This window comes from Phalacrocorax aristotelis, chromosome 6 (genome assembly GCF_949628215.1).
Source record: "Phalacrocorax aristotelis chromosome 6, bGulAri2.1, whole genome shotgun sequence".
NCBI classification, from domain to species: Eukaryota; Metazoa; Chordata; class Aves; order Suliformes; family Phalacrocoracidae; genus Phalacrocorax; species Phalacrocorax aristotelis.
Genome location: NC_134281.1, coordinates 37,102,775 through 37,224,499, shown reverse-complemented (window position 1 = coordinate 37,224,499; position 121,725 = coordinate 37,102,775). Strand labels below are relative to the sequence as shown.

The 121,725-nt window shown below is 39.3% G+C and overlaps 1 protein-coding gene across 1 annotated transcript; it reads right to left on the bottom strand.

The window, feature by feature from the left end:
- Window positions 1-2,836: 2,836 nt before the first annotated feature.
- Window positions 2,837-112,024, bottom strand: CRB1 (crumbs cell polarity complex component 1). Its single transcript, XM_075095511.1, has 13 exons — window positions 111,935-112,024; window positions 110,678-110,864; window positions 76,504-77,088; window positions 70,365-70,560; window positions 66,838-66,977; window positions 65,427-65,609; window positions 40,818-41,771; window positions 36,740-37,290; window positions 36,178-36,343; window positions 32,567-33,473; window positions 30,320-30,448; window positions 27,185-27,311; window positions 2,837-3,513 (listed from the first exon to the last, which is right to left on the bottom strand). The coding sequence occupies exons 1-13, from the start codon at window positions 112,022-112,024 to the stop codon at window positions 3,298-3,300; spliced, it is 4,431 nt and encodes a 1,476-aa protein (XP_074951612.1). The 3' UTR covers window positions 2,837-3,297.
- Between the last annotated feature and the right edge of the window lie 9,701 nt (window positions 112,025-121,725).

Below are 121,725 nucleotides of genomic sequence, written 5' to 3'. Positions count from 1 at the left end.
TTTCATTTCCTTTTCTTCTCTCACTTTTGCGTGAATTTTCACCACTGTTATTTTTATCATTTCCTCTCCACTGAGACTGACAGCAATCACTTATGGCTTACTCTAATCTTAGTTGAAAGGTTTTTTTCCTCTGCCTTCTGTCTCCTTGACTTACCTTCTACAAACCACACTCATATTTCACTGTGAGATTTTTCCCTTTCTTGTGCTTTTAGGGTTGTCTCTTTAATTCCTTAGGAGCATATTTCTCCAGAGCTCTCTTTGGTATGCATGAAAACTCTTCAGTCTTTCATCTTCTCTGCTCGTCCTTCCTCTGTATGTGTTCCTGGGTGTCTTGCTCAGCCCTATAGATCCTCTGTGTGGCAACACTTTCTCAAATATTTTATTACCTCTGTACAAACTGTTTTTCTACTGTCTCCAAAATTTCATCCAGAAAGTCAAACCACTGAGCAGTGTTACTTTCCAGCCACTTCCTTATTCTTGCTCTATCTTTCACTGAGAACAATAAGGCTTTCCTTCAAGTCAGTTCTCCATGCAAACTGCCTCCATCTTCAGCTGCTTTCTCTCTTTGGTCCTTTTTCTTTGAATCATAAAATAATTTAGTCTGGAAGCGACCTGCTGAGGTCATCTAGTCCAACCTCCTGCTCAAAGAAGTGCAAACTTCGAAGTTAGATCTTCATTATAACAATCCTTCTGGATTGACTTAATCTGTGTTTTTCTTTCTCCGTATCTGCAATTAGCTGAGATTTCTATCAATTTTATTTCTCTTTGCAGCTCATACAACCATTGTCATTGACCAGAAATCCAAGAACGCAAAGCAGGTGTGTGGAAACGTCTTCCTTGCATCTGCTTTGCTAGTCAATGCTGCTTCTGCTACTTGTGCCTAGTTGGTGTTTCTAGACTCCCCCTGGCCCTTCCCAGCCTGCAGCCTCTTCTTGTCTTATTTACTGCTTGCCCTCTTGTTCCCACAGGCTTCTGTGTCTTTTCCTGCTTTGCCATCTCTGTCTAGGAAGCAGCCTTGTCCTTGGGTCTCCCGCAGCTTTTTCTGGGTGAGGCTGAAGTGATGTGTGTGAGAATCTGCCCAAATCACTCCTGCTTCAGTTGTGGTCTCTCATCCTCACACACTGCTCTTTGCTGTCTTGTTTGCTGAGCGGTATCTGCCTCAAACTGTATGTTGTTTGAGCCGATTTATTCTTTTTTCAGATATTTATCTAAAAATTATAATGCCTAACAAACTTTACAGTATTTTTTATTATGCCTTAGAACTGTCTCATAGGGCAAATGCTGGGCTGAACCAAGAGTTTCAGTTGGAAGCTATTACATCTGTTATAGCATAACACCATGATTTGAAAAGATCTTCCCTGAATCTCTGCTATCTCTTATCTGCCATCACATTTTTGGTAACTTATTTTTCCGTTCTTTCCTTAGTTGCCATTTGAATTCTCTGGATTTAAACTGCATCTGTACAGCAATGATTGCATTCAAAATGATAAGCTTTAGTAGTAAAGCTGTAAATTAGGCTAGAACAAATTATTTTGTGCATTTTCACTGTGACTATATTCTGCTCCTTTAACTTGGCTTGAGTCCTACCATCCGCTCGCATTTTCTGTAGTGTGTTGTTTTGAAAGATATCTGTGAGGACTGCAAAAAAATCCAGAATGTGCTTACTATCATAGTTATTGCTAATCTTCTAATACAAAAGTAAATGGCAGTGACATTGATTTTCAGTAACCCCTTAAGGGGTTAATTCAAAATGAATTATGAATTGATCATTAATTAAAAAGATGAGTTAAACTCCTGGATGCTGAGCGTGCGTCCTCTATTATGCAACTCCTGGAACAACCATCTGGGATTTGACGCGTTTATCTGGGATGTTTCACAATTGAAGGAACTTATAAGCTGAACTGCAGGAAGAAAGAAATGCCATCATGGATCCAACATGACATCCGTTGCCTCTTTATTGTGGGTTCCGTTTTTGTGGGAGCAATGCTCATTCTTTAATTTCTTGACTACATGTGAAAATTAACTGGATGAGCTACTGCTAAAATTTCCCCCTACAGTTCAAAACCCCCTTGACCTGGGTGTATTTTTTGCACATCTTTTCCTACTCAGAGAATGATCATTAAATCTCTTGAAGATTTTCAGATGTCTATTTCATTACGAGATCTCTTCCGTTACATTGCATAACAAATGTTATTCCATTATATTTTATGTGTTTCTTTCTTTTTCAACAAACAGTTGCGATCCTTTGCTGCTGAGGTTTACAAGGTAGTTAAATAGGATTATCCCTGTTTTAAAAGAGGAAAACTGAGGCATAAAAATTTATTTGCCCATGATCGTATGAGAAGGCAGAGCTCCAGAAGCACCAAGTCTGTCATCGTAATTATTTCCAAGCCAGTGCTCTACATGTAGGCCACTTCTGCCTCTTTCCTGGTATTTTCCATGAGCTTTGGGAAACATTTTTGGGCATGAATTTTTGGCAGCCAATATATGTTTGCAATGCGAGAAGCAAAAGTTTTCTAAACAGTACCACCAGGTACTGTAATAAGAAAATGGCAGTAGTGTGGATGCACAGAATTTGTTAAGGATGTTTAGATTCAATGTCTCCTAAGAGGTTGGATTGTGCCCATTGGATATTTTAGGACAGTCTTTTACAGTCAGAGAAGTATGTGCTTTTGCAGAAACTGAAATTCTTTTCAGTAGAAGGTGGAGACACAGCAGGTAAAATAAGAGAACTGGAGGAAAGAAAGCCAATTAAACTTGAAACATTCATTTTGGAGGGTTTTTGCACAGCTTCCCTTTAATTCCTGATTAACAGATGAAAATAGATATTCTGAGACACGCCTCTAGTACTAAACCCTTTGATAACAGAATTATAATGTCTTTATTGTACAGGCTTATTTGATTTGTCTGCATCATCTTCTGCAGCAGTGATTGCTAGGCGGTCAAAAGAAAAACAAGAAGCTCTTATCTGTGTTACATCTGAGAGAGGCACTTACATGTATCTCAGGAGCCATTACTGTCTGTAATGCCTATTGCTGATCACCAAGGCTGGCGTTTCCAGTGCAAATAAAAGTTGTCCTTGGACAGGTTGGTCCAAAACCATGATAAATGGCATTGTTTCACTTAACTACTATGAGAATTTTAATGTTATTGAACTTAAAAGAAAAAATATTGAAAATCCAAAGTCGTCGTAATCTTTATAGTGAGTATTCCTGGAATCAGAACGAAAACGAACACTTCTAACATATGTACACTGTCCCCTTTCAGCCATCTTGCAGGATGGAGGGGTGCTTTCTTCTAAATCAGTCTTTCCATCGGTGGCGGCTGCACCATGTTCCACATCTCTACCCGGGATCCGTCCTTCTCCTGCCGGCTGGGGCTGTAGGTCCCTTGAGTTGCCCGTTTATTGGCAGCGATGACTGAAACCACAACTGCCAAGAAGAGGATCAATAACAAGGCCAGCGTTACTGAGCCAATGGAGGTGAATATGTTCGAGATCAAGTCAGTTGTCAACTGGAAGGATTGAAATAATTGCAATATAATTTACGTCAAGAGAATACAGAGACACACTTGAGCTACCATGGAAGGAAAACAAAAACCGTTCTGTGAATAGTGCTTTGCATAGATGAGCTACTGCTGAAGCACTGTTTATTGGTACAGAAGTACCTTAGCCCCTCCAGATTTTGTTCTTTGGACTCTTCAGAAATTACACACATGATGCTGGATATTTAATATACCAGACAGAGCTGGATGAATTTCATGGAATGACCCATTTCATTTGACAGCTTCCTTTCTGCTTGAAAATAACCTATGGGTTAATACGTTTGTGGGCTGTAGTAGTAATTCAGCAATTATTTTTTAAATCACTTTAATAATAATTCATTATACCTAGTTTGGTTGTGAACTCATGATTGCCAGTCTTTGGCACTGCAAGTTAAACATGAGCTACTTTGGCTGGATATATATTCAGTCATATTTCTGTTGCTCTTGCTGGAGGAGTCAAATTTATGTTAATACTTGTCCTTACATATAGAAATTTTGTTTACTGCAAATATTTTTGTAAAATGTACTATTTCTACAGGCATTCCTGCCAGTAAACTTTTCTACCGGCATGTTTGCATGCAATAAGTGTATAAAGGCTGCACAAGAGTGCAAATGAAATCTATTCAGTGAGAAATTAATCGGTTTATTTTCACAAATGTTTTAAAATATTCATCCAGCTCTTCTTCTACATCTAGGCTTTGTAGCTTCACCTACAGAAACACCACCAGTACAGTACAGGATGAAAGTAAAGATGCTCTGATTTTGTTTTCCTGTTTTCATGTGGCAGTGGGAAATGTGATAATGTCAGAAGGCACAGTGCACATAAACAAATCTGCCAGTTGAAAAGCTTTAGACCAGAGAAATATTATACTTGGTAGATGAATGTTTTATACACACCTACGTATGTGCTTTTATGTGTAAAAATAATGCTTATGGTGAGGTAAGCCAATGAAGTGATGTGGTTAGTGTGGAGAAGTGGTCACTACAGACAGAGTGACCCTAGCAGGAATTGAACTTCTGGGCAGATTCTGCTATCCATCATCTTTTGATTCGTATTATGAGTGACAGCTGAACTGCCACAAATGCATGCTAGAGGCTTTCAAATCCCAAAATATTTAGAAACAGAGAACAGCAGCTCAAAGCCTGTTTCCCAGCTAGATATGCATGTTACAGGATATTTTACTGACCTGCTTATTCGTCATTTCTAAGGAAGTGCAATTACAGTCCTGAGAACGATCACAATTTTGGATTCAGTGATGCATGTACTGTAAGTGGATGCTATTGCTGTGCGTACATTGCTTGGACTCACGCTGCTCAGATGCCTTTGCAGAAGAACGACAATGCCAGAGGGGAAATGTTAAAACAATCCTTCCTCTTTTTTTCCTCTCTCCACCTCCATGCTGATGTAAAAGGTCCTACTATAACAATAAAAGCAAGTTTGGCTCAGGGATTCTCTCTAGGGGATGCATGACCGGCTAGGATATTTTCCTCTGTCCTTGATGGCTAAATATACGGTTCCTATGATTTTAAAAACATTTTTTCCAATAGAAATAATCTAGTGCAGGTGACAGTCCCTGTGACTCCAACCCTAAAAAAAGGTGGCATGAAACATGTTGGTCTATTAAATTGTATTGGATTGAGAAGGTCATTTCATCTTTAGATGGTGTTACAGATATATTTGAGATCTTAGTTTTTCTCTGTACTGTGTTAGACTATATGACCCTTGTTCCTCCTGTCTCAGAGAGACTGCAAATTTCTAATGGAATTTTTATTTTCAGAAGCTTTCATTTTCATTGTCTGCTCTGGGAAACCAAGGACCAAGAATAGTCTAAGTTAACTCTGATCCTAGGGCTGAAGCAATTCATTGCCATAGGCAAAGGGATGGTATTGCCTGGTCTCTGATACATGAAATTTCTGAACTTATTCTGCTATTTTCCAGTCCATACTCTTTCCATTCCTGTTGAAAGCATGTCTATATCTATGGAAACATTTTCATTTATATCCTTCAAATTAATTTTATTTGTTAAAGAAAAAAATTTTTGAAAGGAGTTGGGGAGAAAAAAACCCTGTAACTTGTTATAACGCAGTCACATATCTGAACCTCATTCTCAAGTTAAAATCATCATAACGAGGCTTCTTTTCATTCTGCAATAGTTACTTATTACAGAAACCTTACCCATAGCACACCATAGCAATCCGCTATGTTTCTGTTTAATAACTGTTATTCATTCATTGGATTTCAACCAGTGACTTGAACTTGAAAAAACTACTGAAAATTGCCTGTGTTGGACAAACCACTTCCTCTTGAGTCAGTGTGTAAGAAAAGTTACCCCACTGATTAAAATCTAGAGAGCTGTGATTTTTACCATGATCAGATGCATAAGCTAACTTTATTTCTGTGATTATGTTGCTTCTATTTTCTAGATTCTGTGGATTAAAAAAAAAAAACCAAACTACTTTTCAAGTGCTGTTCCCCGGTTTACTGGCCCACAGATCACTGCCCAAGTTTACAATATCGGTAGCCCCCCTAGCAGTAGCACTGAACTGATAACAAGAGTTGCCAGAAGGCTCTGCAGTCTAGTCCCATCAAAATCAACTGCTGCTTTAGTAATTAATGGCTGAACGGTTAATTTAGAAAATCAGCTGGCTGATCTGGGAAAAAAAATATCTGATAACTTCTGTCCCCTGTTATCTCAGAGTCTGTTCATCACAGTATTTGGTGATGATGACAGACTGAAATAATTGTAACTGGGGATCCTGAAAAGAAAAAGGACTGAACAGCATTTTTAGGAAGAGAGTGCTGCTAAGACAGTGGAAAAAGGGGTTTTCTGTTACTGACCCTACTGTGTACTTTGCATAATGGTAGGAAGTGAACTTCAAAAAAGCAGTTTGAACGTAAAGGTCCCATATCACTCCTTCAGGCTTTTCTGGTAAGTCCTTGTCTGTTGCTTCCACCATAGGTGGATCTAGGCTATGAACCTCCTTGATGCTTCAAAGAGCAGAGCCCCCCTGACTGCTGTGGGACTGCTCATGCATGTAGCTGCATACGTCCGTGTTCAGGGCTGCTTAGCAGATCACCCACGGCTGCACGTCTGTGGGAGTCCTAAGGTGCCACGTGGTGAGCGACGCACAGCTGGCGTCTCCTTGATCAGACCACCACACTACAACATCACTTTCCAACTTCATATCACACAGGCTGCTATTCACTTCCCCACGTTAGCTGGTTGAGATCTGTGAATCAGCCACTTGCGAGATGGCCACTTGCTACGAATGTACAATTTTTTGGTGTGTTTATCACAAAGCTGTGGCAGAGTCCCACACAAGAGGTGTTCTGTGGCCTAAAGCTTCAAAAGCAGAAGGGAAAAGCTCTGGAAAGGACAAAGTGAGGCAAACTTCATTTTGTCCCAGCACAAACGAAAAAAGCCACAGGACAGCTGGAAATTCATGAAAAGAAACAAGTTACTGATTTTTCTTTTTTTTTTTTTGCTACAGAACTTTGTTGCCGGGGGAGCCGATGAGGCCCCCATACACTGTTATCGCCTTTCAGAAATAATTCTTGTTAATAAATATCACATGGTGATTACAGGTATTTCTGAATGTAACTTCAGCACTGCTTATGAATAACTAAATATATGTAGGGTAACTGAAGGAGGGATAATTTACTGACCAGGCAATAGCTTTGAGATTCTCATTACGCTTTGAACATGAAGCTGGACTGGGAGACATCCTGCGGGCTATTCTGACCTGAATTATCTTATGAGCCTGTATAAAAGGTAGCCAGTCACAGTGCAGTTGTGACTGCCCCTAATACACCATAGCTGTCAGTAAAAGCTGTATCCTTAATGGTAACGGATGCTGATGGCAAGATGATGCCATGTGCCATGGTAATACCAACACAAGGAAGTCTGCTAACATTAGAAGGCCAATATGCTTCTTGCTAAGATATTTTATGTAGTATGTTCTCTTTATATGTCTTTTGATGTCAGCTGGATGAAGACAAATTTATTTTGGCAAAATTAAAAAAAAAAAAAAGGAAGAAAAAGAGATTCTTGGATTTAGTTTTCATGTGAATAACTTCATCTGCAAAGACAAAGACAGGAGGAAATGCAGAAAAAAAATCTTATTTTGTCTTTTTTTTAAGAAAAACAAAGTCTGAGCTTTTCACTGTTTCATTTCAAAGCTGATTAATTTTTTAGTTTTTTCAAATTATTAAATAAAAATTATTTAGGATGTTTAGATTAGACAAATCATAGATAGAGTGAAAATTCATTGTAAGACTGGTTTTGCTTCTGATTTGGTTATTGAAAGAGATTGATTGTTCAGCCTTGGTTCCTTGACTTGGTTTGTAGATTAACAGTTTGGATAAGGATGGCCAAGTTCACAAGTCAAAGCTCAGTAGCATTTATCAGTCCAGTATATGAATGCTTATCTTTAAACAAGCCGTCTTCCAAATGGGTATTTTATAAGAGGGGAATATTAGGGATTTGCTATATATGAACATTTCCATGTGTGCCGAATGTCAAAGGTGAGTGGAATAGCATAAGGGAGCCAGTAAAATACACAGGGCCTCTTCCTCTTGTGTGTTTTACATCAGCATGACTTATCTGATCTAATCCTGCTTTGTGTCAATGCGGGGGATGAGAATTATGGCTGCAAACACCAAGGGCTGAGCCAGATCAGGGAGAGAGAAGAGCGAGCTGTAGGTGTGAGAGAAGTAGCATGAGCTTCCTTGGGATGCTGCTACCTGGGCACGAGCTCTGGGCCAAGGGTATGTGTCTTTGGGATGTGAAAGGCGTAATTTGCTCTGAAAGCAGAAGCATGCCTCTGTTGTTGGGCACTAAGAATTAATCAGCCTTCATTTCAGCACTTGCATAGAAATGTGCCTGATTCTGGATGCTTCCCAAGACAGAGACATCAACACAAGCTTTAAAACACAGGGATTGCCAAACCTAGGAGAATTCCCTTCTCCAACACATGCAGAGCTTTCTGGGAATTCTGCAGCTGCTCACGTGCGCTGGAGTTTTCACCAGCGAAGTCTCCATCTCCTGAGTCCTGACACCACTCACGAGGTTATCACTTCATTCATGGTAAGAACATCTGATCCGTGCCATCTAGATTTATTGTCCCCAAATCAAAACCATTTGCTATAGTAAAGAGGGACAATTGGCTTGAGTGGTCCTAATCCATGGCAGAATTACTTTGAAAAGTTTGGGAGCATATAGGGATAATACTGAGGCACTGAAGCAAAGCCATTAACTTGATTAAAAAGCCCATAGATATGCAGAGTTTATTTCACTGAGGATTTACAACCAGAAATTTTTTCTCTTAAATGCTGAATTCAAGTAAGAATCTCAGCAGTTCAAGAAGAAATCGGTCAGTCATACACAAATCTGTTATAATGAGATGCATTGATAACCCCAGCTTGTGGGACTATAGCTCATTTTCAACAGCAGTAAAGTGGCCATAAATCTATGGATTGGCTTTGTTCCACCATAAGTACCTTAAATGTGTGGCGTATGAAGTCCCGTTTCCATGATTTTTTTTTCACCTTCACAAGCATTAGTACCTATTGCTCTCCCTCCCATCAGCTGCTCTGCATGTGCTGAACACCAGCCAGTGGGTCCCAAGAGCTACGTTGGCCTAGTTGTTGTGCTGCTGTGTTGAACCAATAATCCATTTTGGACTCATTTAAAGAAAGCAGATCGATGTCCATCTGAGCCAAACACTGCACAGGCCACTGGAAATGGCAAACAATTTTTAGAATTCTGTACACATCATCTATTTCCTTTAACTGCTTTATCCTCTTTATGCGTTTTTCTGGTTTCCTTCTTCATGCTGTTGTCCATGTGGGCAGTCATCTGTGCTGAGTGTGCCTATACAGTTATCATTCAGGCACTTGAATAATTTATTCCTTTCTACTTTGGTACCTGTGGCAACAAAGGAGGCAGCGCTTAGCGTCTGTGGCACACCTTAGATGATTTTCCAGTGTTTATCACTAGTGAGGCCACCAACTCCTTTTCCTTCTGCACACCTTATATCTCTTCAGTTTATCTTGCGGGCCTCAAAAGTGCATTTTCTGTGGCAGCAACATTGAACAGCTCTTCTCCTTGCCTCTGTGTGTGAAGGAAGTCATTGCTGAAAGGTGCAGTATTTTCTATATTTTAAGCCTGGTGCATAACAAGCTTCAGGATTATCTGGTAAGAAAAGCATTTGGATTCTCTGAAACTAAGAAGCAGAAATCAAGAGAAAAAACTGACCTAGACAGACTGCTGCAGGGTTTCTATCTAGTTTTTCTTCCTTAACAAATAAGAACAAGGCTGGTTTGTAGAAGGAGTTGAGTCAGACTTGGAGCCTCGAATACCTGATGAAGATCTCTGTGGCCTAAAGATGTGACTGCTCGCCCCTGCAATCAGCCAGCCCATAGCTCCAGTTCAGGCTAGCCTGTAGTTGCCACGTATTGGTTCTTGTGCTGGTCAGAGGTAGCTTTGCCTTCCGTGTGCCAGGTTACACCCCAAGGTAAGCGTGACTGGTTTTCTTGCCACATCTTGGGAACTTCTTTCTCTGATACCATGTCACCTAGGACGAGACTATCCTGTTGTCCCTCATCTATCTCTGTAGTCCTCTGAAAAGGTATCTACACTACATACAGAGTTGTAGATAGTCTTGAATTTTTGTCATTTCCATTGCTGTTTCTGCCATCAGCTTCTGAGTTGTTTTCCTGATATCTGCAGGAAAAGACAGACCCATTGCTGGATGGCCTGAATGAGACCTCTATGGACATTGCTGAAGACAAAACTTAGGTGACTACATCTGATGTGTGCAGAAGATCCACTGTATAATGTATATATAGGCAGCTCACCTTGAAGAAGAATGTAAGTAATCTGTTTTTTATTTCTGTATTTTCTGGTGGATGTTATTGTCTGAATATTTTCTTAAAATGTCTCTGAAGAAATTTCATTCACTACCACCTCTAACTAGCGCACGTTCATCTATAAAATGTAGCTTGAATAGTTCATCTTGGTTGAAATATGACAGCTGGAATGAATTCCTTCCTGGAAAATGTCAACTTTTACTTGTCTGACAATTCTTGAAATCAAAGTGGAAATGCAGAGAGAAAATTCGTGTTAGAAGCTATAATGATAAATTGATCATCTGGACTGACCAGTTATATATCAGAAAAACGCAATCTTTTTTATCAAGGAAGAGTTACATCTGTGGTGTCCTATGAGAAAATGAGGAAGATGGAGATGATTGAAGTCTAGGATTTAGCTGGACTTGCAAAGGAAAGTGCCTCATTAAGAAATGCTGACAGCCTCCCTCCTGACACGTGAAGTCACACTGTTGTGACACTATAGAAGTTGACAAGAAATTTGTTCTAATGATAATGGAGCAAGATATTGGAGATGGAGCTCTCTAAAGTGTTGCAACTAAATTGTAAAGCAAACTTCAGTTAAACAAGGGTGTGATTCGCATTAGTCTTTATTTTCCAGTAAGATCAGCGTAGATGGACCTTCTCTCCCCACATTAGGCTGCAGGACCACTCCTGGATCACATGGAAACACTTGCTGTGTTTAAGTCAAAACAATTTTCCTCCTCCTTAATGCTAGTACTCGCTGTAAGGTTTGTCTCAGGTAGCCTTCTATTTACAATATTAGCTTTTTGGATGTGGATTTCAGACTCACAAACTCACTTTTTTGAATTAATCTCTAAAGAACAGGCTCCATACAGTAACTACAATTTCTTTAACTACTTGTAGTATTGACGTCTGACTTATATAACTCTTTAATGGAGGAGGTCCAGCCATGAAAACAGTGGTGTTTAGTAAGTCTAGGATGGTCTGTCTTAGGCAGAAGAAATATTTCTGGTCTTGGCCACTGTACTTTACGTGAGCTCAGCCATGGACCCAACAAAGCCAGAATTACATAACTAGCCCCTTAAAATCTCCATCCAACATTTTGCTGGATCAATATCTCACAGGACAGAGTATTAAATGCCTTTTTGCTCAGACAGCGGAGTGTTGGTTATACACAGAGAAGTGATTTGGCTGGCAGTTTGGGAGGTAAGCTCTCATTAAGCTGTGGGCTTTGAGAAGACTCCTTGATAGCATTTCTGCAGCAACTGCCAGTGCTAATTTTGTAAGTGTGCTCCAGATCTTTTTAAGATCATATTAGTGGTACAGCACAGATTAAATGTGCAGCTCCGATGTGTTGTTATGAGATGCCTTTTAAAATTCTATCGACAGCCTCTGGTGTAGGAACTTCACCATCTGCTGCAATCTGACAGGATAAGACGGAAAATCTATAGCTGGTGCAAATCCAGGCAAACCATGCTGAGGAGGAGTTTGTCCCATAGCTGCTAAATTGCAGACTAGACAAATGTTTTAGTAAAGGTGTCAGTCTCTGGGGTGTAACATCCCTTTCCAGTCAGAGGAACGCTTTGGGATATCATATAGGATTATTTTTGTACATGGGTAGCAGCACAGTGTTTCAGGGGGTGCTTCTCCATAGGGCATAACTGCATTACAGCTTCGAGACAGCAGACTCTATAGGAATAAATCTTGGTGGTGGATAAAAGCCTTAGCAGGCAAGCATCTTGTAGGACAGAATGGATGATATTTAAAATCAAAAAAACTGTCACTGAAACCACAAACTTTCTGTCATTGCCCTGCACGTAGCTGGGTTGAGTTTACTGCATCCCTATAGATCCACAGTAGAAACTACTCCTGAAGAGGAAGAACACACAGTAGTGGCCTTTTGAGGAAGTCTGCTCCTGTTGTCATGGGAGAGAGAAGTGAGCAGGAAGGGGTCAGTAGGTTAAACCCAAAAGAAGGAGAAGAATAGGAAAAGATGCTACAGCGCTGAAGATGAGGGTAGGACAGCTCCTGAGGAAAAGAGGTGAAGACAGATTCAGTAGGCAGAGAGAAATAGAATCGTGAGTAAGAAGAAAGAATTTCAAAACCGCTTTCTTCATTAATTGCATAGGCATTGAGCAGATCAGCATGTGAAGGATGATGTTATAACATTCAAGTTGGGGCTGATGCGAGTGACAGTATTTGGATAAGAGAACAAGGCAGGAAGTAATAGCATAGGCTACCGGCAGCTATGCCAAGGGTGAAACTAACTCATTTCTAATGCAAACTTTTGATTTTCTGATTTTTGCACATATACTCTCTCTCTTTTGCTCTCTGAATCTAGATTCCGATCTTTTCTGTATTAGGGGAAAAGTATGAGGATTATTGCCGAGGTATTCACAATCTGAAAGCGCAAAGCTCGTTTAAGTGAATACCTGCATGTTGTTTCTCCTCACTAATATGTGTCCATGTGCATTGTTTTCACTAGGTGTGATTTGCATGTGCATTATCAATTTTGCTTTACTTTAATAGAGTTGCAAAATGTGAATTGTGGGCATAGAACTGGTTACTCAGAACTCCACTTTCCAGTACACACCAGTTGAGGTGAGAGATCTCTTCTTTACTTAGTGATGCTAGTGGTAGATATTCTTTTATTTCTATAATCAGACCTTCGTGGACAGCACCAAGTACCTACTGAAGGCTCACATCACATACAGATGCAGCCACCCTCTGTGGGCTCTGGTCCCTGACTGTGGTGATGTGAAGCAGGGTTGTTTATCTCCCCTGGGTCCTGGTCCTCCGTAAGAATTGGTGCAACCTGGGCTGAAACTGTCAGTCTTGCCTCTTCCCACTTCCTGGGGAAATAAGAAACTGCTCTGTCCAATGGTGTGTAATAGGTGGGTCAGTGGTGTACGGTAGAGCAGAGACAGAGTTATGATTCCTGTTTTGTTTTGTAAGTGCCAGACACTTTCCATCCCTACTTCTCTGCTAATAAGCTAAGCCTACAATCTCAAAACTGTTCCATGAAATTCTTCTTCCTATCTGGTGCTAAGCTCCTGCAAAACAGCCATGTGTTGCTACCTAGCATTAATATTATGCTGTCAAGTGGTGATGAAGTAAGTAGCTATTTGGCTGTTTCACACTGTCAGACAACAAGGTATCAAGTCAACAGCTAGCCTTTGTTGGGTGCAGCACTTAGATTGCAGCCATCTCGTGCTTCCAACTGTAAATATTAATGGTATAAGATAGACCTTTACTGGCTACATAATACTTGCCTCAGAACGCTACATGACACTGTCATGTTACTTAGCTAATTATATTCCTTGATAAAAATTTTGAGTATGTTTTCATACTACTGGCTTTTTTTCTGGTAGAAAGTTGATTAGAGACAACAAACACCATTACATTTTAGCTTCAGGAAAGACTTTGGAAGATGCATACATGAAAAGTGTAAATGGGAAGAAAAATCTATAAACCTCTATGTCAATAACTACTCCTTGGCACCCTGTTTTAATCTTGATCCAGATGTTTTATTTGTCAGTGAACTTATTGTTTCTTGTGGCTTTTTGCCCTTTTTAGTCTACTTATATCTGTTGATGGGAACACATGAGTCTGTCTGTACCTGTGAACCTTACCTCTGTCCTCAGGGATTCTTGAATCAAGTAACTGCATACCTATTATATTATCACGGTATTACTATTGTTGGTATTCAACAGGTTTGCCTCTGAATGTGATGTTGGTGAATCCAACTCTTATAACTGCTTTTTGGATATCTGCTAAGGATGCAAGTGGTTTATGAAGTCTCTTTCTATGTTACAGTCAGCGCAGTACATGAGAAAAAGGTCTCTCAGCAGACATTAGGGATTTCTCCTAATTGTCTGCTCCATGCTTTTACCTTACTGCCACCTAAAGATAACTAACAGAAAATACATTGTACTTCAAATTAGAGAGATTTACTCTAACATGTTAGGAAGTAGTGGCAGCCTTGTCAATGTATTTCTTTTAAGATGATTTTCTACAATTTCAGAAGATTTTTCATGAAGATCATACTACTTAGAGATAGGAAAAAAAGTCTGCTGGCTCAGCTCACTGAATTTATCTCTGGTGTTCCAGGCAAGGCAGATTGACTATGAGTGCAACTCAACCTTGCTTCTAACCAGAAGATTAATTTAGATCTGGGGGCTTCTCAATACAATTTGTAGAGTCAGGTAAAAATCCACCTTTAGCTGCAGTTGTAAACTATTTCTGATACAACCCACCTTTTGATTCCACCTTTCTCAGATACCAGAGTTGTCCTCTGTTGAACAGATAGCCTAAGTGGTTCTTCCTTCTCAGCTCCATCCTTGATGCCTTATTTCTTTATTTCTTAAAGAGAAGCTTTCAGTTTGGAGATCCCCTTTAAAGCAGGCCAATATCCTTTTGTCAGAGAGGGAAACTGAAGCATGAAGTAGAGACACGCTTAGAGACAGTTAGGCAACCCAAGGTGGAAAAGGTAATTGAATTTAATCTCTTTGTACTGCCTAAAGACTGCCTGCACAAAAACACCTGTGATCAGTCCCTAGTAGTCATGTCAGGGTAGTGAAGCCCTGACCAGGCTCTAACACTCCCATTGAGAATGAGAACTGGCAAGGTCTGGGAGATAGTTCATTCCCTGCCATAATCCCATTCTGAAGTCCCACAGACCCTGAGCTTTGCTTATTCACTGTCTTTACTTTTTAAACCATAAATAAGCTATTTAATTCAAGTAATAATTTAATCAGTGATTTCCAAGATGATTCTTTATGGTGTCAAGTAACTCTTCTGATTGGTACTTGCATGCTTCCTTAAAACATTTCTAATCTCACACTTGTTTCAAGATCAGTAAGGTAACCAGTAACCATGAAATTAAGCAAGTTATATACAATTTTGGCAGAAATATCATGCATTAGCATTTTTTTCAGGGAAAATACTTTGGCTTCCTTTTTCATCAGTGGTTTTGGGAGAGGATGAAAAAAAGTGATCACAAGCTAGGAATTCAAGGTGAAAGATGTTGTTTTGGGGTTCTAGGCCAGTTACCCTCCAACCAGCCAGTGCATCAGACCTGAGTGCTTCTTCAGGGGGGCCAGGGGAGCTGACTATTGAAGGGAAATATAACTTCCATGTGAGCTCCATCTAGAGAGCTTCACTATTTCAAAGACAGCAACAGGTTTATTTATGCTTTATTTATATATTTATATAATGCTTTATTTATTTTTTGAAGTGTCCTGGTTAAAATATCCTGGGTAAGTTTTTAGTCTCTACATTCTGTTCAGTTCCTAGTAAAGGATAAGATAACAACACTTCTGTACCTTACAGATGTGCCACAAGCAGACACTTAAAATAATGAAGTCATTCTTACTGAGCCAAGATAGACTCCAGGTGTTCAGTACTGTCCCCATCTGTATGATTTTTACAAATCCATTTTACTTGCAGTTTTCTGACTTGTGCAGTAATTTCATTTCCCTCAGTACCACTTTATGTGTCCAGGACCTCCTCCAAACCCACCTTTTTTTGGTGGCTTTTGGAATGTTAGGCAACACTGACAGCACTGAGGTTTTCTTTGGGACTCATCTCTGCTCTGGCTTCTTCAGAGACATCCTCAGCAACCTGCTGTAAGGTTCCCTAACAACGTCACATACTGAAAGGATGGGGAAAAGTTTGTGTGGGGATAACAACTTCCAAATCTGCAGAAAGTGACAGAAGATACCAGCTTTTACTAGTGGGTTTAGGTCTACCATGAAGGATGTGTTACACTTTCATATGTAGAGAAATCAAGCATTTTCTTTTGGCCTGAATGAGCTCTATGTTTGATTAAAGGAAACAATGAAACAAGAAAGGACCAAATTAAATTTTCCGTGAGATAGAGCACAATGTCTCGTGTGACCCTCATGTGCAATATGCTGCATAAGTTCCCCAAACAGTACGCTTTGGGATAAAAAAAGGTAATAGTTACATCACTATATAAACTCCAGGCAGGAGACATATCCCTACGCTGCCATTTCACTGAGGGATTCGAGCCTGCCCAGATAAGAGGACCAGACTTCTTGGACAAGAGGGCAAAAAGAGTCCTGTCCCTTGGGACGTAAGAAGAGCACAGCGTTAGCAGTGCTGCAGCAGCAGTGCGGGCCTCCCTTAGGCTCCAAGCTGGTTTCTGGGATTACCCTCTGCAGAGCCACTAGTTTAGCAAATTTAAATCCAGTAGCCAAGAGCCTAGTCCAGTAGACACTGGCATAACAAGAAATCTTCCAATTTATTTCAGTCATGTATATATTAGACCCCAAACTATTTATGCGCTTGAGAATCCCCAAAATCCCTACCCTAGCATTTCACAGGGTCCACCAACAAATAAAGATGTCTGCAGCAGTGCAAAATCTTCTCACATTAACTAATTACAAAGGTTTGTAAAGCTTTCCTTTCCACTGAATTACAGCAGTATCACATTTTTTAATTTGGGTTCTCTTATTATTCTTCAAAAGTTACTACTCTTTTCTATCAAAAATTGTTTGAATAAATCTGACTGTTTTATTTGCTGCACAGTTAGTTCGGTACAAAGCTCAGACATTTGTGTAACAAGCTCTGCCTGTCATTTAAGTGGCTATGTGTATCCAAGATAAGTGTTCCTGATAATTTAAAACTAAAATATTTTTTCAGATCTTCAAGAACAGGAGTTCCTTCTATTGCTTTTTAGTGGAAAAATATTCTATAAGCCTAGTAAAGCGTGCAAAAGGTTTTTAGATGTTATTAGGAATGGAATTTCACAATGAGAACTGAAAAATACCCTGCACAAGAATGTACTCCAGAGGCAGAGTTCATCAAGAGATATATAGGCAGCCTTGTTTTATCTGGAAACAACATAATTCTATGGACCTTTGACAATAATCTTAAGCATCTAATTAGTTTCTGAGACATTAACACTAGCCTACAAGATGCATTTGTTACGCTAAAGTGATATGTCCATAGCATTCAGGAGCTATAGGACTATCGCTGTCTAAATAAAGTAGTGGTTGGAACTGAGGACCATGGTTCCCATTCAGGCACCTGAATAAATGTGAGTAGATTTGCTGAAGTGCTTCATCAGTAAGCACGGGAAAACTCCGTATTTACCCTTTATCTGGCATCCTTTATATATGTAAATATATCTAAGGTGCAGGTAACTCTTGGTCTTTCTAATTGTAATGGTGGTGAATGAGCTTCCTCTGAAGCCATATTGGTCCTGATCTGTCAATAAATTCCATGTAAAGCTTCACACCCATGTTTCAATTCTGTTCATTTTAGTGAAGAGGACAAACGTTGAATCCCAAGAGATTGTTGGCACCATGCACTCAGTATAAGTTAACTTTTCCACCATTAACTCCTTAACTTCTGCCCAATTCCTTTTCTTTCGTAAGCAAGCACTTGGGTGAAAACCCGAACTATATTTTTCAGCTTGAAACTGAGGTTGGAGTTTTCTTTTGTTTAGAAACTTCTGTTCAGTTAAGTTATTTGAATTTATGGATTTAAAACGGATTTACGGTCTGGTTTCAGTCAGTATTTGGACAAGCTGCCCAGCAATTAAAAAACTTCTTACTGTGCAAAAGTGGAAGTGAGTAAGTGACTAATGCCCGCTGTTGGGGTATTACTGCCGTTTTGCTATTTTCTAGATAAACATCCACATTTTTTAAAAAGCAAAGTTTCAAAAATTTACCGCTGAACATAGCTTCATTTCCATTTTCAGTGGAAAACAGACACCAAAATACAAAGAAAAGACTTTTCAATATTTGTAGCAAAATAATTTTCTCATCTATTGTATTTTTAGAAACAAAATAAATGGAAACATGCAAAGTTTTGGCATTAGATCATAGAAATAGCCAGAAATACCCAAATTACCAAATTGTTTGTGTTTCAATAGTCCTTAAGATGAGATCAGAGTTACACTTTTTATCTACAGAGACAAGTGGAAGACAGAAGTATTTGTTCCTGCTCTTACAAAAATAAAGAAGAAAAAAGAAAAAGGAAAAAAGAAAAAAAGAGAAAAGAAAAAAAATAGAAAAAAGAAAGAAAAAAAAGAAAGAAGAGTAAAGTATTATTTTTATGAGTTAATTGTTCTAAAGCAACTCTCAGAACACTTTCCCTCAGTGCTAAGCTTGCTCATTTTTTGATGGTAGAAAAAAATAGATAAAAGAGAAAAGAACCTTAAGTCTCACGAACCATATTGACAAAAAAGATGTGAAATTTAGTATCTGAACAATGCAGATATGGAGTGCATGAATGTCTTATAAAGTGAGCAATGACTGAAGTAAATGCCCATGTGGTATGAATGTGAGTCTACAGGGAAAACATCAGAAGGTGAGAAAAAGGAAAACAATGCCATTCCAACATAAAGGATGGTGTACCGACAAAATGTGTTAGTCTGAATACTAAATGTGTTATGTGAATACCGTACTTGAGCTGATTCCTATACTGCAGAGTGTTATGCTGTCATATGTCATCTGGGCTCCCTTTTCTGCTTATATTTACCATGCACATTAAATATTCAAATGCTTTTCACTGAAGCGTGCCGTAATGCTGGCCTTGTGAGGAGCTTTCTCGTCTTTCCCAGCTAAGACACATCAGATAACCTTATTGTCTTTGCATCCTAATGTTTTTGTACCCTATGTTATGACACATATTAAATGTGTTTCTTGCAATATCCTTTTAGAAGTTTTAGTTAAATCCTGTGTTTTGAATACAGACTAATAGAAAATAGCAAAGGATATTAAGGGGCTGTTCTGCTATGAAAAACAACTATAAAAATGGCATTGTGACATTTCCAATGACTTCCAGAGCAGAGCTGCTCATTTTACAAATCTAAAGATGTTTCTTCTTACCCCACATTTGACCTGGCACAGGAATAAAGCTGGGCTCTCTCTGGCTCCTACCATCAGCGGTAACAATTCTGCCATGATGGGTGATCTACAACCATGCAAATGATGTGAAAACAAATAAATTCCAGCCCAGTTATGCTGACGCTACTAGGCTAATAGAAACAGTAAAAACTTACTTCAATTGATGAAATAATATTATTTCAATAACGTATCATCAGACTGTAGTAAGTTTACCTGTGCTGTACATTCCTTTCTCCAAATAGTTGACGTGATGAGGGTTTTCTCGAAGTCAGGTACTACAGAGAATAAATCAGAAGTACCAGGAAATACCCTTTATGCTTCCAGCAGCAGCCTTACAGAATATAGGTTATATAGACCAGACTGCTTACTTCCTTTCCGCAGTATGCTCCCTGTCTTGATCTTTGGAGCATCAGGAAAGCTGGTAGGTGAGAGTTGGCTTCTGCCCACTGATAGTTCTCCTAACCCACGGCTTGCCTCCCTGCTTGGGAAAGCAAGCCAGCAGGAATGTGTCATGGGCTGGCTACTCTGACCATGTTTGCTGCCCTGAACAGGAGTTCAGTCCTCTCTCCTTTGATCCTCAAGTACCGCTGGCTTCGGTATGATTTTAGAGCATGTAAGTGGATGGTTTTAAATATCTCTGATTTCATGAGGTTGTATTATTGCAAGGCAAGGACCTCAATTACAGTGAGGTTAGCTATGGAGAACAGGGAATATCAGAAAAATGGTTTCATTTTGAAAATACTTTACTGTAGATATTAGTCTTTCTCACCAGGCTGCAAGAGCACTGGAGAAGGCAAAAGTCACAGTAGATACAAATGTGCTCACTTACTAAGGCATCAGTCTGATGGTCCCCAACGGCTTGACCCAATCTTGCTGCCTGGGTTGTTCAGCCACACCATAGGAGGGGAACCTGGAGCTGACCACCACATATGGCAAGACCGTCTGTTCAATCACTGCAGGTTATAACAGCCGGGATAAGCTTTTGAGTGACCTGGGGCACCCACAGGTCCTCAGCTGGTGCTGGGTCAGGCAGTAGGTGAGAGGCTTGTCTGAAAATCAGCGTGGTGGCACTTCTCAGTTTCACGTGACTTACCCAGCTTTACTTCATTTTACAACACTCCTGAGGCTGAATAGTATTGTCTTAGTGTTGCCAACATTGAGCGTTCAAGCTTAGGCTAAGAAGAATAATTATTACATTGCCTTAAAATAATCATATTTTGATAAGAAAAATGTTCTTAAAAATTCTAAGTTGTATTTCTGGCCTTCTATGTCTCTTAAAACTTTCTCCAAGCTTGGGAGGGCTAGCAACTTATCTTCTTTCATGGGGGCTAAATTCTGTGTGTTGGAGTGTAATCATGAGCCATCTAGGGCAAAATTTTTATTTCAGATCAAAGGTGTTGACAATATTGCTATCCTAGTCTCACAAATGAACAAACTCTGAAGTGTGGAAATGTCTTAACCACCTGCAGTAGGAAAGTATGTAAATTCAGGACAAGAACAAATCTATTGATCACAAAGAGAACAAAGTTCTTTCACCAAATACTTTCCCTTCCAAGTGTGTAAATTTCTTCTGTGGGATTTTTTCTTTTTTCCCTTTTTTTTTTTTTTATTTGAAGAAGCAGACCACTAATACTGCTGTCTCCTAATGTTGAGAAGCTTTCTGCTAGGTTTTTTCTTTTCAAATAATATCCTAAAGTTCTTCTAAATTGTTTTGCAACCACAAGACATAAACTGGTAAGAATACTGGCTCAGAACTGATGCAGTTTGAAAACTAACCTGTGTGACTGTATTTGCCATTATATTGCTCTATATGTCTTGAAAATAAAATGTTTATATTTCTGCATATAATAGCAAGATAGAGGTATATGAGAGCAAAACAAACAGGTAAGGCCTCAGTGAGATTGAGGGGGGGAAATGGTGTAGTAATTACACTCCTGATGTCCACACCTCTTAGTCAAATGGTAATTATCCACTAATACCCTCATAAGTATGAACATGTAAATAGCTACAGAATGCATTATTCATGAATCACCAGGCATTAATTATTATAATTAAGTATCATTTGCTACATTCATATTACTAACTCTTGCAGTTAATGAATGCATCAGCTAATTGCTGTAGAGCAGATTCAATCAAAATTCTGTGTGTCTGTGCTATGGAGGCCTGAGGGAGTTTTATTGAATTTAGATTCAATATTTAGTGTATCTTACATGCTTATCAGTGTATTTTTAATGCCATTAAATGTGAATCGTAACCTCCAGTGCATGATGCATGTCCTTGCGCCCAGGAGGATGGGATGGTACCAGCCGGAAGGGGATATGAAAGCAACAACGGTGCACATCAGAGCGTGTAGCAGTAGCTACCTTAAGCAGAACTTTAATTCTGGGACAAAAAATCCACCACCTCTTTCAAGTTTCATGTATATTCACATGTACGATAGGAGAGGGTATGCTTTGTGAGGAAGTGCTGTCCCAAAGGTGCAGCTGATAATAATGTTCAAGAAACAATTTCAAAGTACAGACTGAGCTGTTTGCCAGTTGGTGCAGGGACACGTCTGCCTTCTGCTAGCACAAGCAGAACACAGCACTAGCAGGATGTGCTCTTGAGCCTAATGGGGCCTCAGGGCACTCTTGAAACACAGAGTAAAATGAACAACCAAACTGCTTTTTTTTTTTAACTCTCGGGAGATCTATGTCAGATAATAGTAATCTAAGTAACACAGAAAGACTTGCTGGAGGTTTGTTTTTTTGTGTGGTTTTTATTTTTTTTTTTAGCTATAGTTCTTAGAACCAGGGTTTGTGGTTCTTGAAATAGAAATTTTGAAGAATTTTTCATTGCAAACAAAAGTTTCCTTATTTTTAGGGAGAATAACTAACTCAAGACATAAAAGGTAAGTTTAAGTACTAAAAGTTAACAGATACAAGTAAAGTGCTCCTTTGGCTGAACTTTAGGGTGTCAGGCCAGGAAAAATATTTTCAATGAAAGAAAGAAACCTGATTTCATCACTGTGAGTTTGAAGCAGATTTTTTCCTATTTTTAGTTTCACCAACATATTGTAGTCACATGTAGAGTAAATTGAGGATTGGATCTAGTTTCTTAAAAATTAAATGTTCTGGGAACAAGAGAGCTCAAGTAAGCATACACCATCAAGGATATTTTCCAATTCACAAACACATGGGCTCTTTGTAGTTAAAATTGCAATAGGATACTGCTGGCAGAGTCCAAATTGTATAAGCACCTGCAACGGAGGGTCAGTCAGAGCCTGTTTTATAAGGGTCAAAAGTAGGAGCTATTGTCAATAAAGCAACTCTGTCATTCCCTGTGTATACTTCCCCAGTGAAACACCGCTCATGTATTTGCCAAACACATTAAAGAATACCCTTCCTTTCATCCCCAGCTGATGCAAATCCCTTTGCTCTTCCTTCAAGTACCTCCATCACTGCTGACTTTCTCTTCTTTTCAGAAATCGTACTTCTTCCTCAAGCCCAAACACTGGTACTTCTCATTACCCGTATTTCTGAATTCAGTCACAGATGTCTGAAAAACCATTTGAATCTTAGTATCAAAATATAGGGGATCCATTACAGATAATATCAGGATTCTGCATCACAAGCCATGCCTACAAAAATCATGACCTTGTTTGTTTGCTTGCTTTCATTTGCATGTTTGGTATCCCTCTCTGGTTTTGAGCATATCGAGATGATGGTTTTCCAAGCTCTTCTCAACACCCAAAATGGTATGATCTTGGGTTTTTTACTTTTTTTTTTTACTCTTTTTTTTTAAAATGAATACTGAGATTCTCACAAAAGCATGAACTTGTCTGTGAGTTTGTGTTCTAAATAATAAAATCAAATATAAAAAGATTTGTAATAAAATTGCAACTGTGGAGATGTATGAAGATCTTGCTGTTACATCTTAATCTTAAACATGAATAATGGCCTTTTCAACCCCTTGAATTCTAAAAAAACTTTAGCAATTGGTTGTATTAACAAAAAAATCGTGCTTAGTGTCATTATTCATCCAGCTATTTTTTCATGTTTGCTTCTATAGCTGTTTCCCTTTAAATGTCCTACACCTGCATTTCTTTTAAAAATATATAATCATATTCAAGAAAGTTATTTTAATTTACCTGGCATTAGTTTCTTTATTTTTTAACCTTTTAAACTAGAAATATCAAGTCTGTTCTTGACTGGGTGTGTTGGAAGACCTGTGCCTGGGCCAGTTCCAGCCTATCGGCTATGATAGCTCAATGGAAAGGGGTGACCCATCAAAATGTTAATGGAGACCTTGTAACGATCAACAGTTTTGTAAGTATTGACAGTATGTGAGGAGGAACCAAGTAATAATAGTCACTTGAAGCCATGTGCATAAAACCCCTTCCTCTCTGAATTGTTGATCTGGGGACTTGTTTGTGCTCTGTAAGGTACCAAGAGCTACCCAGAAGAGGTAATCCCCCTTGATGGGTAACACAATATTGCAGCTGAAGTGTTCTGAGTGGCTGAACTGCTTCATTGGGAAGCACCTGGCGCTGCGCTGTCAGCACTCCTGGAGAAGACACAGGGAAGATACAACCTTGGTTTTTGTGTGGTGTACATGTAAAGTGCAAACGTCCAGAAAACATGGCACCCTTAAAGCAAATGAATAGAGTCACTAGCAGAAAATGAGGAGTAGACATGAAGAGACAAAGGCAGAAGGTTTATTTTGTGTATAAAGGTAGGAAAGTTAGGTACACGTGCACAATGGAGTCGAGAATACAGAAGTACAAAGAGGAAAGGAGCAGCATTTCTGAAGTCAGGGGATGTTTCATGATGACAAGGCATTAAAGAAGGAAAGAATTCAATTACAGGTGTGAACTCGAAAGAAAGACTGAGCTGATGCTCTGCTAATATATTCTAGATTAATAATTTGCATATGCCCGTAAATCCATATCAAACCTGTATTTAATATTGTATGTACACTTTTATATCAAGTTTCTAGTATTGAAAGGAAAGTTTTGGAATCTCTATACAGATGTAGTCTTTGTTTTTCATACTATGCCTGTAGCTATAGTATGTCAGACGTGTTGTTATTACTTGTATTGATTTCTAGCTTCCTTCAATGATAATACCAGGATGACATTTTTGCTTATTTTAATATATCCTGTCGTGTACATTCTATAAAGCACATAACAGCTCAATTTACTTATGTGGGAGCTGAACTAAACCCAGTGAGGAAAAAAACCCCAAAACTTTATTGCAATTTTCTTAATTTTGATTAAAACAAACAACCAACCAACCAAACTGGTTTGAACAGCTTTGGTTAGAAGCATCAGTTTTTCATATCAATTTTCAAAATTTTCTTACTACTTTGCCTTTTGTTAGTATTCTGAAATCATATGATAGTTTTCATTTCAAGTTATTTGTGTTTAAAATTTTAATTTTTCATTTCAGTACTGAACCAAGTAACATTTTTAGTCATGATTAAATGAAAACTACTATTTGGAATAAAATTTCCAGCATAATACATTCTTTATAATTTTAAATTTCTCCATATGAATGAAAATTGACATTTAAACTCAAAACAAGGGAAGTGTTTTCATTTTGTTTTGTCTTTCTTTGATATTTTAAGCAAAATGAAATAATTTCACTCAGAAATATTGATTTCATTAAAATAAATATTTTTCTCTGTAATTGTAAGTTTGATCACATTACTTTACCTGGAGTAAAAAAACAATTTTTCAAAACTGTATTTTCATTGGGGGAAGAAAAAAGCAGTTTGTTGTTTTTGCCTGTGTTATATAATTCATGGTATTACCTGAGATTCCCAGTGAGATAACTAAACCCTGCATCTGATAGAATACACAGTTTTGTTTCTGACACTGCTACATTAATTTCACTCCCAGTGCTGGAACACTTGCATCTTGTGTTTATTGTTTGCTTACAAAGAGGAAAGGAACTTTTAGCTGAATGATTTATTTTTTAAATAATATATTAATAAGAAAATTAGCCCAAACACATTTCTGGTATGATGAATACAGCAAATAAATCATCCTTGTGTAATACAATTTTTATAAGTAAATATATTGTGCTTAAGTTTTCATAAGAAGGCAGGTGCTTGAGACAGGAATATGTGACACTTCACAAGGATGAATCATGGTATTTTCCATAAATGTGCAAGAAATGTGTTTGGGGCTTTTTTTCACCCTGAAAATAGAAGTAGACTTTTTAATAACACTAGTGTTGCCGCAATTATGTGCTGAATGGTATTCAGAAAAATAACAGACTTTGGGACATTTATGAAAGGTGGGAAATAAAAAATAGAGGCTTGGTTCCCAGGCAGTGACTTCTGCTATATCCTGCTGTGGCAAAAAGGGAACCTTAACATCTCATTTATACACACATTTTAAGGTGTCTTGGTGTAAAATTAAAGGTGGGATTTGCTCTTCATGACCACTCCAAGTTCAATCCACAGCAAGTTGTGTAGGATTGAAGAAACAAGGTCAGGTTTGAATTGGGGAAATTGTAACATCAGTGGGCTCAAGGACTCCTGCAAAAGATCAGCTGTTGTCTCTGGAGCCATAAAACTTCATTGTATAATGTTAGTCTTTCCTATAACTCTGCTACATGCCATACCACTTAATAATAAAACACCACCTTATACATGCTTACTCTTTGGAATCATCACTCGACACTATTTGAATTACTAAAAGGAGACAGAATCTATACAAATATAATATGATCATGAACGCCCAAATAAATGGTTGCACCATTCATAAATGGTTTTTCTTTAAAGAATTTTTCAGAAAAAAACAACCTTGGGTTTTCACTACTGTTTTGTATATAACAATGTATTCAATTGTGTCTACACTCTCAAAGGCAACTACACAGATATTTTGCTATTACATTTTTTGCTAAACCTTCTGGTATTCATAACTTTTAGGCCCCTTATTTTCATTCTTTAAAGAATCCATAGACAACCAATCAACTGAGCTACCTTGATTGCTTCCTAAGAAGGAAAAATACCCAACGTATTTTTGTCTTATGACACTCATATCTACTGATAGATAATATAGATTTACTTGAAGTTGTAGAAATCTTTGTATAAACAACAAATCTATGATTTTAAAGTCTGATGTATGAACTGGGCCTTTCTTGAAAGACTGATGAAGATTAAGACAGCTGTATTTTATCTCAGTATAAGATATTGGAGAAGTACAGGCTACCAGAGCAGAGGTTCAGGATTAGTGATATCAGTGTAGGATTGCCACTGATTCAAATGGATGTGAGAGTATTCTGAGTATGTTGCCAATCACTGATCCAGACCATTATCTAATTATCAAAAAACTCACACATGATTTCACAGGTGTGAGACCAAATTGCCAAAGAAACAGCAGTGAACATGGTATGTGTTGCAAAGATAGGGACAGTAAAATTAATAGAAAATTAGCCATATTGAAGGTAGTGAATCTTTGCCACCTGTTGCAGTAGGGTTGGAATGCCACTATCAGCATATCTTATAGTTCTCGGTACTATGTATTGCCTGTTTCCTATTGGTGTGTCCCACTGTTGCCCACTGGCAGTGTGTATGTGATGAAATGCTGTGGTGGAGGTGGGATGAAGCACTTGTTAAGATCTGCTAGCATTTGTTCTAAAATTACATGAAAGAATTAAAATAGATCCAAAGCGATTCATAGAAAATCATTCAAAGAGATAGAAAACAATTTTTAAAACTCTGGTGTTTGTATTGCTTTCCTAAGCTGTTTGGCATCGTCTGCTGCATTAAAATACAGTAGTTTAAAGACTGCTTAATAGTCTTCCTGTTCACCCCATTCAACTGCTGGATCATCATCCATTCGTAGAATAAGATAGGAGAGAAGCTGAAAGAGATTCTGCCACAACAGTAAAGAGACAAAAAAGGAGAGGTCGCTTACATCTATCTCACAGCGGTCTCCGGCGTAGTTCACGTCGCAGAGGCAGTGAAACTTGTTGAGTAGGTTCTGGCAGAGGCCCCCGTTCAGACACGGGTCAGAGCTGCACTCATCAATGTCCTTTTCACACCTAGAGGAAAGACTGCAAATAGTGAGCATCTGAAATCACAAATAAAAAGCACCGAACAAGCACATTTTTAAATCAGAAACTTTTGGGGGAAGGGAGAGGAGGATGCTCAACTTGAAATCTGTGGTATATTTCCACATGTGCTTATGATTTTGTTAACTACCTGATTAGGTACACTCGAATCCTGGACTTCCTGTGTTATTTTCAAACACAGATAGTTAAGCAGGAAATTTCATCTCTGTAAAGCATTTCACAGTTAATGGTGCTTAGCAATGTAAAATGAAAGTTTGTGTATGATTTTAGAGCTAGATCTGGCGCAAGTCCTGCCGACAGCTTGCTTATCCATTTTCATTGTTATGGGGAGCTGAGGGCGCTTTTTCCTTCTCAGTAGTCTGGCTGTAAGTCAAACAAATGTGTGTTTTGCTCAGCTGAGCGCCCCTGGGAATGCTCACCTGCTTTCCCCCCCCCCCCCCAATTTGAAATACCAGGAGATGCTCAGCAGAATCTCCTATAGGGTCTCTCTGAGGAACTGGGACCTGAGAACGGTAAGAATGGTGGAGAACAGGGCTTTACAAGCTTAAATAGGTATCATTAAATGTTTTTGAGTTAATTCTGATGATAAAGGACATGTGAGTTCTCATAATTTCTCGAGACAATCAATGGAATATTAATGAAGAATGTATGAGGTTGTCTGAAAACTAATAATGATTTGGTGATTTGCTGCTCTGACAAAGCTTCCCCTTAATTCCCTGCTCTCCTTTTTTTCAAATAATGCTAATGGTAAATCTTAATTTTTCCAGATAAAGAAGCAGATTTATTATTGAAGAAGAATGTGAGAAACTTCCTCTGCATTATAAGGAATTGCATTGTTCCAACATATTCATAACCATGCAATAAATTTCTAGTGTTACATTAGAAAGGAGCTGTTCTTTATATTAAACAGTTTTACCTGATTTTCTTTATTAATCTATAAAAAAGTTTCAACAGTTTCCTTCAATGGTAAATTGTATTCATATACTTCAAAAAGTTAAATTTAAGTTTTAACCAATGTATAAAACCTCTGTAGCTATGAACTTACCTATGTAAATAATAAAAAAAGAACCAACTAAATCCTCTACTGAATTAGGCACCTGAATCCAACTGAATTTCAGGAAAACTTAAAACGCTAACTCCTTTATGTATTTCAAAAGTCCCAGCCTGAAATAAAATGATAAATATGTGTTCAAGAGACAACTAGGTCTCCTTTTATGAAGAGTAATCTTTTCACATTTCCCTTTCCACCTGTTAAGTTGGTTTTGTTTTTGATTTTGGGGTTTTTTTTTGTGATCCCAAGTCAATCGATTGACATAGAAAGATTTTATTTTCCCTATACTGTGCATCAATGACTTTCTGAGGGATGAAATGTTGTCTTAAAGGAAAATGTTGTCTTTATCAACCTAATAGATTGATACAGGGGATTTGGGTTTTAAATTTCTTATTAACTGATATATTTGAATTTGTTCTGAAAAAACAAAGCAGTGAAATTTTCTCATTTGGTACACTAAGATCTGCAAGCACGGAAGTACTACTGGTTTATGGTTTGCTAGCCTGGAGAAAAAGAGGACAAATAGTCAATTTTAGACATTGGAGAAGAATGCCTTGCTGTGATAGTCAGTTAAAGTACAGTATGCTTGGTACAAGGCTGCCATTCAATATGAGAATCATGGGAACCATAAACAAGAGCTTATTGCCAGCCAGTGGGATGGATGTAAGGACGACACATTCCCAGAGCTGCAGTTAGCAAGTTGCCTGGCAGGGGAAGGAAGAAGGAAAAAGTACTTTCCTTCTACCTGGAAGTACCAAGAAATACACACACCAAAGAGCTGTCTGAGAATATGCTTTTAGTTTTTTATATTTTATTTGATTTGATTTTTTGAAAATTGCGAGGTGGTACACAGACCTTCTGGCTGAGTTAAACAGTACAAGGCAGACGTGTCTGCCAACTACATTGTGCATTGAGTGGGTGGAAATTTTCATTTTGTCTCTCTTTTATAGCTTACTGTACTGTTCTTACAAAATCAGTGGGTTAATAAATTTCTGAGAGAATAAAAACCTTTTGTTGAAAACTTTTTTGTGTTTGCAGAGCCAGCATAGCTTGGTCCCGTTGAACTTTTGGATATTCTACCCTGATGTAATGCTAGTTTCACTAAGAGCACATATGGTATTTCCTTTCTTACTATCCAGAAAGTTGCCCTTACCTATTCAGACTACATTATGGCTGGGACAATGTCTTCCTATGTTTCTACACCACCTAATGCCCTGAGGCTTTCAGGACTCCCTGCTCCAGAGCCAATGGAAGAAAATTATCAAATGGTAAGTGTGAATCGTGACAATATGCTAGAAGATAAAAATTTCACTGGGAGGAAGGCCCCTCCATTTCAGACTAAACTATAACATTTCTTAATTTCTTTTTAAAAGAATAATTATTTTTTCATACTTTGGCATTCAGTAAGAAAGTAACAGCTGCAATACCACCAGGTATTTAATCTCATACCATCCCTGTGTAAGAATAGATTGTGTATTTGCAACACCTACGTGTGAAAGTGAAACAGCTTTGCATATTCATGTGTCAGTGTATTGTAGCTGATTTTTATATATCAGCTGGATATGTGTGTTTTTGTGTCCCCCATCTACAGAAAGATAACATTCTACTTGTCATATATAAAATTGGCATGGCATCAAAAAAATGTAGAAGTATACAATGCTGTCTAAGAAATAATGTCTTGCACTGGAGTTAATGGTGCTATGTTGGATTGAAATTTGCTGCATTAATTTGTGATTTTTGTCTAAGTAAAACTGTTATACTTCCAGACCCTCAAAGGGACTCAGACAAGGAATGGCTGAACTTAAACAACTGCTTTGTCTGTGTTTCTGTAGGAGGGCAAAACCCCTGTGGCCGTTACCCTCTGGACCTTCAGGAACAGCTTTTGGAAGAATTGCTCCACAAAGATCTGCTGGGCGAAGCATCTCACCGTTCTCCAGCAAATCCTGGCAGGCACACACATGTCAGCTCGCCGCTGAGATCAGTACAGTTGCCATAGTTGAAACATGTGAGGTTTCTCTCTTCATTCCCACAAACTGTATATGGTAATCTTCTGTATCTAGATAAATAAGAAGGCAATGGCAGTTGTTATTTGTACTTTCCTTGTTTCTGGATGTCTCATGCTCTCTCAGCTATTCATTTGACTCTAGTCCACTGCTTTAGTGGAAAATATTTAGATCAACCTTGCAAATTTGATACTTGAATACAGAATCACAGAGTCACAGAATGGTAGGGGTTGGAAGGGACCTCTGGAGATCACCTTGTCCAACCCCCCTGCTCGAGCAGGCACACCGAGAGCAGGGGGCACAGGGCCACGTCCAGGTGGTTTTGAATGTCTCCAGGGAAGGAGACTCCACCGCCTCCCTGGGCAGCCTGTGCCACTGCTCTGGCACCCTCACAGGAAAGAAGTTTCTTCTTGTATTGAGGTGGAACTTCCTGTGTTCCAACTTGTGCCCATTGCCCCTTGTCCTGTCGCTGGGCACTATTGAAAAGAGTCTAGTCCCATCATCCTGACACCCACCCTTTAGATTTTTATAGGTATTTATGAAATCCCCCCTCAGTCTCCTCCAGGCTAAACAAACCCAAGTCTCTCAGCCTTTCATCATAAGGGAGATGCTTCAGTCCCCTGATCATCTTGGTAGCTCTCCGCTGGACTTGCTCAAGCGGTTCCACATCCTTCTTAAACTGGGGGGTGCAAAACTAGATGCAGTACTCCAAATGTGTCTCAAATCTAGTACTGTTAGTCTCCAAATAGAGGGACCAGTGCTGGCAAATACTATTCAATACCAATGGGAAAGGCATGGCATTTTACCTGTAAATGAACACACAGTTTCAAGGGCTGCACATACTTAGTGTATCCTTGGTTTCCTCTTTGGAAAGGAAACTTCACATTTGTGTGCACTGACATGCTGATGCCTGGGGCACTCGGGCTGCTCACGGTTAGTGGCAGGCAGCAACTGTACTGGGGGAGCAATGCTGTTACTGGCTGGGGTATTGTCCAAAGGAAAGACAACAGGAACTGGGGTTTAAGGCTTACAAAACAAGTTTTGCTTAACCTTTTTAATTTGCTGAATTTGGTTTTCATTCTCCGAGTATTTACTGGCAAGTTAATGATTCATTCTTTAGCAAATAAAAAAAAAAAAAGGGACAACACTAATGACATTACTTATGTAGCTTTATGTGACACCTGGACAGCTTAGTTGAAGAGTTCAAAAGAGATACTTAGCATACACGATAGACGATATTAGGCTAATATAAGGTATCTTCAAACATCAGGATGTCCTCACTACTCAAAAAAAGTCAACAAAACTTGGCAATTGCATAAATATAGCCTAAAAGACTGTGGTTGGGCAGCATAATGATGATTGTTTGCATCCTTTGGGCTGCAGCAGACTGGGTTTGTTGGAATGCTCTGGAGGAAGTAAAAGGATTTTGCCTTCTCTGAGAGCAACAGGACATGTTCAGAAGGGAGAAGTTTATGGTGTGCAGAGAAGGGCAATTAAAGGAGAGAGAGGCCAGGAAAGATCCTGCAGCCTTTACAGAGTGTCTGAGAAGGATAGGAAACAGGCACTTGAGGAGTCTAAGAATTGATTAAAAGAGCGGACTGTGTGGTGTCTGCAGCCACCAGGACTGCTGGGCTGAGAGAGCAAGCCTGGGGGAAACGACCCACCTAGCAAGGGTGCTGTGGGTGGGGAGAAAAACTCTTTACAAGCCATTCTAATGTTATTTTCTCTTACCCACCAACTCTGAATTTCTCTACTTATAGCTCTAGGGTTCTATTACTCTAATAAAATATAGTTTTAGAGATTCAAAACCCTAAAAATATTTTTTTTTTCTAAAAAATATGTAACACATCTATCTCTGAGCTCTGGTAGACTTGTAATCCTGTCATCAGAGAGCTCATAGGACCCAGGCTGGCAGCAGAGCTGTGTCTCGTTACCTGTCTCCTTGCCTTATCAGTCTCTGCCTGAGCTGCCAGCTCTCCACTGCCTCAGTCCACATCCAATTGATCTGTACAGCTTTCTGTACTGCAGTCTCTTTATATATTAATTCTACAGCCGTAATTAATATCTAGATAGATGCATAACATCTATGTTTAAAACTGAGACATCAGTGATGTAATAACCCTTCAGAAGAGACCTGACACAATCACACGGATCTGCCTTGTTTGTAGTACCTGCAAAATTTTCCAGTGAAGTTACCAGCACACAAGCAAGAATATCCGTTAATCCCATCAACGCAAGTGGCTCCGTTTGCACACTGGTGGCCACGGCAGTTGTCTATGTCCTCATCACAATTTACCCCTGTGTAACCAGGTTCACAGCTGCACTCATAAGACGTGATCCCGTCAGTGCAGTTTCCATGAATGCAGGGGTTTGAAGAGCATTCATCGATGTTGACTTCACAAATGGTGCCAGTCCATCCTTTGGGACATATGCAACGGTAGGAAGTATAGAAGTCTTCACATATCCCCTCGTGCATACAGGGATCTGAGCCGCAGACATCTACCTGCAAACATCCAGTAAGAGCAGGGTTTGCAGATATTTTGAGAAATTGCTCCTCTTGAGGTTTTTTAGTAGGGATGTCAGCATTTTCGAAGTATGAGAGATAAATGCCACTGATTTCTATGGTGCTCATACATCCTCGCAGGCCATCCAGACTGTCAAAAGCCTTGTCAGCCACATAGATGTCTGTCTCTTCTCTTAAAAAGTTGAGGCTTGCTGCGGCAGTTGTGCTAGTTGCAGTGTCTTTCTTGTTATCTATATCAATGTGCCATCTAGAGAACTGGGACAGGGGCTCTACCATAGAGACCATCACTTGATGCCATTTCCCATCACTCACAGGCAGTGAACTAGCAAGGGTCAGCTTATAAAAGCTGTTGCCGCTTTGCAATTGAAAGAGTAATTTGGAGTTGTGAATACTGATGATAACAAACTCTGGCTCCTTCTCTGCATACAGCAGGATCACGTCAGTGTCCCTAGTTCGAAAGCCAAATATGATATTGGTGAGGTCTCTGCTGATTTTTCCATTGCTTCTGTAAAATATCGCACTGCTTCGGCCACTAAACACTGCGTTAGCAAGACCTGTGCAAAGATAATAATTGAGAAACCAGGCCAACTTTAAACCAATACAGGTGGAACAATACCTCTCTAGTGCCCCATGCTCCCTGTCATGTAAGTCCTTTTGGGTTTGCTGAAAAACAATCAAATTTCACCAGTGTTTCAGTTATCCTTGCCTGACCCTTATGGCTATGTAAATTACAGGGCAGTTCCAGCACCAGCTATATTGACATCAAAAGTGTGCCGCTTTGCATCGTCTCAAGTTATTCTGAAGATACAATTCTACATTAGCGTTATCTCTCTTTTTCCTCTTCAGACAAAGAGTAGGAGGTGAACGTAATTGTACCCAACTCAAACCTGAGGCTGAGGGGGTATTTCAAAAGAAGATATAGATTTGTCATTTGATGTTGGTTCTCTAAGTATTGGTAGCTAGTTATTCCCCATGACAGATCTGGACAGGGTGAACCTTTGTTCTCAATTCCTCTTTTCTTAGGTAAAGCACTAAAGAAGTTTTAGAAAGTATCTGATTGGATCCCAATTTAGTCTCACTGATGCAAAAAGAACAAATTTAATTGAAGTCAGTTGGCAAAATCCCCCTTAAAATCAATGTAAGAGTCATGCCTATCGCATTTAAAGCCAGCTTCTGCTATGCACACTGCCACAGCCCTGCTGACAGCACCGAGCCTATGCTGGTGGGACTGGGAGGACAGCAGAGCACTCAGTTTGTACTGCTGTGAGTGAAAATTGATGGGCAACATTGTGGCAGTTTTATGGACATCTTCACAAAGGTATTTGACATCTTTCATTAGCATGGTTTCTACTAAAATGCACTAACTTGCTGGGCTGTAAATCTGCAGGTTCTGAGATTTATGAGGATTATAGACAGGGAGAAAGGACTGGAAGGAATATCTTCTGTCAGTATTTGAGACAAATTTAGCTTTGCAAGATCCTAGCACTGAGATAAAGTGGGTTCCTGAATTATCTCTCATTAAATCTTGATCAAAAGAATCCCTGGGAGTCCCAATATGAAATTGGTGACTCTGTCCTGATACTAAGGCAGCAGAGGTGTAACTACATTGCCTGGCGTATCAATTGTGGTGTCTTTCTCATAGGAAAAGCTTCCTCAGAGGAAACCATACTAAAAATGAAAGTCAGAGCTTGTCAAAATTATTTCTGTTTTTTTAAATGTCTCACAAAGCTAAGTTTTTTTTAAGGTCATAAAGCTAAAATACTCCCGTAGAAATCTTATTACGTCCTGAACACAGCCAGCTGTCTGGATCTGCTTTTACTCAGTTGTGACCCTGGGCATACAGTTTCACTGTTACTTGATGTTCCCCACATCAGCTCCCACTACTGGCGTTTTCTCTTTTTTTGGAGTGCACGTTTTCCTAAAGGTCTTGCTAATCATAGGCATCTAGGTGGAACTATAGCCACAGCCCCTGGAAAACAGCTCTTTTTCTGCCTAAGCTTAAAATGGCATCTAGAGCATAAGACACCAGGCTGTCAGAGAACTCACTGGCCAGTAAAACTCCTTTTCTTCATTACCCTGTGTTGAACATCAAGAAATGTATGCCGTAGCTAAGAAACCAATGAGTTAAAAATGCAGGTCTGTAATGCAGGAATTTTTTAATATCAATTAAGGAAACTCCCTACTATTGCCACAATAACCAGCACGGAAACCTAAAGGTGATGTAACGGTGTAAATGACCTTGAGTTTAGCAAAAAGAAACAGTTTAGATACTTTTCACTTCTCTGTCTGTCTGTGTTTATATTCTTCCATAATATGCAATAGTAAAGTTTATGAGAAAACGTATTTTGACGTTATCATCAAAGACATCTGTTAGAGAAGGTGTAATTAGTTTAATTTAATCTATAAATTTTAACAAGTGCTGCAACGCTGATTCTAACAGTCTCAACAAAAATAACATCATATTGGTCTGTCAGCAAATCATCTGTGATAGAAATCCTTTGTTGACCAACCTTCTCATTCCTAAGTCAGCCATTCTAACAGCTTCCATCAGACTGTGTGTGTATTTATCTCCTTTCACAGCATTGTTAGGGCTTTCTTTGATAGCAAGAGGAAAAAATATTGCTTCAAAATCCTTACTTGCTTTTCAAATTCAATTCCAGGATGGGAAGGAAAAGGAAAGTGAAGAAGGAAAAAGGTATGCAAGGTGGCTCATTTTCTTAAGACAGCTAATGGTCATCAATTTTCAAATAGACTGCTTGGCATGAGGTGCTTCTTATGAAGATGCTAGCTGAATAACTATACTGCTGGTATTAAGGTGACTTTCTTCAAAGATATTTAACATTTAAGAAAATCAAGTGATCCAATGTATGTCATGTAGCTTGTCTTTTCAGGAGGATGGAGAACATTCTAAGGTTAATCTAACACTGGATAGCCTCTTATCTCTCCAGTAGAAGTATGAGGGCTACACTCACACTCTGACAATGTACTGATCTATTGCACAACCTTGACAAGTTGCGTTGAATAAGTCAAAAGCAAAGGTCCTGTAAACATCAGTGTCTGTGTCAGGGGTCTGACTCTTGGTAGGGCAGACTCTTCCTGTTAATGTTACTTGCAATTAACATAACTATTATTATAATATAGAAATAACATTTGAATGAACTTTAAAGGCAGTGAATATTGAGTTTTAAGGAAATGCTGATGAAAATATGTATTGTTTCTAATCGCCAAAGATGATAGGAATAACTGAAATGTACCTACATTCAAATCCTTGGTGCACCAGCTGGCATTGTGCTTCAGGAGGACAGGGCCCAAGCTCACACCACTTAACTTCCTCACATGCCTTCCCTGCTGTGTTAGGGGGACACGTGCAAGTGAAGTCATCCCAGATTGAGTAGCACACACCACCATTATGGCAAGGGTGGGACTATGGGGAAAGAGAAGAGACAACCTAAGTATGAATAAAGGCTGGTGCACTTCCATCTCTACAGATGGGGGACTGTTTGTCAAAAAGGAGAATTCTGTTTAATTCAGTTGTAAAGTGATAAAGAGCAGTACTACGACAGCACAGCATGTTCAATAATTGGTGAAAAACAGTATTTTGACCTTAAAATAGTTCAGTTCTCCCATATGCAAATATATTTTGCTGCTGATATTCATCATATGAAGCATAACTCAACAAAATTTGCTCTTTCTGGATTTTTTACATATTTCCCTAAGACGTCATTGTCAGCAAATAACGTATGGAAACGTAAAAAAAAATAATTAAAAGAAATTCCCCATTATAAACATGTGAAAATGCTCTGAAAAATTACTTTCTTACCTTGCAGAGGTTGTCACCAGTGCAGCCTTGGGTGACATTGATCAGAGTTTGGTTGATAAGAGAACTCAGTGGATTGGTGATGGGGAAGAATTCCAGCGGCTGGTTATTCACTCTTACATCTTGGATGCAGCCTTTGAAATACCTGCCATTTCTATCAGTTTCTTTCTTATCTGGTAGGCCTCCAATATAAAGAATAGCCTTACTTTGGATGGTTAGTAGTGGAGTAGAAATGAAGCCTAGGTATTGAGAGGACTGGAACAATTCCATCTTATTTCGTTCTATTTTTAATGTTATTAGGTAAAAGTTTCCATCGTTCATGGAGCGTTTCCCTAATAACTTAATGGAATTTAGAGCTAACATTGTGAGCTTCCCACCTTCCAAATAAACTCTTACGTAGAGGTAAGTACTGTTTCTCAAAGCCAGTAACAAGCCAGAATAATTGCGTGTTCGGACAAACATTGATATGTTCAAATTTTCGTTCTGAGTGGCATCAACAGAAAAAGCAGCATAGCCTGAGGAGTCCTCAGATCCAAACCGGCCTGGGATGTACTCTTGAGGTAACAGATACAGAAAAAGATTAAAAAAAAGAGAAGAAGGGAGAAAAATAAAATAGTTAGGGCTGAATGACAAGGGAGCCAATGCAATGATCAAATAGCTACTTCTGGTAATATTTACGTATGGTAGTAAGATGTGCTGGTATTTATGGATGAATAGAGACTTGATCCAGCTGTAAATAGCTTCTATTTCAAAATTCCTGTTGGCTTCCATGGCTGTACCATTAAGCCCCAGTACAGGACCAGATGTTATATTATTGGGCATATTTTTCCCTTTTATCGTGCTCTGTGTAATGCTGTGTTTTCAAATGGTTAAACAAGGACAGATTTCTATAGTTTCCTGGATTTGTCCTCAGAAACATCATTTTGAAAAGAACCTAGCAGCTTTGATCCTCCGATGACCAGGGGAGTTAATGTAATTCTGGAACTTAGTGACATTTTTTGCACTGATTCCAACTGTAGAAATAGCCAAAAGGTGCTCAACAAACCCCTCTTGTGTGAAACTTCCAAATAGGGCACCTATACGGTGCTGCATGGGCTCACCAGTTCTCTGACAGACTTTCTGTTGCTGGGGCTCAACACATGCTTGTATACATCAACTTGTACCCAGTTATGAATCCTGCTCTGTCCTATGAGTGACCATAATCCTACGGTGTCGTGGGGGAAAAATGATCCAGGATCGAGTAAGCCTTTTTCTTTTTTTTTTTTTTTTGTGCTTATCAATTAAAAGGATTAAACCAAAACCATCTGTCTCTCTCCCTCACTCTTTATTTTCAGTAATGATTTTCAGACTTGTAAGGATACAAAATATGTAGCCCAAACCGTATTTTATTCTGATGAATCATCTCGTTAAGGCACAACAAAGTGTTTCTATTTTTACACTCTAATTTTCGTGATCTTGTCCTCAATATTATAGACTTCCTGCCCAAACAATTTCAAGAGCTATTTTTAATATATCAAATTCATAGAAAGAATAAACCACATTTTTTTTAAATGCTCGCATAGCTAAAGAGTCAGTCCTCTTTTGTGCAGTAAAACTCCTAGAGCGAGACCTCATAGGCCAAGTTTCCGCCTGCAGCACTACTTTTTTTTATGACTGCATTAAAAAACCCAATGAAAATAGGGGGCTGAATGTGAAGCCCCCACAGACCCTTAATAACCACACTGCACTACTATGTGGCACAGTAATATTATTTAGCAACAGGAATAAATCCCTTACTTGTTCCTAAATAGACAATTTAATAAGGAAATGAAATTAGAAATATTTTAATTCTATGAATAAGATTACCTATATATCTACATCTGCTTGTTAAAGCTCTGGTATGTAGAAATAAATATTTGTTGAAATGGGTGTTTTGAGGCATTAAATCTCTAAGTTATATCTTTTCTGTAAAGAGGTACTAGAGAATGAGACATTTTTTTGTGAGGGTAAAAAGAAAATTTCTGCTGGAATGACAGCCACACATTTGCAGTATTAGAAGGAAGCATTAATCTTCAAAAAGGTATTTGATGTTTACAATTACTTTGTTACATTTCTCTCTATTTATAAATATATATCTCATCAATCTGATCTTCTGTTTGATGAGATGGCTAGCATCACCTTGGTCAATATTAACCTCTTGGGTCACAACATCTGGATGTTGATCAAAATGAGTCAACATCTGTTTGTTATTTTGTGTATGTAGAGAAAATATTGCCTCTTGTCAATTAAATACTTGGCAGCAACTTTTCTTCAAAAAGACACTAGCATTTCTTATGTTATCCTGTACTGCAAGTCTCCCCCACTCTGCCTTTTAAGAAACCTGCCACAGCCTTTTAAATATGGCATATATCTAGAACCTATGTATCAAAATGGCATAGTGCCATGATTTGCAAGGAATATCATGGTCAGCAAGAAAAAAAATGCATGCTTTCTAATCATTCTCAATAGTTCTAATGCCAGTTTAAGCCTCTCCTGGCCCTGACTGTTTTTAATTTTGCTTCATATAAGGAGGCAAGCATATTTACCAGATGTTGTCCTATACTCCAAAGTTGCTTTCCAAATCTTTGGATAAATTACAGCTAGACTTCAAAGAAGTCCATTACAATTACCTCTCAGACTTTGTCATTTTGCAATAAAACCAAAAGAAGAACTATTGAAAAGTATTGATAACTATTAAGTATAGCATACAAAATGAAATTGTATTTCACCATTTTGAAATGTAGTTCAAGCTACAGTTTTCTGCAGCAATGCATTCAATGAACCCCTGGGGCCAGTTGTTCAGCTGATATAAATCAACGTAGCTTCACTGGCGGCAGTGCAGCCACGCCAATTTACACCAGTTTAGGATCTGTCCATTCCAATCTGACCATGGCTCGGCTGCTGCACTCCATTTTTTCCAGTCCACTTGGCAAATATATATACATAAATATTTGTATGTGTGTACACGTGTGTGTATGTATGTATTTCTTTCTCCCTAAACATTGCTATGATTGACCGTGTGGATGGTTAGTAAGGGGGCAGAGAGGGAAGCAGGGGCAAGGGCACTGCGTGGAAGACTCAGTCCCGTACAATTTTCTTAAACAAAACTGCTTTTTTGAAATCTCTAAAACTTTTGCTGAGGAAAGTCCACCCCAAAACATTCCTGACGGGTGCTGTATTTACAGCTCCAGAGGGTTTCACACACCAGATGCAGTATAGCAGGGAGATGGGCAGGGACCTCCTGCTGTCCTTCCACTTTGCCTCAGCCTGCGCTTGGAAAGATCATTTGTAGCAGGGAAAGTGCTATGGGCATCTGCAGCGTTTGTATTCCTGCTCGTCACTGCCAAAGAGGCTGTTTGCTGAGATGTGCTCTTTTGTTCACTGAGGCACAGACACTTTTCCCTCTGGTCACCAAGCAGCTCTCTGGTCACAGCCGCCTTCATTAGCAGTTGTCCAGAGCTGCCTTGGGACCAGCTGAGAGAAGAATGGGCCCTGTTTTCAGCCTCTGAAGCCCTGCCTTCTCCTTGGGCTAATCAGATTAAGTTAATAGTATAATCTTGTTCATTTTTTAAAATTGGAATCTTTTTTTTTAACTTGCGGTACTTTTGCTTGCTTTTCACTGCCTTAAATGAGTTTCTTTATAAATGCCGAGAGAGCTTGAGGATAAAATTTTCAAAGAATGCTTTGAAAGTAAGACTTAAACTCCAAGTGACTTGGTTGCTTTCTAAATTTTACTCGGGGTGCATAACCTCCAGTGAACTACAGTTTTCCAGAGTTTATGGCGTGCTAAGAGCACTAAGAAGATTTTTGAAACTGGATGAGTGGAATCCGCCAGTTCAGCCTGACTTTTTTTGTCAGGCTGAAAAGCAGCCTTCCGGGGAAAGTAACTGGAAAATAACAAAGGCGTGCTACTACTAACCTCTTGCACTTTCTTACCAGTTGACATTAAGCTCCAGAGATCCTAAGGGTCATGCTGTTTCATCACCAGGTAAGCAGGATTGTTTATGACCATGCTTTTTTTCAGCAACCACTTAAAACACAAATGCCAACAGCATTCCCTTACCTGTTGCGCAGCTTGGCCCTGTGTATGGCCGGTAGCAATCACAGTGGTAGCTCAGCCACAGGTTGGTACAGCGTCCCCTGTTCTGACAAGGGTGGGTTTCACACCAGTCCTTCTTAGCACATCCTGTCCTGACATTTGAAGATGATTCAGGTGATACATTGTCTGGAGTAATAGCATTCAAGTCTATTTCAATGTCCTGAAGACAGCCTACAAATGAGGGTGCAGAATGTATATCATAGATGTTAAGCAGCGAGTTGCCGCTAATGTTCCCCACAGGTAAGCCGCCCAAAAACGTGCTCCGAAATGCAAGCATGACATGATCGTTATCTATCATAGCAGACGTTTTATTGAGACACGATTCTACACAAGAGCTGTCAAGCAAATTAAGAGTAAGAGCTCTTGCCAAGGTTACCTCCACTGAATGCCATTCTCCATCACTGACATTACGTGAAATATGCAAAAGAGCCTGTGGCTGGTTATTGACTTGCACGGATAAGTGTAAGTAGCCGTTCAGTAACTCCAGCTTTGCAAATGTGTTTTTCTCCCCTCGATAAAACAGAAAAGCTGTAGGTTGCACAGTTTGAAACCTCAGATTTATATTATAGAAAAATTCCTTTTTAAGGGTCAGGGGATTCTTCACCAAAAGGAAACTGTTTCCTTGAAAAGAAAACGTGGTTATGGTTTCACAGTGTATTCCAGTATACCCAGGTGCACATATGCAGCTGAATCCGTGTTGGCCATTTTTAAAATGTGGGATACACATTCCATTGTTTTGGCATTGCTGATCAGTACAGCCACGAAGAACTTCTGTGCAGTTCCAGCCACCATAATAAATCCCTTCTTTGTCTCCAGGTGGGCAATGGCAAGTGTAATTCCCAGGAAAATTCTCACAGATTCCACCATTTTGGCAAGGGTTCGTGTAACATTCATTGATGTCTTCATCACAGTGAGCACCTGAAGAATAAACAAAAAACTAGACATTCTGGATTGGATAACTGGAGCCCAAAATGACTTTTTTTTGGTCATTTGTAAAAGTCAAAGGTCAAGTAAAGTGATTTTAATAACATGTATTTTATTAAATTATCTTTAATTAGAGTGGAATATCGTGATGATTAACTCACAAGTCTAAACTGTCTTAAATATAAAAATACAATTCATATGCCATGGTTTTCTTGCACAAAGTGTTATATAACCACCTTAGCAATAATTACATTTTGGAGAAAAGAACCAAACAAATTGACACTTTTGATATGGATAATGTAATGAAATGGGGATAAACATCACCTCCAAAAGATGTGATCAAGTAATTTTTTCCCCACCTATACTGTGGTAGAAATCTAGAGTTCTTTGAGAGGAACTGGATTATTTATCACATACAAAAAGCCAAAAATTGTTGCTTAATTCATAATACAGTATGTTGATGAGCTGGTGTAGAGTCTGCTGGTCTTTCCTTCTCTTTCGTAGTCATGCAAACAGTAGAGGAATTACAGACTAGTACGCCATGTCCCATATGAAACATCTTGGAGCAACAATCTTCAGGTGAGAACCACAGGATTTATAAATACTGTATGATACAGTGGGACAGACTGACAAGTAGGTGAACATCTCTGCATAATGTAAGTACAGCAAGCTGGCTATCTAAAGAATGGCATTCACAGAGTGAGCAGGGAGCTGCACGGTGTGACAATAAGAAATCCAAAGACAAGCTTAAACCTACATCCTATCAGTGGTCTGGGAAAGATGCAGTGAGATGCACCCTGTCCACAATGAGTGGGCAGTTGCCGCATTTCAGGGCTAGGTGTGTACTGCAGTTATTCACAAATGAACAACAGATTTTAATTCTTCCAAAAACAAGGCAGCAGTGACTTCTGGTCCATCAGCCATGGTCTCATACTGTGAGGAGGGTTCACTTGGGATGTGAGGATATGAGAGAAGCTGTTGGAGGGGTTTGAACCTGTCTGTCCCAGCAGAATATTCCTGGTACTGTGTATCTACAGTGGAACTTCCTTCACCTCTCCTGTATACAAAATACAAAGCAAGAAAAGATGAATGGAATATTTTTGCAAATGTCTCAGAGCTTGGTGATGAGAGAACTTCTGTAGAAGATGGGCAACACAGGCTCATTTCCTCTTCTTCCCTATAATGCTTGGCTTTAGGCATATTGGGTAAAAGGAGAGCTCCTCCTCTCAACTTCACTGTAATTTGATAGATGTGACCTAAGTACGTCTACTGGATCAGACTTCACAAAGAAAAACAAACCTGTTCCCCTTGTAAAACTAATCTGTTTATCCCTCTGCACTGTTCATCTATAAAGTGGTAATTTTGGTAACTTCTCCCTTGAGCAATCAAGCGGCAGATATGTGTGCAATGGATCATGGAAAGTCTGTTTCTTATCTCTCTTGGAGGCAGTCAAAATACCCAAATACTTTTTTGAAAACTCATGCTAAGTGCAACTCCTAATATTTCCACTTCCCTTCATAGCTATTCTAGAGAAAAACAGGAAATATTTTGCAGTTAGTTTTCAAGATAGTATCATCAGCACAAAGCAGTTAATAGACATAATTATGCCTGTCCCCACAGTAAAACTTGTGCCTGTGAATTAGATAATGAGGTATGCTGAGGCTCACAGTGTTGCAGCTAGGTACCAAGCACCACACCTAGCTTTACATACAAATTCACAACGAGCTTTATTTTTACAGCAAAATGCAGCCATTTTTCATGGAAAATTACAGAGCAGCATTCAGCCACAATGAATTGCTTCAACTAGCAGTAGATAAATGTAGTTACTCAGGCTAATTCCTTGCCTGTCCATTTTATTCAATCACAGTGGTAACTAGACCCATTTAGGAGAGCAGTAAGTTAGAGGAGAGCCAGAAGGGAACTGAGAATTGCTTGAGATTTGTTTGAAAGATTAGCCAGAATGAAGTGCTCATAGCATGTATATAAAAGGCTCTCTCTGCAGTGATCTTCCCCACTCATCAGTCTTCAATTATAGAATATAGTTTCCACTTGAAGTTTCAGATTTTCAAACACAGCTAGTGCTATCTCCCCGGTCTGGCACTGGGGTTTTACAGCAGAGGTCTCTGTTTTCCGGCCAGGCTCATATTTATTCCAATGTGAGATGTCTATGTATACCTTAATGTGTAGTGGCATCCGGCAGAAATATGACTCATTGGGACTGACTTTCTCAGTGTGAAGTGCACTTCCCAAACCGTTACTGACTGGGGGCCAGAGCGATGTCTGCTTTGCCCAGCTTGTGGCAATTCCTGAGTTGCTGGCTGGGGCTAAACCACAACACTGTGTTAGCGACGTGTCCTGCTTTTACTATTCTAGTACATGAAAAGTGAAGTTACTGAGAGCTGTTTCCTGTTTGGACAATGTTTTAGTACATCTCCTGCCTGAATTTGCTCCCTTCCCTGCTTTGACATCAAGAACTATGTGTCCACAGGTCTTGTATACAACTGAGTCTTAACGTGACAGCTGTAGAAATGCAGATCTCTTGGGTTTTTTTGTGTCAGAGATAAAAATTAGTGCAGACTAGAAGCAGTAGGATCAGGGATGTACTTAGCATTGTCATAGGGTTTCAGAGTGGTCAGAGCATGCTTAAGGATTTATAGACTGGGATCCTCTGTCAAACCTTTCATAGAAAAAAATCAGCATAGTCAATGGCTAGATACGTAGTTGCTGCATTTGCAGTAATCCATGTTGATTCTTGTGTATATTAGTTTATTATCCCATGGCACCTGTGAGGCATCACCTTTGCCTTGTAACTTGTGGTCTGAGTCACACCTTGCAAAAGTGACTTGTCTCTGGAACGGATGAAACAGATGCATAAACTGAACCCAACTTTACCATAATGTTTAGCGTCTGTGTTGTTCTTTACTTCATTAAATTAGATGTCAAATTAATGAAATTATTTCATGAGAATGATAAACTTCTTTGGAAATCATATGGTTCTACCTTTAAATTTATATAACAAATTTGATAACAAAAGCAGCGATGTCTAACAAAGGAATAAAATTTGTTTTATGAGGAGGTACACATATTGTTGTTAGTGTATTCCTTGCCTAGAAAATTAATAACTTCAGTTACTAAATGAAAAGTGACTATCATACAGCCACTTTAAATATGTGTAATTTCATAAGCATTTCAGAGTCTGAAAACAATGCTTATTTTTTAAGCAATTATGTTAATAGCATGTTGCAAAATAATTATTTTGTGGACTTGTGTATATATGTATATATACACACATGTATACACTAACATCTATATGCCTACTATTTTGGAAAAAGATAAGCACATACATAAATATAGATCACACCAAAAGACAAATAATAAGCCATTTTTTCACAACAAGAGTAAATAAATCAGCTGTTGTTACGAACAGTGTTAATATTGCTTGTTATCTGCCTATTGCTATACAAGCAAAGACCATTGTCACTCAAGATAAAAGCACTCTAGATAAAAGGATTAGTCAGTATTTATAGAACTGTGTAAACAGTTCAAATAGCTCAGGTTGGAGGAGAAGTTTAGCATGTACAAATGTATTCTCAAAAGATTTAAGACATACCAAAATCAAGTGCAAGGGAAACTACTATTTTCTTTTCAGTGATTACATGCATTAGTTCAGCTAAACATACTGGTGTTTTTAAAGTAGCAAGTAAAATAGAATCATTCAGCATTTTCTCTTCTAAATATATTACACACTTATCTGAAATTTCAGATGATGTGAATATTTTTATCATATTTCTATAGATAATGATTACTCTCCCCTCCTGTGAAGTTTTATTCCAAACAGAGATGAAACAACTCCTTTGACTCAGTTTGATAACACCACGCCTACCTGCCTCCTTTTTTCACTTACACATTATTACTATAGGGTAGCTATTTTTTAACCAGTAACCTCTTAACTGAACTGTTTCAAATTTGGCAGCAAAGGTTTCCTGCAGAAGCAGGATCACAAAAGCAATTTTTCAAGCATAATTCTGCTGAATGCTACTAATATTCTTTTTGATTAAACAGTTATAAAAGTGTTATCCAAGTTACACATGTGATACACACCTTTGCTTAGAAGTCTGTTTACAGCCTTCTGCCTTTCTAGTTCCTTGACACTACATAAATATCAAGCAAGTACAAGCAAGAAGTCTGGATAGATACTACATGTTCAATGCAGTCTAAGTGCACATATTATTTAAAAAAAAAAAAAAGACAATATTTACCTGTAAACATTGTCATTAAAGTGATGTAAACCTGTATCCTAGTTGCAACCATCTTTTTCTGAAGGAAAAAGGTGGTTTAGCACTTAAGTAGTCCACAAAGTGAGTTTCTGTAAAATTCAGAACAGTTCTTAGTATAAAGGCTTCCTTTCCAGGATTAGCTTGCTCCACTTCTGTACCTGCTGATGTAGCCTGATGGTGTATTTTGCCCAAGCCAGATCAACAAGGCTTAAAGTAAGACTCATTAAACTGCTTACGCAATAGATATGTATTCTACTTAAATTCTGTTCAAGAGTGCTCACACTGAACTTTATGTTTCACGGAAAGGCATATTTTTAGGATCTGTTCAAAACTGACTTGTCACTTGTTGTTTTACAAGGTTCTGTTTTTTAAGACCTTATTTTCTTTCATTTTCAAAACGTTTATTAACCCAGATCAACTCTTTCACAGTCACTGCCATTCAGAGAAACTGCACATCCCAATAAACAGATAGAAAAGACCTAAAACTGTATCTCATTATTTTATAAAGTATTTTTGTTCCATTGGCTTTCATTGTGCTACTTACTGGAAATTCATGTCTGTAGATTATTGAATGTTCTAAAGACAGGAAAAAAAATAATTTACTAAAATATTTTCTTTCTTCAGCTCTTGAACAAGGCATTTTGATTTGGACCTAATCTAATGAGAGGAAAATAGAGTTCAGAAGATTGAACCACTTATTTCTGTGATAATTTAGGCAGCATACTTTTTTTTTTCTTTTCATTGTACTTTATTTACATGATGAATTGCTTAAAATATTGCTAGAGCAATATCTTTTTGTGTAATTACTGAAATAATTAAAAAGCAAGAGAGTCTTTCCCCAGGTTGGTATTTATACCAGCCAGCCAGCACATGGCAAACTGTGGATTTGTTTAATCTACAGTTCACAATTGCTTTTATGGCAATGCTCGGAAAACTGCTTCTCCTTCCAGCCTCTGGTACAGGCATTCAGTGATTTTTTCCTATAATTAATTCAAACACCATGGGGTAAGAATGTCATCCAGACTCTTTGAAAGGTAAGCAAGGAAGCTTTAAACAAAATAAAGTTCATGTTGACAAGTTAGTATGTATGTACTTTATTACTAACGCTTATCAGATGTCTTGTGCTACAGCTTGAAGTCTAATATGTGTTTTTATTTTGAAAATAACAAGAAAAATTGGAGGTTCTTGGTAATTGTCAGTCCTTTTGCATATGACCTGATAAACGTTCTGGGGTAAGATTATGAACATACAAACTGTCAACAAGTCGAGATAGGCATACACTATTACAGTTCAGTGAAAACATGGAGTCGATGACACTCTGAGACAGGAATTTCATACCAGGATATCTAGCAAACTGCCTGAAGCCATGTCAGAACCGCTAGTGGGTGTTTTGAACAAACCTGTCAAGAACAAGTGGGTTACAGAAGGTGGTAGTTACTCTAATTACAGTAAGGGTTTGATATTGTCTTTAATAACATTTTCATATACAAATCAAGGAGAAAAATCTATGTGAAACCACCATAAATTGAGTATAAAAATTGTGTAATCCTGCCCAGAAACTACTTGATAGAGGTTTTCTGTCAAACTGGGAGGGTCTATTGAGCATGGTTGGGACTGTCCTGGGTTTGCTCTCGTCAGTGTTTTCATAAAAGATGTGGCTGATGGTATAGAAAGTTTCCTTATTAAGTTGTCCAATAAAACAGGGTTAAGTGAAACTTTTGATTGTTTAAAAGATAGGATTACCTTTATAGGCGAACAAAAGAAATTGGGGAAATGGTCTGAAAAATTTCGGATGCAATTCTGGAAGGACTTATTCAGTTTCCATAGTCTCAAGCCAGAATGACCAGCAATCAGGTGGAACAATAGTTCCAGTTTACAAAGCTTTGGTCACACCTTAGTGGGAATACTGAGTCTGCTTTTAGTTCTGCTCTGCAAGGAAGATTTGGATCAATTTGGAAGAATTCAGAGGAGACCAATGAGAATAATCACAGGTCTAGAAAATATGGCTTGTGAGGAGAGACTGAAAAAGTAGGGCTGTTCAGTCGAAAGACAAGCAGAGGCAATGGGACACTGGAACAGTCTTTCAGTACAAAAAAGAGAGCACAGTTCTCTGAGACCATAGCAAACAAGCGACTAAGTCATGAGTTTGACCTGCACCAAGGAAGTTCCAAGTCACACTTTAGGAAAATATTTTTAATGATAATAAGGCAACAAAGCCTTGGCATAAGACATCCACTGGGAACCACGAGGTCTATTTTGGATCCTGAAAAATAGGTTAGAGACAAAAGAGCAGTGTGACACAAGTCAGTTCATCCTATCTTAGACACATAGCCCAAATCATACCTGCACATCTGACCCTTCCAATTCTATTTTTCCATGTTTCTATAACTTCCTTCGGTAGAATAATTCCCAGCAACTCAGCTGTGGATGTGTCAAACTATACATGCACATATATGTATCTATACACGTATAGGTATAAAATACAAGTAGGAGTAAACCTTGGAGAAACTCAGATTGCAGCAGACCCTTTAGAATATGTTTTATGGAAGATGTAGGCAAAGAGTTGGCAATAATGCTTCCTCCACCTATATTTTACAGTTTTAGAAATGTCTGTTACAAAATCCTACCTCAGGCAGAAATAACTTTTTTCAAGGGACTCGTTAATCCTGAGGCCAGCGGAAAGATCTGGCAGAGCATATATTCTTCAGGGCTCCAGGTCTTAGCAGGCAATCATGAAAATTCTAACTTTGCCACATCTGTGCTGATAATTGCAAAGAGATAATTACTCTTTGCTGGAAGGAGGAAATGCACGTTCATGAGTAAGCGCAGGGAAATAAATGGACCATCTCTATGTCATTGTAATTAAAACTCATGCTTCTGGGCATAAATCAGTTGTCATGGAGGTCAGGAAGGAGGTTTTACTCTTATGTACATCAGTGTAAAGCAAGTGAGGGGTATTTAAGTGGATTTTTTTCCTCCTATTTTTCTTTAGTAAAGAACTGGCTTATATTGTATATTGAACTGAATGTGACCAGTGATCTGATCTAGTATGGCAATTTTTGTTGCTGTCTTAGGAGGAAAAGCTCATGTAAAATGAAGGACAGACTACAGGGCAGAGCTGGAACACATGGAAAATTGGATACTTTAAAATAGTCGGATAATAAGCATTTGCTAACATTGGGCTAATTTGCACATGATACCTTTCACACAGAACTCTAATTTTGTAAGGTCGTAAGACCTTGCTAGTTATTCCTTTATTGTAGACAAATTCACTATTCTGCTATTTTTCCTCTTGCCATTTGCAATGTATGTATAAAGTTAATACTAGCTAGGAAAAAAAATTAAAATAGAAACAGAGTTGAGTGACTTGGCTTAATCATTAAATATGTCACTCTAGCTGAGGGATATGGAATTCATAATGTGCTACATTCAGAATGGCATGCTGTAACTCAATCTTTTTAAATGTTGCTGGCCTGAAGCTTCATAGACTAGTTTGCATTTTCAGTAAAAATGGATTTTTTTAAAGTAGTAAAAACCCCCAATCCCTTAATCTCTTCAATCATTAAACATTTTCTGAGAGCAGAAGTACTTGGAAATGTTTTTCCACTTGTTTCACATGTTTTGTCACACCTAAAATAGTTTTCATTTGGAAAAAAAAAAAGAAAATCATGTACATGCTGTAGGTGATTAGTTGTTTAGTGAGATCTGGTGTGTTTATTTTATTTTATAAATATTGGAAACAGCCGACTGAGTTAAGCATTGGCTTCAGCTTCCGGGTAGATCAGCCAGCCTTTTTCATGAGCCTGCTCTGCAGACTGTGAGTGCTCCTTAGGCAAAGTTGTGTGAGCGGCGCAGCCAGAGGTCAGGCACATATAGCCTGTGAATGGCAAGGGGCCACGTCCTAGAAGGGCAGCATGGCAAAACTGTTGCTTGTAGCCTACACCTTCATCCCATATTTTGATTAACACAGCCAGCCATGTGGATTCAATTGTAGGATTAAGGTCTGAATCTGGAGTAAAGAAAAACTTGGTGAAGAAATATGTCCCTGCATGGCACTCATTTTCCTTTCATTTCCCTACTTCTGGAGTCAGCTTTATATATAGGTAAAAGAGGCAGCTGCTGTTGCATTTGACTGATGGCGGTAAGGAAGTAAGTCAGCCAGTAGCAGCCCGGTTTTCCCAGGCAGCATCCTTCTTGACTGGGTTTTCTGGCTGCACTAAGGAGTATGTCACTATGCCACATTGTTGATATGAGCTAGGAGGGTCAATGAGAGGAGGGAGAGCACAATTACAGGGTGTGACAGGTCAAAGTGGAGAAAGGTGATTTATGAAGGATACCATTAAGAAAGAAGAGAAAACAGCAGGTAAGATTTTGGAAATTAAACAGATGAAAAAGTAGAAAAAATGTGAATGAGAACTCGGTATAAAGGAAAATAAAATACAGGAATCAAGGGTGCCCCCAAAGATACTTGTGGTGGCATTTGAGACAGCGTTCTTGTTGGACACAGAGGTATTTATGGGTAGTAAGAGGAGTGAGTGTGTATGACCATTAACCTATCTAGGAAATGTGAGGGATGCTTAGAAAGACTGCAGATCAGAGCTAAGGTCTACACAGAGGTCTGAGCTAAAATTGAGAGTGGAGAAAGGAGACCACAGGAGAGATACCAAAACAAAAAGATAGAAAAAAAAAAATTAGGAAAAAACAGTCAGAGATTTTTTGTTATAAAGATAGTCATGTGTGATGGCGCAGAGAAGTCAATTCACAAAAAGATAAAAATTGTAGAAAAATTTAGATTGAAAGAGACCTTCAAAGGTTATCTGGTCCAATGCTCCACTCAGAGGGTCAGGACATCATCCAGAGAAGAAATTGGAATAGTGGGTTTCAGAGAATTTGCTTAGTTTATACCTGATTATAGACCAGCTATTTGGAAGCCAAAGAAAGATATCTGGTGTTCTGCTTCCAGTCTGTTTTTTGTGGGTTCTTTAAGTTGTAGAAAGAATATCTATTATTCAGGAATTTTTCATGTTTTACCTTTTAGAAAACTATGGTAAGACTGTCAAAGTCAAAGCATTAATGATCTGATTTGCATTTTTTGTAGATTTATGAGCTTGTACATACAGACGATGTGTGTGCATTTGAACTGAAGTATATCCAGAGGGATCTTAAAACAACTAATACCTTTCAGTTGTTTAATTAGATCATACAAGGTCACGTTTCATTGACTTGAAAATCTGTTTGGAGCATATGACTCACTTTGGAATTGGAAAACAAATTAATTTTCAGTCCTACAAACACTTAAGGGCTTTAAAAGAGTGCTTCCTGTTGACGAACACATCCACTGAGAAATGTATGCTGTGTCTCGTCTCCCCTAAAAGGGATTTTCTACCTTGCCTCTTGTTGGCTGCTTCCTGTTTGTTTTAACTGAGGTGGGCAAGCAGCCACTGTGCTGTCTAGTGTGAAGTGGCTCCTGCCCTGGAAACAGTGCTTTGAAAATATTCAGTCATTTGCAAGAGTTTCTCATTTTGTTAAAAGCAATGTGAATCTCCGCAGCATGCAAAAGTGACTGGATTTACATAACTTCATTGTCAGTCTATATTGAAATAAAACTGAAGAAGCCAGTAGGCTAGAAAATCATAGTTTTAATAGGGACTATAGAGCTTAACTGAGAATGGAGGCCTGAGAATAGAAAAATATGAAATATGAATGTGTGAACATATATAACATATTTATGCTGTGTGTATTTTGAGCTGTGCATAGCATAGCTGCATAAATAGCATGAATATGATCTGTATTTATGCTGTGTATAATTACACTTCTCTATTCCTTCAGTATAAATTTGTACATAATTTATTATCACTTTAAATACAGAAAAACAAGTATTTTACCCTGAGCTAACCATTTCTACAGTTTTTCGTAAGGCAATTACTCTACCTGATGTGTTTTCTTTCCTGTGTGAATAGCTGTGACTTGCTATAGAGCAGATGTAGATGCAGAAGACTTTGGACTGTGATCTTTCCACCAAAATCTGTATCAATGGGAATGGCAGAAGACCATACCTCTTCTGACTTCAGCAGTGCTGTTCATTTCTTTTGTTCCTTCCAATGTTAGTTCTTTTTCACTGTGAAAACTCCTCTACACGATGGCTTCATTTATCCAAGGTTTCATATGCTTAACAGATCTTGAAGCTGGGAAGCATGAGACCAAAACTAGTTTCACTTTCTCTAGGTCGCAAAACAATCCCAAAGGCAATGGGATAGCATGGACTTCAGCTGGGATTGTATGTGCTTGCCATGGACTTCTGGCTGTCTTACTGAGGGATTTCCTGGGTCATACTATGCGTATGTGATTTACCTAGAATAAGGCCAGTTTTTATGTGTCTTTAATTGCTAGAGTTAACTGTAGCTGTGCAGACATATTCGCAGTACAGCATTTAAGTAGTTTTCTTTATTTGTTAGTATATGTAGTGATTGAATGTGATGTTCTGGCCTCACAAAAAGGACTAATAACAGATTCTGAACCCTCTTTCTTAAGAAAAAAATAGTGCCCATAGGACAGTGACTTACAGCCACCACTGTATTGATCATTATGATTCTCTGTAATAGTGTCACATTGTTAACACAGCCAGAATCAAATTACAAATCAATTACAGCAGTGGGAGAGCAATCTGAATCAGAACCACCAAATTAGCTGTCTATATCAGCCTTTTTTTCTTCTGTCTGAGACTGTTTTCTGAAAGTGTAAAGTTCATTGTCAGCCAGGGAAGGAGCATGCTTTCCTTAATCCATGTCTCCCTACACAGCCAGCAGAAGGCCTTTTCTAAGTTAATTCAAATACTTTTTTAAAAGGATCAGCACCCAGGTGATCAGTAAAAGGCTAGTTTAACTTCTTTGAAATTCTCCTTGAACCTGAAAAAATAAATCAGTCAGGGTACCTAAACAGAAGCAGGTTGTGCCTCAAAATAGTCACCTCAGAGTTTATTTCAGTACAAATGAGCAGACATAAAAATTCTAGGCTTTATCACTTGTTCCTCCTAAGAGCAAACACTGAATAATTAAGAGCTAGATGCTACAGGGAATAATTCACATAAGAGCTTTTATGTAGTATATCACAGAAAATTAATTTTGGTGCTCATTTTACCAGCTTATTTTTATTACTCAGTATACAAACACACTTTTTATGTCCTTGAGCAGACCTTAGACCTGGGACTCATCAGCGATAATTAATTGCTAGTAAAGTATAAAACTCCTGAGTCCAATTGAACAAAAGCATTAAAGTGATCAGGGATTTTTTTTGGATGGTGGATTACAATTGGAATTGTATATATGTATACATATGTGTATGCAAAATTGGGAAGAGTTGTTTATACACCAGAGAGATGTGCTGCCATTCAGAGGGACCTAAACAGGCTGGAGAAATGGGCAATTTTCAGGAATCTCATGAAGTTCTGCAAAGGGATTTGCAAAGCCCTGGACCTGGGGACAAATAACCCCATCCACCAGTGCACGCTGGGGGCCGACTGACTGGAAAGCAGCTTTGCCATGCTGGTGAACAAGTTGGAGATGAGCCATCAGTGTGCCCCTGCAGCAAAGAGTGCCAACAGCCTTCTGGGCTGTATTAGGAAGCATGTAGCCAGGAGGTCAAGGGAGGTGAATCTTCACCTCTACTCAGCACTACTGAAACCACATCAAGTGCAGGTCTGGCCTCCCTGGGTACAAGAAAGAAATGGACATACTGGATCAGGCCCAGTAAAGGGCACGCATACGATTAAGGGATTGGAAAATCTGTCATGAGGAGGGGCTGAGAGAGCTGTGGTTGCACAGAAGTTGAAATGAAAGTAAATTTTAGAAGTAGGCGATAGCACTTCAATGCAAAAAAGCATTTAAATTTCTTCCCAATTCACCTGTTCCCGCCCCTTGAAAAACTATGTATTGCCTGACCTTGCAAATATGATTGCTCTTATGCATGCATTTCTTCTTAAGACCTCATCACATAAGTGTGAGGCTCAGCTGTACAGAAATTCTGCTTTTAAATTTAAAATGCTGTGTGTCGTTAAATAATCCTTTATAACAGGTACAGGTGGGAAATCTGATGCATACTTGTACTGTAAACATTAAGAATATTTGGATTCTTTACTCCATTCCCCCTGTATATAGACTTGGCAGCGTTAATTCAGGAAGGTTTAGATGATTATGTGTACATGACAGCCCTGAGGATTTCCATCACTGTGATTTTCATTCCAACTCTTTTTTTTTTTTGAAAAGCATAATGACCTATGACAACTAAGCTTTATTCTCTGTGGAGTCTGTCATTGCTTCTGTTTAATGGATCAGACAGTTTGTGACACATCAGTACAAGACACTTTCTTCCCCACGTCAACCTAGGGTACCTCTTCAATATTTCCCATCTGTGCTGACCTGTGTGATCAAGAGGTCATGTCCTAAAGTCAAACCCAGAATCGAAACACTCACTTCTACCACAGGCCAGATTATTAATGTAACCCATTTAATTTACATCAAGTTGGAACTTGACATTCAATTTTTCAGTCCAAAAGCAATTATTTTTAAAGGAACATGCCAACAATATTGCTTGGCTTAGAATAGTGAAAGTTCAAAAGGGTAAAAAACATTTCACACCATAAATAAAGAATTGATTATACTTGAAAACAAAGTTTGTAATTACTACTGATGTTTCTAAGCCTAGATGAGGTGCCTTTTATGCTTTAAAAACTGATGTCATTTATGCCACTGGCATTATGGGAACCTTATGTAAGGGTCTGGAATAGTCCTTTGCTGGCATTTTAAGGATCAAGAGGAAAACATTAATATTTTGCACATTACTTAGGTCAAACACATATTTTTTGTCAAGCAAGCATGCAAAGCATTGTGGGTGCTTAGCCTTTAGCAGGACAGGCACTCCTCTGCCTCCTTTCACCCCAATAGATCCATCAGCAGGACCACTGGCATCATCAGCAAAACCCAATACTTTGGGATGGAAAATGATGTTATTTTCCTGGTGTGAAAGCCAAGCCTCCAAGGTGCTAACAGATTTTAACTAGGAATAGCCCTGATCTGGGTCAACAAATTACTCTTTTGTACTTAAAACTGTAGTGCTTGTTTTCTCCATAGCTCTTACAGCTCTGAGTGGACTTTGCATGACTGGCCAAAGATCAATATCCCTGAACACCATGGGGAAGATTCTGCTAATCAAACTGTGTAGCGCAAAAGCTAATTGATGTTAAGAATTTGGACTAGCAAACAGTATTCATCACAAAGTCTTTGAGAAACAGCATCGTCCAGATCAGGCTCAAATGACTGCGTTGAAATATCAGCTAAAACTAGATTTTGCTAATGTGTAGCAGATGCTACACGTACCTAGTATTTCATGCTCCCTCTACCGGCTAATAGGTACTGAAGAAATATAGAGCACTTTGTTCTCAAAGAACTCTTAGTTCTTTCAGAGTTCTGCTGCTACTAAAATCCTAGTTCAAATAAATTGCATATTTTCATATATTAGGGCAGCTTATACTATTTTTTTGGGGGGGTGGGGGTGGGTGTAATACAAACAGCAGTTACCAAATAAAGCCCTTTACCAAGGGTGAACAAGAATGCCATCCCACTGCTGTGGGTTATTTGGGGATGTTTATATGTGAGAAATGGTATTTCAAAGGCACATAAAAATCTGTGAGCGGGAAAACAGAGTAGCTAAGCTATATAAAAACCGTAACCTCTACAAGAACCAAGTAATGATGGAATTATACCATTTACACTTGATGCCATAGCAAGATAACAGCAGCCTGCATACTTTAATCTTAAATAAATTTACTCATGCATCTTGAATTTTTATCTGAATATAGGTCAATATTCCTTGCATAACAAATATATACAGGTTTGGCATGCAAACATTACACATTTCCCACTGTCAGAAGCCACACTATTAAAATAATTAATTAGTAATGAAGACCAACATAAACTCTGCTTATTAACAAGCATACCCATGACATGCTGCAAATCTTGCAGAAAGGAACAAAGACAAATCTTTCATTCTTACCACAAAACAATCCAGCCAGAAAACGTTGCACTTCAAAATAGAAAAGATGAAAGTTGCGGACCTTTTTAATTAGTGATCAAAGAAAGGCTTTCTATAAGTAGAGCAATAAAGTACTCTGAAGCAGCTATTATGTATGTGTTCACATATATATATGTGTATTAGCACATCTGTGTGTGTGTGCACACATCTCTGCATATATGCATATGGTTCAGAACTACCTGCCCATATGCTATTACTGACTGAACTCCTCTAGCTTCTCTGATGCCATTCCTGAGTTCCTCCCTTATGGGGGGAAAAGAGAAGTAATGCCTTTTAAATGTTTGGTTGTATAATTTACTCTATTTCCAATAAACTGCATTTTAATGGCATTCACGATGGTGAGATTATTAAGGCTGTTTTCAAAATCATCTGTTGAGTAAAACACTGAACTATTAAATTGGGTCATTTTGTTTATCACTTGACATTTAACCTTAAATATTCCATAAATTAGGCTGTATTGAGGAAGTAAAATATATTAGTCCCATAGCACGTGTCTTTTCTTTACCATCTGCTTGTTAAGCAGTTTCTCCAGGTTAGTGATAACTGTACAATGTGTAGATTTAAAGAAAGTTCATTTCTGTTTGGGGGAAAGTTGTGTATCTGCTTGATCTTGCAATTTGACTGTAATTCAACCAGAACGATGTAGGCTTATACAATACAATGCTAAAAAGCAAATACTGTAAAGTAGCTCCTGAGGTTGACAATCAAATTCTTAAGAAGATGAGCAAAGTGCTGCTGTCAATTTAGTATGTACAATACCTTTGATTTCACCAAGGTTTGTGCACGGTTATCACTTAGACCACACTTTAAACTCTGTTTTCATTAGTGGTTGTCTTTGCCATTGGATGCATCTGCATATGCAAGAAATATCCCTCTGTAGGGAATATATAGGAACAACTGTAATGCCAGGGCGTGCTAGACAGATAGAACTAGCTTTAGGATGTATACAGGAGATAGCAGTTTCTGTTCATATTAGGGAAATGATACTGTTTTTTCAACAACAGGAAGAGCAGGGCAAAGTGACTCCTATGTTAGGTTCCAGGCTGCATATCATGTTGCTGGGCTGGGGCAGAGCAAGCAAGAAATGAAAAGGCCACAGAGGTTGCTCAATAGGGAAAGATGGAACTGAGCGGGTTCATAAGCTCAGCCAAGAGGTGGCAAAACTGGATTTTAGGAGACTATAAATATCTGAGGTATGCCAATTAATAAGGCTAGGAAAGGTTTACTCACAGTATTAAGAAAGAAATCAAAATGGTAAGTAGGCAGAGCCTGAAGAAAACCCCAGAAGTGAAATTCTTACTGCATATTTAGATTAGTTTTAACAAATAGTCAATCATATGATGGAATGACCCGCCAGGAATGGGTGTCAGGAAAATAATAGGTGCTTGAAAAGCATGATTCCTCCTCCCAAATAATAGAAAATTGTAAATTTTTTTGTTTAAATATTTTTCTAAAGCACTTTCTCTCAGGTACTGGACTTAGAGATTCCTTAAATCTTAAGTACGTTACCTGTCTGTGTGTTGCAAGATCTGGGAGCTTATGGATGAAAAGCCATTCAACCCCTCCTCCTTCCCTTCAAGGAATAAAGCTTTTCATGCTAAAAGATGTTTATGTGCAACACTTTTTAACACAGAGAGATGTACCAGATTCAAAATATCCACTGCTTGCAGGCTCTGTCAATCATGTCGTACTACATTATACAACTTAATATATCAGTCTAACTAGAGAAAATAGATCATAGTAATGATGGGTCCATTGTGAAATTTTAAAGCATAAAACTCTATATACATTCTGGAAATAATAACGGTAGATGCTTCCTAGTGTTTTAATTTCATATATTTCTAATTCAAAAAAAAAACCCCAAAACATCTTGACAGTTGTGCATTCTTTTGGTGCTGAATAATGCAGAAGTGATGGCTGTTATCTCTTTGCATTTCCAGTGCAACTTGTAACAAGAAGAGGAGAGATATTTCTCATGTAATACATATTTCTCATGAAAAAATATACACAGGTATATCAGGGCCCTAAATACCATTCTCAGAGTTGCAAACAAATTGTCAAGTCTGAGGGCTAATTCTTTAAAGGGTTGTCATGGAAAGTTCAGGGCTCTTTTCTTAATTATCATGGTTCAGCTTTTACAAGACTTTAACATAGATTGTCATTGCCAGTAAAAATACTCTTCTGTCAAAAGGTTCCCTTGTACAATAGGAATAATAGGATCAAGTAGAAATTTGTTTCATTAAAAGGGGTCCTCTGCGTAGTTAGCACCCATGCTAGGTTCAGATTTTGTACCTAGGATCTGAAACGATTTCAGCCTTTTCTTGGAGCACATTAAATATGGTAACTGGATCTGATAATGATGTACAAATGCATCATCCATGGGTTATTGTGAGACTCCACTGTTCATAAGGTAATGTCATGCCTTATGATCATGTTGGACCTTAGTCTTTTTTTTTCTATTTTTCTGAGGTGGGGATAATGATCTATGTAATATATGTAATAAATATATGTAATATATGTTATAGTAACGATATATGACTGAATTTACTTGTATTCATGAAATGTTTAGATTTTAGTGAGGCAAAACCCAAGCTGCAGAATATTATGGTAAGTACAGAAAGATTACCAGATGGTATCAATATCACTTAGAGATACATGCTGCTGTTTTCTGAAGTGTCTCCCACTACATTGGAATTCTTTAATGAGTGATAAACACTAGGTAATCATTACAACTAGAGTCAGTGCATTTAAACAATCACTTTTGCGGTCCGCTGCCATGCAAGGGACAGCTGAGCCATAAGAAGATTAATTTTTGAAAAAAAATACTATCAGGCTTTCACAAAGTATCTCAAGATATATGCTATTAAGGAAAGAGCTGTCATGAATAACACAAGTCAGTCTTAGCTGCTGTGGTGACCTATATCACTGAAGAATGTAAAAATTATACCTTCTTGCACTAGATGGTATTTCTTACAGTTTTTGAAGAGGAGCAATACCTGCAGTAGAAATTAAATAGAAATGTCCCATGAGTTCTGTAACAGAAACTGATAAAGGAATGGCAAATTCATAAATTCCTTCAGATATAGCCTAATTTCAGTGCTGCCGTCAATGTTCTGAGGTATGCTTCCTTTATATGGCCATTACGGTACTGAGTGTGCAAATCATGATTTCAACCTCAGCTTTCCTTCTGGGGGACTATCCAGAGAAAGACTAATTAGACTAACCTAACAATGAGTTTGGTCTGGGAGCTAAGCATGTGAGAAGTGATTAGTGCTTACTGCAAAGAAAGCAGTTGATCAATAGTGAATAAAAAGACAAGCAAGAAATGAGCGGGCATGCCGCATTCTTGGAGTCTGAAACCATTTATTTGTAAAGCTGTCTGCCTCTTTACCTGGAGCAGTCCACAGGCCAGGGCTAAAGGACACGGTCTGTCATTCAAAGAGAATATCCTGACCAGATCCAAAAATTAAGAAAAAAGAGGAGAAGCAAGAACTCTGTGACAAAAGTGGAGAAGGCAGGGAAAACTGAGAAGGAACCAATTCTGATGACAATGTGAACAACTCCTTACCAGGATGCTACTGATTGAAGAAACATTAAATAGTATTAGAGGATAGAATCATTAAAAGTCTGTCCAAATGTTCTTTCAAGATCAGAGGCTTCAGTAGAGATGGAAAAAGTACTTTAAAGTGCTAATTGTCATTTTTGTGTAGAGTTTTTACAAGCAGCAAGTGCCTGTGAGTCCCTGAGGGCATCCTGTGGTAGTACAGTCCTTGCTTACACTGGTCTTGTAATGCTGAAGCTGCTAGAGACTGGCTGGGAGCAGTGAGAGAAGGTCCTCCTCCTCCTTTCCCCCGTGCTTTTGAACACAGGAATATATGGAGATCACAGTGTCTGGAATGGAGACAGGGCAGCACTGTAGCAATATCTCTAGGAAAGCAGTAACTTCTTTCCCATGCTCAGAAAATAGCTATGCTTTTTCATTATTTTGCTGCACAGCTGCCCAGCACCACAAAGTTGATTTTGTAAGGAACCTTTCACAGCAGTCTAACAGTGTAAAAGGGATCCTGTACTGATTATGAATTGCGTTTAGGTGGAAAAGATATATGTTTGCAGCCCCATTACAGCCCATCTGCAGTTCCAGAGTAGTAAAAGGCCTATAAATACATCAAGCCCTGATTCTGTTTTTCAGTGTTTCACATGTATAGTACTTGTGTTTGGAATTTCAACTTAAACCAGCTAACTTTGAATGGATGCTTGACAGCAGCAGCATTTTCCTTCTTGAACCTTTGCTTGTATGGGAATAATAATTAGCTAACAGTACCTCCAGACCTGTTAATTTTGAACTTCAGTTCTTGACTTGCCTGCGGGAGAAGCCTGAGTCCCACTGAAAAGATGAGACACCTTCTTAATTTAAAAACTGTCTTTTGTCTCTGTATGTCCTCCTTTTTAATCCTCGTTCTTTCTTTGAACAGTCTTCTCTTCTTCTAAGGTCTCAGATTCTAGAAAAAAAATAACCTTTTAAATTGTGATGATGGGCCATGAAATAAAGTGAGTTAAGCTGGTGTAATGGAGGAATTATTGACTACTGTGGTGTGAACAGCTGAAGGACAGATGAAGAAATAAAGGAAAAAATAAAATATGGAGTCTGGGGACAAGATGAGAACTCTGGTGTTCATCTGCTTGATTTCATTTTTGTAAGACACATCTCTATATCTAAGAAAGATGGCAGCTTTGTGATAATTGTACTGATGGTTAAGGAGATTTAAAAAATAAACCAAAAAAAAAAGTATGTTTTTAAAGTTCCCAAGTCAGTGATAATGTGCCTACTATCCTACCCATTACTCATAAATAGTATTTATGTCTGTATAATACTTTCACAGGCCAGGGGAGAGGAGTATGGCTGGCTGAGACATAGTCTACCCTGTCATCTGCTGGGTGGTCTGCCTATAGCAGCATTAAAGACGTGCAGGGAAACAGAAGCCTGATGCCCTGTGTGCTTCTGTGTTTCTTTCACCCTGGCTTAAGTGCAGAGTGAAAGTCCAAATGATTCCGTTTTTAAGCACTGGTCCCATGATGTTCACAATTCAGTATCTGGGTTGAGGTTTTTTTTAGTTAGTTGAGTGTTCAGTTCTCTCCCATACTGGCCATTTATCTGTCTCATCTTCTGGCTCCAGGAGACAGTTTCTTTCACCCATGCATATGCCAGGAATTCAGTATGCATACGACACCAGTCTGATCATATAATTTTCTCTCGCAGCAGTCCAACAGACTGGGAAAAGGGCCAAGGAGACTTAAAAGGGAAAAACAGAAAACAAGACAAATGTAAACGAAAAGGCTAAAAACCACTAGGAATTCATGATGCCAAAGCAAGCAGAAGTGCTGCTGGCGCAACTGGCACATAGCTGATAAGAAGACACCAGAAGTGGTAGGTCCTCAGCAGCCAGTGCTCATCTGTGTGTCAACAGGCAGCAGGCACCCTGCCTGCAAATAGGTTGGTGGGCTCTGCTCCTCTTACACTCATTCTGCTGAGGCAAAATGGATGGTCTTCATCCTTGCTAGTGGCACTGTGCCACCTACCTGGGGACCATGGGCAGCACTGCTTTCGAGGCATGGGGAGCCTTGCACACTCACCCCTCCTCAGGCTCAGTTCAATGCTGGCATGTGTCACCTGATAGACCTTGCAAGTTCAGAGGCTCTTTAATTTTGACATGGTGTTAAGTTTATTACAACCTGGTGAAATGAGTCACTACCAAATCCATAGCTCTGCCCTTCTCCTTTCCAACGTTTTCATTAGGAAAGTGCAAAGTTTAACCTTTCAAATAACAGTCTTTTTAAAAAATGTGCAGTGCTAGAGCAATACAATATATCCACGGTATGAAAGGACACAGTTCTAGGGTAGCTGTTGCCTTTAGCTAGCAGTAACAAATCACAAGCTCTTTAAAAGAAAGCCCAATCTATTAAAAGTACTGTTGTGCTAGGGGGCCAGCAGACCAACATAATATAAAAAATCTAGGGCTTGCTACTGCAGAACTACTGAGACCTCTTGAAATCTGAGTATCCCTGAACCTTTTGATTTAAAAGTGAGCTGGAGAAGTTTTAACCCTTTGTAGAACCTGCACAGGAATTCTCTATCTTGGATCTGGGATAAGGTGTATATCCAATGGCCTCAAAGAGTTCCTAGCTGGGATAAAGTCTCCACACTAGGATTTTTATTTTTTATTTTTAAGAATCAATTTGTGTAAATAATATTGGCTGCAGATTTGTTCCTTCCAAGACTTTTAGTAGGACTACTTACTATTTTTCAAGTCACCTGAGTGATCACCATCTATAACAAGATAGTATTTATTCCTTTCTCCCAGCTGGGTGGGGAAATATGCTACCCTGACATAGGCATGTGTTTAGGCTCCATTATTTCCTGCCCTTGGGGCTAAAAACTGTAGTCCAAAAGGTAGATATTCTCATTTTTTTTCAGTGAATTACAGTAATTTGTTTGCCATCTTATCCAGTGAGTTCAAAGATGCCATTTTATGCTTGTTACAAAATTTGTAACTGTCCTCAAATTCTTTATATAGACTTCAATGGCTTTTGGATCAGGCCCTTACAATGCAGGGTATGTGGATTATTATTTCTTCATATTACCCTGAACAGTGAAGTATGACTATAATGTTCAGAAGTGCTTTACTGAGGAAAGAGGTATAATAAAATATTGAATGCAATTTATTAAAGAAAATCTTTGCCCTGTTTCAATAGGAATCTGAAGTTTTATATCTAAAGCACATACAACTATTCAGGTGTTAAGACTGGAAGAACTCTTGACCTACAGCCGCAAAAATGTAGGACTTTGGCTGTCAGTAAGATGTACTGACACCCAGATGAAAGGATCTGACCTTTTTTCCACTTGACTGTTAGTTCATATACATTAGATAAGCACCCATATACTGAGTGATCCTGATCAGGGATTCATCTGCTACCTTGAATCATACTACTGCTATCAACTCTAATTCTGAATCTTCCTTAATTCCCATTAAAACATATAGTTTATTGATTATGAATTTGGCTATAATTAGAGACATGATTTATCACCATCAGAAGGTAACGTTTCCAGTCCACCTTACAGGCTTTTTGTGTCAACGCTTTTGACGTACAAGGAGGCTGAGGCTCTTTTTGAGCACTTTCCACTTCCAGATTACCCGGAGGAAGGAGAACGGTGGGAGAGAAATGCACAGTGCTACTGGAGGACTGGGGAAGTTGGCTGCTTTATACCTAAGGGCTGTTGGAGCAAAGCCTGGGAGCCTAGGATGCTAAGTGCCAAGTAGAGCAATATTGCTGGTTTACATATTAATAATATGTAAATTGCTTGACTGCATTGTATCTCACATAGGCCAGCAAGAAAAGAGATTAAAATTTAGGCCCTGCTGAAAAGCAAAGGTAGGGAAGGAGCTGACAAGAGTAGCAAGATTAACCTTGTTTTGCTATTATTTTGCAGCATGTTACTGAATGATATTTCACATGCAGCTTTTACAGCCATCCCTGTTAAATATTATGTTCTTCCTGCCTCCAGCTGCCTAGGCACACTGTTTGGTTAGAATAATTACTTTGGTTTTTTTCTAAAGAAATTTATATATAATATCCAACACGTATGTCAACAACTAAACTCACATAAGGTTTTAAAAAATGTAATGTAATTTCTATATGAAGTCAGAAATTTCAGGGTGTCCAGCACTTCTTTCAGTCATGCTTTGGAGAGTAATGCATTGTGATTTAGGAGCTTACCTACTGAAAAAAATTGATTTAAGATTAATTCATTTAAACAGATTCTGACACTTTTTTTTTCCAGACTGATTAGAATCTGCCAGTACATGGGTCCACTGACTCCCTAGGGAGTAAAAGAGTCCTCCATGTGGATGAAACCAACAGAATCATGACCCAAATCAGGCAAACAAGCCAGGTGAAGACAACTGATATGGAAGTGGGAGATAAAGGATGATGATTAAACAAGAAAACACCTTCCAGGTTGTCTGCCAGAGCACAGGAGTTTTTAAATTAGGGCAAGAGAGGAGGAAAAGAAACTTGAGAACTGGAAGGATGCAAAGAGAAAGAAGTGGCACATGAAGAGGTAAGGGTGCTTAGGACAGCCTGGGGGATATTGCAAGCCTTAATTGGAGCCTCATATTATACTCTCTTAGGCAAAACAAAAGTACAACAGCAACACTTAGTGACAGAATAGGGAATGACAGTTAAGGGGAAGGGACGGAACAAAAGCAAACAAGTCCTAATGCCACTTTGAAGAAAAAATATATTGGGAATTCAGAGTGAAAGCTGTGCTCTCCATGTATTTTTGTATCTGCTATGTTGGAGATGTCAGTCATGCGACCCACTGGGAGACACAGGAAAGTTTGTAAGCTCTTCAGGATATTAATGTAATGAGAAACTGAAGACAAGTTAAATTAATCTACCTATTAAATATTTTTCCTTCAGAAGGAAAAAGGGAATGGGGTTGACAGAAAAATACTGTAAACCCAGAAGTGTGCAATGCAAAGCCAGCTTGTTTGTGGTTCTACTAAATAGTGTAGGTTGTGCTAAATGCAAATCTCAACGCATCGTCTTTCTTAGGATTATGGGTATCTGTAATTTTGATAGGATTTTTTTCCCCTAATAACACAGCTATGCACACAACTTGAAATTATTTTTCATTTAAGCTGTAGAATATCACCAACACACTACACCGCTGAATTTATGCAAAATGTTTTCTTGTACTTAGATGAAGAAGTGTTCCTGTGAGTCCCCAGCGCTATGTCGAATTACATGAGGACAGAAACACCGAAAATTTGAGAGTTTTGTTTTATGGTTGTTTTATGAAAATACCCTCCTTTTTATTATTAATTGATTTCATACATGTAATAGAATACCTATGCACAGTGAATTTCAAGCTTATGATAAAACAACCATTAACTGAAGTTTATGGCATAATTCAAGCAAATGCAGTTATGAACGATGAAGTTTTTTAGCCAAGATTACAGAAGAGACCATCTCCCTCTCTCCTGCTGCTTGCGTTGCCTTAGGGGCTGTACCTGGAGCCCGCTGCTCTCTTGCTACGTCCACAACTTGTGCAACTCCCTTTATTCCATACAAATCACTACCGAAATGTGTGTACGGTGACCACCAGAGGGACCCTTTGCACTATGGCCCCTTAAAACATGTAACTTAAAGTTTTATTTACGGCCAGGCCTAAACAACAGAATACTGCAGTACATCTTTTCCTAAGCTTTCACCAAAGGAATCTTACCGGCAAAGCCCGGCTTACAGCTACAGATGTAGCCCTCGGCCTTGTCGTAGCTGAAGGCCGGTGGCAGGCCTGGGACTCTCCCGTAGTGGCCGGCCCAGGAGCGCTCCACGCACTCACCCCCGGCGAGGCAGGGGCTGCTGCTGCACTCCCGGATGTCCTCCTCACAGCGGGGACCCACATAGCCTGTGGAGAGCCACGAGGAGAAGGTGTTTAATTGATGTGCTATCCATTCATTCCAGACCTGAAAATATTATTGTGAATATTAGATGCACTTGGTTTCAGACTCTGTCGTGTGCTAAAAGATTTCCTCTGCTTCTTGAAGGTGTGAACGTTTCCTTGCAGCTCCCTGCCCGGGCTCAGCAGCAGGATATTGCTATGGCTATTCTGCATTGCCTAGCTGAGTTTTGCTGTGCTCTACAGATACTGGTATTTTTTTGAAAGTAAGGTGGAGAGCTGCATGGATAACAAGATGCTATGTTGTGGTGTAGATACACTCTCAGGTTGTGTGAAGTTTTGCTTTTGCATCATCTCCTTATGACAAAGGAGGTCAGGGAGTATAAATCATTTGGTGTTTGTAAAGTGCTTTATCTGGAGTTTGAAGTGCCAAAAAACTCCCTGATTTCTGGAAAATGCTACAGGCTCTGTCTAATACTTTCATTTCTAATGCGCTAAGAACTGTGTAGTCCAACAACATTGTGGCATTTACTCCTCATAGTGTGCTGTTCTCTTGTGTCCTCAGTAAGGACACAGGTGTTAAACTTTCTAGAGAGACTTTCTTGTAGTTAGCCTGTGTGCCGAAAGATTCACAGAGTCTGGAAGAGCACAGTGTCTGTGTCCCCACTGGGATGGAGGGAGCCTTTTTGCAAACGGCTAGATATGCAAGCATTGCCGGAAGAGGAGAACACAGCCCCATGTGTTTCACCCCATACTGCTAGACAGAAGAACTTCCATTGGTGATATGGAGACCAGTTTCCCCATGTAATACCCAGTTTAATTTATATTTACAAACAGATGATATTTTGCACTGAAAAGTAATTTTTTAGATGGGTTTAAAGGCCATATTACTGAGGAGTTAAAAAGGGTCAGCTGCAGCAATGGTTCATTGATATCACATGGGTTGAAGGATTAAGCAACTGGAAGATAGATCCCAACTTTGACTTATTTCCTGTCTTTATTCCATAATACTGGTGCTTTTGGTTTTGCCAACTTCTGCTGTGCAGGGAAATCCTTAGCTGTGAAAGACAGCAACTTACACGTAGGGCTCATGATGATGAGTGAAGCCTGTCTAAACACAAGCCCATAGAGTATTTTTAAGGTTACATAGTTTCAACCTTTTACTGTATGAGGAAAAAACTGAGGACATATCTACTACCAAGGAAAGAGAGTGTTTATAGGAGAACTTAGACCTTACCTGGCCAACAGTGGCATGTGTAATTGTCAGCATTGTCCTCACAAGTGCCGTTATTGTAGCATGGTTGTGACCAACATAAGGGAGTTAGGGTCTCACAGTGTATGCCCATAAATCCAGTACCGGTACAGTTGCAGCTGTACCTGCAACACAGAAAGCAATGTTCATTCTAGCTGGAAGTCAGGAGATCTGGTCTTTGCTCCCAAACCTACGCAGGCTTCTTGGGTAGCTTTGGCTAGAAGCTTACACAGTTGAGGCCAGGCTCGAGATCACCATCTGGTACTCTAGGGAAACCGCAGCCATTGGGAACAAAACCCGAGCTTTTTCCTGAAACGTGGTTTTGTCTGGGGGAAAAAACTGCTTGTGAATTCAAATCGGTTTTGACAGATCATTTCTTCTGAGTTATTGATCTTTTTTTCTTCTTTTTTTTTAATTTCGTGGGGAAAAAAGTTTCTGTCATTTCCAATGTAATTTTTGTAGGCTTGACATTATTCACAAAATGAGAAGGGGAGAGGCAGTAAGTGTGTTAGTATTCGTTTCTCTGGGACTGGTAGAATTGAATTGACAAAAAAATTGGGCAATTTCTGTTCCTTGACTAAGTGATATTTTCTCTTTGATGAAAGCCAATATTTTTGTTAAGTTAGTACAAAAATGTCAATTGCTTGCATGCTTCCAATAATAGCAGTAATATGATCTTCATTTTGATAGCAATGTTACTATTCGGGGTTTAGAAGTAAACAAACTAGTGTATATATAAATGAACAATGTGCAGGTAATCAGCAATGCCTGGGGTTTTTTGTTTGTGGGTTTTTTTTTCCCCCGGTGAGATAATTATTATAAAATATGTAACTCCTATGCTTATTTCATAAAGTATTAGTTGCATGCTTGGATGATCTTTGTCTAATAATTACCAGAAACAAAAATTTATTCTTATATTGGTTTATTTTGCATTAAAATGATGCACTGGTTATTGTACAATTGAAATAATGGGGAATTTTGCTGAACAAGAGCAAAATATTTGATAGTTTCTGTGCTTAATATCCAAGTGTTAGACTTGAAGTAAATGTATGGAGAGAAAATGAAATTCTTGAACATAAGGGAGTATCGGAGAACAACTGGCTCCTGCAGCCTACCAACCCAAAAAGTGTAAACTTTTTACTATGCTATTTAAGTGTACATAAGCAGAAACTTCTGGTAGGCCAGTTTATTACTAGTGTATGGATTATTCTTAAATCAAAATCAGAGATGACTTAGACCAGGTGGCATTTGAATTTAGGATATAAAAAGTAATGAGGAAGATGTGAATCAGAAAAATAATTTTCCTTCCAAGTTATGTTCTCAGAACAGAAGTCTCTTTTGCTGTGTTTTTCACACATTTCCTCCATGTGCCTTCAGTTTGGCGCTGTTCAGCTTTGTGGTGAAAAACTTTTTCTGCCTCAGCCCATGCTCCTTTTTCCCTTTGGTCCAGAATGAAGGGGCAGTGAGGAATATTCACAACTTGCTGCTTAACGTGAAGCTTCACCTGTGTGCCTTTTTTCTTGGGTGTCTTTGAGTGTTTGATGTTGCTGTTGATCTTCAGGGATTCTGGAGAGTACCCTGTGTTGGGCAGGCTGTGACTGAGCAGGCAGATGCCTTTTTCTATTAAGAGTGAAACTCTTAGATACTCTAATTAGCGTATTTCTTGGGCTTCTTGTTTGGTGTTCTCACAATATGCAGAAAGAAATAAGTGCAGATGTTCTTTCCTATGCAATCAAAAGAGCATTGAAGGTCCTAGCAGTATTTCCTATGGAAAAAAGGCTTGGAGCATGCAGAGGTATCCCCTGTGCCTGCGCACACCAGGTTTTGTAGGTCCAACTAAGACACCTCTGTAAGTTGCTGAATTTAAATACAAAATGTGCAATAATGTGAAACTGCTTTTTAAAGAACAAATTCTACATTGTTGCATTCATGAAACCTCACTGGAAGAATCAGTCTGAAATTTGGGAGAGAATTTGGTTCAGTGTTTGTATTTACAACTTTAAATGCTAAATCTGTCACCTCGCACGTTTCTGTGAGAGCTGGTGGCACACACAAAAGCCTCAGCTGTATGGTAACATTAGTCAGAAAAGGAAAACTACTGTTTAAAGACTAAAATTCTTCACTTAACCCCCAAAAATATACCAAAAGAAGGAAATTGCTAGACACCCTTCTGTTTTGAATTGCTTTGTTGTCCAACCTTTTTCATCATGTAACAAATGTGGAAAAAGCTCCAATCGTTCTCCAGATATCCCGCAGTATTACAAGCCAATTAAAATTGCTCTTACATGTACCTCAGCTTTAAAAGCTAGAAGAAAAATGAGCAGGATTAAGTCTGGCCTGAATGAGCACCCCAGTTGCTCACCTCATGCGTGTATCCTCAAAAGGCTCGCAGGTTACTAAGTGGGTCTGCTGTGAACTAGTCGGGTGCAAGGTGACCTCCTTCTCCCTGCTGTCATGCTTTAGCTACACTGGAAAACAGTAAATTGCTTTGTCCTGCTCAGAGTTATTCAGTGCTGCTGAAAAGGAGCTCCGCAAGGTTGGTACCATGTCACTACTGTACAAAAGCTCATTCCCAGAACGTGATCTCTTCGCCCTCTCATTCAAGTTGAGCATGCCTTTGGCTGACATGATTTTTGGACTGATGTTTGCAGCACTAAAATCTTCAAAACTGCTTTATAAAAACTGGAAAATACACAGTAGAGGACAAATCTTACACTGGTGAGGGGAGCGCCTGCATGAATACTCATGAACTTTCAGTTTTTTTTTTCTATAACATAGACTTGAGCTTATACATACACATTTTAAGTTTTGGGAATGTCATGCTGAGTATGCAAAGCCAGTATTGGTGAACAAATGCCAAAGCTTTGGCTGCCTGTCCTGCACTTGGACCTCTGTATGGGACTATTAACATCAGGTGGAGAAATTTACCTTCTGTTGCCTTGTACTCTCTTTATATTTTTTTCCTTTGTCCATAGACTGCAGGTGATTTTGAATATGGAGCTGTTGTCCTATATGCCTATAAAGACCCATTTGCTAAGGATATCTATTATGATGGTTACTATTATTACAGTTTTCCTCTGCCCCTTTTCCTAATGCTTCTGTCTGTCAGTGAGGGCAGCTGCCGTTGGCAAATTCAATTATATACCCTCTCACATGTCTCTTGGAAACTAAAGTTTGATGAGCGTTAGAAACAGAATTCATCTGTAAATCACAGTCCTCAGGGCCAGACAAACAACACTTTGTAAATATTTAATGTAAAAGTACAAATGTGAAAGATGTACCAATTGATTGGTCTCGGCCCTAAATGTTTTGTTGTCCTCCTGGCTCTGACACCAGACTTGCATTCTTTAATTCTTTTCAGTTTTAAAGTGAAATCAGTGTAGGATCAAGGAGTGAAACCAACAATTTGAAATTAAATCAGCTACCTGGCAGTCCAGGCTCTCGTAGCATTCCCGTCTGCAGAGGAGGAGCTAAGAGCACCATGCATTAGTGTCACTCACTAGAAGACATACCTGTTGGCATAATCTGTGCACTGTCCCCCATTGAGGCACGGCTGGCTGATGCACTCGTCAATGTTGGTTTCACAGAGGTCTCCGAGGAAGCCTGGCGTGCAGGAGCAGGCGAAGCTCCCCAGGGAATCCTGGCAGGTCGCACCGTTCAGGCACGGCTGTGATGAGCACTCATCTACTTCCATCTCACAGTTTGTACCTTCAAAAGCAAAGAAAACAAGCAAACCCCAAACTTAGAAGTACAATATTAATCTTACCTTTTTTTTTTTTAAGTAATTGCCTATTTTTAAAAGGTATTTCCTTCCTTAATGTTCTTTGCAAGACTAGTTCTTTTTCAAGGTTTGGGAGAATTTACAAAAGAACAAACCAGCTGTTATTCACAAGAATAGGTAGGCTAATAACTTTTTATGTTAGCTTGAATGTGGAAACAGAGCAAACCGTTCTGTTCAGAAGTGACTGTTCTGAACTGTTCTGTACAGCAGTGACTAGTAATTTAATGACCTCAGAAGAGTCCGCTTAAAGCTGCGCAGTTAACTGAATTAATTGGAAAGCTGTCTGTTTAGCTGTGTTTTATTGCTTAATTTTTTTAAGATTTAGCAATGTGTAAATAAATTGCTCTATGATGCCATGTTTGCAACAGGTCAGAATCTTAGAGCTGATATAAAGAGATAATTGAACTAAGTCAGTACTAATATCAGTTTACAGCTATTTATGATAGTTGGCAGGTTAAATATACACTCCTTTTTCTCATCTGTAGCGCAGTCCAGGAGTTACTGAGAAAATTTAATAACTAATGTCTCGCAGCTTCTGCTTTGATTATTTCAGGTATGATAATTTGTTTGATCATTGGCTTTTGATTATTTCTGTATGCTTATGCAATTATTTAGTATTTTGAGTAATAAGGAGTGATATTTTAAAAATAATTTTCACCTGCCAAGTTGATTTGTTTTACCAGCTACAGTATCAGCCACAAAACAGATGCAAAATGGAAAATTGTAATGAAGAACATGCTTTTAAGTGGACTTCCCTTTCTTTTATTTGGCTTACCAAAGTAGCAGTAGTCTTTTAAATAGTTTTCAGGGGAATTTCCTTCTTGAAAGATAATTTGCAGTCCTGAGAATAGGTTCCTTTTTTCTTTTTTGAGAAGTAAAGTTTTCAGTACAAGATGATGGGGCAGGCTTTCAAAAGATGGGATTAGACACATTTTGATGATGGGTATTGTATTAGCAATTTATTTAGGAGCTTGCCTTTCATTCTTTCTTTATTCTGTTTTTGCCAGATCTGTTCTGCTGTAAAATTTATACATTTTAAGGATAGTTTTCTCAAAACACTGAGATGACTAATACTTAGCACTGTTACTTATTACTGACTAATAATTTATTTTGACCCTTTTGAATGCAGAGTCTTTAAAAAAAAAAAAATCCTTATTCTGGATAAATACCTGGAAACATGTTAAAATACCAAAACAAAATTTGAGGATGTTGGCTCATAGCTATTTTTCACTGTATTGAAACATAACAGTGCAAGTTCATTTTTCTAGCAGTTATGAAATATTAGGGCTGTAATTTTAGGGAATATATTTTTATAGTTTCTTCAGACCACATATAGAGGATGGGTGAAGTTGCTGGTCCTGTGCCTCCAGTTTAAGGTTCACCGATTCAGTTAGCCACTACTTTCAGGGGGAGCCTGCCACGAGACCCTAGCACAGGAACGCTCTCTCATGGATTTATGGTAATGTACATTACATCCAGATATAGTCAGCAATCCCTCTGTGGTCATTGCCCTGTGAATTCACTGTAATTGTAAACAGTGTGTTTGCAGAAGTATGTCTAGTGACCGTAAATCTGCCAGAGCTTGTTAACAGCTTACTGTGAACACTAAAAATCATGTGACAAAACAAGCCCTGTTCAACTGATCCTCAGTTCAGCCAAATTTAAAACTACAGGCCTGAGAACAGCCTGACAATTAACATGGGAACATAGTGTTGTTGTTTTGGTTCATGTCTTTAATGTATCAAGCCCAGTAACCTGCCTTCGGCAATGTTGCCTCAGAAGAAAACTCCTCTCTGTATAATGCATCCAGCCAATGCGATATGCCATGCAAACGGGAGGAATTGCCTCCTAGCCTCCACTGAATCTCCTGTCAGGCTTTCTTATATGTGAAGAAGAGAGATTAAAAGATTAGATCTGCATTTGCACCTCAGTCTAACATTCTGTCGTAAATATGCTGTATGCCAAATATCATATGCTGGAAAGTAAAAAAAGTACCATCAAGCCCTGACACAGTTATTGCATGGGGCTGCAGCATCAAGAGCAAAGGGTTCCCATCCTAGAGCAGGCAGAGTGTTTTCAGTAGATACTGAACTGCACAAGTGGTTTGAATTGAAAGACTGGGCAGGTGGATATAAGTGATATTTATGACTTTTGCAGTTTCCTTGAAGAACTGATTATTTGTTATGCTGCTTGCTTTTTAAATGAGTTTTACTGTGCACTTTTTTGTACAGCCCCAGTCAATAAAAAGTAAATGCAGGTGAGGATGAAAGAGATACAGCCAACATTTTCAGGCTTGCCTGCCTACAGATATATTGTAAAGTCACCTTCTGGTCAAAGATGCTAGAGGTTTGCAGGCTCAATGTAGTTCCAGGTGGACTCTTGTGTTCTTATTATGGCTGGAAATTGGTATCCTGGTCACTCCTCCCACTCCTCTGCACTGCAGTGCTGTGCTCGGGCACGGCAGGTTCAGAAGACTGTCCCAAAATTCCTCAATCTGTATATGGCAATCTTATGTGCACCATCTGGATGGAGAATGTCAGATAGCTATTTTTGAGGCGTCAGCTTCGAAAGGGCAGGAAGAGAGTTCATCAAAAAACTAGATAGAGGGAAGAGTTCAGTTTCTTGGAGCAAGGCTTGTCCTTTTTGCACACAGGTCTATACAAACCACCAGTTATCTGCGTGCGCGCACAGACATAGGATGTTACAGGTATTACAACACTGTACTAACCAGACACAATTGGAGGAGAACCGTGGGACTAAATCCAGTCAAGGGTTTCAGCGCTGGGAAGTTATGAACTGTGGCAAGCACTCTTTGGTTGTATGCGCCCTCTGCTAATCTTTATTTTGAAAACCCTTTGAAATACAGCCAGTACTGCTGGGATCCTCTCACATCACAGTCTTGCAGTTAGGAATCCCAGCAGCAAGCTGATAACTTGGGCCAAATCTTCTGCTTAGGCTGGCTAGGGTGTGAGGTGGGGAGCACTGGTTTGAAACTTGAAAGCTGGAGAAGGAAAGAGACTTTCTACTTTGTTGGCAGTTGCTGTTGGGTGGATAATGCCATTTGCTATCGATATCCACAGTGATGCTACCATGAGCTTGTTGGGAAGTGATATCTGTATTTGAGGTGCTTCATCCCATGGTAGAGCCTGCCATGCCTCTGCTTGCCTTTAAGTGCTTTAGACTTACGACACATCTACTCTAAATATTTGCATGGCGTATATATTATTGATAAGAATACCGCATGAGAACTTAAAGATCCATCAGGAATAATTTCTTCATGTTGTACAGAGTTCATCCCAGCTATGGTTACATCATAGTAAAAGGTATTTCATCAAGAATGAATCTAGCCCATTGTACCTATTGTGTCTGTCACCAAAACACTTTCTCCTGCTCTTGCTTGGGCTAAGACTGGTTTTTGGAACTGCCACGCACCCCTGACAGTTCAAACTAAAATGTTCGCTAGCAATGGAGGACTGGGTTCAGCTGTGTCCAGCAAGGTGATTAACATACCTAGCTGTGGGTAATAACAGGATTTTATACCATCCTCGGCTGGGGAGAATTAAAAGCAAGTGCAATTAGTGCAATGGAGGAAAAAAACACATTTGATTAAGGTAGCCAGCAAAACTTCAACAAACCAATTGAGCTTCATTATTTAACAGCTGTGTGACACATGTCTTGTAAATAATGTCACACATGCAGAGCATTATCATAGAAACTGTGCATTTCATGCTGAATTTTCCACTCTTTGGCTCTTGGTGCGTTCTAACTTCTTCCATTTGTGTAAGAATTATGTGTGACATTTCTCAGCTATTTTAAGAAGTGCTGCAACATACCAGTCATACGAAATAGCAGTCATAGTCCATGAAACAAGTAGCAACTGCAGCCAGTAACTCAAGCATTTGGTTAACATTACTCCTGTAGATTTACTGTACATTCTCTACCTACATATAAAGAGATATAACCTTTTTAACATCTTGGGGAATGAGATGAGGCTGGGTGACTTCCACAGTAATTCATGGTGTCAGGCCAGGATAATAATGGTTGGCAAGATCCCCTGACAGAGTAAATGAGGGTTTTTATTACCAGTGGGGACACCTCAGGTCTTCCATCCAGTAATCCCCCTGGCTTGTGCATTTAGCGCAACTTGCAGCAAGGTGCAGAAAACAACAAAAAAGAATGCTTCTGATAAATCATTTTGCTAAGTAGCCTTTAAAAGCTGGTGTTTTACTGCTGAAGGAACAGTCTGCTACTCCTTTACAGAATTATTATGATTAGTCTCTTTGCTGCAGGAAGCAGTGCTGGAGCTGCATGTCAAAACACTACAGCCTCTTCTGCTTTGTATTTTAGCCCTCTTCTCTGTCCTTGGCTTTCTTCTTATTTCTTAACTCTGCTTGTGCGGAGTGTGGAGCACTCAGTGACATCGCTTGATTTTTGGTGAGAGCAGAGTGCATCAGCCTGGGAAACAGCAGAATTTCATGATGAAAAGTGGAAAGACTCCAGCAGAGGGAGTTTCCTCCAGCAGTTTGTGTTGATCTAAATCTTCATTTCTTTTTGTTTGGGTTTTACTATTTTATTAGGCTTTCTCTCTTTGTCTCTAAGGTGTATATTCTGCCTCTCTCAAACTGAGTTCCTGGGCTATAGATCCAGGCCTGGACCCCACTAACAGTGCCAGTTAAACAAATAGAGTTTCCTGAATACAACAGGAGGTCTGGGTTGAGTCTGATCATTGCAGAGTAACCATGCTGGTTGTTAATAGGTTTTTCCTTCCTTCTGCTCTTCAGCTTTCCCCTGGTTGTGTAGTTTTCTCCTCGGCTGGCCTGGGCTCAGGCACCCGCCGGCAGCAGCGGGGTGGCGGAAAGGTAACAAGCTTCCTTCAAATAACATTCTCCATGCTCATGAGGGATATTAACTGAGGGCTGGCTTCCAATGAGTGCTGTGTCAGACACAGGAAAGCTGCTTTTTACCTCTGGCTTCCCCTCCTGCATGGGGATTTGAGGATGGAGCTGTAAACTACATCTCTTATTTCTTATTCATTTGAATCACTTGAAGCAATAGCTGGCTCCCCCCCCCCTCCCCTTTTGCTGTATGATTCTTTTTTTAGTTTGCTTACCTGACTGGAAATCTATCACTACAATGCCTCCCCTTTTCTCCTCTTAATGATTCAGTGTGCTACCTCTTGCAGACCTACCCCTGAATACAGCTTTGAAATTTGAAGGGAACAATCTCCTGAAAGGATTATATGCTCTCCAGTAGAGGAAGTAGGCAAGAAATTTCATACCCATACCTTAAAAATGGAGCCACATAAAATGGGATTATCAAAAAATGGGCAGTTTGGGAACCTGATAATACTTCTCTTTCTCTTTCACTTACATAATGTTCTAGTTGCAAATGAGTCCTCTGTTTGTGGGACAGGCAGAGGAGAGGAAGTTAATGTGAAATGTCTAGGTTTAAGAGTACAGTTTATGATGATTAGCAAATCAAGCAAGTCTAATTAGACCTAATTTTTAACCCTGTCAAACATAGGCTTTGTCTGAGGGCCAAAACCTATGTATAGCACTCTGAGGACAGGAATTTTGAGGATGTTTCTTTTAGAAGGGAAGTTAACCTAGCCCTGTGACATAGCTTGTTGTTCACGAAACTGCTCTGTAGTTTCTGGTAAAAGGGAGATTTCTTTAAGCCTTCTCTCTCTGATACCAGTAGTTCACAGTGATAAGGTAACACATAATGCACCAACAGCCACTGGTGCCAAAGCTGAAGGCAAGGTGTTAATATAGATATGACTAAATAAGTGGGTGGGGGAGTTGAACTTGGACCATGAATTATGATGGTTCTCCATGATGCAAAGAAAAAGTTGTTTTAATAGTGCTTACCTGTGTATCCAAGAGGACAGATGCAGTCATACTGTCCTATCTGATTGAGACATGTTGCCCCATTCAGGCATGGATCTGACACACATTCATTCACTTCCAGGTCACAGTGCTTGCCTTGGTAGCCTGGGACACAGTAGCAGGAATATTCATCAACCCCATCCCTGCACACCGCTCCATTGTGGCACGGTTCGGAAACGCATTCATCAAAATCCATTTCACAGAGTGTACCTGTGTAACCTGCGCTACAAAGGCAGGTGGGCCCAGCCAGGCCATTTTGGCAGGTGCCTCCATGCTCACAAGGGTTTGTGTCACACATGCTGACGGCTATTTCACAGGTAGGTCCGTTATACCCAGCAGGGCACTCGCAAGTAAAGCTGAGGTTCCCAGTAGAGCTTAAACAGGTAGCATTTTGAAGACAAGGGTTTGAGGAGCAAGGATCAGAGGTTTTATTGCAGAGTTCCTCCACACTGTCCAGCGATACACCTGCACAACTGCAAGTATCGTCTTTATGACCAGCAATGCATGTAGAATTCTTTTGGCAAGAGTTTGACAGGCACCTGGAATCATTCCTCATGCAAAGTGACTCTAGAAAGGAAACAGAAAAAGTCCTGAGGAATTCCACAGCACTGGGAGTCAACAAGAGTGAAAGTAGTGCAACTCAACACAACTGTGTTTCAAAACCAACACCTCCAGTTGTTGGCTTGTTGAGAAGAAAACAGGGCTGATTACTGTGTGACAAGTATCAGTAGACAAATAAATGTAAAATGAAAACAATTATGAAAATATGAGTAGGTTGTAATTTCCTGTTCTCGCCTCTTCCAACAACCATGGCCTGGGTGTAAGGATTGCTTAACACTATATTAAGAGTACCGTTGCAAGAATATTGGTGGTTGTCAGCAGATCTCCAACAGTATGGAATGCATTTAGGTATATTTAAGACAATTTTTTTTTTACTAGGAAAAAGGACTTGAGCTACATTTTTGAGTTCAATACCACTTTGTATTCTTTTGTGGTGGAAGTTTTTTTGTATTAGATTTCAACAAAGCTAAATTACTCAGATGCAGTTATAACTCAAGTAAGTGGTTCAAACCATCATGCACTTTGAGTCTGACTTCCTGATTATAAATAGTAGTTTGACAGCTGTACATTTCCACCACAAAGGATCTCCCAAACACCTGAGATTCAAAATAGCCCTCCGAGAGCCTTCCAGCCTCTGAGGCTGAAAGGACATGGTGAACACGGTGTAAACATCTTCCTTACCCTCCAGGAACTGAGCTCCTGGCAGTAATTAAAGGCCACTTGGAGATCCCTTGCTGCCATAAAGACTGGCTGACAATAACAATAGCTACTTCTCACTTCCCAATCTGGGAGGAGGGAGCTGTTACCAGCATTACTCATAACCCACGACTTAGAAACAGTGACAGTTAAAGCAGTGAAAGTGGTGAAGGATGTTCTTTCATGGCAAAATTCTTGTTTTCTTTTACAAGAAACTGTATAATTTTTAAAATCATGATTAATTGTCTCCATAACAAAGTAAATGGCTGTATTCAGATAAGCATAGCATACATGTGTAGGTATATACCTGCTGCCTTAAATTCAGCGTTAGGCGTACTAAGCAATAGCAGCAAGGTGCCAAATACTGAGTGCCTGAATCAGGTGTGCTGACCTGGACTGAATCCTCCGCAATCACAGCTTCACTGCGAACAATATTGAGTGAGGTAGACTGAAGCTTGAGTACTTTTGTGAGTGCTATCATCAGGTCTCCCACATGCAGCACAGACGAAGAGTACAATGGGGTTCTATTGATCACTAAATTAATCTCATAATACTATGTTGCTTCTGTCATGACTTGCCATTGTTTTGGTATGGGTCAGTGGAAACGGTGTTGTCAGCACACATCCTGCAATGGTTGGGAATTTTGTTATTCACTGACTCAAGGCTGTGGAGATGGTAAGACCCAAAGGGATGATTGCAAATGGGGTGTTTGCTCTAGACCTCTCTCCTGGTCTAAAGGTCAAGCTTTTGAATGCTGATGAGAAGCTAGTAGAAGAAATCCTGGAGTTGCCTCCAAATACTATGCTAGTAAAATGAAACGATGGCAGATCAAACCTCATAGGGTGATTATGGAGAGAAGAAAGGCAAGTAGTTATTTACTGACCTAAACCACCTAGAAGACAGGGACTATACAAATACAGACCTAAAAAGCCAAATGCATGTATAGTATTTTAATTTCTACTGATCAAATTGGAAAACCTGATCTGGAGTATAATAAGAAAAGCTCTATCCACTTGTCCCGGTTTCAGCTGGGATAGCATTAAATTTCTTCGTAGTAGCTAGTATGGGGCTGTGTTTTGGATTTTTGCTGGAAACAGCGGTGATAATGTGGAGATGTTTTAGTTGTCGCTAAGTAGCGCTTACACTGGTCAAGGACTTGTTCAGCTCCCCATGCTCTGCCGGGTGCACAAGAAGCTGGGAGGGGGCACAGCCGGGACAGCTGACCCCAACTGACCAATGGGATATTCCATACCATATGACGTCATGCTCAGTATATAAAGCTGGGGGAAGAAGAAGGAAGGGGGGGATGTTTGGAGTGACGGCGTTTGTCTTCCCAAGTAACAGTTACGCGTGATGGAGCCCTGCTTTCCTGGAGATGGCTGGACACCCGCCTGACGATGGGAATCAGTGAATGAATTCCTTGTTTTGCTTTGCTTCCGCACGCAGCTTTTGCTTTACCTGTTGAACTGTCTTTATCTCAAACCATGAGTTGCCTCACTTCTACTCTTCCGATTCTCTCCCCCGTCCCACCAGGGGGGAGTGAGCGAGCGGCTGCGTGGTGCTTGGTTGCTGAATGGGGCTAAACCACGACACCACTACAGTTTTTTCTTCTACAGCTGATTCTTACCATGTTATAAGAAATCCTGTACTGTATAGTGAACATCTGAATACTATCAAACTTTTAATGTGATTATGATGTAACATTCCTCAAAATATGAGAGTTAAAACTCGAAATAAGTATTTTGCATGTTGCTAGAGAAAAAAACTTATTTGTATCACAGGAGGCGAAAAAAAAAAAAAGCAGTCGTATCTTGGCCAAGAATCTATGAAATAAATCTGAAGGTAGTGGTTCAGAAGGGAAAGACTAGTGGTCTGGAGAACGAAAGTTGCATTAAATGATCTGTATGACAATCTTGTAAACATCCTATTTTCTTCTTTCAGTTTATACTTTTATTCTGGAGTTTTGTTTGGAAATATGAAGGGTATGTGTCTCCTACAGCAGTTACTGAAAATGAATGGCAGAACAGTGTACATCTGTGCACAGAGGGTGTTGTGGATGAGCTGAACTTCTTGGAGATATTCAGACCCATCTACCACCAGTCTCTAATTTCTTCCTGGTTCTTGGAACTGAGATTCAGGAGTGTGGAAACTACAGAGAAGGAGATGGGGCACTGAAAGAGAAGCAGCACGTAGAAAAGCCCCGACAACTGGGGCTAGACCAATGCTGATAAAATCCTGGGACAGATCCCTGGCTAGCTGGGAAAGTGAGAGGCTAGGGCTGGCCAAGTGAGGATAACAACCCACCACTGGGGATTGCCAGAGAGTACAAACTGTCTGATGAGGGTGCATTTTCATAATGTATATTTTAATACAGAATATAATTTAATCTGGTTTTTGCCAGGGTGGAGAAGTGGAGGAAGAAAGCCTCAGAAGGCTCTACTAGCCTTAAGAAAGACAGCTTATGTAGATATGACACTATGACAATGAATGGGGAGGTTGGAGAAGTTATCTGTGCTTTGTTGTTGTGCCTTCTGACCTGAGGTGTACAAAGGAGCAGCAGTGCCTCTGAAAATTAAAAGCACCAACCTTGAATGAATTTGATGCTCATAAATAGGTACATTTACTGAGTCAAATACCTAGTTAATACTCGCTTGAAGCAGCAGAACAGAGATTTGTGTAGTAACAATGATAGTAACAGTGGCATCATGACTGAAAATTAGCTAACAGTGGTCTTAAGGATTACATAGAAATAGTATCTTGGTTGTTTCTTTTGGGGTGTTGCATATATAAGTAAAACCAAAGAAATGTTTTTGTTTGAATTATTTTTAGCTGTTGTCATGCTCATATATACCAGAGATGTGGAGGAGAAATACCTATAAAAGTTATGGTCTCTTCTTGGTAAAGATTATCTTTATTTAATGCAGGCTAAGATAGACCTGATTAAGAAAGCAAGCTAAACATTGTCTAGCAGTAACGAGAACTGGAGATCTACATCCTGTTCTTTGAAGGAAAACAGGACAAAACCAGTACTTCTGATTTATCCTGCCTTTAACATGGCCGTCCCCAAACATCTTAACATGCAGTTTTGCACTGGGAGCAGATATTTCATCCTAATATGGTGTCAGTTGTGCTTCTCCCAGCTCACAGCTCTCACTGAATGCAAAATTCAAGACATTGTCCATGGTGCACTAGCTTGCTCCTCAGTCAACTGTATCAAGGACTTTTCTCCTCCTCAACACACCCTCACGTACGTTCTGATATCCTAGTTTACATAATTTTGTATATTACCCATGTTTTTAGTTGTTTTTCTTTAGCCTGGATAATAAAGAGCTCACTGCAATCTATTAATTACTGTTAAAATGAGCAAAACTGCGTTCCTTAGGAACTTTTGCATCCCACATTTTTCTTGGGATTGCACAACTTTAAAGGGCTTTCCTGTCAGTCTGTCTACCTACTTAAAATTCATGAAAAGTGCATGTTTGAAGAAGCATTGCAAATTTGACAAAATGAACTATGATTAAGTTATAACATTATCTAACTATTGTACTGTGTAAACTACAAGAGGTGAGGTCAATCATTCAAGTGCTGCTTAAGTAGGACCACTGTGACATGAGAAGCAATTTAGTTAATTATTACTACTTTTTCAGAGATAATTTGCATGCAACAACTCAATTTGTTGTAATGCCTGTGTGTGAGAGAAACTGGAGCATTTGCCAGTCTGCAGTTTTGATAGTAACATACTAGCTTTGAGCACTGGTTAAAAAGCTTCATAGCTCTCTGAGGTAGTAATAGTGGATGGAAAATAAGAGGAAAGCAAGCCCTGAAAGCACAGCCTGTAGTGAAGGCAACCAATTTGTCTCCAAGGTGACACCACAATGGGAAAAACATGAAACAGGCAGCCTTTCCTGGATTTTTTTTTTTAAACTAGTATCTTAATTTCAACTCCTCTGGCTTTTATAAAACAAATTTCTTATGCAGAAATTGTCAAAAGACAATTCAATAAATGCAATACTCTCTGGAGGATGCTTTTGTCTGATTTGCAGTACAAGTTTAGAGTGAAGCAATAAAGTTTTTGGACTTTTATCTTTGTTCTAATGTGCTGTGCCATGTTTTTTGTGTTCCTCTGGAGCTATACAGATAATAAGAGCTTTGAAGGTCTTAGCAGAGATGTAATCACTGTTGAGTTTCAGCTTACTTGTGACTTAAAGGCTAGGACCAAGAGTTTTTTAGGGATGCTATACAGTAGCTTTGTCCCAGCAGCAAAACTACATCTCAAAAGGTGATCATCAAAGGCTATGCAATTATCATACTGTGGTTATCAAAGGGTATGCAGTTCACCAGAACAGTCCCATGATTTTTTTGAGAAAAGTCATGTTCCAAAATGATGTGAGTGTGCTTCAGAAAATCCTTCGATCCTGGGCTGGTAGTTAGAGCACCATTTTCCACCTATTTCAGCCAAGTTATTTATGCTACTTCTATTTCTGCCCCATCGAAACTCAGTTTCCGTGCTGCTCTGGAGTAATGTGGAAGGCTGGATTTGGGAACCTGTTGAACTATTGAGACCTATGTGGAAATGAGAGAGGAAGATCATAGCGCGTGGAAGCTGAACTCCCCCATGCTCTGTGATGCGATGTAGCAGAGTATGGTGGTGTCTAATGCAAAGGCTGGCTCAGTTTGAGCTCATGGTTGAAGAATATGCTCTACTACATTTGCAGAAAGAGGGCAGAAACATTTCAGTGTTTCAGGGAGCTTGATTTTTTTGTAAGATTGCAGAGGGTTAACCTGAAAAGGCCTCGTGTTCTAGCTCAGATATGCAGAGGAATCGTTTTCATTCCTAAGAAATTAAGGTCTCTTTAGCAGTGACTTGTTCTGACAGAGGGTCTTAAAACTTGTATGCAACATTAGAAAAATGGAAACAAAATGCTGATCACTTTGGATTTACGCTGACTGACACTTGAGGTAATTATCAGTCTCTTTATAAACATTGGTACATTAATCTAATTACAAGAGGAATTAGTGCCAAGCATTTTACCCCATAGTTAAATCCTTTTGCAGATGAGATGTTTGACAGTAAAATTCTTTGCAGTAAAGCTTGCCATCTACTGGCAAATCACCAATACTACCAGAAACATATCAAGTCCTGCGTCTTTTTTTTTTTTTAAAAAAAGAGCAGGCACAAACTTTTAAACATAAGAAATGCTGAGAAAGAGGCAGATTTTACCTCTTCGATAAGCTTACTTGAAGTCATTAAAGTGATGTTGTTAGTGTATGAATAATTGAGCCTACATAAATAATAAGCACTAAAAATGCATTATTTTGGCCTGATAAAGTCTTCTTACTGATCAGAAACCACTGAAGTGATACAAAACAATTTAGGTCTTGGGAGTGCATGACAATGAGCATAGGAGGGCAAAATTAAATTAGTTGGAAAGTTAACATAAACAAGGCAGGAGTTTTGAAAAGGTTAAAGCAATTTGGCGCAGATCATCTGACTCCTGGTAAGGAAACTAGTGTTCTTCAGTAAAGCAGGTAATTTTGAAGAGCTCATCCTTATATCTTTCCTGATAATTTGGTTGGGTTTTTTTGTTTGTTTGTTTGAATCAGACAGCTAGAGAGTTCATGTGTGCTTCTCAAAATATTGTTATGTTGATAAAATCAAAAGTAAAGTAAACTGAGGATCCCCGATTCTGAGAATCTGATTAGCAATCTTAGCCGTTCAAAATCCACAAACAAAACCTAGCAAAGTGTGTTGGGTTGCTTTTGGCAGAAATGTCTTTCAGCAACAATTTGTTCTTTCTGGGCACAACTCCCCCTACAAGTTGGTGAAATACACAATCAGCAGCAGAATCTAAAATCAAATTTCAATCACTGCTAATCACACTGTTATGAACTGGAGTTCACTTGACTGTGGTCATGCCTGCACTTTGCTAATCATCTCATCATGCCTGGAGGCTGGTTGTAATTTGCAATGCTATTCTTCATATGTGCCTTCTTCCCCTGAAGGAGGACTTTAAGCTTCACAGAAGCTCGCAATGCTAACAGCTTCTGGGTCTTTTACATACACTGTGGCGATTTTCTGACCTTCTTAACAGACCCAGTCTATTTTCTATTAAAAAAAACCAAACACAAAAAAACCCACAAGACTATGAGAAGATAGAGAACTTCTTGATACCCATATAGTCACTGATGAGTGTACTGTGCTTTGAGGAGGACTTCTCTTTTTAATATTTTTTTTTTAACAAAGAGTTATTATTTCACACGTTTGACTTAAAAGTCGGAAGCTACACCAGATAATGCAGACAAAGCAGTTCACAGCAAAATCTGCCTTTTTATTAACTAATACATTTTGGAAAGAAATTGATAGCAAAAAAAATGGATATCCTGGTCTGTGAATTGAGAAATGAAAGTCTAAAAATACTCCTAAGGAAAAAAAATCAAATTACAATAGCAAAAAAAAGTGTTCTATTTTTTTAGAAAAAAAAAAAACAACACCCAGAAAATGTGTGTTGGGTGGTAACTTTTGTTGTTTTTAATTTGCTAAAATAGCTTATATAATTGACATCTTGGTTGTGGTCAGTCACTAGAAAGAAAATTTCATTGGGATAAATGAAGGAACCATTGCTTCTCTTAGTGCTATTACTTCAATCTGTCTTCTGTTGACTCAACAACATCATACAACATTTGTTCACAACTGAAGGCTTACCTTATGATCAAATAAGCTCACTAAAGAAGTTGTGGGATAACATGACAGTAGCAAGGGTTTAGATAGCCCAGTGTCTGGAGTTAGAAACGAGAACCTTCAATGCTTGTTTTCATTGCTTGTTTAAAACTTCCCCATGGATTTTAAAACAAGCATGTGACTCTGTGTCACTAAACTATCAAGCTCTGTGACTTTGGTGAGATCTTGAAATAATTAACATTCAACTGGAAATATTAAAATATTGCTCAAGGCGTTTAGTGCTGCACTGAAGAATGTTTGGCTTTGGTATAACTAGGCATATCTCAGTTTATCTGCAGCACACAACTTAGAAAATAGTTTATCACTAGAACAATAACTTCCTTGCAAAGACAGCCTTAGAAAGTTGTGGGTGTCCATATATATTCAATCTTCATCTATCTTGAAGAACTAGGGAAGAGATAAGCACAGCTGCATAATCCAACAGTGGCAGAGATGGGGCTCGGATACCTTCACTATGGACTGAAAGGCAGAGATGCCATTCATGGATCGGCATTCGGCAGATGGGGAAGAAAAGGACATGAAACCATGGTGTCCTGGATAAAACAAAGCCAGGTAAGGGGCTATTTTAGCCCTCAGAATAGCTTTTCCATCAAGATTCTCTGTGAATAGGTAATTTCAGCTTTTCCACACAGTTCTGATTCCCAGACTAAAGTCTCAAATTTCCTAAATGTTGCACTAACACTATTTTACCCTTACCCTGCCCCTCTCCCAAAACACTGACCTGACCTGCTCTATCTGTAGCTGGAATTATCACTCAATTATTACTCAGTCTGCTCAATGAAAAAGTGTACCTTGGGAAGGTATGAACAAACTTTTGCCAAACAAGCAAGCACTTGTCGTGTCTACAAATATTGTGGTCCTAAAGGGTTAATCCTGAATCTTTAACTTCAATTGTGTGTCCTAAACATCCTAGCATGTTGTTATAGAAACCACTTGCAGGCTTTAAATCTTGAATCACAATTATTACCATAGTAACCACCACCACATACAGGCAGAAAAGAAAAAAGGTGGTTACACAAATATTCCATTTCTATCAAAAAAGCCCATTTTGTTTTCAAGTGTATTTGTGTCAGCAAAAACAAGGAAAGTCTATTAACAACTTATTTTCTAAAGCAGAACTATATCAGCTTAAGATTAACAACTGAATACCATTAAAATGCTAAGATGTTTAGTAAACACTTTAAGATTAAAGCTATCTGTAATTAAAATTACAGAACTGGTTATTCAATCGGTGTCTCCATTTCACTAGTCTCCAAACAATTCTGCAAGCTCACACTAATCAGGTGCTGCCCCCCAAGAATGAAGGCCATTATTGTTGGCTGTTATTTTCCTTCACTGCCTTTTTACCTTTGTGCAGTCCCACAGTTCCTTACCCTATGAGCACTTCAGCAGCAGCAGTCCTTACAGCTGTGCCGACTGACGATACTAAACACAGCAACAATTTGACGTGCTTTTCCTACAAAGCAGCCATGCAAGGACTGTTTCATTGCGCTGTGGTGAGGGGTGCTAGTTCAAAGGCACTCGCTCGGTGTGCGCACGCACACACGGCTGCTTTCTGGCTACTGCAAGAGTACTGGAGAAAAGGGGGAAATGGGTACAGCTCATTAGCCTGTCAGTGGTGTTGTCAGCAGTGGACAAATAAAACAAACACCTTGAAAATGAGGTAAACGCTTTCTACTCATAGTCCCCCTTCGCTTCTATCCTTTGCTTCAACGCAGTAAACGCTTTTTGGCTCTCACTTTATTTGGCATCATACCCTAGTGTTGTCTATGCTGGTAACAGGAGGAGAATCGGGCCCATGAGCTCAACAGGGCTCCTACAAATAGAATTTGGAGGATTTTAGGTTCAATGGCCACAAAGGCATGGTGCTACTAGCAATGCAAACAGACTGGTTTCTAATGTGAATAAAAGAGTTCATCCACTATTTCTTTACCTTTACATTTAGCAATACAGCACTGCATTTTAAGTTGCTAGTGCATAGTGATTGTCATGCTTTTACTATGCACAGATATTTTTGTTTATACAAGCTGAAGGACAGTGGCTGATCAGTCACAGGATGTAACTGATATCCATTATAGAAGATGATGCAGATCCTGATGTAGAAACTGAACTGATTTCTGCTGTGAAATCCCTGCTCTGTATACACTCCATCTGAATACGACTTTCCTCTTTAATAGTTTCATGGTATGTCTCCACATCCTTATCTTCTAACTCTGCAGAAAAGTAAAGACATGAGTGTAATGAGATGTCCCATCTTCCTTTAGAAGTGATGAAATTTCTTTTTAGTTGTATTCATATAGCATAATTTATTCTTAATACTACAGAACAGGATTCCTCCACACAGGGACATGGAAAATAAACAGGCAGGTAAGCAACAACCACGCTACATGGTGGTGGGAACCTGGGGGCCAGCTTCAAGTTTGCCTTTCTACCAGCTCTTCAGAGGCAAAGAACATGGAAAAATTATTGTGCTCAAAATCTGAAACAATTTATTTAGGTGATTGATAAACTTTATTGCTTACAGAAAAGATTTGGTGATTCTGCAGGTTAAATGTCTTTGTCCCAGGGATTCAATCAATACCTTTCCTGCCTGCACTGCTCTTAGAGTTTCATTAAAGCTGGGGACATCCTCACCATATAACTCAGGATTTAGAGCCATGTGTTTACAGATCTCTCCTGTGAGATGAAAGGTTTTGCAGAAATAAAGAAAGAAAAACTAGGTGGTTTAGTCAGGGGTGTGAATTATGTCTTATACTTTAAAATGCTATCATGTATTGATTGCCCTTACTGAGGTTTCTCAGCATGCCTAGATGAACTTGTCTGGATGGGTGATTTGTAATGCCTTTGTGAAAGGTGTTGCTCCTGCCTTGCTCCCAAGAGTTACAAAGATGGCAGCATCAAGCCTTTTAAGATTAATGGAAGCATAATCTGTCATTTCCAAATCTGAGATGTGAACCCAGTGAGGGGTGCAAGTGGTGCTGGGGAAGTGGAAAAACGAAAGCAATGTTTGCAGTTGGAAAGATACCACCTGTATTCACAGCTCTGCTAAGGAGGAAGGCTAAAATGTACACCTTGGAAGCAGATGCATGGTGAAATAACAAGGGAAATGGTGCCAGAGCTGAAAAGGGCTGCAGAAAGAAAAAAGCGTGGTCTCACTTCTTCTCTGCAACAATGGGGGTGGTGGGGTGGTGGTGGTTTCAGGAACACAGAGGGAGTAACAGTGTAAAACTGTCAGTTTGTGAGTTTGGGTGAACTGTCTGAATTCCAAACAGTGGAAAATAGGGAACAAAGGAGCTGTTGCTTCTTGAAGAGGCCTAATCTTGCCTTGAGAGACACAAGATCTTACAGCTTCTCTGGAGCCTGGAAAGAGTTTGTGGCACTTTGCCTTTGTGTAGGACAGAGGCTCCTGGCTCCCACTGAATTCAGCCTCAGCAAAGAGCTGGGGGCTTGGCTGAACTGAGAGATGCTTCCCCTCATGCAGACCAGCTACCGCTGCCTTGCAGCACTGAGATTTCTTTTAGGTCAGAACATGCAAGCAGGCATGCTACCACTGTGCTCAACTACTAACATGGGAAAGAAAAAGCAGTTGGAAATGCTGCCAATTGCTGCTAAATCATTGATATACTGAGCTTGGAATAGAGGGGCTAAAAATTGAGTACAAAATTGACTTAAGGTCTAAATTCTGTGTTTGTGTGTTGCTTTTGAAAACCATCCCCTTAAATTTCCTTTATCTGTGGTTCTACCTTCTACTTCATTGCCTCTTTTCTTAATATGAAAACAGCATACAGCAGTGATTCTGATATACAGTAGTGCATAAGGATGCTGTGATTTTAAAAATATAGCCTCAAATGTCTGTAACACTGACCCAAGTGTAATTTCTTTCTGTGAGTCAAAATTGGCTAGGCTTAAAGCCCTGATGGTTAGAAATGCATCATACCGACCTGTTACATTGGCCAAGAATTTCTCTTTTGGTGAGGAATATTTTCACCTACACTTTGCTAGCCACAGAATTCAGAAAATTAGATTTTTCCCTAAGTTACGCTTAAATTTTGGCTTTGAAAATATGTATATGATCATTGGTCAAATGTACTACACTAGTAAATCATAGGGAAAATGTTATTGTTAGGTGTTCACACAGGCATATGTTCACAACCAGGTTTTGATGACTCCTGATTCAACACAGTCTCAGCAAGCACTTGTTTTTATAGCGTTTGGACAACCAGAAGATCCCATCAAGGCATATTATATCAGATACACCATATTCCTTCTGCACAGCCAAACCTGTAGCAACAAAACGCAGATTCAGAAAAGGATGTTTTTTAACATAGTAGATCGGGGCAAAACCCATGACAAAACATATAAGGGTTTTTATGGATCTATTCCTTTTCCCAGCTGGCTTGCTATGCTCTGCTTTGAAGTCCATAAGGAAATGAATGTTTTAAAGCTTCTAGGTGCAAAGCTGTGTACTGATGTGAGCAGATGTTGAGATTGCCTCCAGTAGGATCTCAGTAACAGCTGAGAACTAAACGTTGCTGAAGCCAGAAAAATGCAGCAGAAGAGCAAGATCAGCTCCAACTTTAGACTAGCATCACACTGATATCCATAGCCACTGGAATGTATGCTGTCCCTCCAGGCTTGCTGAATGCATAGTCCTTTTCTCATAACAATTTCAGTTTCATGCTATGTAACCATACTCTATCAGAGTCATGATGCTACTTCTCCTGTCTCCCCAGACTTTAAAAAAGTAATCAGCCCTGAGGCAGATCAGCATTATGTTGCTAGAAATATGTGTACTGTGATTTAAATACCACGGGAATCGGGAGAAATCTTCAGTGCAGCTACAATGCACAGTGAGTAAGAGAAAGCGAGGTCATTCTTTTCCACTGTGAACTTTGTACAGTCACATTCCAGGCCTTTTGGTTATTTACTAAATTATTTTCAATATAAATCACCTACAATTAGTTCTGCATGAGATAACTACTAATTGGAATTTAGAGACTGCTTGGGAAAAGTCACAGCTCCTGTATTTTGGGACAGGTTAGAGTCTAACAGGGGGAATCGGTGCAACCAGAGTTTCCATCTGCTCTTCTGCTGAGCGCCTATGCTGAGAGCAGCTGCCAATAGGGCCAAGATCATAACACTGAGATTGTTGAAGAACAATGATGTGATCATGATCTGCACAAGTTGCCCTCTCTGACCTCATACAGATAAAAATCAGTCACAGGCCTAATAGGAGGATACTACAAGGTGGACTTTTGCAGAGAGCTAGTCTTTCAAATGCTAGTTTAATATAATGATGACGCTCCACCATGGTAATGGCTCTGGCACATTGTCTGTGGTAGATTTCCTAACCTGCAAACAGACTATGTTGCAGCATCCTAAAAAAATCTACTGACTTGTAACAGAGGAAGAATGCATTTGTTTCATGGTTTTACAACCTTTTATTTCCAGAGTAAGCTCTGAAGCAGACCCTAATAAGTCTCTGAGCTACATGATATGAAATTACTAGTCTCAGTCCACAGACCACTATGGTTTCCTCTCCCCTGATTTCAACAACTGCTTGCTGATTAATGGCAAAACTCTATGTCCACCCCCCAACACACTATGTAATGTGCAGGGATGTTATTCCACCAGCTCCACCTTTTCCTGACAGCTGCCACCCTCTCCTAGTCCACGCTACAATCCTAGAGAGGACTGGCCAAGCCCTCACTTGATGACACCCCAGAGCTTGATTGCACCTGGTGGCAATGCCATGTAATCGAATGAAAGAATGGAAGTTAAATAGAAGCTAAGAGAATAGCAGCTGCAGGTCACATTTTCTTCTGTCATATAGGAACTTGCATTGAACTGAGTTTGCGGGACAACAGAAACTATTTCTATGACAGATATTAATGAATTTTTGGAGGTTGCCAGGAAAATCAGAATTCTTACTCTACTGATATCTACAAAGCAAGTCCTCAGCTTGACATTTGCCATTCTGTTCAGGTAAGAAGCTGGCTTTATCACATGGTTATTTATGCAGCTTATTTGGCTGCCTTTCACTTTGCAGCAGAACACAATGACTGGTCTCTGTAGTGGCGTTCACAGAAAAGTACACTGAGCTTATGACACTGCCAGGCCAGACAGGGCTGGTAGACCTGCTCTCATCAGCCCTGGCATATTTTTATATCATAGCACCTGCCTGGCTGACTGAGTCACTTGATGACTTTCTCAGAGAGTTCAAGACTGTATGTGTCACACTAGTCCAGATGCTCTACTGAGCATCTACTTCCTTCCTTGTCTCCTACATAACAATAACAGAAAAAATCTTTGAGCTATAATTTATTCATGAACTCCTTTTTATGCCTGATTTTTGAAAACTTTAACAGTAATGGGATACATCATCCCCAGAAGTGCCAGATCATTTAGCAGAATAGCTGTAGCCAAAGTCAATTCTAAGGCAGCTTATGTCTCTACAACACTAAGGTTTCTGTTCGGACTCAAAGTATCAGGAGCCTTTCCTCACAGAAAAGTAGGATGTCAGACTGGCCTTTTATCACAAAGTTTGCTTGAGGAAATGGATCACAAGCTCATCTTTGGGTTTTTTTGTGGTTGCCCACAACTCAGGCACAGGATTTTATTGAAACTTTTTGCCTATCAGGCCCTGCGCATGTCCCCTCTCCTGGGGATTTGGCTGTCAGGGCTCGGGGCCAACACTGATAGCGTAGTTCCATGGCCTTAGGAAGCCTCAGCAGGGACCTGCCCCTCCTTTGCTTGGAAGCTACTTTTAAGGTCAGGCTCCCACCCTTGGTCTGGCCATGTACTCCACTGATCCAGTCCTGTGCCCTGACCTGGGCTTGACCTCCTGACTTGGCCTCACTAGGGACCTGCCCGCTGATCACTGGACCACAGACTGACCCTGGCTACTCTGCCCCAGAACAGAACCTGATCCCGACTTATTGACTGTAGCATCACTATAGACTTGTCTGGCAATCACTGGACTGTGTTTAACCCCAGCTGCCATCTCCTGCTCTGCCTGCCTTGCTCAGGTCCAGTAGGACTGATCTCTTCAAGGTACGGTCACTGCCCTGACTGCTCTGCTGTCATCCTCAGTGCCCAGCTTCCCTTCCCTTGCAGAGCAGCCAATACTTTCTGCTTCCTGGCAGTTCCTTTCAGATTGATCTGCTTCTTTTACCTTAAGATACGAAAATCTCAAGCTGCAAACCTACATGTACCAGACATGGAGAAGGAGAACATGGATCTTTCTTTTAAGTGTTACCCGGAAGTGTTAGTGCTTTTAAAGCATTTTACACGCTCAAAGCATTGTGCAAGCATCCTATAGTTCAGGGGAATTACACCAACTGTACTAGCATGAGCCACGCAGAGCCAGAGATCTCACAGGGAATCTCTCGGTCTCACAGCACTGACCCCAGTGTCCAGTGTGTGTGTGTCCTTTGAGGAAGAGTGACTTCCCAAAGGAAGAGCAAGAGTTGGTATTGAAAACCCACTCTATAATTAGGGATGCATTTCTCTGAAACCTTTGCTTACAAAGGTTTCACTACAAAATGCTTCACTGTGGAAGTAAAGCAAAACCAGACTATTCACCAGCATCAGGGTATGCCCAGGAGCCTTCCTTGGGGAACATGTTAAGTAATAAGCCTCTTGGGTTAGAGGAATACCACTAAAAGGCAAATTGTTTCTATAAGCCTAATGTGGTAGTGTGTTTTATAATAAAAACGCCTGCTACTAGGGCATTAACTATCTGCTACAAATGAAGAGATATCCAGCAAGCCTTCATCAAAACTAGAGCAGTAAGATTTTTTGCCAGTAAAATGACACAAAATTTAAGACCATGAATAACTAAACACTATCAACTAGCAATCAGTATAGTAGTGTCATTTCTTGGAGATTTAAAAAAAAAATATTTTATTTCCCTGTTAATATTCTCCTTTATTTCCTCTGTTTATTTGATTTATGTAAGAGGTAGATCCAACTCCTTGTCTCTCTCTCCTTTCCTAGTTCTCACTTTACTGCCTTAGATTTTTTCCATGCATTTTTTTCTTCCTCTGAGGCCTGATCCAAAGCAGACTTGGATTTACAGGGCAGCAATGGGAAGTTACAGTAACTTTGTGTTGCTGGTAAGTGAGCCTGCAGTAACTGTAGCCCCGGGACACAAGGTCACTTGTGGCACCAGCTCGACAGGGTAACACATATGCTCTCCGGAGCTGTGTTGAAGTGCACACTCTCTGCAAAATGATCCAGAGGACAATAAAGATGCTCTGGCCTGCTATTCCCCTGGATATAAGCTTTCGCCATCCCTGCTTCAGTGACAGTGGAGCTCTGTGTCACACAACTCTGCTCTTCAGACACAGGGAGAGCTTGGGATGTTGGTGGTGTAGTGGCTGGGGAGTTGAAGATAGGATTAGCAAGCAGGAGGAGAGAACTAAAGCCTCCCCAGCTTGACATTGAGCAGCTTTCTCTGTCTGAAGAAACTTTGGTGCCATATAATGATGAAAAACCAGAAAGAATGCCCTATTTTGGGGGAAGGGACCCTCCTCACAATTATACTTGTCCAGACTTACCAGTACAGATACATTATAGGCCAGCATCCTGACCCTGCTTTGTATTAAATTATGCTGTGTAAACAAATGAGATCTTTGTAATAGTTAAGGAAGATTTGATGGCAATAATGAATATGTGATAAGTATCTAGTGTCTATCTCACTGGGAGCATCTGTTGCAGAGGGCTCTGTGGTGGGGCTTGTTTTATGATCCCAAAGGGCCTCACACAACATACAGTGCTGAGAGACTGCAGAACAGATTGGGAAGTAATTCTCTGTACTTAATACCTGGGGATTCTCAAAAGTTGTTTTCTCTTAGGATCACATTTCCTTTGATCATTGGGATTATTAATTATAGATAGCCTTGAACAGAACAAGGCACTGTTACTGTACTCCTCAAACAGTAAGGAAAGGAACAAAATATCTTAATTAGAGGTTTGGCTGTGGTGTCTTTCCAAGACACTTTGGTATTGATTTCACCATGGTAGCCTACTGTAACAAATATTATTCCATTAGTGATCAAGGGAGCTTACAGGCATAACAGTGTAGGAAGGAAATGCCAAAATGTTTGTCATTCAGCTTGCCAGGGCAGTTGGAGCATCACCATCCTATATAGCATTTATACTATGGATTATAGTCTGTAGTTCAAAAGTGGTTGCACTTATGTGGAACCCTGTCTTTTGTGCCATTTTTCTTCATTGGATCCAGCCCATGCTTCATCAAGTGATCTCAGGCAGATGCACTTAAAGCCTAATTTTCTCTATGGATAAATGGAAGTATAGTGTCTCTGCTAATAATTCTTCAGGCTAATTTTGCCTCTGTTCTGTTTTTGTCTTACCTGTGCTTAGTTGTCATGATTGAATGCATTAAATTAGCCACAGAATTAACCAGATGAGCATCAGTTTGTATATGTGCATGCTCAGTTTCCTCTTAGCATCATGTGTTCATTATTAGATGTGTTGATTCATTTTTGTCATCAACAAACTACATTAATTGACTGAGAGGTTTATTCCTGAAAGTTCTGTTAATAAAAGCTTCTTACAATATAATTTTCCTCCCTCTGCAATCTTAAACATACATGCTAGAGATACATGCAGAAATTACTGTATTTCCCCTGTATTGCATTCATGGATTACATCTGAGAAACCAGAAAGTTTAGTTCCCCAGAAATACAGGTCAGATTGCTGTTGGGGTGGATATGCAGAGCCAGTTGCCAGGTGCAGGTCCCTCAGCAGATTACAAATTAGCAGCTCCAGGACCTTGCTTCTCCTTGGCTAATCAGGGTGGAGAGGGGATGGTTGAGGTTTGGGAGATGTTGGTGAAAACCCTGTGTTTAGTAAAGAGAGGTTCAGCACCTGGCCACCAGCCCTGCTGTGCCTAGGCTCTCTGAGAAAGGCCTTGGGCTCTGCAGCAAAGTAAAGAAGCTTCAGATTGTCTTCCCTCCCTACTTAACTTAGGGAGAAGAAAACCAGCTGCAGTAATGGAGCAGGAGAGGGACAACTATGCTCCCTTTGGAGATTAAGTGCTTGTCTGATCTGCAGGGAACACTACGTATCATTTACAGAGTGATGTTGTCTGCCCTGCCGATGAGCTCCGTTCTGCTTTGCAATGGATGTGCTTTTGTTACACTCTTCAGGTAAGATATGGATTGTATGCATGCGAACATAATATAAAGTAGTTTGTAAGAGTAATTTTTGTTTTACCTAGGTATTCTTGTAAGTACCAAGAATTTGGATTAGTATTCAAGCTGTATATATGTAGGGATTTCCCCTCTGGAAAAAAAAACAAACAAACAACAAACCAAAACCATAAAACAATAAAACCACTACCACCACCACAACAAAAAAGGCCAAAACAAAACCAAAAACTCCCTCAACCAAACAAAAAAATTCCCAACCCACCACACAGTTCCTGGTGATCAGAATTCCTACTCAAATCAGTGTAATGTTGTCAAATTTCTGAATCAAAGCTTAACTTGTCAAGTACGTGCATGATCTTTATGCATTTTAGTGTGCCACTACTATTCTAAAACAGTTAAGAAGTTGCTTGGAAGTCTAAGTCAACCAGAGGAACACTTAACAGTTATTAAACTTACCCCACTCCTGCTGGTTTTTTTTTTTTGTCCTGTTGTCACAATACTTGGCACTTCTTAGATTGGTAGGGGGTGATGCCCTCCTTCTAGGCTACTCTCTTCTAAGTTGTGAACCATCAAAATTAAATTCTATTTTATTATTAGCAAAGGGAAGTAATGTGCCAGCTAACCTGTTGTGATAGTCTTCCTTCTCTGCTACCTTTCTTTCCTGGCTGCCCCCGAAAGGGATCCCAGTTTGAATGGCACGCTTAGGAGAAAATGTAGCTGGAAAGTTCCTGGAGTCAGTGTTTCATAGTAATCCACCATGCCCTGCTCCCTGGGAGGTGAGCTGAATCAGCTCTTGTAAAGGACCTGAACTCATGGCAGTAAGAGAGTTGTCACTTAGAGACGTGAATTTCAGGTACAGAGTCCATAACTGGCTTTATTGAGATGGCTTTTGCCACCCTTGGCTGAAGTTTTTATAAAGCAGTATTTATTAAAAACTCACTAGGAATATGGTTTTGAAAAAGCAAGATCTTGTTTTTAATAGTCTGTAATTCTTCACAGTTCCTTAACAATTTTCGTAACACTTTTTCTTCTCTGCATTGCAACGGCTGTTTGCAGTGATTGAGCCTTCATAACTGTCAGAACAATGTCAAGACAATGTGAAGACAGTGTCAAGGCAAATATAGAAGGGTGACAGTACGAAGGAGGGCGAGAGAACAGAGCTGTCAGTACTCAAGTGCTCCGTGGAGAAAATATTTCAATGATAAAACCATTGTCACCATGCGCTGAGCACAAGAGAGAGAATAAAGTGGAGATATTTAAGTTACTGCGTTATGAACGTGTCTGGGTGACAAGCTTGGAGTTAAAGAAGAACGTAAAAAAGCAATTTGCGAGGATGCCTTTCCTCCCTAACTCTCGTCCCATATTGTCTTCTAGACCATGTTCCAGTCCCTAATACCTTATCAACAGGGCACTGTTCTGATTTAAGCTTCTGCCATATTAATTTGTAACAAGCACACTTTTGAAAAAGTTGAAGAACAGGGATTCAAAAATATTTTTTTTTCTCTTTCTAAACAGTATACCTCAGCATGGTAAGATATTCCATTGCCCACCTACAGGAAGGTAGAGGATTTTCCCCCCGATGTAATTCCAGGATACTTACTTGGATGTCATGAGCTATGACCAGTGCTCGTGGCACACTGCAATTGTGGCAACAGTCTAGAGCCTGATCTAATCGCATTCAGAGCTCAGCACTGTAAGGGGCTGAGTATCCTGCTCCCCTGCCAGTGCAGAATTAAGCCACATACTTAATTCAGCCCTGCAGTGTATTTTTTTTTTTTTCCTGAAATATCCTTGGAAAGGAGATACATTCTCACAAGGGCAAGTAGGGGACAGATGTACGGCTCATATAGGGCTAAATCCTGGCACCAAAGCTCTGTACAGCAGTATTTTTGCTCTGCTAAAGGCTGGTACAGTGAGGTGCTAGTCACCTTTAGAGCAGTTATCAGAATTTAAAATTAAGCACTGGTTTTCCAGCAAGTCTGTGAATTTGGTCTTTGCGCATGTGTGCTGTGCTTTCCTTCTCAGCCTCAGAGGTGGGGAGAATTAAGGGTTTTCTTACTACTTCTGTCCTGTTTCTGAACATCAGGATAATCAGTAATGAGAGGGTTTAGATAGACATTAGTAAATACCATCACAGTTTTGGAAAAATAAAAACCCCACTGTTAGTGCCTTCTAAATGACTTTATAAATCCCACTGAAGAAGTTTAAGAAAAATGAGCACCTAAATAGTTTCCAGGGAATAACGTACCATAAAATCCTCAAAATACTTTTGGGGCAGCGTTTTCAGATATAAGAATTCAGAGCTGAATATTTGAAATAGAATATACTTAGCCTTTTCAATATATTGCAATAACATATTTATTATCATTTATTTTATTTTAAGGAAGTAGGTTGAATAGTTAACCAATTTTCTTACTTGTTGCCTATGAAATAACTGAAAATAACAAAGAAATGCTTGTTACTCTCTCATATTCTTATTCCTGTATTACGTCTATTTGCAGCTCATGGCAGCACTAAATCTAAAAGCATCAAACCCGTGTGACATTTTTTTACACGAACTGCACATTTTATCCATAGCTGCAGCAGCAGTGCTCTAAGCAAGCTGTTTAAACTGATTGTAGGCCAAGTTATACATTGCTGAGGGTTGACTTTCCCCCTTGCCCAGTTAAGTTTTGTTAACCTGAAAATAGTCTGCCATTTTGAATCGAGCATCAGCTGGAGAAGAGTGTTTCTTGCCTGGGGCTCAGATGACTCCTCCCATTAGTGTTGACACCTCAGCCATCATGTGCCTCTCATAATCATTGTGTCTCACCAATCCTCACAAAGGAAAGTCTAGAGGATGGCAAGTTAGTGACTACAAAGAGTGTATTGATCCCTTCACAAAAGAAGGCTAAGTGTTATCATGTAAAAGAAGTGACATACAAAGGAAATCCTTACAGTTAGCAATGGAAATCAGATACAGGGACTGCCTACATTTGTTATAAGAATAAATGTAAAATCGTTTTATCTTAAAAAAAACCCAAATACAAAACTTGCCATATTATGAATCTCTCGGGTTCAACAAAAATCTGGAGAAGTATGTGTGTCCCCTCCCCCTACATATGTGTATAACACATGAAGCGAGAAACACGAGATGTAAATTTAGTGCTTTGAACAGGAAGATAATTTGGATTGTATTCACAGCTCTCACTGCAAGCAAGGTATTCACCTCACCCTTCTCCAGCTCAGCATTCTCACCTGTAAAATTGCTATGCTGCCTACTTGTGAGGTACAAGGTTCAATCTGCTTATATTTTGTCAAACTTGCAATACACCTCATAAGGAAAAAGCTGAAACTATTTTTATGGAAAATAAATGGCTCTGCACATTTGCAAGGACGAGAAGGAATCCAAAAGAAGCCTGTTCCTCCACACTTGCATGATTCTGCTGGCTTTGTGTATGATCACACCTTTAGCGATAACTTCAAAGTCAGTAAAAGTCTTTGAGAGAGTCTAAACTGATGTCTAAACTTAAACTAAATATACAAGTGCAAGTGCTAGGAGGACAAATGAGTTTTACAAGGTGAAATGCTGGACTGACCTTGAACATGAAAGTAAAGCCCTTGCTATTAGCACAGAAAAATGTTAGGTTCCAAGACTTCACTTGAGAAGCAGAACTAATTAGAGAAGATTAACAGAAATGAGGCATGTAATAGCTAGAATAGGGCATGACTGTGGTATGAAAGCCTGAATCACTGGACCTCTCATCGAGGTCAAGATCTTAAAAACACTAGAATTTTTCTAAAGGCAAGTGACAAGTTTTGCAGCTATTCCTGTGGCAGCTGAGCATTGCTTATACCATTCAAGCTCTGTTCTGCATATAAGAGTTTCCCCTGTGTCTTCAGCCTTGATCTCAGGATACATTTCTGAGCATGGGGTCTTATTCAGGACCAGGTTCACATTCCTTCTGCTCTGCAGGGGGTCCTGAAGAAATAGTCACCAAGTCTGCACTAGAGTGATAACACAGTGGAGATTTATGGTTTTTTTTTTCTTTTTAAATGAAGCTAGTAACTGATTTTTCTGTTCTTTTTTTTTTTTCCAAATGGAGTCTGAAAAATACTTTGCAGTCTTTTTCCTCATACTTTCCACTTCCCAATTTTCCTGTCACTAACCAGGTTCCCACAAACTCTAATGATCTTTTTATTACTGAATGGTAATAAATATTCCAAAATTGGTTGGAAAGCACTTCTAGTGCTACTCCCAGAAATGACTGCTTTACCAGCACTGTAGTAATGGGCTCAGATAAACTGAAAATGGTTCACATAATGGTTCACATGGAATAGATGGGGTTGCAAGGAGATCATCTAGTCCACCCCACTTGCTCCTGCATCGCTAGACCAGAAAGATCAGCACCTATTACCTATGATATATCTACTTCTCAGAACTTTCCATAATGATTCCATAAAAGTTCCTTATTTTTGGGAAGCCAGGTTTACTGTAAGCATGCATAACCACATGCCTGTGGTTAATGGAAATGTTGATGCTCATCAGTGATTGCAGAAAAGAAGCAGTCACCCATGAAGGCCTGGAATTCTTCAGGCTGATTCAGAGCCATGGCATAAAAGATGTGCAGGGTTAAAAGAAGGCAGAAAAATCAGTCTCAGCTCTCTGGATGTTCTGCAGTTATGTTAATAAAAGTAAGAAAAGGGTTCCCCTGGGCTGTAGAAAAGTTGACACAGCACGTCTGAAACTCAGACGCAATTAAATAGCACTGGCAATTTGTTATGTGGGTTTCCTCTAGAACAACATGTTTCTATGCTAGTCCAAAGAAGAAATCATGCAATTCAGCGTGCAAACACATCTCTGCTGCTTGTCTTTTACAGAAAAATCCCTGTAAAGTGTAATAACAGTCTCCATTTGCTTTTTAGTGGTAATGAAGAATGCAGTTCCCTCGAAGTTTAATCTAAGAGCTGGGATATAATGAGCAGAGGTCATTGTTGCCAGTCAATCAAATTCTTTAATTAAGATTAAAGAATGTAGTCCTATTTCTGGTGCATCTCAAGTATCTCAAAAGGCATCGTTCTGCATCTACTTGAAAAGAAACCACTCTTGATGACAACCACAAACTTCTTGGTTACGTAAAGCAAAGCCATGCTGGTCCTGACCAGACATAGCACAGCAGCATCTTCACTGAAACGAGTGGACTTACAAGGTTAAAACGGGATAAATAAAACTGAAATCAACTCTGCTGAATGCTATTTGTGGAACATCAGAAGTACCTACAACATATGTGTATCTTACAGCAGCAAAACCATTGTCAGCTTGGAGATGATGGCTGGGGATACAACAGGTCCACTGTAAGCTATTTTCCTCAGTCACTGGGAAGTGAGAACACTTAGAGAGATCTGTGGGAACAGGAAGTGCCCATATGAATCTACAAAATGGTGGGCGCTTCCCCAAACAGAATGCAGTATCTGAAGGAGTGTTTATGGCTTTTAGGCTATAGTAGAAGTGATGTAGTAGTAGTACTACACTACTTCTACAAAAAGTACTGCTTTTGTTCTGCTGTGTGTACAGAACTGAATCTTCTTTCTTCTTTCGGTCCCTTGTCAGTTCATTAGGTCAGTCTGTTGGAAAGATCTTTTTTTCCAGATTCTTCAGAGGTGTTCAGTGCCAATACATCCTTCTCCTGTTTAATCCCATGGAAGTTCTGCTGCAAACACATCTCAGTCTTGTCATTTTACTACCACGGGCAGTGGTGGAAGTTCTGAGTTGTCTACTTTTCTTCAGTAAATCTGATGTTCTTTGGAAAAAGCCTTTTGAATGCGAAAATAGCAATTGATTTTAGTCACTCCACTCTTCTTGCACTTTTCCACGAGCTCCAAAACGGGTAGATGTTAGACTAAATTGAATCAGACATTTAAGACATACTCAAGAGAGAACAGAACATATAGTTCTTGTTATATCAAGCAGAGGGCATTTTTACATGGATTGAGGCTTGCAAAATGTTCAGCACCATTAGTAGTGAATAAAGAATTACAAATGTCAGCTGTGTTTAATGTGAGAGAAGGGATGGGTTTAGCTTGAAACTCTGAATTGGTGGGTCCTACAAAATGTTGGCCAGATATTTTCCTTTTGCAGTTGCATTGTAGAGGTACCTATTTGCATTCTGCTGTCATGATATATATTGCTTCAAATACATATACAGACAGTGATCAAAGAGGCTTGGATTATCATTCCACAAACATATTTTTCATATTTTCCTACATTTTAAGGTAGGAATCAAAGTGGAGCTTTACTTTCAACATTCTTTTAACTTCTGCTTTTTAGCTTGAAGAGGGAGAGGAAGATCCTACAAGGGCCTTACATATTTTCATCCCATTCAATAGCTCTGATGTAATCTCTAACATATCAGTGTCATTCTCTAGCTTCTTCTCTCACTGTCATTGCATATTACTTTTGTTAAGCAGCCTCTGTTTGCTTATCTTACAGGATTGGTGCCTTCTCTCTCTGTACCTTATCCATTAGGCTATCAAAGGAAGGTGAGGGGCTGCTGGAGAAGAGCAGGTACAGTTAGGACATCTTTACACTGTGTCAAACCTCAGCAGTGTTTTTGACATTCTTGCAGCTTTTGGAGTCAGCAGACTGAAAGATGAACTACATACAATGTGGCCATATCTTGGCCACTGCAATTGAATTGCATCTCATGTGGCCCGTAATTAATATTTCCAGAACTCTGTAGGTAATTCTCAGCTCCAGTTCACTCTCTCACCCTACCAAAATGGGATCACCAGCAGATTGCTGTGGTATATTTAGCATTGCCTGCTTGCATTTAAAAGAGCGACCCTGGAAAGATGCCCGTATAAATAAAAGGTATAGGTGGATGGGTGCAGACAGAACTCCTTTTTGCATGCTTTGAGCCGGCTCAGGTGCCATTTAGCTGTATTAGCATGGCACAGTGCCTGATCTAACATGCTCTGCCCCTCAGCACAAGCTTGGATTCAGCACAGTGCTAACACAACTACACCATTTCTGCACCAGAGGTGGCTGATGTCCAAGCAGCAGCAAGGTGATGTGTATTAGTTCAGACATACTCTCAGGGGCTCTCTTTCCAGCTCTTAGGAGGTTGGTGAGTTATCCTGCAGACTTTTGTTGATAACAGAGCCTGGTCTCTTCTTTCAGCTGTGCAGATTCATGGATGGTTAGCCATGGTGGGAGCAGTACCACAGCTGCTTTTTAAGTACCCAAAAATCGTCGCAAAGCTTAGCAAAACACATCTGAAGCGACTGCTGTATACAGATGTCTTTTCAAGGCTAGATTATTACAGTGAGAGTTTTGGATTCCCTGCTGTGAGTCAGAGTTAAGTTACTTAAACTGCAGTTGCTTGGATCCTTGCAGACTGATGACCGTCTATCTTTCCAAGCCCTTGCTTTGGCTTCCTGTCAAACTATGTTGTTTTCAAAGTCCTCTAGCTCACACTCAAAGAAAGGAAGAAATGTGTCACAATGAAATTCAGAGCTAAGGCCCTCCTTGTGGAACAAAGAGCTAATGAAGTGCTCTGTACCATCTCTCTTAGAAACCCCAACAAGGGAGAACAAGAACTGACAAGGGAAGAGTGTGACCAATGTATGCTGCCCTTCATCTACTCCTATAGCTCCCATGGCAGTCTGAATGTGAATTAGAGCAGCCCTGGGCTTAACTGCTTCAGAGGGCAGTCGGCCTTCGGTAGTCCCACAACACAGGAACAGAGTGGTACCTCTCAGAAACTGTCAGCAAAGGAAACGTCAGGCCATTGTGTTGTCCCCGAGTCCTTAGGTTGGGCTGTGCAGGTTAGTTTGTCCAAAGTTTGATCTCAATCACTGTAATTGAGGGCACTTTGAAGGAATGTATCCTGTCTGCAGATTCCCTGACTAATGCAATTAAAGATGCTTTGTCTGTCTCATTATTCAAGGAACAGTTAAGGGAACAGGGTTCCAGTATGCTCAGCCTTGGGCAGGCAAGCAAGAGCAGTAAAAAGAAGCAAGGAGCTTCTATCCCTGGGCATCCACCCAGGCCACAATTATTCAAGCACAGCACATCCCAGCACACAATGATGCACCAGGCAAGTGCCTTGATCCTTAGTTACTGGAGCGGGGACACTGTATGCAATGGGTTAGCAGCCCATGTGCCTTTTTAGCCCTAGATATAATTTGAGTTCTGTCCCTGCTGATAAGATTTCAGGCAAGCAGAAGCTGCCCTAGCCCCGAAGTTGCAGCAGCAACTACAGCCTTGCTTTGTTGATGCCTGGAGAGGAGCATGTTTTGCTCAGCCTGGAGGAGTCCTTTAGAGCTCCAGTGGCAGCTGCGTGGTGTGTGTCACCGTGTGTCACGCTGCCCGCAGAGAAGCATTGTCAGCTGGAGTTTTTGTCAAAAGACAGAAGCAATTTTCTGTTGACCCATTTTATGGGTGAATAAAATATAATCAATATAAAGTAAACATAAGAATCTCATTGGAAAAAGGTTTACCTGGGCTGGGTTTGTTGTTTGTTTTGGTTTGTTTTGGGGTTTTTTTTGCTATTTGCTGCTGTGAGAGGGCCTTCATATGTTATGGCACTGCGAATGGCTGAGAAAACAGAAAAGTACAGTGAGAACTGATGAAACATGTCAGCCTCTAAAGCCAACAAATTAATATGTAGTATCAATCTAGAAAATAATATGTATCATTTATCTACTTGCTGCCTACTTCCTGTGACTCTAGATGAGTCAATTAGGTTTAAAAGCTTCCCTTAGAAAAATGTAAGCAGCAGGACCTTTTTTCCTTTTTTGGACCACCACAAAGAGCAAAGGGAATAATACAAGGTTGCCTAGAGAGAGAGGCATTGTCTAAATGATTTTATTAATGCTGAGATATGAATCATAAAAAAAACCAAAAAGTAGAAGTATCATTGCGAGGTCTTTGGCTGCAAACCCCTGTAGGCAGGATCAAAGGCACTTAGACTGCTATTTATCTAACTTATTTATTAGAGGGAATGCACAGTATATCAGGAGTTAAAGAAAAGGGACTGACACATATCCTTTTACTGTTGGTAGTTGGTAGGATATATATGTACTTTTTTTTTTTTAATCTTAGTGTTTTATAAAACAGTGATTTTTATTGTCATAAGAATAAAATGTTAAACTTCCCTTAGATGAAGCTTCCTAGTACACTGTTAATCATTAGTTGTAGCATGTCCAGAACAGCCACTTAAAAATATCCTAGGAATTTCCTGATATTTGTTTTGGTGCAGTAGGTTCCAGTCTTGCATCACCTTTTTATGTGAATTGAGAATCTGGCTGTAAAATTTAGGTTATTTAAAGTGCTTATTTAAAGCCTAAGATAGCAAAAAATGATGAGTGGGTGCTTGATGTCTAAAGAATGAGACTAAACTATTTCCTAACTGAAATTTAGGCAACAGCTTTGTTGTTAATCTAACAAACGGGGTTGGGCTCAGGGCTGCCTTTTTTTGAAGAGCAGATAATCCTCGGTTGTGGTGCAGGATTGCAGGGACCCATCCGCTTGCCCAGCCAGCAGCTATACCTGAGCTGCCTCAGAGCCACCACAGCCCTCGGGCCAAGTAGGGACCCATGCTTCTCTGGGACTCCATCACCTGAGATCTTCACAGAACACCCCCAAGGTGGTGCTGACAGCTCTTCATCTGTGTAACACCAGGTGTGAAACAGCAGTTTAGACGATCTCTGGCAGGTATTTATCTAACCTGTTCATTAAACAGTGCTGATATAGAGATTTAATTATCCTTCAACTGGGAAAGTTCACTCAAATCTTCCTGCTGCATGTGGAATCTAGTATTTTGCAGAGCCTGCCCTTCCAAAGGTCGCAGGGAGCAACCGATCTCATCATCTTCCTTGATTGTCATTCTCTTTTGTGTAGGTAAGACTGTAATCATGTCCTCCCTCAGGCTTCTCTTCCCGTGACCCTTTCTCAGAGGGCACATCTTTCTAAATGTCTTCCTATTTTTGCTGTCCATTTTCAGCATTTTCCTAATTGCTTCTCTCTCGCTCACAGCAGCACTCAAACCTGGATATAGCCAGTACTGAATAGTTCATTGATTGCTCTCCGTGTCTTACATCTCATTTTCCTGTCAACACATAACAGCAAAATATTTGCCTTTCCATATAGATTTTCAATAGGGAAGTACTCAATCTGGCCATCAAGATTTGAGCATTCTCTAAACAGCACTATTTTCTTCCTGAGTTTCTTCCTGCAGAGAGGAAAAGGTGTGGAGTGTTGCACTGGGACAGGACTCCCTAGGTGTCCCAGGTTTATCAAAAGTAACACAGGGAAAAAAACCCTGTGGATAGCTAGACATAGTTGTACACTTTGGCTGGGGATACCTTTGAAAGGTTTATGTATATATTAAAACATTGGGTTTATGTCCTCTGCTTGCATGACATGCTTTAACATTCCAGCATCGGTTTCTCCAGTATATTATCACCGATGCTGCACAACATGTCGGTGTTTCAAGACCAAGCACGAGGTCCGTGCAGCTAGTTGAGCATGACTGACAAATGCCCTTTTGCCCAACCTCCATTTCCCATCAGACTCTTTCCTAATAGGTCACTAGTCAGAAACAATGCCCGCTTATAGAGTTTGATCAGTGTTCCTGCTACAGAATTCACTTTCTATTCCTTGACTGTGAATACATCGTTCAGTGTTTTATCCTGTGTTGCCAAACTATGTCATTTGAGGACTAAATTTTCAAAGATGCTAATTTCTTGCATTGTGATTTCTGGGTGACTACTACAGGACACGGGGAAATGTTTAACCTCCAAGGATTCTCAGTGTTGACAGTTCACATTTTACAAAGCACAGACAGGTTGTCTGTGACCTGGTAGTCTTGCTCTGTTATTGGAATGGTACATGTAGCACCTTAAGGATGCCTTGTAAGAATTTGAATTGAAAGGCTCAAAACCAGGTGTGGTTTGGATGTTTTTAATGCCACTTTTATGCAAATGATCCATCTTGCAGAAGTTACCTGTTTAAAAATTATAGGGTTACTACTTTATATTCTTAGGATTTAATTTAATTCCAGAGATGGAAATGTTATCAATAAGATACATAAATGAAAAGGAAAAAAAAAACAACCCACAACACCCTTACAATTGGGTCAAGAAGCTGTTGCTTTAAACTCATGTAAGATGATGGCAAACATCTGAAAGATATTTCTTTTTTATATGATATAGATGTAACGTATGACAGCTAGAACAGAGGGGAAGCTGTAGGGTTCCTGGTGCTTGTGCTCAGAAGTTGCTGACTGCAGCTCTGACACACACTGCACTCCGTAACAGGCTAATGAGGATCTGCTGAAGTACCAAATCTGCTATGAACTCATCAAATGTGCATCCTAACAATACTTTACTGGAAAGCTGCTTGCATCATCTAAGTGTGCATGAGCAATAAGCACTATGAGCAAAACCACAAATCTCTTTATAAGTAGAGCTTTATTCCTAACGCAATAATTAAGCAGTAATTAGAAGTTGCATGAGTAATGGGAATAGTTGCAGGATATTAAAAGATCTTGTCCTTGGGGAAAAATTACATAGTGCCAGCATCTCAGAGGGGCAGAAAAAGGGTGCAAGTAAAGCTCAGATATTTTGCTCACATTAACAGCAATCCCAAATTAAATTCCATTCTTAATTTATGAATTTTTGGGGGAATTATTATGAAGTAAATAGTAACTTTTTTCAGCTCTGTTGAAAGGTCATGACGCCATTAAAATGACGAAAAATAGTTTTGAAATTAAAATATTTTTTACTGAATTTTTGCCAAAAGGAAAAGATAATTCTGCATTTGTGGGATAATCAATTGTAAAGCTTGTTTAAAAAAAAAGTCAGATGTTGGATTAAGATAAAAGATTCTGAACTTGCACTTGACCCTAGACAGAATCACTTCCAAAGTCGATGCCTAAATATACCTGTATTTATCATAATTTACCTTCCTCTGTTTCTTAAGCAACTCTGCCCAGAGTTATATGCTGGCAATTCCTGTTAGACAATAATATGGCAGCAATTAGTTATCGATGTTCTGGGTCTGGGACATGCTTCCTGTCAACTATTGTACATAATGATCCGTGGTCCCTCCTCAAACAGAGCTGACCATCTCCAGCTGCCCCCCGATTAACTTTCTGTAAGTAGTTAATTTGGTATAATTTGTGGAAACAAGTTATGTTCACAAAACACTATATAAAAAACAACTTGTATTGAGGGCTTGCATGCAATACTCATAACCACGGGCACAAGGCATGAATAAATTTACAGATCTGTACCACTACTCTCATATTAAGGGAATGGGAAAGACTACTTCACTGGTAGGGTCTCATAAGATTGCAATTTCAGACAAAGCTTTATACTCCCTCTCTTTATAGAGAGTCCCTAGGCAAAAATAATTGTTTCTGTGTAGTCTGCCATCTTCATGTTTTGCAGGTTAAAAATAAAAATCAGGGAATTATAAACAAGATATATACAACTGTATGTAAGACTTGAGCACCTAAGGTTGCAGAAACTCTTTGGTATATAGAGTAATGACTGGCAATGAAAAGATAATTAGCATATTTGATTTAATTTCACCCCAATAAAATAAAATCTACCAGTGTCAGCAAAACAGAGATTTCCAATGGAGAAAGAGGCACAGGATAATTAAGGAAAGTAGGTACAGTTTTCTTTTAACCAATTCATAGCTCCATTGGTAAGCCAATGTGGGAAGGAAACACCCTGTGGAATACGTGTTTTGCAGAGCCCCAATAGACATGTAGCACATGAATTTGGGGCTAGATTTTAACCATTTGCCCACATCTTTCTACAGGCTTGCTGTGTTGTAGTGTAGTTGTGGTGCTGTCAAGACAGAATGTGAATTAGGCTAAGCATTGCCTGCCAGCAGAGAAATCTTGCCCCTGGGTGGGTGTACAGTCTCCACGCCTTCACCAACAGCATCCCTTTGCCTCAGGGATATGACAGCAGCAAACACCAGAGCTGACAACTGCCCTAAGGCAGGCCAGTGTACAAAAAGGCATCAAGGGCTCTCCAACAGGCTCCTTTCTTCTGTGCCAAGAGAGTGCTAAGCCCACAATCTTTTTGGAAACATAACTTTGCAGAGATGGAACTACACCTGTTCTTTTTTAATCAAGCACATTTCATTTCTGAGCACCCATATTTGTATTTGTACAGGTGTTGCCCCTGACAGCATCATGTATCAACTGAGGCTTCAGTAGACTAAATTACAAATGGTCTTTCCAAAAGCATTTTAAACAATTGGAATAATAATAATAAAAAAAACCCACCACTTTGGTATCGTTTGTAGGAAGGCTGTGATTTACAGGTTGAAATCCCTGTTGCTGTACAGTCTGATATTAAGTGCTGTTATGAGTGATAATAAAATACCATTTTTACTTACCCTGGGGATTCAAAAGGAACCACAAGTGACAAGACTACATTCTTTAATACCTTACTCTTCAGCTTTGTGCAACTGAAGACTTTTATTAAATTTTACCACCTACTCAACACTTAGTGTTGTATGGAAATTAAAGAATAGTATCTTATAAAATATTCCAAACTACATGTGAGCTGTTTTGCAAATAAGAGGGCACACAATTATTTTAATAAGGTTGAACAACTTCGCTTATATTTCTTTCTAGTTCAACTTACTAATTTTATGCAATACTACAATATTTTGTTTTCATGTAACAACATTCCTGAAAAATGCTTTGATTTAATTTCCACTGTTACTAAAAGACCTTCTACCTGAATGGGTCAGTTCCCAATTTATGCATACCACCGTTCACCTCAGGAAAATGGATGAGTTGAAAAAAATTATATGCAGGTATGTTTTTAGGAAGGTTTGGCTTCTAAATACTTCCAAGTTGTTGAGAATAAATAATTATTAGGAAGACTTTAAGCAGGACCTGAGATTAGAATCCTTTGGGGGAAGACAAGTCCAGTAAATTGATTTTAAAAATATAATGGCTGATATAACTTTTATAAATATCAGAAATCATCTCTGTTCTCTTTTATGCTCAACTTTTCTATCTTGGTCTTTCTCAGCTTTAATTTTTAAGTAAGGAAGTAATTGCAGTCAATTCTTCTCTTTCCATTTCTGTTTTATATATTCACAGTTATGTTTTTATCAACAGAAATTGTTAGCAGTTTCAAATGGTGTACAAACTTTCTCATGAAAATACCTATCAAGATCACTAAATACCCTGCATCAGTAGATACAGATATGGTCCTGCATCTGATTTTGGCCCCTGCTGTAGCTACTCCATCTTGGTATATCAATTTGTATCACATCAGTTTGCAGCAGCCACAGGTCTACCTAAGGAGAGTCCTACAAGGCTGAAAAGCCTCTTGCTTGAGACTGGACATATGGCCATAACCCAGAGAAAACTCATGCCACGTCTGAAATGTCATCCCAGCCAACTGTGCTAAGGAAAAGGCACAAAATGACATACAACTACTTTTCCCTCTTTTGGCATCCTGAGCTGAGCAGAGCTTACACAAGGTCAAGCCAGCACTTGTGTTAATCTTTTTTTTTTTTTTTTTAACCTGATGCTTGGGGGGCTTTTTTCTTGTTTACAGTCTAGCAATGTTTTATTTGTGCATCATGTTTTTAATGTGACCTTTCTAATTTTATAAGCACTTAGCTTTTTATTCCCTTTCTCAAAGCTTTGATATTTTGTTCTAATTTGCCTGCCTCATGTATAAATGAAATTTTCTTAACTAACACCATTCCTGTTACTTTCTTTTAATTACATAGCAGACTCTGTCTCAGAGACTTTCTGGTTGTTCATCCTACAGTACAGAGACTTTCAAAATTGGTTTTTGAAAGCGGAAAATCCATTATCTGTTTTTTTCAGGATGTGTCCTGTTGTGAGTGAATTTAGAAAGAATATTTTGGCTTCCCTGATTCACAACAGTACATCCCTAAGGAAGAAAATTACTAGGATAAAACAGTGTTTCTATGAAAATTTTTATTTTTTCCTATATCTTAAAGTGGTTGGTTTTTTTTTTTTCCCCAGTGCTGGTTGGTCCAACTGCATCTGTTTGCTTTTCAGTCTTTAATTTATGTTGAGCTGTAAACTGTCCAAGTAACAATTTGAGTGATGCAGCAACAGAAGGTGACCCAGATTACACAACACTGTACGCTAATGCCAAGTCTTCTTGTTTAATGGCAGCTGCTCAAAGCTTTGTCTTATTGCGATTTACATTCAACAGACACAAATCAAACAGCCTCCTCAGACAGACACACATCCTGCCTGTCTTAATTTTAAACATGTTCAAGAGCTACTGCTTTTCATAAACATATATCAGCCTTACCAGCTGAGGCCATTTAGCCTCCTTGGCTTGTATTTACTCCCAACCATCTGACAAAATTATCAAGGAAACCCGTTGTGACTTCCAGTATCTTGCATGCTTCTGTTTATGTGGAGGTTTGCCAAGAATATTTCCTCTATAAAAATAGTTGGACTTTTATACTCCCTCATAATGGAGATATTTAGAACACCAAATATATCACAGTTGTTTAATAACTGATTTATCTAGAGGTTGTAATTAGAAAAGCTTATATAAAAAAGCAATGGGTGCTACTAAAATACATAACATGAACAGCTTTAGCAAAGGACAAATTAGTCTGGATTTTAATCAGATAGGTTTAAAATTACTAGATGAATGGTACCAAAGTGCAGACTTTAAAGTATAGGTACAGTTTTAACAGAACATTTTATTGCTGTACTTTCAGTATGTGAAGCAAGGTATTAAAAATGCTTTCATTCGTAATTTTAAAAAAAGTTTAAGCATGACAATCAGGAAAGCTATCATGTAACGAGCTCATACAACTTAGTTTCATGGACCAAATCTTTTTGGCATCTCCATCAAATTTTTAAAGCCTTCTGACAACACAAGCTTCCTGCTAGAAGTGCACATCCAGCCATCTACCCAGAGGACATGTCAGAACAATAAGAAAAAGAGCAAATCTTACTTTTTAAATGGATGAGCAGCAAAAAACTGAGGTAGATGATGAGTAGAGAGTTAATTCTTGAATGAGCCATATTCATCTTGATAGGGCATTCTCCGCTGAGTTGTCTGTTGTCCAAAGGGCTGGTGCTGATCCTCACTGCTTTCTCCTCCTCTCTGACACTAAGGTAACACCCAAGGCTCCCAGTCCCCTAAAAGCCATCTTTGCCTGTGCCCCTTATCAGCCTGTTCACTGCAAAACTACAGACTTTGACTCGAAAGGCAGTTGTGCTTGTTAAGGTTTTACTTTGGCAGGTCTGAGTGATTTTTCAAACCTGGTGCAGATTTGTCTGCGAGCTGGACCGGAGTCTTTCGCCTGCTTTCTGCTGCAGAACTGTGCTGTGAATGGTGCACTGTGCCTGGCTGGCAGCGCACAGCGGAGAAGCCACCGCGCTCTTTTCATCTTTCAAAATATATCACTTATTATCATCTAATAAACCCCTATTATATCACATTCCTTCTGATTCACAGTATAAACACTTTATGCTTTCTTGCATGAAAGTGCAAGTCAGCTAATAAACACTTTCTGCTTTCTGCATTTTTTCTGTATCTTAGCTCATTAGTACATGAAGTAAAAACATGAAACATTCTCACTCTCAATCTTATTTTGTAGTTAGATATTAGCCAGTTCTCTTCCACTATCTTTTGGGGTTTGTTTACATTGGATTTATTTACTTTTTGCCATCACTGAAAGGAGCAGAACAATTGCGAGGTGGCACAGGTCCTCTGAGCTTCGTCAGGTTGTGTTGTAAATTTGAACTGCTCATAGAGGAAGCTGTCACTTACAGATTCAGGAGACGACATAGTGAGATCGATAGGAGAAGAGGATGGGGCCAGGGGGTGGACTCCATTTCTTTCTAGCTAGAGCTGGCCTTAGCCAACTGTGGCTGGTGCAAGTGCAACGAGCCTGCCCGTACTAGGAGGAGCCCTCCCCAGCTGCCACGGCAGTGCAGCGCCGTGGCTCTTCCCTGCTGCATGGCACAGCAAACACCTTGTTTCTTCCCAAAACTGCCTCGGTGTCCAACGCCTCATCTGTCGATTACAACTCTGTTCACAGATATTAAAGCCTTGGACTGGGCTAGCAAAATGGAAGGGAAGGAAGGCAGTGACAGCTCCAGCAGCCATGTTCAGATACTACTATCCCAGTACAAACTTTGGCCTTCTGGCACCTTACGAACCTAGGCATTGTTAAGTATGTACATTTACTACGGGTAAGCTATACCATAACAATGATTGCTGCAGCATCTTTCAGGCTCTGAGGCCAAGAAAGAGAAAAGCTGCCTTTTTGGCAGCGAATCTCCCTTTCCACCATCTTCACCAGCCTTTCTGGCCCTTGGCCCTCAGCGCTTCCGGCTTGCTCTCCTTGCCACAGCAGAGAGACCAGGTGTTGCCCAGCCCGCGAACAACCCTGAAAAATCTGCTTGGCCACTGCTATGTTATACTACTGTAAAACAGATAATGCTTAATAAATTTGGTATTGCTTTTTGTCCTCCCTGATTCAGCAGAATCTTAATCCCCAGTTTAGGAAGCCTTTGAGAATGTGTTTAATTTTACATGTACACTTAACTGAATTAAGCACAGACTTAAAATCAAGCATATGCTTAAACTCTCAGGTGAGTAGGGAGCAGACTCTTGATGCCAACATCATCATGATGAATTTAAGAAAGCTGTATATAATGGGTAGGTACTTTCATATCCACTCTTTTTCAGCTCAGTGAACTGAATAATTTTAAAATACCTCCTGCTGCAAGACCCTTCCTTCTTTCCCACCTCATTCATGTGCATCTGCGCTCACCCACTGCTAACCTTGTGGCACACCTTTTCAGATTCTCTTTCACTTCTCCTGGCACCAGCAGCTCTATCACCTCTGCTTCTTAGGAGGCCTCCACCCTCCTGCAGGAAGAGCCCTGACCCAGGAGCCTCCAGCTCTTCTGAGCCCCCCTGCTCCACCTGCCATTCTTCCAGGGGCTTCAAAGAGTCCTGGTCTCTCCAACGGCAACCCAGGCTGGATTTCCTGGTCAAATGTCCTGAGTTACGAACAGGACAATGAATTGGGTTCCTAGTGGAAAATACCTAGATAACTATAAAGTTAAATATAATTAAATGGCTAATTGCATTCTTCAGCTTTTCTCTTTTAGTAATCCCCTTTGTTTTATATGTAGATTTATAGTTGTTTGGATGTTTTCCTCTCCTTGCCATCTGTCTATTTAGTTTCTGTTTGAAATTATCTAGTGAAATATATAAGCATTACAATATGAACATGAAAATACCATTCTGCCATCTGGGAATTCTTCTGTTGGGCTAAATTATGCAGCTGAGGTCAGCACTGATCACCTGCTTTAAATGCATTATTATTTAAGTTTATTACTATATAACTTAGATGAACAACATTTTCCATTATAATTTTGAACAATTTAAAAATTGTTTTTGTGAAATTAGTCTCCATTGACAGGAATGTGATACGTTGTCTTGTGGTGGTTATAACTGCTGATTAAAATAATTTAATCTTTATTAGGGAAACACTGTGTATTAATGAAGAAGTTTAAAGAAGGCACATCTCCAACAATTGTTATAATATATTTGGTATGAAGACCTACAGATTCAATATACCAGTCAATTTAAAAAAAGAAATCCTTCGAATATTCAGAAATAGAGCCAAAATTTTTTATAAAATGAAGTTTTCAGTTCTGAGAAATATACAGTAAGTACTGCAAGGAGGCTGTCACATCTCCTAAATCTGGATGTTTTTCTGGAAGTTACACAAGTATACGTAAAATCTGTGCTGTAAGCAAACTACTTAGTCTTCAGACCTGAAGATATGCCATCAGTCTGAGAACACACCTATAGCATGTAAACAACATGTTGACATTTGGATTAAATAATCTTCCAAGTAACTCTGTAGTTATTACAAGCCATATAGCAAGTGTATGAACAAAACCTAGGTCTTTTGGAAGTTATTAAAATATAATTGCTTTCAGGATAGCCAAAAAAGCTGCTTTTTCACCCTGTTTGAAACAGCTCTGCATTTCTCAATGCCTACTTCAAAAGTTTCTTCTTCTTCATGAGTTGCTCATATCCCCGAATTTAATGGGGAACAAACTAACTTAACTTATCAGTGCCCCAATTCCTTGAAGTTGCCTACAGGAGAGGGTTCAAATTTCTGCAGTACGGGTACTTCATGAAGTGCTGGTAGACTGTGAAACATAACATCTAAATGTAATTTCCATACTTTCTCAGTACAGCTTAGCTTTGATGAGATTCGCAGTCCCGTAAGTCAGAGGCTATGCTATTTTCTCTGGGCAAAAGGGTTTGTGTTGCCATTTGCTACCCTTATCCATTCTGATTGCTTCTTTGCAATAATTACACTGTGGTGTGGTATCAAATTATACTAGTCGGTGTCATGTTCTCTGAAATATTCTACTGCATCTCTGGCCAGCAAATTTCATTATCTAACATCTTTTGTTGCCTGATATAAGCATGGCTTTCAACTTTCAGATGACAGCAATACTAATTAATTGTGTGTGTATCTTCTGCCTCTCACTGCTTGGCATGTTGTTCTCCAATTGCTCAACGTTGCTCCAATTTAAAGGGCAATTTTTACTGATGCCACCCTGTGCCTTCTAGATCAAATACAATTATAGGTAATTTTGTTACGTAATTTGTATTTCTTTTCCGGACTGTAAAAAGTTACAGTAGTTTTTATCTAAACTATAAAATGAACAAAAATTAGGACAGTTAAATAATTCATATAAACTATACAATCCCCTTGAGAGTGGAAGAAGTGAATTTACAAAGTGCTTGTTGCTGACTAACCTGAAGCTTTTATTAAATTCTTTTTGTTCACTAGCAAATAAAACACTGGTAATCAGTCAGGAGCAGGTTGGTGATTTCATGCAAGGGTGACTGAGCTGAAGATAATATTGCCTAAAGAGGTTTGGGTATACAAAATTCAGGTGGACAAGATCCTGGGCAACCTGCTCGAACTGGACCTGCTTTGAGCAGGTGGTTGGACTAGAGACCTCTGGAGGTTCCTTCCCACCCATATGATACTGTGATTCTCGGAATATAGCATTAGGTTTTCTGCACAAGCTCCAGCCTACATTAGCTCAGTCCCCAATTTTGTATACCTAATGCAGAAACTTCTGCTTTATAAAATGTTGCTGTTTTTTTCCTACGGTCTTTGGCTTCTGTTGCTAGCACTCAGCAGTGCTCCTTTATATCTTCCGTTAAGTTCTTGATGAATTTCATCATAGCTGTGTGCTACTGTCCACCATTGGGAGAACTTCATTTTATGAAAAATCATGGAGCACAAGAGCATGAAGTCATTCAAGCCTGACATCATGTTTTGTGCATCAAAATACATCCTTAGGTATTTATTGAAAACGCTGGACGGCAGAGTTTGCTAGAACAATGGACCTGACCAGATCATCCTCCTGTTTATGGTACTTGTACCCTCTTTATGAAACAGTTCATAGATAGCATTTTATTTTTTTTTTAGCTCGTAGCTCTTTGGGTAATTATGAACAACGGACAGCAGACAAACCAATGTGAATAAGGGCTGGCTAAACAGTCTTATGGGTAGAGGGCTGTATTGTAACGGGAAGTTGTTTACCTCATTAACAAAACTGCTATAGATCCATCTGCATTTTAATTAGGCACCTTGCATCAAGCACAGCTATGTGCATTGATTTCCCACAACACTTGCAAAGTTAAACGCCTACAAGAGACAACTGCAAGCTCCCTTGGTCCATGCTTTTCCACAGATAAATATTTTATGGTTATATTTAACTTCTGATGTTAGTCTGAAAATATTACTTTTGAGCTTCTTTTTTTATGTTATTAGGGTGTTCAAATACTTTTCCCCTTGAACTCTTGCTTTGCTCTTTTTATTCCTTCCTTAGCCTGAGTAGCACTTCAAAGCAAAACATTTTCTTCCAGAAGACCCAGCAGAGCACGAGCTTCCAGTTCTGCCAATTTGCAGATTATAAATGGTTTTATGAAACTGAAGGGTTGTATTTGAAAATGTAAAATTATTTTGCAAGATCTGCCAAGCCTATTGCTTCCTTTAATGTAATATATTTTTTGAAATTATGACTACTTTATTGCTTCTCCATGTAGCCATCTTCCTGCTAAGTAATGAGGGTATTCTACCTGCTAACCTAAAATATAAATTTAACCAGAGATTACAGAAGCATCAAGTTGATTCACTCAGATATACATAATTTTGCACATGATAGAAATGGTGGTAGAGATAACCCAGCCTCTGCTTCCAAATATATTTTCAACCACATGAGTTTCAAGTAGGGAAATGCTTGCTAGCACCTTGTACTTCCTTGCGGTCAGGTACTAGTTAAAGTGCATGATGTTCAAATTATTGCAAGTCTGGGAAGGAGCTTAAGCTGTTTGGTTTTTCATATGAAGTCTCTCCTGAGTATTTTACACTTAGATAGGCAAAACAAAGTGTCTTTGTAAGGTACGACAGGATTCCCCTGGGACCTGCAGAACTCAATAGCATGTGATTCGCTTATCCTCATCTTTGATGATATTTTTTGCAAAATAACATGTTTTTACCATATTGTGTGTTGTAGATATCACCAGGGAAGCAATTCCACTGTCAGATGAATGCTAAGTCAGGCCTTGTCAATGCAGATGAAAATTTGCAATTAGTATTCTGTACCTTCCTGCTAATGAACCGTCTAATCAGGAAGTGTCTCTCTGTACCTATAATCTTCCTGTGAGTGTCAAGGTTACAGAAGTGCTTGACAAAAGGAGGCAAATAGTGTTTCTACAAAAGCACCGACATATTAAGTGCTAAATGGGTTGTAAATTTACATTTTACCTCTATGCATTTCACTTCAGCAGAACAGACATGCTAGCAGACTTACAAATCCTCTTTTAATTCTCTTTTTTCTTTCCTTCAGAATGGGGTAATTCATACACCAAACCATAGTCCTAAAACTGTGAGTATTGGAACTAAATTGAAAAGCCCATCTGTTTCAGAGGAGATAATTGTATAGGTAAGCAACAGTTTCAAAGGTATTTGGAAAAGTTTTAAGCTAGTACGTTGCATCATTTCACCTGATCAATACTAAGTGGTTTCAGAAGGAATTTAGACCCAACAACTCCAGCAGGCAACCATGTGGGGAACAAGAAAGAGTAAGAATCAGGAAGGCAGGATTAGTAACCAAAGTTTCTTGATTTTAACATACACTACATATGTACATTGTACTTTTGGTAAATACTGTGATTGTCCCAGAGACAGGGCAGGATGATAATTACAGTCATATGCAGAGGCTGGGAAGGAGTAGATGGTTCTAAAACTGTTATTCGAATTTGGGTCTTTGGAAATATCCTGTGTTGAGAAAGCTGACAACCTGCTTGGTTTCTCAGGTCAAGCATTGGGCTCGGGGCCAGAAAACCAATTCTTTACTCCGTTCTGCCTCACTGTGCTCGCAGGTGAGGCAAGCGATATTTGTTTTCAGTGATAAATCATTCTGAGGTACTGCAATTAGCAATGGAAATGCAAAACACAGTATTCACCAACAATTAGTATTTGTAAAGGCCACTTAGAGAGCCTTCTCAATTCTTCCCGATGCCTAATATCCCTTATAATTTCCTTTTTCCTTTTTTTTTATTCAGTCATAGTATTGACTGTTTGTGACAAAGTTTTGAAAAGCTTTTGACGATTTGGAGCTCTTTGATTTTCAGGTTTCCAGTTGAAGGATGTGACTTCCAGAAAGTGCAAAGCAAAAATTCCCCGCAGGCGTCTCTGAAGTGTCTCAGTGTGGGTCCTGGCAAGTACTAAATTCCTCCTGGAAACCTTGGCCTCTGTGCTAAAGTATTAGACAATGTTATGGGAACAATAGGTAACAGTAAGTGCCCCAAAGGGATATCAAGTTCCTGCTAAGTATTGGTTAAGACAGCATTCATCTTAATGCCAGTGCATTTCTTAAAGGCCACAGTTTTGTACCAAACTAAATCCTGAAAGACTGTCAGTTTGAATTATATTGTTCACAAGCTAAAATGAAATATTCTGGCTTCCAAACGTGTGTTGATTCAGAATATTTCACACCTATTTTAATCACTGGAGGTGATACTGACCTCAGTGAAGGTGACACACATGTTGACATGATGTCACCGTGTTCCCATGCCAGTGGGAAAACGTCCCCTGGATGGGAATGGCACAGCTTGATCTCTAAGCATCATGTTGGATGTGAGAGGGGAAAAGAGTGGACGTGACTACTGCAATTGATTTATATTCTGATAGTATCCAGAGGGCCCCTTAAATCACCAGGTGACTTGTTGCTGAATTCAGTTGCTGAACTGGATCTTAAATTTTGTGTGTGGGCATGCTGAGGTCTTTGCATAGGCTGAATTTCACAAGCACTTTCTATTTTCCTGGGACTCAAGAGTTTTTTACTTTTTTTTTTTTTTTAAGTAAAATAAGGCATTTTTATAGTAACTTCCTCCAATACACTGAAAGCCTGGGTGAATGTGATTGTTGTGCATGGGCACCTGCTGAGAGGTCTTGTCTTAGCACCCAGATTTGGACTTTAGCACCAACATTCACCACACATAGTTTTGTGGAATTCAGACTTCTAAATCTGAGCCCCTGAATTTCGGGGGTGCAAGAATTTCTAAGCCAGCACTTCTAAGGTAGTTACCACTATCAGAGAAACATCATTGCATCTGCAATACCTTGACTATAAGCAAGCTGGTTTGTCCCATATAGAAGCACCTATAGTAAAAGATGTGTTCACAGTAGCAAACAAGAAGCCCTCATAGCAGCCACCATCTGAAGGCCTGTATGTGTTGCAGGAGCTCCTCATGCCAGCAGGGTAAGATTTCCTCTTAGCTTTCAGCTGCACTCAGAACTGAGGACATTAACTGCTGGTGCGGCAGAGCAAGGAGAAACTCCGTATCCCCACAGGACTTTTGAAGGACTTTTGCTTCAGGTCCTCAGCTAACCTATGGGAACAACTCACATGCCTGAAGAATAGCAAACACTGAGCTCTTTTGAAAATGTAGCCCTGAATGTTGCTGAATTGTGGAAATGAACTGCAGTCTAAAGACACCGCTCGTACAGCTCACTCTTTTCTTAAATAAGATTAATTGGAGTGAATTAAACAGTCTCTGGCAGCACCTGACTACTGAAGAATGGATCAAACATGAGCCATGTTAACCTTGACCCCCTCCATTCCTGCAGCAGCGAAGTCAGACTTCAGTATTAATTGAATGAAGTAGATTAATATAGTGTGTCCTTATACAACACTCTTTTAAAATAAGGTCGGAAACCAGTAACCCCAGAGAAAATACCTACATGAAATCTCATTTTGACATGGTAATTGCAATTGGCTAATGGGTCAAGAAATGGAATTAACTTTCTGAAGGCTGGGCATTCAGAGCCTTCTGTATTTGCTGTTCATTACACTAGAAGCTATGGGAATAACTAGGCTAGTAGACTGCACTATTTGTGATCACTTAATGTCACTCCCTAACCATGTGGCCTTTCTTTACGACCATATCCTTCTACGTGTCAGAAGCCACGCTGATTCTGAAAATAGGTGTTGCACTTGTAATTCAAGATGGGAAAAAAGATTTTTGTGTCTTGCCAGATTTGATGCAAATCTGACACACAACTGGAGACAAATAGTAATAATAGTAATAATTGGAGACTAATTTATCCACTCACATTTATCATGAGCAAAAGTAAGCACAATTGTTTTGGACTGTATGCCACAGTAAATGTGAGAGCTGTTTTCCAAACACTGAGCAGGAATACAAAGTTGGATGGTGGTCTCTTCTAACTATCCAGTCTTTGAAGTGGAACCGGCCAGGAATTTTTGGAGCCTTCTAGAAGGAAGAGGGTGGGGTTTTGTGTCTTTTTGTTTTGGTGTGTGTGTGTGTTTTTTTTAACTTTTATTAAAAAATTGCTGGAAAAAATGTTTTGACAATTTTAAAAGGTATAAACTTTTTTCTTTTTTCCTTTGGACAAATGAAATTATTTTAAAGTGTTTTCAAAAGTCTGAAACCTAAATTAAGCTTCCTCCAACCAAACCTTTCAACTAATCCAAGCCACCCCTTATTATCAAATATTTTCAAGGTAATAAACAAATATTAAAGATTTTAATCTGTGGTTTGGTTTGGCAAAAGGAAAATATTTTCAGAGGACAGGAAAGCATTCTCACTCCCACATTTACTTTGAAGTCTCTTCTCCCTATCTTGATTCAAATAAAATGCACTAGAGGAGGCAGAATTTAAAAAACACTCAAAGGAAAAGCAATAGTGGATCTTTAGTACGCAGAGACACCTAAGCATCTGTCAGCCCTTTCACCACCGAACACAACAGTTCTCAGAGCACCCATGGTCATTGTGGCTGAGATGGGGGAAGCCGCTCGACGTGTAGCGCACAATTCAACCACAGAAAAGGATGTGAGCAAGCGTAACTCCTCCAGAAGGAAAGCCGCTAGCCTTTTTTTTCCAGAAGCGTTACAGTGTTCTACCAATTTTTCCTAATAAAGGAAAATTTATTTAAGAACTGATTTTCCCCTCCAGCTATTTTTACTGGAAAAGTGTGTTTCTTTCTAAAATGAAACAACATTAATCTTGGGATAACAACTAACCACACCAAGAGAGACATGTAAAACTGATCATGATGCCGTACTGAAATTCATAGAAATGGGTTTCGCTCCAGTGACACCCCAGGCAGCAAGTTTGTTTTGTTCTTTTTTTTAATTTGGGGAGGTCATTGTTACAAGGTGATTGCTACGGGATTATTTCATAGTGTTACACTTCGGAATGACTACAAGATGACATTATCATGCTATTGAATTTATATTGACATTTTACTAACTCAGTTGCCACTCACTTCTTATAGTTTTTATTTTGGTTAGTATGACTTTTTGAAATAACTTTCCTGTAGAGATTTCCTGTACAAGCTTCTTTGCTGGCTGTTTACACGCAGTGGATCACTAGCAAAGCATCATTAATTCCATATTTCTGGGGGTTTTTTTAGTCATTTTTCTTCTGTGCTGTGTGCTTACACAGTGCGTGCTCTAACTACTGCTTTTTTGACTGGAAGCAATTTTTTCATGCTCTGGGTTTTTAATAGTGGCCTCAAAGCATAATTAATTTACTTGTAATCTGCCTCTTGATATGAGAATCTAATTATATTTTCTTGGGAAAATGTTGTAATTTCTATTCAAATATAATTAAGATATTGGATAATGAATGTCACCTAAAATAAAAGATGGTCCTGAAATTCTCCCTTACACTATAGTGATGCTTCAGAAACAGATATAATGCTCTCATTATGTAGTGTTTCTTTCTTATAGTGAGCGGTTGTACAAAACATAAGCTTCATAACTGCAGCCTTTCATCCTGACTAAGTAAACTGGCAATGCATCACAGAATATGTAAATTGGGCTCAGGCAAATGAACAATGACAGATAAAAATGCTCATATAACCCTAAAAACATCCTTTGGTTTTTTCAATCAGGTGTCCTTGGGAAAAAAATGTACTGTAGATTATACATACATTTAACTTTATAATTTAAAACAAATATTATCTACAAATTATATGGGTAGTGATTAAGGAGAGTACAGAATAGCATTTTAATCTCCTCCTACACCTTGAAGCACCCTGCCTCGCTAGCAGAGAGATGAATTTTGATTGCCTGACAACTGTAACCATGTGAAGGTTCATCACAAAGGGAAGGAGAAGAGCTCTGGAAAGCCTTGATAAACACTGAGCTGGTAGGCCTATCTGACTGGATCTAGCTGTTCTTATAATTATACATTGGATCTTACTTGAGGACACAAAGGTTTAAAAGCTGCTGGTAATATGACAGCTTCACGCACTAACCTTCCAACAAAATACCGTTGTCGGCCTTCTAATTTTTTACCCCATTCAGAAACTTCTATGCATTATACTTCCTTTCTGAAAATGTCTTCAACAGCAAATGTTTTTCTTCTCTTAAACAAAAATTACTGAGCACATGGTACACAAATGTT

Bases quoted from the DNA above. Each gene is read 5' to 3' on its own strand.
- CRB1 (XM_075095511.1), bottom strand. From the start codon at position 112,024: ATGGTGGAAAGGGAGATTCGCTGCCAAAAAGGCAGCTTTTCTCTTTCT. The intron at 36,344-36,739 runs GTAAGAAAGTAA...CTTTCCCCATAG, and splicing joins CTGGTGACAACCTCTGCAAG to TCCCACCCTTGCCATAATGG. The intron at 27,312-30,319 runs GTGAGATGCTTC...TCTTTCCTCTAG, and splicing joins CCAGGATTTGCTGGAGAACG to GTGTGAAAAGGACATTGATG.